Genomic DNA, 124,254 nt, shown 5'->3' with positions numbered 1-124,254 from the left:
ATTGAGGTGAAATGATAACTTCCCTGTTGTCCTTGAGTCACTGTTTGGCTCTCCTTGTACCAGGTATAATTAGCTGCTGGGTTAGCATCACTGCTACAGGTTAGAGTCACTGAACTGCCCTCCACTATCTCACGAGAGGGACGCACTGACACAGAGGGAACCTTTGGAGCATCTGAAAAACAGAAAGACATCTTATGAGTCTTTATTCACATTCATTGGTGGCTGGCCAATAGAGGGCACACATGCAGCACCATACCAGCCACACAGTTTAATTCAGAGTGATCCAGCTTGATAAATTATTTATTAAGGTTTTAAATGAGTCAAGGAATTAGTTTTTACTTTTTAAGCATTTTGATATAACTTCATATATGAAATGACAGAATGTGAAATGAACATAAAAATGAACCTATTTTGTATTCTCTTAACCTTTCCAGCCATGCGACAGAAAGAAGAAGAGAAACTAGAATATTTTGTTCCATGAAAAGAAAACTTCAATCAAAATGTCATTGACATTTGTAGTAATGCAAGTAACCAAAAGTCCAAAGGTGGAGTATATCAGTGACGCTCTGTCAATAGAGAGCATTTGTTCAGCACCCCACCAGCCACAAAGCTTAATTATTATTAAATATTTGAAGCAACTATTGTTTTTATTAAATATTTGAAGCAACTATTGTTTTTCATTTTTACACTACCACCACCAAAATTGCTAAATGTTGTTGTACTGGGCGATTTTTGCTCGAATTTAAGCTTGTGCTCCCCTTGCATTTCAGGAAAAAAGGGTATTTCTATAGCACTTTTGTCCGAAGTACCTCACAATGATTCTGCTGCTCATTCACCCATTCACACTCACATTCAAGCATACACTCACACACTGATGATGGCAAACTACCATCCAGGGTTCAGGCACAACCATCAGGAGCAATTTAGGGTTCAGTATCTTGCTCAAGGACACTTCAACATGACAGGAGGAGTTGGGGATCAAACCACCACATCCTGTTTAGTGGACGACCCGCTCTACCTCCTGGACCACAGCTGCGTTGCCCCCTTGTCTAGTAGTACTAGAAATAGTAGAAATTGCAATAAGTGGTAAATATTAATTTTCTAATGTTTTGTACTTACACTGGACATCTATGATTAGAGATGAGGAGTTGATGTGTCTGTATTGATTCTCAGACTTGCAGTGGTATATCCCGCTGTCCTCAGACCTGATAGAGGTGAAATGATAACTTCCCTGTTGTCCTTGAGTCACTGTTTGGTTCTCCTTGTACCAGGTATAGTTAGTTGCTGGGTTAGCATCACTGCTACAGGTCAGAGTCACTGAACTGCCCTCCACTATCTCACCAGATGGACTCACTGACACAGAGGGAACCTTTGGAGCATCTAGAGGAGATGTATCAAAATGAATTAATTATAAAATGAGGATGGACTGCATTACTATAACATGTTGTATTGGAGCTGCTCAGTGAACTAAAGCAGCAGACTGAAAATGAAGCTGTCAAAGCTTAAGAAAGCAGACATGATCAGAAATGTTTGGGTTTTTTTTAAGTTTAACAAGGATGACAAGTCCATTAGCTGCATGGTGCTTTTTCTCACTCACATTTCACATCAATAAAGATGAATTCAGATGTCCTCTTCCCCAGCTGGTTCTCAGCTGTACAGTAATACTCTCCAGAGTCAGAAGACTGGATGGAGCTGAAGACAAGCTGTGGTTCTTTACTGAGAGGTTGAAGGTCTGGATTTACATTCTTCTTGTACCAGGAGTATTTAGCTGCTGGGTTAGCATCACTGCTACAGGTCAGAGTCACTGAACTGCCCTCCGCTATCTCACCAGATGGACTCACTGACACAGAGGGAAGCTTTGGAGCATCTGAAGAAGAGAAAGACATCTTATGAGTCTTTATTCACATTCATTGGTGGCTGGCCAAGAGAGGGCACACATGCAGCGCCACACCAGCCACACAGTTTAATTCAGAGTGATCCAGCTTGATAAATTATTTATTAAGGTTTTAAATGAGTCAATGAATTAGTTTTTACTTTTTAAGCATTTTGATATAACTTCACATATGAAATTATAAAGTATGATATGAACATAAAAATGAACCTATTTTGTATTCTCTTAACCTTTCCAGCCATGCAACAGAAAGCAGAAGAGAAGCTGGCATATTTTGTTCCATGAAAAGAAAACCTCAATCAAAATGTCATTGACATTTGTAGTCATGCAAGTAACCAAAAATCCAAACGTGGAGCATAGCAGTGACGCTCAGTCAATAGAAAGCATTTGTTCAGCACCCCACCAGCCACAAAGCTTAATTATTACTAAATATTTGAAGCAACTATTGTTTTTCATTTTCACACTACCACCACCAAAATTGCTAAATGTTGCTATACTGGGAAATTTTTGCTTGAATATAGGCTTTTGCTCCCCTTGCATTTCAGGAAAAAGGGCCTAAATAAAAATGTAAATGGCTGTATTTCTACAGTACTTTTATCCAAAATGCTTTACATCGATTCTGCTGCTCATTCACCCATTCACACTCACATTCAAGCATACACTCACACACTGATGATGGCAAACTACCATCCAGGGTTCAGGCACAACCATCAGGAGCAATTTAGGGTTCAGTGTCTGGCTCAAGTACACTTCAACATGCCAGGAGGCGTTGGGGATTCAACCACCACATCCTGTTTAGTGGACGACCTGCTCTACCTTCTGAACCACAGCCGCCTTGCCACCTTGTCTAGTAGTACTAGAAATAGTAGGAATTGCAATAAGTGGTAAATATTAATTTCCTAATGTTTTGTACTTACACTGGACATCTATAATTAGAGATGAAGAGTTGATCTGTCCATATTGATTCTCAGACTTGCAGTGGTAGATCCCACTGTCCTCAGAGCTGATTGAGGTGAAATGATAACTTCCCTGTTGTCCTTGAGTCACTGTTTGGCTCTCCTTGTACCAGGTATAATTAGCTGCTGGGTTAGCATCACTGCTACAGGTCAGAGTCACTGAACTGCCCTCCACTATCTCACGAGAGGGACGCACTGACACAGAGGGAACCTTTGGAGCATCTGAAAAACAGAAAGACATCTTATGAGTCTTTATTCACATTCATTGGTGGCTGGCCAATAGAGGGCACACATGCAGCACCATACCAGCCACACTGTTTAATTCAGAGTGATCCAGCTTGATAAATTATTTATTAAGGTTTTAAATGAGTCAAGGAATTAGTTTTTACTTTTTAAGCATTTTGATATAACTTCACATATGAAATAACAGAATGTGAAATGAACATAAAAATGAACCTATTTTGTATTCTCTTAACCTTTCCAGCCATGCGACAGAAAGAAGAAGAGAAACTAGAATATTTTGTTCCATGAAAAGAAAACTTCAATCAAAATGTCATTGACATTTGTAGTAATGCAAGTAACCAAAAGTCCAAAGGTGGAGTATAGCAGTGACGCTCTGTCAATAGAGAGCATTTGTTCAGCACCCCACCAGCCACAAAGCTTAATTATTACTAAATATTTGAAGCAACTATTGTTTTTATTAAATATTTGAAGCAACTATTGTTTTTCATTTTTACACTACCACCACCAAAATTGCTAAATGTTGTTGTACTGGGCGATTTTTGCTCGAATTTAAGCTTGTGCTCCCCTTGCATTTCAGGAAAAAAGGGTATTTCTATAGCACTTTTGTCCGAAGTACCTCACAATGATTCTGCTGCTCATTCACCCATTCACACTCACATTCAAGCATACACTCACACACTGATGATGGCAAACTACCATCCAGGGTTCAGGCACAACCATCAGGAGCAATTTAGGGTTCAGTATCTTGCTCAAGGACACTTCAACATGACAGGAGGAGTTGGGGATCAAACCACCACATCCTGTTTAGTGGACGACCCGCTCTACCTCCTGGACCACAGCTGCGTTGCCCCCTTGTCTAGTAGTACTAGAAATAGTAGGAATTGCAATAAGTGGTAAATATTAATTTTCTAATGTTTTGTACTTACACTGGACATCTATGATTAGAGATGAGGAGTTGATGTGTCTGTATTGATTCTCAGACTTGCAGTGGTATATCCCGCTGTCCTCAGACCTGATAGAGGTGAAATGATAACTTCCCTGTTGTCCTTGAGTCACTGTTTGGTTCTCCTTGTACCAGGTATAGTTAGTTGCTGGGTTAGCATCACTGCTACAGGTCAGAGTCACTGAACTGCCCTCCACTATCACACTAGAGGGACTCACTGACACAGAGGGAACCTTTGGAGCATCTAGAGGAGATGTATCAAAATGAGTTAATTATAAAATGAGGATGGACTGCATTACTATAACATGTTGTATTGGAGCTGCTCAGTGAACTAAAGCAGCAGACTGAAAATGAAGCTGTCAAAGCTTAAGAAAGCAGATATGATCAGAAATGTTTGGGTTTTTTTTATGTTTAACAAGGATGACAAGTCCATTAGCTGCATGTTGCTTTTTCTCACTCACATTTCACATCAATAAAGATGAATTCAGATGTCCTCTTCCCCAGCTGGTTCTCAGCTGTACAGTAATACTCTCCAGAGTCAGAAGACTGGATGGAGCTGAAGACAAGCTGTGGTTTTTTACTGAGAGGTTGAAGGTCTGGATTTACATTCTTCTTGTACCAGGTGTATTTAGCTGCTGGGTTAGCATCACTGCTACAGGTCAGAGTCACTGAACTGCCTTCCACTATCTCACCAGATGGACTCACTGACACAGAAGGAAGCTTTGGAGCATCTGAAGAACAGAGAGACATCTTATGAGTCTTTATTCACATTCATTGGTGGCTGGCCAATAGAGGGCACACATGCAGCGCCACACCAGCCACACAGTTTAATTCAGAGTGATCCAGCTTGATAAATTATTTATTAAGGTTTTAAATGAGTCAATGAATTAGTTTTTACTTTTTAAGCATTTTGATATAACTTCACATATGAAATTATAGAATATGAAATGAACATAAAAATGAACCTATTTTGTATTCTCTTAACCTTTACATCCATGCAACAGAAAGCAGAAGAGAAACTGGAATATTCTGTTCCATGAAAAGAAAACCTCAATCAAAATGTCATTGACATTTGTAGTAATGCAAGTAACCAAAAATCCAAACATGGAGCATAGCAGTGGCGCTCGGTCAATAGAGAGCATTTGTTCAGCACCCCACCAGCCACAAAGCTTAATTAGTATTAAATATTTGAAGCAATTATTGTTTTTCATTTTTACAGTACCAGCACCCAAATTGCTAGATGTTGTTGTACTGGGCAATTTTTGCTTGAATATAAGCTTTTGCTCCCCTTGCATTTCAGGAAAAAAGGGCCTAAATAAAAATATAAATGGCTGTATTTCTACAGTACTTTTATCGAAAACGCTTTAAATCGATTCTGCTGCTCATTCACCAATTAACACTCACATTCAAGCATACACTCACACACTGATGGTGGCAAACTACCATCCAGGGTTCAGGCACAACCATCAGGAGCAATTTAGGGTTCAGTATCTGGCTCAAGGACACTTCAACATGCCAGGAGGAGTCTACCTCCTGAACCACAGTTGCCTTGCCACCTTGTCTAGTAGTACTAGGTAGTAAATAGTAGGAATTGCAATAAGTGGTAAATATTAATTTTCTAATGTTTTGTACTTACACTGGACATCTATGATTAGAGATGAAGAGTTGATCTCTCCATATTGATTCTCAGACTTGCAGTGGTAGACCCCGCTGTCCTCAGAGCTGATGGAGGTGAAATGATACATGTTTTCTGGCCCATGAAGCAGTGTTTGGTTCTCCTTGTGCCAGGTATAAGTAGCTGCTGGGTTAGCATCACTGCTACAGTTCAGAGTCACTGAACTGCCCTGCACTATCTCACCAGAGGGACTCACTGACACAGAAGGAGGCTTTGGACCATCTGGAAGAGATGTGTTAACAGAGATTATTCGAGGTCAAGGCTGTATTACTGCAGTAGCACATTCAGCGCATATGAAAGGAATGAATAAAACTGCCTCTTCAGCATCTACTGTAGCTTCTATCAATAGTACAAGCTAAAAAAATTTAAAAAAAACCTCTTCCATTTTTTTATTACCTATCAGCTAAGCTTGTGACAGGCAACACTACTATTGTTATCATTCATTATTATCATTAGCAGTGTGTTCGCTCCTAGAAAATGTATTATTAAATAATTCTATGAGTAATTATATAAAATTATGTAAAAACTATCTGCAAAATTAGTGTTATCTGTATCAGTAATACTTGCCCAAAACCACATTTTGTCACTGACGATCAGCAAAAACCTTTCTATGTCTAACCTGGTGCAAAGAAATCATTTATTGCTTTTTTCACTCACATTTCACATCAATAAAGATGTGTTCAGATGTCCTCTTCCCCAGCTGGTTCTCAGCTGTACAGTAATACTCTCCAGAGTCAGAGGACTGGATGGAGCTGAAGGTGAGCTGTGGTTCTTTACTGAGAGGTTGAAGGTCTGGATTTTCATTCTTCTTGTACCAGGTATAATTAGCAGCTGGGTTAGCATCACTGCTACAGGTCAGAGTCACTGAACTGCCCTCAATGATATCATCAGAGGGACTCACTGACACAGAGGGAGGCATTGGTGCATCTGTAGGAGATTTAGACATGCATTAAATTGAAGATTAGAATATGTTGTCATGATAGATAATAGAATATTTTAATTCATTTTTTCTCTCTTAGTGTCTTATTGATCATCCCTAGTAGTTGTCACAGTGGCTGTTCACAATGATGATCCTGGAGCTGTTCCAGGTTATACTGCTGCTGGTGGGAACTAACCGCAAATAACAGACCTTTAATAATTCTGCACAGCAGGCAGATCACTTCCTTATTATGTTTTATAAATAATTCTGCTGAATACACATAATGAATTGAATGAAAATAACCCAGAATGGGAAATGAATCATATGTTTCATTTTGAGGGGAACAAAGCTGGGCTCTTATTAATAGTTTAATTGGGCTGACCCCATCAATTAAAATATACAACACTCTTCCTCCTGATGGCTGTTTATACTCACAGCTGTTGCATTATCAACTGCATAATTTTTCACAGAATTAAACATATCTTCAGATACATTTGTGTTCCAATCCTGTTGCAGAAACTATTTCAGTTGTAGTAGTTTAAAGTCCAGTTTAAAGTCATGCTGTTATATCAAGCCTTTCAAATTTACTGCTACTGAACTGAGGTCTGTGTAAAGCAATGAGTCTGACATAAAATAAGTCTTCATAATCTAGTAACTCCTATAAAAAGGTTTACTATGAAAAAAAAATTACATGACATCATCAGTGGACGTATTAGAGCATCTCAATAACAAATATTATAACTCCCAAAACATTAAATGTAGCAGCAACATACAGTATTTTCTATACTGCAAATATTTCAGAATCACAAAATTTCACCTAATAGGAAAGAATTTCAACATGTTAAATCACAACATATCTGACAATTGCTTTTCTTGAGTCTGCATAAAGATTTTGAAGACTTCAGTATGATTACATCTGATATTATAATGGAGTTTAAAAAAAAGGAAGAAAAAGGTGAACTTGGTGTCAGTGTGTGTGTGTGTCCTGACACAGTGAACTAAACTCACACACTGAAGGAGAGCGGTAATCTTCATGTCCTTTTAAAGCACAGGAGACGTTGTCACCAGGATTAAACTGCCCTGAATAAAGAGAAGTTTCCTCATTCATAACTTTCTGTCCGTTCTTGAACCAGATGTAAGAAATACGACCTGCTGGACTGCAGCTGCTGAGACATTTCAGCTCTGCCTCGGTATAAGACTGATGGACTGTTATTGTGATCACCTGCACCTGGAGAGCTGGATATGAGAACAAGAACAATATTATCATCATTAGCTTTAAATTATCATAGACGTACCTGCACATCAAGCCATCTGTTACAATTCCTAGAAGTAGTGAAGGTCATTAGTAACTGTATTTAATATGTATGTATGCAATGTTATGGCAATTGATCATTAGCAACAATTTCAGTGTTTTTAAAAGTAGTAATGTTTGTGTATTTATATCAGTTTGTGTTCATCAGTACCTGTGACAGTCAGAGTTGTTCCAGGTAAACTACTCCCCCATTCAAAGCTTGGTGTTTTGAATGTGAAGTGATACTGGGCTGAATCACTCTCTCTCAGGTCAGAGATTCTCAGAGTGGAGCGTCCTCTCTCTGTTTCAAGGACCCGAACACGACCTGCATACTGGGAGTCTTCACTAAGGTCCTCAGGCTGTGAGGGATTCTGCCACTGATGACTATGCTCAGGATTGAACCAAAATTTTGATGTGATATTTTCATAGTATGTGCTGGAACCACTGTATGTGCAGGAAATGTCCACTGATGATCCTCTGAAGGCACAGATGCTTCTGTCAGTGTAAATCACTCTGTCGCAGGACTGACCATGGACACCTGAAAGATAAAATTAATTTAAAAAAGAACAGTTATAATAACAATACATTTTGTTTATAAAGGGCTTTTCAGGGTACTCATAGACATTTAACATAAGTGAAAAGGATCATAAAAAAACAACAAACTAAAAGCACAAAGTAACACGCAACATTAATTACACATTAAAAGCAGGTCTGAAAAGGTGAGTTTTGATTAGTGTTTTAAACAGACAGGTCAGTGCAGTCTCATCTCTGTGTGTGAGTGTTTTGGTGGGATGAGGGATGTTTTCCCAGATCTTTTCTTTTCAACGAGGCTCAACAGGAAATCCTGTTTTTCACATGATTAATGCTGGTTCACCCAAATCACAAAAAAACATATTTTCTCTCTTATTTGTAGTGTCTTATCACAAACACAGCTGTTGTTTAACTTTTAGATCAACCTCAAGACTATGTAGATAGACGGAATTTAGTTTGTGGTTGAAAATCATGTTTGAAAATTGTTTTGGTTAGTCTGAATCATCCACAGACATATCTGTCAATGATTTCCATTGGATCTACTTTCTACTCAAGATAAAAACTGTCCACAACAAGGTCTGTAGATTATCCAAAGTAATTGTAAGACACATAGATCCATAGTTTTTCAAATATAAGCTTTCAATGATTTAAGCAGTACAAACAATATTCAACTCACTTTTATCGTATTGGAATGGCAGCAGACTTTTCAAGGTTCAAAATCTGAGCACATGAAACTGTAACTATTCACATGGTTAGAAAGGGAGCAAGTCAGAAAATATGTTTTTTATATTTTTTTATATTTTAAATGTACAGTAAGCTCTTATTTTACATTTATGTCACAGTCAAAACTGTGAATAAGATATGAGAATGTAACATGTAAAATCTCATGGGGATGTGGTTTGGTTTTGATCCACTTCTATGTCAATGTTTGAATCACATGCTACCCCTGAATTACATGTAAATACAAGGTATAGTACAATAGGTTAAAGGCTCCACTAGATGTGGTTAGTTTAGTGAGAGACTGTGTTGTAAACTCACACACTGAAGGAGCAGGATGATGCTCAAATCCTTTTACAGCGCAGGAATAGCTGTCTGATGAGTCAAGGTACACAGTATAAATAGAAGGTGTTTCATCCTTAATTTTCTGTCCATTCGTGTACCAGATGAAGGAAGAATGATCAGGTAGACGACATCTGCTGTGACACTTCAGCTCTGCCCAGGTAGAATACTGAGAGGCTCTGCTCACCATCACTTGCAGATTTGGATCTGCAGGGAAAAAAAGAGACATTTGTACATCACAAATAACTAAACCAAAAGCAGACAGTTAAAATGACAGTTCATATAAGTGACCAACTAAACTGGTGGATCACTAAACAAAAACTTGTACACATAATGATGAAAATCCTTCAATCACAATCGATATTGAATGAAATTCATGTCCATTAGTTCAGCCAAACACACCATTTATTAGTCATCAGATTGTTTAAATGTACTGCATCAGTGTTTGTTTTCATCAGTACCTGTGACAGTCAGAGTTGTTCCAGGTAAATTACTCCCCCATTCAAACCATCGTGTTTTGAATGTGAAGTGATACTGGGCTGAATCGCTCTCTCTCAGGTCAGAGATTCTCAGAGTGGAGCGTCCTCCCTCTGTTTCAAGGAGCTGAACACGACCTGCATACTGGGAGTCTTCACTAAGGTCCTCAGGCTGTGAGGGATTCTGCCACTGATGACTACGTTCAGGACTGAACCAGAATTTTGATGTGATAGATCCATAGTATGTGCTGTAACTACTGTATGTGCAGGAAATGTCCACTGATGAGCCTCTGAAGGCACAGATGCTTCTGTCAGTGTAAATCACTCTGTTGCAGGATTGACCATCGACACCTGAAAGATGAAATGAACAAACAAGACCAGAAAACCAGACAAGGAGTCAAATTGGAGTCTGCATATTAAAGTCTGTGTTATTGTGAGGCTCCACCAGATGGTGTTATGTTAGTGGAAGGCTGTAGAGTAAACTCACACACTGGGGGAGACGGGTAATGCTCATGTCCTTTTAAAGCACAGGAATAGCTGTCAGCAGAATCAAAGTTGCCTGAATAAGTAGATGTTTCTGCCTGAATTTTCTGTCCATTCTTGTACCAGACGTAGGAAGTACGAGGAGGTAGACAACTGCTGTGACACGTCAGCTTTTTATATGAATTATGTGAATGTGATCTTCTCACCTGTAGATCTGGATTTTTGAGAAAGGAACAAAAATGTTATTTTAGACAAAACTGTCAACAAACACATGCAAACACACACAGATACATTCATATTATTATTTTCTAGATATTGAACATTTGGAAATTAACATGTGAATGAAAATGTTACCTGTGACAGTCAAAGTGACTCCAGGTGAACCAGTAAATCTCCCTCCTGACTGGTTTGTTATGAACCTGAACTTGTACTTAGCTGAGTCGCTCTCTCTCAGGTCTGTGATTCTCAGAGTGCAGTCGTTCTTATCACAGTGATACTGAACACGACCTGAATACTCTGAGTCTGTTCTCAGATCCACAGGTTCAGCGCCTTTCATTTTAGTGAACCAGAATGTTTTCTCAACTGTAGTATCAAGGCCATTTTCTTTGGGTGGGTATCTGTAGGTGCAGCGTATGTCCACTGTTGATCCTTTCAACACACACATCTTAGAAGAAGTGTAAGTCACTCCCATGGCATACTGTCCCTGTACCACTGTAACACAGAGCACATCAGAAACCACAATCAGACTCATGACACAACAACAACAGTGTTTCAACTGTAGTCAAGGTACCAAGACGATGTGGGCGGGGGCAGCTTGTGGCATAGGCCACATAGATGACGGAGGGGGACGCCAAATGAGTGGCACATGACTAGTGTGCTTGTATACAGATTTCAGAAATATGCACTTGTTCTCCTTTCTCGTTTTTTCCTCTTTTTCCCCATTGACTTGGATGGGTTTTCATCTGGTTTGATTTTCAAGGCTTTACCGGTCAGTTTTCACCTGAAAGCCACCAAACTCTCACTGAATGGTCCCTGAAACCCATTTGCCTATTTGTTTCAAGGAGTTGCTGGACATTTTCTGGGCTGGAGGTACCATTGCTGCACTTCATTTATTGTGAATTCATTTTTATTTTGAAACACTTGGACTGGAGGTGCTACTTTTGCATTTTTTTAGGGGCGCCAAGTGCTCTGAAATGGCAGAATAATCGGGATTAACATTTTGGCTATTATCATGCAGCCCTACTAGCCCCATCCAAAATTACGCCCACCCCCTTGTAGGGAAGGGGGTCTCCAATCTAAAATCTCACCTAGGGCATCAACATATCTGGGAGAGGACAACCTGGGCAAACTTCAAACTTCATAAAAAGTGCTGATTTATTGCAAACATTGTCTGAAGTTCCTCATCGTGCATCTATCTAGCTAGAAGTGATCTCAGGTATTTTCAGTAGCCCTAATTTTCTTCTGTAGCGCTCATTGCTAATGTTAAAAGTATCAACCTTTCTCTGAGAATAGAGCAGAGCAGATCATAAAGTTGTTTTGTCTGTCATTAGGGATTTTCTTACATCAGCTTTGAACAAGGCTACATACTATATATAAAGTTTCAACGTAGTTTCTGGTTTATGCAGACAGACAAAGTGGTCAGTTGAATATATACAGTCAGTTTATACTGTAATGGAGCAGTGGTAGATATGCTCTGTACAGCTCCTCTCTGTGCATTGTGGCAGAACATCATGCAGTCTGTTTACTGACTTTTTAAGCTGAAGGTTATTTATAATAAGGGTTTTTTACATGGAAACATGCTTTGCTTGGTTGCTCTCCTTTCTGTGGTCAGGGTGCTGCAGGGTGTGAATGGAAACTGTAGAGAAATGAGACTGAGGTGTGGCAGCTATTGTGATGTGTAAATAATAAAAGGCACATCACTTTTATACTGAAATGGCAGAGGTCAGAACATAGGTTCACAGCTAAGTAAGACTTATTATACTTCTACGTTGATTTGTAAAGTTTAGTCCTAATGTATGATGATATAGACCAGAAATGTTGATGTAGGCCAGTAAAGGTTAAATAAGACTAAGATTCTACAACCATTGAGTCTGTAAAGAGGTGCTTTCAGCAAAATGTCTTCATGCTAAAATGCTCACAATCTTAGTTTGATGTGTAAGCATATTGACGTTTGCAAATTATTACTGAACACAAAGTACAACTGAAATTGGTTGGAATGTGGTTAGTTTAGCAGGTATTTAGTCATGAACAAAGGTTTTTTGAACACATTTTAATGTTGACCTGATGGTGGCGCTGGAGGGAAAAGTCAGAGTGTCTCAGATGTTTATGGGACCCATTGCAAATCATGAATTTCTGTGCAAAATTTTATTCCAATTCATCTAGTAAATGTTGGATATCTGTACCAATTGTCATGGCTATTGTTCCAATACTTGTCGAGACGTTTCACTAAAAGACAAAAAATGTCAACCTGCTGATGACACTAGATGTTCACATAAGTCAGTAGGATTCATCTTAAGGGAACCATGAATGTCTGCACAACATTTCATTTCTGATTTTGCAGTTTGGACCAAAGTAGTGAACAGTGTGCAGCTCCCTTCAGCTTTACAGAGCTTTACACAAGTTTCATGTCCAACTGCAACGTTACTGTTTTGGTTCTCTCAGTGCTCTTGTAGCATCGTTTTCAGCTGCAGCAGCTTTTCTTAGAGAAAAAGCTCTAAAAGCCCTCTGTGCACTACCTCCAAATGAATAATAATGTTGCTCCATAACTGCTGGATGAGTAATAAGCAACTGTTTGCTAACAGGTTCAACATATCTAATTAAAAGGTGATGATATGTCAGTGTTGTGTTCACTCAGTGCTACAAAAGTCCTTCAAAATCCCTAAAATGTTGACTTTACACTGGTATGATGTCATGCACGTGAAAATTGCTTATTTAGGCTCTGGGACAAATTGGCAGCAAGGCAATATCCAGATATCTTAATACATCCATAGTTTACACATGGTGGTCCACGTACATGGGAAATATCTGGCTCTTTGGCAGCTAAAAGCTAGCCACCAGCTAGTGTCTTACTGACATATAGCTTACAGTGACAGCTTACAGCTTAAACCAGCCAGTTTAGAGGACTTCCGCAAGATGTTGAAGTTCCACAAAACAGATTATTTACAGGATTTTTTCTTTGTTAATGTAAATCAGTCATAATTTCCATCTATCCCACATGACATGAACACAATTTCTTTACGATGCTGCTGACAGAAATAGCTTCTAAAAATTTGAACTGGAATAAAGAGAAGTGAATGTCTGGTGTTGCACGTTTTAAAAGGTCCGCATCAAATTATCACACACATTAAATTTAGAAAAGTGGTGATCTGGTAAATCATTCAATACTCACAACCCTCCTGTGAATTTCTGAAGTGTGCTAACTGCCTTAAAATGTAAATGTAGATGCACAGTACCTTGTACAGAGAGAAGGAAGATGACAAATCCACTTGCTGCTGCTGTTAAAGTCATAGCTGCTCCTCTAATCTCTGTCTGTTAAATGACATCCGCAAGTAGATCTTGTACATGAGAAGTACCGTGTGTCAGTTAGTCACAATAAACGTCTCTACAGCAGAAAGAGGACGGCGGCGCCTTGAAAAAAAGTTCATGTGGTCTGTGGTTCTAACAATTGAATTAAAAAAAGACCACCAAGACCCTATCTTCCTTCCTCTTTACCTTATTAATATGCATGAACAGACGAATGCCTGTAAATCCCCAAGCTGAAATGAAGAAACGATACTGTTATTTTCAAAACTATGCATTAACTTTTTTAAAAAACTAGCGTCAGGTTCAATTTATTTACAGTCCAAGTTCATGTGAGAACTGTGCCGTAAATAAAGATATAATGTATGTGAAGCACTGTGGCCCTGGTGTATTGTGTAAACTTAAAAAGGGAAAGTGAAACTCCGATTAGATTACTTTGTTTTCATTTGTTTAACCATCTAATTTCCATAGTGTTACGAGAAAAGCTCTACATTGTTCAGTTACTGTTACTCAGCCTGAGAGTTGATGAATGTGTTTACATTACCTGAAGGATATAGTGTGGTAATAATAGGTTGTGTTTAATGTTGTGAAAGGAGTGTACAGCTATCCTCAAGGTTAGTGCAGAGGAAAAAGTTTTAATTACCATTGAGAGCCAATGTGAAGATGTAGTGGGCTTCTCATACATTAGAGCTTCCTGTTTCCTGTTCAAAGGAACATCTGAGCCAGCCCACTTGATCGTACCATTTATAAACCTGCTTCACGCATTATTACAGATGGTTGGTACACTGCTTCAAAACTCCTCAGAATAGAAAGTGCTGATTACTGCAGTCACTGTCACCAAAATGTATATATGTTGTAAATAATTGCATCATATCTGGGTTATGCATAAGTGTAGAAAGCTAAAGGGGGAAACAAACAGAAAAACTGTTCAGTTTTACAGAATACAAATGAACTCATACAGTCTAAAGGTGCAGTCAAAGACAACACAGGCAATACGACCTGTGTACATTTCTGCAGCTTAACTGAACAGGATGAAAGCCAAAGTAATTCTGAATAGACTGTGGCAAATTAAAGTGTCTGTTTTGCCTCCTCTCTGTGGTCAGGTTCCTGCAGGGGTGTGAGAGCAAACTGCAGGGAAACGTATAGAACACCGAGTCACAATCAATTATTCACAGCTGTTATGTAGAAAAAAAAGATAAGCAAAAGAAATGCCTCAGAATACAAAATTGTCCTCACTTTTTTCTCTGAGATATAAATCCTACTTGTGTCTGTTTGATGTGCTAGAAATGTTTTTTTGAAGAAACGGTCAACAGAAAAAAAAGGCTGAGTTGACAGTTGACAGCTAGAGAGCAGAATGGGGATTTCTGGTGTCACAGCAGTGGGCTTTTTTTTTTTTTTTTTACTGGCTTTTGGTTGTGCACTTTAATAGCACAAATTATATTTTGTTTTTACGTTTTACCAATACAGGCAGTTGTAGTTGAAATGCACTACAAAACACTTCAAGATCAACATTTAACCATCATTGACTTTGTTTTGTCTCAAGTTGGGCTGTGATATATCACAACACAGAAGGAAACAAGAACAAATGTCTATATCTATGTTTGATGCACCATCATGGGCCATAGAGTGTCCCTCATATACTATTTTCTTTTCATTTAAAAAAGATTACAATTACACTGGGTGCACATCATGATATTGACTGTATTTTTCAGAGGCAATGTAAGCATAAAAATAAAATCAACAATTATATAAAACCCAAAGAGGAAATGTATAAATCAGCAAGTGTCCTAGCCGACCAATACAAAGATGACTTACCTGCTTGCTCTCATTTAGATGTGTGTTAGTGTTCGCAATCAAGGAAATTGACTATGGCTCAATTCAAGATTTGGCGCTAGAAACACTAGAGGGTTTTTATTTGAAACGACACAGGAAGTGGCGACACTGAATCAGTCAGGGACAGACATTGGCGTTTATTGCTGGTGCTTGAGGTTATTAGATAGTTAGTTACTATGTCGGGCAGGAAATCCGGTGTGGTATCATTTTGAGAGTGACAAACCCAAGAAGGTGACATGCAAACCCTGCAGGCAAATATTCACCTATCATTCGTCAACCTCAAACATGATAGTCTAACATTAGCCACTTAGAATGGCCGCTGTAAGGTTAGATAGCCTAAATAAATAATATATTGTCATTTATCATGCAACGACCAGTCGACTAATGGCTTGAACTATTAGTGGACTAGGAAAATCTTTAGTTGGGGGCAGCCCTTCAAATTAGACCCCTGACCCCCATTTGATAAGATTTTGTCCCAGGGTCCAATCTATGAAGATTTTTACTTTTTGATGTTTTATTACAGAAAGTATATGAACCCCATGACCAAAATAGTCATACATTCTGTCATTGTGTCACTTATGGATGAAATTATAGTGAAAATAAATTACTCCCCTTTTGCTGGGGACCCCTTGGCACCCCCACAAGGACCCCTGGTGGTCCCAGGAACCCACTTTGACAACCACCATGCTAAACCTTTCTCAGCCTAAATTGTACTTTGTCAGATATAGCTGAAGCTAAAATACTGCAACATGCATACCTACAGTTATCAAGTTAACATATTTAGCATGTCATTCTATGTTAGCATTGCACTCTGAGTGGAACTGAGTTGAGCTGATGTTAGCATGTCAATGGTACATGCAAACCATGGCAAACACTGAAGCAAATTGTAGCTTGTTAACCTGCTGGTGCTATAATAACAGCATTACTGATACAGTAACATACTGTACCAATAAATAAATGGCTAAGGCATTATTTAAAAGCAAGCAGAAACAGGATGTCTTTAAACACTATTAGATGTAGACTATTTGATTTTTGCTTCAATAACCAGCCTGGCACTGAAAACAACATGAATATTGATGCCTCAGACCAGCCAAAATCCCTTGTTTAAGAAAACTCTGTATACCCCAATTTAATCCTAGTTTGGTCTAGTCCAGTGTACATATTCATCGATTCATTGAGTCTGAATTACACATATTGTTGGTAACACTGTTACCAACCTGCCATTCTGTGTTTTCCAGTAACATACACTTTCTCACTTCCTCTTTAGAGAAAGAGAAGTGAAGGTCTGTTGTTGCCTGTTTTTAAAGGCCTGTAAAACATTGTGTCACAGCTACTCACTTAATGAGCAGCTACTACAAATGCACCACACGATGCATGTGGTCACATAGTGATTTGTAAATGTGCAAATCTTGCACTTGACTTCACATTACTTAATATGTGCGTGTGAATATGTTTGTCATCCTCTGCAACAAAAATAACAAAAAAATATGTGAGGGAAATCTTACTACTGTATTTCTGATGTGTAAGTCAGTATTTGTACCACCGTGGGGTTGAATTGTGTTTGTTAAAGAAAACGATTTCCATAAGTTTGCAAACCCGAAAACATTTTTAATGTGGGTTTCATTGATAGTTTTGTGCAAATTTTCAATGCAAAAATGTTTCATCTTATTTTAAATATATCAAAATAACTTCATTTAACATGTATAGCAATCCAACACAGGAGATACACAAGAGTTTCCAGTACAATTCAACCAAACATATTTGTCCACGTAAATCATTTTGATGACAGCGGACATCCTTCAAACAATGCAGAGTTCAGAAACCAGGAGTTCATCAGAGTTTCAAAGTGATGCTTACTATAAATTAAATTCATTGGACCTCCTTACAGTAGATGTTCTGCAGTATCACGCAGATTTATTCTTTATGCAACCTCCTGAGGTTGGGCTCTGAATGCTTCCTCAACATTTCAGAGGAACAACCACTAACTTTCATACATACAACACATTCATATTATATCTGACTCTCTCACACAGACAGATTCAGTTGTCAGTGTTCTCCGGCGGATTGTCGTCTCGTCCTCTGCTCTCCTCTCTCCTCCACTCTTCCTCCTTTCCTTTTTCTTTGTAAATCTTCATTTAAAGCGCCTTGGTGCTGCGGTTGCTAGACATGATTGTCATGGTTTCTTGTCTCGACCTTGCTGGTCAGGTATGTGTTTGAAGCGGCACTTGACGCCATAGTCACACCCTGTGGTCCGCCAGTAGAAGCACTCGTCTCCATTTGTAGCCACCCTCCGTCTGGACCTGCATGGACAGAACCAGAGCAGAGAATCCTGCATCACATTATCCACATAAAAACACACATGCGGGTAAATAATGGGACACAGGGTGCGTGGAAAGTAACATAGGAGGCCTTAAAGAAAATTCACTAGGCTGGGTTTTCACTTCTGTGTTAAAAGGATGATATTGGGATTTTATGTTTTCAAAGCGCTGCATCAGTGTGGTCTCTGATAGCTGAGAGATGTAGATCTCTCATCCAATGGAGTATGTAGACTGGAGGCTGAACAAGCACTAAGGAACTGGGTTGGATCTTTTCTCTGTCCGTTTCCATTTGAGTCATCAGCATAATGAAACTTGTTCTGCAGGAATTAACCCATAGTGCAAATGCACAGGTGTAGCCTTTAATTTCTGCCTTTAATTTATTGTCCATTATCTAGATTATCTTTTTCACTGCTTTCTTAAAGGAGTAAAACAGCCTTTATTTTTTAAGAATATAAACAGTTGTATTTAATTTTAAACTGTATATATCTTGGGATGATAGATAGTTATCATCAAAACCCAAATCCTAACCTAAACTATCACACTGACATGTCTAACATTAATTCTTACCCTAACTTAAACCTAAATTTAAAGCTTGAGTGCAGGACTTTGTCTCCCCCTTCTGGCAGTGAGATTAATTACAAAAACACTGTTGACGTGCTTACATCATAGGCTCCACCATAGCCTACTCCATCAACATTTAAAAACTCTGTATACTGTGAAATACAGAAAGATTTATCTGGCGTTGATAGGCTTAATCAGCATTGTTTGAACTCATCTATGTTCATCTATATGTTAAAGTTCCACACTGCAGGTTTAATGCTGACTAAACTAAACCCTAAAACAACTTACAGATGTTATTTGATTTTGTAAGGAACCATTCTGAATTTACACCTGCAGAGAAAAAAGGACAACACAGATACACAGATGAGTTGCTCAGTACCCTGTGGCAGCTGAGTTCTGCTGTGTTCCTGCAGCACTGGAGCTCAGGCTAGTAGTGGTCCTTTGTAAGGAGGGCATGGTCCGCTGGATCCACCGGTCTGGGTACCTCATCACCAGCTTATTGCCGCCCAGCTCCACCCCCTGGACAGGAGGACACAGCATAGGTGATTAAACTTAACATCATGTCATGTCTGAAGAGGCAAGAGAACAGGATGATGGCTCATTACCGCAACTCAAAGCTGTGCTTTTAACATTCTGTGACATTCTAGATGATGAAAAGAGTCGAGATTCGTTTACGCCTGCCAGTCACCCACCTGCAGCTTCTCCAGTGCCTTGGCAGCCATGTTGGCGTTCCTGAAGTTGATGAAGGCACAGAAGCGCTCATGAAGAACTCTGATGCTCTCTATCTCACCATACCTGCAACCATGGAAACACAGAGCATCTAACCTACAGTAAAGCATTGTGGACAGATCTGCAACCAAAATGACATTGTGCTTCACATCCAGCACTGACAATTAATGTAATGCAATTACTATAACTACAGTAATGCAGTAACCCTTGTTCTAGTGGTGACACTATTACTACTAGTAGCGCTGGTGCTACTCCTCGTGCTACTTTAACTACTATATGAAAGCTCCTATCTACAGGTGTCACTGCTACATCTATTGTACTTTTACTACTGTGACGACGATGGCTTCTAACACTTTCTACTTAAAAGTGCACAATAGTGGAGCCTCCAAGGCTTAGGGTTTAAGACCTTTGTTACATCTCTCTCTCTCTCATTTCTTGTCATCTCTCTACTGGAGCTATCTAATAAAGGCATTAAATGCCCAATACAGAACAATAAAAACCAGAAACTCACAATGCTGATATATTTGCAGATATAAAACAATTGTATGAATTTAATAGTGGTTTTGACTGATAGCACTATGTCTTATTACACTGTGTCTAGTTTTCATCACTTAAGTTTACCTACCTGTGAAGCTTCATGCAGATTCAGATGTCTTAAAATGCTGCTTTATTAGTACCTGTTCTGAAAGATTGCAGTACAGGCTCTAGCTTACTGCCTTCATTTGTTATTAACTACTCCTAATGATTGAACTCATACACCTCGTCTATAAAATGCTGTTTACAGATCTAATTTGTCCTCACACACACACACACACACACACACAAAGTATTTTTACGTTTTGAAAAGATCCAAGAGGTTTTTCTCGGACACTTCCACTGTAATGTTTCCAACCCACAGAGAGCGACAGCTCCTGGAACACAGAGGCAGAGGTAGAAAGAAGGAGGAAGAGGAGGGAGAGAGAAAAAGGAAGCAGGAGAAAATAGAATAGAAAACAAGTGAAAGAGGTGAACGGGATGGGCAGATGACGAAGGGCAAAGATCACAGGTGAGGAAAGTGATTGATAATAATATGTATTTGTCCACCAGATACTTTAGACAAAGAACCAAAAGTTATTTGTACATTTGTGTACATTTACATGATCATTTTTACGACCCATAGTGGACATATTTTACACTGAAAGACAGTAGATGATGTATGTATTCCTATACAAAATAGAAGATTGGTTTGTGTCATGTTTGACATGATACAGTATTGTAGTTCATACATAACATTTATGCCCCAAAATATATTCTGTATTACTAAAACATTTTGAAGTGATTGTGATTATGTGTATTTCTTATAGTCATTCAACCTACCCGCTCTGGTCCTGCTGAGGCGTATGCTTCAGTGCTTCAGGTGGGAGGAGACAAAAAGTAGAGTCATATTATAACAATAAAATCAGAGCAGCAATGATATATATTACAATATTTCACCACTGCGGCCTGCTGTGTTATTCTCTGGCTTTCTAAAGTAATTTACCGACATTGTTTTAACTGTAACATCGCATCAATAAACTTTCAATAGAGCTCCAGGTGTGGCTGCTGAGTGTTTACACATTTCAAAAAAACATCTGAGGTTTATTATGCATTGTAAGTATTTGTCTAGACTGTATGTGTACCTTAGTATAGAGTATAGATTGCTACTCTAATCCAGTAAATTGATTACACTTCACTGTGCATCTTTATACTGAGTATTGCCAGTAGTTTGCTGTTATGAGCATGTTATGATAATATATAAAGATTAATATGTAGTTTTAGTAATTTACAGCCTTCGGTGTAGTAAATGTGTTCTTACACTGAACTCTAGTTTTCAGTATTGTCAGTTGTATCAGCGTGTCTCTGCTTTTCTGCTGTGTCTCTGTGATTGAACTGAAATCTGGTATTACTGTAACTGAGTGCAGTGCTGCCCCAGTGTGGACAGAAGTGGTACTGCAGCTGGCTCTTACCCTTGGCATCAGGAGAGGTGAGGATCGCCTGAACAGTTGTGAACTTCTCTAATAGCAGTTTGCTCTGCTCTTCCTCAAAACCCAACTCCTAAAGTAAAAAGAGCGATGAAAATCAAGATGAAGATTCAAAGAGTCGCTGAAGTATATTATAGTTATTTCAAAATATCCTGAACCAAGACTAGAATTACAAATTGACTAGGATCTAACCAGCTGGTTAAATGTGTGCATAGAACAGTTTATAAGATGTGCAAAGATGCTAACTCCCCTCCCACATGTCTAACACTGGCTGTCGCGACTTGTGGTTGCTGAAAAGTCTGACATTGGGGTGTCCTGGTGGTTATGACACAAACCATACAGGTTGTTGAGGTTGAGACACATTCCCACATACTGGTTTGATTCTAGTCAGTGGACCTTTGATACATATTATCTCTCAGTATCTCTCTTGTTTGTATATTCACGGTCAAACTATAAAAAAGTGAAAATGCCAAAATCATGATTAATGAAGTTGATATAATGTTCATATATTGATTAAATAACTCCATTTGCTCAGATCAAATCTAATAATGGCTTTTCCATCCTCATAAATCTTTGATTAATGTACTTAACTACGCTTGGAGCAACGCCCCACACAAAGCAGCGACAAATATGAAAAAAGTGGGTCTGCAACGTTGAACTGCTCCTGTTTTTAACTGCAGGCTTTCATATAGAAAGCAGCTCTGAAGGAAGCCGAGCTCACCATGAGCTGCAGGATCCGGCACTCAGAGAGTATACTGGATGCTTCCTTACAGTGCTGATCTAACTTCAACACGTCTTCCATGACCTTCTCTACCTCCATGTACCGCTGGAATACACGCACACACACACACACACACACACACAGAAACATCACACGAAAGTGAAAAGTTAGAGGCCATCCTATCACTTTTCTTTAACCATTAAAGGTTCAATATATGACATTCAGTCCACTAGATGTCACCCTAGCACCAGCATCTCAGACAAACGTCTGCATCGTTTACTCAATAAGGTATGAAAAAAGAGAGAGAGAGAAAAGAGAGAGTCGGATTACAACACACACACAGAGGGAGTGTGGCTTCATCCTCTGCTCGGGTTGTCATGACTTCACTATATCTTTAAATAGCAAATAGTTGTCTGGTGGGGCTGAATGCCATATATAGGACCTTTAATATTCAAGCAGGCAGCAGACATTGTGGGTCCAAATACAGAATTAAAAAATGGAAATAATTACTTTTTGGTTTAAATTTTTTTAGTCTGCTGTGTAGTGGGTGCTGACCTTTAACCACATCAGAGCAGAAGCCTTATAGCAATATCCCATTGGCCAATCAGGAGCCAGCTGAATGGACCTCTGAGCATCTGTTAGTGCAGAGGAGTATTGTTCCAGACGGCAATAACAGCTAGAGCGATTGCCATAGAACCTGAGAGACAAGAGGAGAGAGACATACAGATATATACAGAGGTCTTTATTTCAACAACAGAGAGAGGCAGAGATAAAGAGAACTAAATGGGATTGTATGATTGGGAGGAAGAGGAAGGGCCAGCTGAGGTCAGAGTTCAAAGTCGACTCACCTGTGATTTTTTGGGTCACAGTAGATGGCTTCTGTAAACATGTCCACTGCCTGGCTGTACTGGCCTTGCTCAAACATTTGAATTCCCTGCACTGGAGAAGGTACAGACAGGCCTTGTTCACACGTGGCATTAACATGCGTCCTGGGTGATCCAATCACAAGAGGACAGCTCCAACTACGTCAGTTCACACCTGGCATTAGAATGCATCTCCACAATCATCTCAAGTGACCACTTGTGATGGGATCTCACTTCCTCGCTCTATATGCAAATAAACACGGACATCATTTCCGTTTGCAAAGACCAAGTGTGTTGTTGTTTTTAACCGCCGGAAATTAAAAGAAGTTTACAAAGCCCTTGGCACACGGACAGAATCAAAACTGTTTGGCCTGAATGGAAATGAGTTTGTTACATTAATACATTACTCAAATGGCTTTTTACTCGCAGAGCTTTTAATGCACTCACTGTCTGTCTCTCCGCTGCTCTGCTCCGTGTATGTGTGGAGGGGCTGAGCCCCACCCTCGGTGAAACAGAGAGGAGAGAAACTAGCGCAACCATAAATGACAGCAAAATGCGATAGAGAGACTCTCACTGAGCTGAAACAAAAAGAGTGTACATAAATTAGATAAATAACATAAATAAGCATAGTGTCTACAGCATTTTGCTGTCATTTATGGTCGCGCCAGGTTTCTCTCCTCTCAGACGGACAGACAGACAGCGACAACTACACCACACTGTCATTCATTTCTTGCCGTTAGCACACAAATGAGCATGTACTTCCGCTTACACAGAGGACATCAGTTGAGTAGGCGGTCCTTCATTGTGGCCCAGGACACCTTTGTGTACACACTGCTAAAAGAATGTGGCCATATGCGGACCAGACCACTTCTGAATGTGGTCTGAGGGATCGGATCTCAATGTGTCCTCAATGCATCTTGGGTGCATTCACACCTGCACTTGGAGCTTTCCACTTTTCACCCAAGACGCGTTTTAATGTCAGATGTGAACAGGGCCACAGACACACATTTGCACTTCCGTACTCCTGAGGACTTTCATTGATGTAAAGCATCCCTCGCTCCTTCCTACCAAAGAAATAGTCCCTATGAAATATGTAGAGTGTATAATTTTAAGTAAACAAAAACATGCTTGCTGTACATTTTTTGTACTAAACTTTTGACACTTTACATTTGCAGTAATATCAGTAAAAAAAAAAAACCTTTAAAAGTTATTCTTTGATTTTTAATCCAAATTAACTCTCTACTTCATCAAAAGCTTGACTTAAAACAACAAAATAAAATGTCACGCTACTGTATTAATATAAAAGGGTGACTAAAGTAGTCATTTCAATTATGATTAAAGGATGAAATTAGTATGAAAAGAAAAGGATGAATGAAATGTGCAAAACAGTTGGAACCTGAGGGACACAATTCACTAAAACTAGGTAATGATGTTTATCATGTGCGCTGCTAGGTGTATCTAAATGAAAGCAAATAGATTCACCTGCCAGAGACTCCCCCCTCCTCTTCATTTCTTCTGTGCTTTCCCCCTGTAATAACAACATGCTGTCTCATTGCTGAACTGTATAAGTGATGCTGATTTCCACATCTTCATCAAAGGAACTAATGTGTCATCAGACATGCTGGAGAATCACATTTCCATTGTTCACAGATCCCGACTAAAAACCGTTAGGAGGTTGTAAAAATGGAACAGCTGTATACTCCTGTGTGTGAGCGAGTGTTTGCGTACCTGGCTGCTCCTGGCCTCGTTCTCCTTGTTCTCTCTTGAGATCTGTAGTGCTCTGGTCTTCAGGCCTTTGAGTTTGATGTGACTGGCAGCGTTGGCCACAAATGCACTGCTGACATCCCACTCTGGCTCCTGAGACACAGGAAGTAACACAAAAACGTAAAACAACAGGCTCAACTTCTCTCACACCTGCTCTGAGATTAGTAAGTCAACACTGTGTCTGTGACTGACCAGCTTATTATTATGATATTTGACTGCACATGAAAACATGTCTCTAACCTCTGGACCACACTACAATCTTTGTAAGCCCCTGTTGGTCTTGGTATGTTGTATAATCTTAAACAATCCAGAGAGATATCTGACAGCAAAGATTGACAGTATGTGGAAAACGTGACACTTTAATTTCTTAAGGAGACTGAAACTGATACTCAGAATGTATATTTGCTTCATTCATGGTCATCTCATGGTTCTAAGAAAGGGTGTGTTCATCCAGAGCATGTTGGTAAATTCTAGCAGGGGAGTGCAACACAAAAAAACACAAAATATAGTGAGTCCAGATAATCTATTAATGCTTAGCAGAAGTTCTTCTTCTGAAGAATACCAGCTTTAACTCATTCTACAGTAAAAGGAAGTTAATCGAAACAAGCACTGACGCACTTTTTTATTTTGCTGAAATTTCAGAAGATCACTTTACACTTCAAATTTACAGTGAACAAAAATCTAAAGGTGATTGAAGATAAAGATTTGCATCATATTGATGTTAATTATTGTCCCTGATAAATAAACAAATTAGGTAAGTAAGATATTTTAAAACCACTTAACTCCAGGCTGCATGATGACATGTCGGCCTGTCAGTCAGTCCAACATTTTGTCCAAGATGAAATATCTCAACAACTACTGGATCAGTTGTCATGAAATTTTGTTCACACACTTGTGGTCCCCAGTGGTAAATTATACCTGCTAAAGAGTAGCATATTAGCATTGTCATGGTAAGCATGTTAGCATGCCGACATTAGCATATAGCTCAGAGCACCATTGTGCCAAAGTACAGCTTCACAGAGTTACAAGCAAGGCTGTAAAGTGCTAGTCTTGTTTGTTTACAAGACCTAGTCTGCTTATAACTTGGCAGTGCAAACATACACAAACCAAACAAAATGAACCTTTTTATTCTGAACTAGACCAAAGAAAACTAGCACTTGCAGTGCAAGTACACCATGGTCCGAGGACTACTAAGGACACCAACCTGACGTTTGGGCAGCCGAGGCTTAAAAAGGTGGTTTAACACGTGTTTGTGCATTTCGGCAGAGTCAGACGTCCTCCTGCAGTTCACAATGACATGATTTTCTCCAGCCTTGGATCACAAGAGCCTTGGAGTCTGAGTCTGCACTAAAACGTTTCTTACTAAATAATTCTGCATCTAATTCACGAGTGCTGAAGTGTTTCCTAGTTTAAGTACTGTTCTCTCAAAATATAAAAGACAAAAGGAAAAGAAATGTACAATCAAGTACTACTTAGTAAGAACTAACGGCATTTAACTGGCAATCACTTTCTTGAAGACCCTTTTTGTGACTTTGCATTCAAGTATACTCAGAACGTAAGCAAATGTGGCATGTTGTTATATGGTACTGCCAGTAAATGCATCCGCAGCACATTATTTGCCTGAGCCAATTTTAAAGTAATTACATTTTACTAGGAGTACACATCCAACTTTACAGTGAGTTAGCAGAGAGGGATTCAGTGTCTCAACAGGATACTTGGCTATCTGAGAAATTTCAAACCATCAGGTCACTCTGATGCTTCACCAGCCAAAATAATAGATCCCTAGACACTTTTATTTTAGTTTGAGGGAACGGATACTTTTGGTTCTGCAAGCATTGGCCTCAACCCACCTCCTCCGAGGTCCTGTGGGGCGGCTGGCGGTTGCTCTTGTTCTCTGTCGTAATGAAGGCAGGGACTGATTCAGGGCTGCATTTATTTTTGGGACGAACCGCAGTCCATTCCTCCTCCGCTTTCAGTTCCTCCTCGCTGTCGCTCTCTGACGCCACTCCAGGCACTTCCTCTCCCTGGTACAAGTTAAAAGCGAATTTTGACCTTGACTTGAAAAACAAGAAGTCACATCTGCCTCTTTGTTATTAAGCTGAATATGTTGTATTTCCTAACATGATATGAAGATTGTTCAGATAAAACACGGTCTCACCTGCTCTGAGACGTCCTCCATCCTCTCCTCTCTCTCCAGTTTCTTCCGTTCTTTCTGCCTCTGAAAGGAGAGCATGGACATGGTGGATGTGGGATGGTACAGATATATGTATGGACACAGATATACAAATATATGTGCAGTCAGATGTGTCATAAAAAAACGTGGAAAGGTGCAGAACCAGTTATGAAGAGGGATGCGGTAGATGAAGCCGACGCAGTAACAGCTGTGAAAAAGGAGTGACGACAGGTGGGGTGACGGGTGACATGGATAAACATGGGTGTGGTAACAAATGTGGTGGTGTGAGGAATGTGGCAGATGCATTCATTTTAGTTAGCAGAGGAATCATAAACGACAAAGACATGAGCAACATGGATGATATAAAGTGCATTTTTATTTTATTGGGGGTTTTTTTTTAGAGCAATTTACAGGAGAATGAAATGCAGATTATACTGATGTTATTGATGTAGAGATAATAGTTTGTTCTGTATGTTGTTCCTGGCTTTAAACATTTCTCAAAATATATAATACAATATTACAATATATATAAATAAGTAGCAGATAAATCACATTTATAAGTCAGATACACCTGTGCATAAACAACATACTGTACATTAGGGGTGTGCCTAAATACAAATACATTATTCGGCAAAGCACAAATACTTGGTTTTATTCAAATATTTGTTTCATACAAATATTTTTAAAATTATTTGTTTTTGGGAAGAAAAAAAAACAAAACATGAAATACCAGTTTACAAGTCGGTTACATCGTTATCTCAGTCTCTCTCCTCTGCTCCACTGTTACATCTATCAGGGGTAAGTCCCAAGGGACTCGCCATAACCTGTTGTTCCCCTTCTCCTTTCCAGGAAGTTAGGTTGTAAAAAATAGGCAATAAATGAAAAGTGCAAAGCAATAATCACCTTTGAAGTTCCTCCCTACACATTACACGCTGTGCTGTCTCTGTGTTATGGGTGTATAAATAGGTAGAGGTTTGTCTGCAGGAGGCGATGAATAAAGTTTTAGCTCAGTAGTCAGCGCAGTCATCTATGATCTGGGAGACTCCAGTTCAAGTCCCGATGTGGGGACCTCCTTTGTAAGGTAGTTAATTCATGAACACTTATTGTAACATTTTAATTTTCTAAAATTAAAAGTGTCAGAAAAACAAAAACAGGACTTTTAAGCTTATTTCCACTTTTATTCAAATACAAATACAGATACAAATAATTTTTGCTGCCTCAACAAATACAGATACAAATACAAATACTGGGATCTCTGCACATCCCTACTGTACACTTCAGCTAGAAAGTAGCTTTAAAAAAAGATACTCTTATGTGCAGAGTGACAATATGAAGACATAGTACATTTGTATTTTGAAGTGCCCTCCTTTTATAAAGTCTTTAATTTCTTTTTTTTGTACCAATTCTTTGGTACAGCTGTTGTATTTGTATTATATTTTTATTTTATTTTTTTGGTAGTTGTAGCTTATAGATATATTATGGATATAATGAAGTATACTGTCATGTCAGTCAAATTGGTCTCTTATTACTCACTTTCTTTTTGGCTCTCCTCCTCTCTGCTCTCCGTCTTGTCTTCTTCTCATCATCCAAACCATCCTCACCACTCAGCATGGCCTGCTCAACACAGTAATACACACACACACACACACACACACACACACACAAAAATTAGGTAACTGACAGCTGCATATTTATTTCAGAAGAGTTTGGAGTCACTTCTTGACTGACCTGAACATTCACTTAGCTTAAGCTTAAGCCAAAAAACCTTGACTTTATATGTCAAGAGAAAAGTTGCCAAAGATTTTAGAGCCAGCATCTTGTGGTCGTTAGTGATACTCTAAGGACTTCAGCATTGGCTTTGTTAGATGTCATAAATCTATCTAAGTATGTGTAACTGAAAAACAGTATCCCATGAGTTCATTTGTTGTATGTGTTTTTAATGTAATCCACTTATTTTTCACACATAAATACAATATAATGAGTACAGTGAGTACAAATTTTCCCCAGTTAATATATGTGTCTATCCTGTGGTCGTCTACCTGTGATAAGTCTTGATCTTTTCTCCTGTCTGATGGTTCAGGAGCTCCATTCTGAATGTCCATGTCCTCCTCTCCTGACCCATCTACAGAGACACACATACATACATGTTTATTGCATTTTGCTTTAAGTGATGAGTCACAGTGTATGACATGGAAAGACTCTTGTATTTACTGTACATTTTGTCTGAATGCATCTCTTGAATGACAGAAAATGTGTGTGTGAGTGTGTTGACTAAATGCTTGACAAGACTCATTTTCTATGCAAATCAACACAGGTGTGGCAGCTTGTGATTGGATGATCCGAGGGCAGAGGGAGAGAATGAATTTTTATTTAGTCTGGTGTTTCCCCTTCTGTATGAAAACATTCATTTATGAGCAGCGGGTTTGACTGTACATTTGAATAGAAGCTGGCACAGAAGTTTTAGCCAGATGAGTCTGACTCAACATATACAGCATTCAGATTAAGACAGTTTATATGTGTAAGTGATGTTTTAAAGGATACCTTTGGATTTTATATTTTGTCTTATTATCAACAAATCTCATCAAAAGTCCAAAGATTTTGTTTTTTAAAGAGAGAGATGAGTAATGTTGCATCGATTATCCTGCCACCCAACACTAAAAGTGTCAGTTTGAAGGAGAGAAAGATGCCGTCCTATAAATTTAAGGTGACACTAATCACTTCTACCAACTTCACCCCTCATTAGTCTAAACAGAAATACATGAAAAATGACAAATCAAGACTAGCTCCTACTTAATTTCACCTTGAGCTCCTTAAAGTTCACAGTTTGGTAGTAGGTAGTAGTTAAATCTGCCTGTTTCATACATATTATTATTATCAGGAGACTTCAAAGTCAGCTGGGAGACATGAATATATGTAAGTGCATTAAACCACATGACAACATGTGAGTTGTGTTTAGCTCATAGCCTGGCATCTTTTTTTATCTGCCATCAGTTGGCAACAAGATATAATGCAAATAAAATGGATTTGACTTAATTAACATGTAGCCGTAGCTCAAGGCTCTGACCTAATCCTTCCTGATGGTGAATAGGTAGCCTCAGTGTTCTTTAGCTGCAAAATAAACACAAATACGATGAATTATGTTGTTTACCACCTAGGAAATTGTTTTTTACCTACTGTATAATGCATGATATCATTTTTCTGGCTGCATAAACTGGCTGTTCAGTCTCATATGATGCCAGTGATGAACCGTTCCTTAAAAAAATTGAAGTTTCAATAAGTAACACAGCGATCTGATTGGTCAAGAAAGCAAAGATCTTGGAATCCAGTAAAGTGGTTTAGTGATCCTTCAGACAATTATGCTCCACACACGCTGTACGCTGGGATATAAAGAGAGAAATGTTTCTGGTGCATGTTAATGTGGCTCCAGATGAATGTGTGTGTGTGTGTGTGTGTGTGTGTGTGTGGTGGACAAGGGAGGGAATCCTCCTCCCTTCCTCTCATATCACATGAAGAGGTCACCATGCCAAAAATATCTGAGAGCCTCCGGACAGAAATAGTGCTCAGGTACCCGGAAGCATTCTGGAAATATTCCACAGAGAAATATTTCACTCTCTCATGTTTCCATTTCAACTCATTAACTCACTGAGATTACATTTATTTTTAAGATATGAGCTGACAAATTGAACAGTTAGCCTTTTGGTTGAGTCCAGCTAGGTTGTCATCACTTTGTTGGTAGTAAAATTTGACACAAGTGATGAGCACTCACTTTGCTGAAGCAGATCACTTACCAGCAGCAGCAGCAGCAGCAAGAGACAAAAACAGCCGGTAGTTTTTCATTTCAAGTGATAAGTAGAAGACACAGAGTGGCAGAGAGCAGAGCAGCAGCCCCTGAAAAGATCTCAGGGACTGGAGAAAACTGAGCGTTGGGTTCAGTGTATATTGAGGGATAACCTATGTTCTTAATCTGTAAAGCTCCAATTAGTCTGATGTTATCAACTGCAAAAACTGGGTGTAGATGGCATTAGATAAAAGAAACAAGGCTAAGTCTACAATACGGCTGCACTAGCAAAACAACCTGTTCCATAGATAAATCAGTCCACAAATACTACAAATGTCTGCACCAAATTCCATGGTGACGGATCCAATGGAGACATTTCACTCTGAACCACTAATATCTACTTGCTGGTGGCACCAAAGTCATTGGGATTCATCCAAAGAACATAAATGTCTGCACCAAAATGTGCACCAATCAATCTAGTAGATGTTTAAATCTTTCATTGGACATTGAGTGACATTTTGAGAGGAAAAAGTTAGAGGATCACCATAGCTAAGGCAAGTCAATTCTGTTATATGCTACATTTCATTACAGTTAAACTCAAAGTCAATAGGTTTCGTCCTCTGGGAACTATGGACAGCTGCACCCAATTTCATGGCAACCCATTCAATAACTGTTGAGATATTTCTTAACAGTTATTGAATGGGACCAACCAAAAGACATTGCAATCCCTCGAGCAATGCCTAAAAATGTTAATAGTCTATTTACATACCAATTTAATGCCACTAAATCTGGCTGTGGTTTGTATACTTCTTCTTAAAAATTCCACTTAGGGAATGTCAAAGAAAGCAAACAATATATTAGGCCAAAGCCTGAAGTGATGATCTTTTAGTCTGCTATAATGTTATCCTTTTTTATTACAAAGGATTGATGTAGGAAAATTTAAAAAAAACCTCCAATAAGACAACTTATTTACATTAACTTTAACAAAAAAATAGGCAAAACACTTGAGTTATTGTGCACTTAGTGTGCAGTTCATTTAGAACAGGCTGGGAGTATTGCTCATAGCTTTAGGAATAATACAAGTGGCTGCACCGTCAAAGCTCGGATACAAACCTTTATTTAAACAACCAATGAATAACAGTTTATCTCAGAAAGCTGTTACTAGTGCGGGTCAGTGAAACATGCGTCAGAGTCAAGTAAACTGTGGCAAGTATCAGCGAGTTGTAAATGGTTTTCTGAGGTGTTTCATGAGACGGCTGACATGTGCTGAATAAACAAAATAGAGTATGCAAACTATTTAAAGAGATTTAAATAAGTGGATTTTTTTACTAGTGTTTACTGCTGACATCAGTGTGCCTGAAAACACGTTTGAACACGAACCTGTCTTCCTACTGACAGCTTCTGACTGAAATATTCTTATCATAAACCAAAGTATTGGGCTGCACTTATCAAAAGAAGTACTATCAAAAGGAAGACTTAATACAGCTAAATTGCCACTAGCTGATAATAGTTACATTTGTCCGATGCAAAGACTGGATGTTTTGTTTTAGCCAAGTATGAGTAAACTAATCAGGAATTTGTGTTCCAGAGAACAAAGAAGCAATTTCTCAATAAGAATGTCATTTTTAGTCAATGAAGTGAAACTGGATTGTTGCCACATAAGCTTCTGGCGGCCTGCACTCAGCTGCTTCCAGAACAGTCTGGAAACAAACATGTGTTCTGCTGCCCTCACGGCCATAAAAGAATCAGCCAGGAACCGAGTCTTCGGGTCAGAAGTTTAGTCAGGGAGCACGCTGGAGAGAGCAACTGTACTTCATGAAAATTCTTATCTTATCAGCCAGCTGCACAAAACTATGAAACTCGCTGTTCTCACGAGGTGGAAAATGTTTAGCCTTGAGGCCAAGGATGCCTTTGTCAGCCAAGTCATCCCCGGCATGTAGCCACATAATTACCTTAACTATTTCATCCTGGTGCTTCGCAAACCTTTTGAATTATGTGTGACAAGCTGAAAAAGACTGTGTAGCAATGGGACAAAATATTTTATTTAATAAGTGCAGTTGAGAGGAACGATCTGTCTAAAAGCTCATCTTTCATTGAGTTTGTCTCCATCTTTGGTGCTGAATGCTCATCGCTGTGGGTTTCTGCACTGCAATTACCAGAAATAACTGATAATTATCAGTCAAACTTTATGGGTTTCCAGTATGGGGTTCCCTTTTCCCATCACTGCTCATCCATGCTGCTCAAGTTCATCTGCTGATTATTCTACAGGTGCTAGACAATTGTTTATCACAACTGACTGCATGTATTGGAGTGATACTTAAAACCAGATGACATTGAAATACAGGTTCTGTTACATCTCGCAGCTGTGTGCCAACGTAGGTGGCAATAATTTAGGCCGTAACTACGTTTAGTACATAATCACACAGTAAGATTAGCTGCTGTGTCTGTGCACTAAAGAAATAAAAATATACATAAGCTGTAAAACATGCTGATACCAAAAAAAACATATTAATGATCACGGTGGCCAAAGTGGTCAGGATTATTATTTTTGTCATAACCACAGCCTCACCACTTGTTGAGGGTAACAAGTACAAAGGCTTTCTTTCATCAGCAAAGCTACAGTTTTTTTTATTTTATGAAATAAAACTGCTGATACAGTGATGATTGCACGTTCTGGATAAATGTCAGATAAAAACAAAAAAAAAAGTTTGAGGGAATGTACGAAGGGTCTCGAGCCAACATTCTTTTCCCTCGAACACAAGATGTTGACGGATGAAAGGCAAGGCCAGAAAACTCTGTCCAGGAATAGCTCGTCCCTAAAGAAACTTTGAGAGTGAGCAGAAAACCAAACGGCTTTAAGAGCTACGACACCACCTGACTCACAGCGAGACCAAAAGGCAAGCGGAAAGGAGGAATAACAGACGAGGGAACGAGGGAGGGTGTTTGCGAGGGATTAACACATCCGTCAACATTTAGACAATGCAACATTATACTGTAGGTTTGTAACTGAAACACATCCACACCGCATAAGATCAGTTACAGGAAGGCAGCCTGGTTGCTGTTTTATGGATTGTGCTTTTTAGCACAGCTGACATTTAATAGCAAAAGCACTGATGAGAGGCAGAAATCGCCCCCTCTGACAAATGAATGCAGCCTAAGTGAACGCAGACAGTATTCTGTCTAAAATTACTAGTATGAAAATTGCTTATGACAAGTTTGTAGCTTTAACATCTGAAAAAAAAAAAGATGATTTAAGTTGCAGCAGCAAAGCAGAACAGTGAGGAGACCGATGGGGACGTCAATCATTCTGTCTGCACTCACACCGTCCTGAGAGGAGGTCTAATCATGTAATAGAGTGAAAACACCTGAGTGAGCGTGCAAAGTAGGGTTGAAGGTGATTTTAGAAATGAGTACTTCCTGGGAATATACTACTGAATCCTCAGAATTTCCTGGAATTCTTGTCATAAATTAAGTTTGATAATTAATCATATTGTTTATTCAAATGCTCTGATGTCATTCTTTATCTTACGTTGTTGTAAAGCAACATTTCCTTTTACAAGTACACTATTGTTATGGAGAAAAAAAACACACACACACTGCTGACTTATCCATGCCAACTTCTTTATCTTTCAGCATATCCTGTTGCCTGCAGACACATGCCTAAAGTGATTGGTTCCTGCAGAGATGTTTCCCATAAAACAGGAGCAGATCTTGGCAAGACAATACCTGGATCTCAATTCCGGTTGTTCAACACTATTAACGTGGACATACAGGATTTTTAAGCTGTCTAGTAGTTGCACTTATGTTATTCACATGAATTTAAATACTGGAATGTTTGTGTGTACAGCCAGTATAAGAGGGCTGTACAGTAGTCAGCAGAACCTCTTGGATAAGTGACAAAACATCTTCGAGTCTACAATTTCAGTCCAATGTTTATTTTATTATGTTCATTTTTTTCCCCTCCGGATTCTCTCCTTATTACTATTCACTCTGTAACTTCATGAAGTGAGGTCATAGAGCTTTGGGATCAATTTTTTTGGTCAAGTTACTGTAAAAGAGTTCCAGATTGAGTCCGTGTGAGTCACTGTATGGTAACAGCGCCACATGAATATAAAGGAAGACATCAACTACTGCGCGCTCCTTCCACTTTCCTGCTCATGATAAATTCCAACTTGATTCCCGACAGTCACATAAATTTATCCATAACAATATTTGCACCACAGCCAAAGATACTTCCTAAATATTTCAGATCACAATGGCCGACCTGCTCACTGCTGTCAGAGGATGACTTATCTTAACCTCTCTGTGATGATCAAGCGTTTCAACATGATTTAGTGAGATCTTGATGGTTTTCATTCGGCTCGGGTTCACAATATTTACTCAGACGATTAAATACCATGGAAACTTTCACATCAACCGTAACAGACAACCAAAAAAAAAAAAAAAAAAAAAAAAAGTACATGCCAGCTTTGCACATGCAGCAAAAAAGTTATTTGTGCGTGAACTCATGCACACTCGGCAAAATGTCAACAGACTTGCATAGTTTTCTTCAGTACTGCCACATATTGGGTTTTAATAAAAGCAATGGGTTGCATCTGACTTTATAGTAAAAAAAAAAAAAAAATCTGCTTTTTTACTTCAACTACAAAAAATGTTGAGGGTGGAAAAAATATTCAGTATAACAAACCATGTGTTACTGTTCGATGTGAAAACCACCTGTGATGAAATCTGGTTCTCAAGGCTGCCGGACAGGGTGGCCTTGGCAGTTTCCTCCCCTCTGTCAAACACACACCCATGTTGACACACACACACATGCTACTCTCTCAACATCAGTGTTTTCAAATGAGTCTTTCTGTTTATGTGCTGGGAGTTTGGGCGAAATGGGGAATTCAGGACTAGTGTTGTACTGCAACATGGGAGAGAAAACCTTAAAAAAAAAAAAGAGTTTTATAGTGTTGAATATTCAGGATTATGGCAACACAAATAACTTCTAAGTCATGTAAATATACTCTTTCATTAGTGATGTGATATAGGAAGTGTTTCAATGACACATAGGTCCACTAAAGTTGACATTAAAACCATTCAGTCAGTGTTTAAAAGCAAATTATTCTCAAATAAAAGTGGTCAGTAATAAATCAATAATACATCAGCTATATAATATAATAAAACATAATAAATCCTGGTCCTAAATGAAAACCACACAACAGAGTCATGCAGCACTCACCGCTCTGTCAGTGTTTATCTTATTAACACAAGTACCGTTCTCACACACTGTTTGCGTTATTCAGACTGATTCTACCTTTTCGTTTTTCTCAGTATTATTCTGTTAAGTAATAGATCTTCCAGGAAAGTGAAGGAATTAGGCCTCCCGGACCGCTGGGGGGGGGGGGGGTTTCATGTGTGAGAAAGATGGAGGACATTTTAACTTTAAAAACAAACAGGAGTAACAGTAAATGGGAGCGTTTCAGACAACAGAGAGGCTTCTTACTAAACTGTGATCGTCTAAAAAAACAGGGAAATTAGAAATAAAGGTTTGTTTCTGACAATATGCTCCTGGATTTCCTCCAGGATTTTTTTGCTGATGTTATTCTTTATCTTATGATGTAGTAGAACATTTCATTTTAGAAATACACTAGTGTAGAGAGGAAAAACACAACTATACAGACTTGTCTGACCTTCTGTCTTCAAGCAAATCCTCTTTGTATTATCAGTTTTTTTCCTGCTGTTTCTCCCTTGAAGGTTCATGTTATATTTCATAAAAGTGTATTTCATGTTTTATTGTGTTAGTGGAGGTGCTCTTTGTTCCACACCTTCTCTATAAAACACTGTGGGAAACCCTGACGTGTCTCCAATGAAGGCCTCGTCACTATTTGAGACCTGACTGTCTGTTAAATTGCTGAACTGATAAAAGAAAATATTTCATACAGGCGAGGGTCTTTATAACGCCAATTTAAGGCCTTAATTTTCATATATTTGATTTAAGGCTCTTTAATACTCTCAGACTGTATAATTCTGAGGCTGCATTGACATCAGTGCGCATGTAAAACTGGCCTCCGCTGTTCAATTGTGATCAACTGAAACACAAACATTAGTTTCCATTTAAAGGTCAAGCTAAGTGTGGGCGATATAACAACACACTGTATACTGTGAAGATATATTCACTCACAGTTTACAGGGTTTGTCATACTGTTTCTGTCATGGTAGCTATTCCTTTATTAAGGCAATGCTGTAAATCAATAATCAGGGTGGCTTTATGGCAATATTGGATTCTTTTACACTTTCTGTATCTTAATATGCTGGATTTGCTAAAAACAGACTTTTTATTCATTAATTGTTTATGAATTGATTTTCCAGAAAATGCATTATGTCACAATGCATATCAGAATTATGATATAAATGACATGCACCCTGACAGATGATTTTATCAAGTACGAGTGCATATATCTGTAATTCATATGCTCACTTGTTGCTAACTGTGTCTTCCCAAACTACCTCTATCTTGCTTTAAAATGCTAACTATGCACGTATGGACAAAAAAAACAAACAAAAGGTAATTAGATTTTTTTTTAATAAAGACTTCAGCAAAATGATTCATATTAAAAGGGTGTGTGGTTGCCTCTGTCTCTCTCATTAACTAAATTATTTCAAGGAAGAGGAAGATCAAGACTAATGGGTGTCTCATGTGGTGAACTCAAACCCAACTACTTTGGCCCGCACCGCAAACAAATCACACTAGACAGACAGACAGACACACCCAAAGGCACAGAAACACACACACACACACACACACACACACACACATAAGAGTACGCAGGTCCAAACTAAAGTTCCTCTCCCTCTGACTCATCAACAGAAACTGCTCTCTATTAAAACAAGACAAAAGAGACAAAACACCCTAAAATCTTCCACTGCAGTGAGATCACATGAGGTCACCTGACGTCTGCCAACGTCCGTTTACCAGTTGTATGTTTCTGATTCACTTTATATGACTCAAGGTCTGCCTGCTAGCTTTCAACCACATCTCATGGTCTGCAGACCTAACTCCACGCACTCGGAGGAGAATGTTAAGTTAATTCCGCATCGGTTGTCAAAAAAATTTAATTAGCATGATAAATACACAACAATTGGAATTTGTAGCTGTTGTTTTGTGAAGGAAAAGCCCAAACTCCATCTGCTGATGAAGACTGTTAGATGCAGTGAAGACGTGTGCAGAAGTGAGAGCAAATAGAGAAGCATGACGTACCAGGTTGAGACAGTCTAAGGACAAGGAGTAGGATGGATGTGAACTACGACATATTTGGACTAAAAATCATTCATGTCTGAGAGTAAATGACAGGAAGAGAAGTGTGTGTTTAGGATGTAGGCGTTTTGTCTAAAGAGAAACTAAACTGCACACACCAAAGCTCAAGATTTGTATTTCTTATGGATGCTGCTGTTTACATTTTCAAGTTTGTTTGAGGAGCGGCAACTTTTTTGGAGGACATTGATTAACTGTGATGAGAACTTCCATTAAACACCAAGTTAATCCTTACTTCTAATGACTAATGACTTGAGTCCTGTACATTACCCTGCTTATAAGTAAGAAATAATCCATTTTTTCATGATTTTGCTAAAGCTAAATAGATTTATAGGCTTCTGTCAGTGAAAGGAGTGTTGTTTGGCTTCAAGGTGTCTCTTAATAATTTGAATAGAAAGATTCATAGAGTGCGGAAGGTGTCGTGGAGAAAAAAAAAAATTAATTTGTGCACACGATATAATAATTTGTGGTCTCTAATGAATAATCCATGCGCAACGGTTAGTATTTAAAATAAGAGTTAATGTGGATATGAATAATGTCACAATTACGCTCATTAACCAGAGAAGGATTCTCATTTCAAAAACTGGACAAACTGTTTTAATGTTTTCACAGCTTAGAAGCAGTTTCTGCGATTGATCCTAGCTTACATCAAAATCTAACTATTACTACTATTCAGGACATTCTGCTTATTCCATTTAGTTTCACGGGGAAAGGTTGAGTGAGGGTGGTTTCCTCCAGGGCTTCCCCCAGGAAATAGTTTGGTAGTTCACGAACAATAGCCCACACTTCTTATACATGTGCTATTTTCTGGGTGAAAAGAGACCTCTCTGCTTTTTTTTTTTTTCCCTAAACATTAATGTTTTATCTTATAAAAGTGTGTATCATTTTTATGATATCAATGACGGTGGTGTTTATTTAGGGGGAAGGTGGCCCACCTCCACTGTAAAACACAGCAGGAAAAGTCATTTACGACATCACTGTTTTCAGATAAAGTAGCTATTAAAAGCTTTCATCACATCTGAAGTGTCTTTCCTGAAATGCTTAGCTGTAGGCCTAAGTGTTTCTGTGACACATCATCTTACACACATGTCATGGATTTTGAGTATTAAAAACATTTGAGAGTTCATTACATGAATGCCAAAGTTATTTGTCATCAGGGTTGACCATATAAGAGACTTAAAAATACAGTACAGTGGTCAAACCAGTTTCTGTACATTCTTATGGGGTTAGTGCACAACTCATTTGCCAGTCAAATATTTTTGGTTAATGACCCGCCAACATACCGACATATTAAACTCCAACATAACTTAGCTCTGATCAATTTAATACGCTGCAAGTATTAAAATGCAAAACTTCCCAAAGCACAATAAAAGTACCGAAAACTCAAAATGCTGCAAAATTAAAGGTTAAAGTGTGCAAACTGTTGCTTCCACAATCACAGAATAAGTGTGACTGCAATGTCACAACACATTTTTATATATGCATTTCTTGCTTTTTGTGTGTTTCTAAGTTCTGAGAGTTTTGGTTTGCCATTTAAGTTTATTGGATAAAAGTAAAGTCTAAACTTATGAAGAGAATCCAATAAAGTGAGCAGATGGCTAACAAATGCCTGCAGTCTAGCCTTCGATCATTGTCTTCTATTAACTTGTGTGTCCTGAAATGATCTGACTTAGGGTTTAATTCAGGTTAACGTTAGATTATGATTTGGTTGTAGTAAGACTGGGTTGAAGTTAAGAAGGCTGCTTTAGATTTGTGTTAATGCTGTTTTCACATCATATTGGATGGAAGATAAACTCTTTCAGCCATGTCTGTATTATCAAGTCAGATATATCCAAGTCAAATATGTCAGAGCTTTCAGCAAAATCTGAGGTTCCCAGTCACATGTTGATACTGATAATTGTGGTAAGGTTGGGTTCAGGTTAAGGTAAAGAGAAGTACAAATGGATTATGAAACATACTACAACAAAACACCTGTACTAACTGACCCCAAATGACCTTTAAATGGTGTTTTTTCTAATCAGGCATGCTAAGTCCAACAACAGCAACAATAGTAGCGGTAATGTCAGGGTTTTTTCGGGGGGGCGGGGACTTCCTCTTTGGTCTTTTGGTCAAAAACCACTGGTGAAAGTTTCAGAAAGTCCCATTTCTTTCACTTAATGCTGCTTTAGTGAGCTCAAAGCTAACGTTACAGCTAGCACTGGTGTCAACTTCTAGAGTCATACATAGTGAAATACTGTATTTTGCAGTTAAAAAGTGGCTTTTACAGAAAACAACATATTCATTCTCACCCAAAATTTGCTAGCCACTTCATATTAAAAAATAAATAAATAAATAAAGTCTGACATTCAATCAGCCTTTTCTTCCCTTGTCCTAAAAATACGACTACGCAGCAAATAATGAAAATTGTATATGAAGCTAATTAACATTCAACTCATTTTTTTTCTTTTTAAAGGGCCAATATTTAGAGTTAGTTGGCATAATAACTGGCAAATAACTTAGACTGAAGTTGGAAACTCTGAAGATAACATTTAAGCACAATATAAGTTACTGTAGTTAACGTTACTTGCTGTAACTGTTAGCCTTTGTTGGCCATTTTTAAAGTATTTTTGTCAAATGTTATTTAGTGGCAATTATTTTATTTGTTTTGGGGTTTTTTTGCAGCATGGTTTATAGTCATTAGTGTTTTCACAGCCAGAGTGATTATGCTAAATCACAGCAAGTTAAACTCCGCAGAGACAAACCTGTGTCACCAACTTATCTGAAAGAAAAATGAAAAGTAGTTAACGGCTGACTGGCAGTTTGACTCACCGCCTCCCAAACCGAGCAGCCGGCGGATATCTCTGGTGAACTTCATCGGGTTTTAACGTCCAACATTATCAGCACATACTGTGAATTAAATTTAAACTATCAAACAAAACAACGATATGTTTATAATCTTCGTTTGACGCTGACGACTCCCCGGTGAAGCTCCCGGTTACTGAGAAATATCGCCCGTTGATCCTCCTCCGACTGTCTAGTCACCGTCACTGTCGAGCTAACCGCTGTTACGACTAATACTGCTTCCGGTATTCACAATAAAAGGATGTGGACAGAATTTGAAGACTTCCGGCCACAATCTTCAAAATAAAAGCATGACAGGCTTGACGTTAAAGATCCATGTTTTAAGATGTATATAAAATACTCTACTTTGAATAATAATTTGTGTCTGATATGGTTTTTCCATTAAAGTTTAAGTTGCAGTGTGTAAGATTTAGTAACATCTAGGGCTTGGCAAAAATGGAATTTAATATTCATTAGTATGTTTTAGTGTATAATCACCTGAAATAAAAATTGTGTTTTCATTACCTTAGAATGAGCCCATAGGGAGCGGATCCTCTTCCAAAAAGCCCATCATACCAAAACACAATTCTTTTTTTCAGGTGATTATACATTGATCAAAACATACTTATTAATATTAAATTCCATTTTTGCCAAATCCTAGATGCCACTAAATTCTACATACTATCCGGTGGACAAATTTAACGCCTTTGCATGCCGAGTTGAGCCCTTTCTGCACTGACTAATTGCTTCAAATTTATTGGAATTAATTAATTAATTAGGTCAGCTCAGTGCCACAGGAAAAAATATGTTCCAAGGAAGCACTTATTTCAAGGAAAATTCCTCTGGAAAAGAAAAAATTACTTTTAAACTCAACAAAAACCAAAGTCATAGGTAGCAAATTCCTGGGAATGGAAAGGAATCTAGGAAAATATTAGGAAATCACCAGAAAATAAAGGGACCTGCAAAATAAAGCCTTCATTGTGTTTTTAAATGTTGTTCAAATGCATTTTTTGCCTCATGTAAAGAACTTAAATTGCCTCTGTATGTGCATGTGGAGCACCTTTTCAAATACAGTCTTGCCTTTCTTAAAACGTTCTTCATGTGCAACAATAGTTTCACAGTATACTGTAGCTTTGTTTCATTTTTGAGATCTCTTGGGACCAGCCTCGCAAAGAAATGAGAAATATCCTGACACCGGCAGACTGTTCAGCCATCTGGTGTTTCCTGGCAACTTGGCCTAACTGGAAAGCAGTGGTCTCTGTCCTGGATGGAATGAATATTTGTGGGTGGAGAAAACCATCCTGAATTGCAAAAAAACTGCACAAGGAATGTAGGCTGACACCCTTGTCCACTGGGTGGTAATATTGTGCTGTATGTCACAGTGTAGTGAGGAGGTTCAACAGAAGCCAGCTTTGCCTGTAATATAGAAGGTAATATCTACATTGGTGTATAAACAACATCGATTTGTTGTTGTTAAGGAGTGATGCCATTGGATTTGTGTGTGTGTGTGTGTGTGTGTGTGTGTTTTGATTTGTTTTATTTATGTGGTTTCTATTTCCTTTTCCTGCTGAAGAAATAACATCACCTTATTTTTTCCCTCCACCTGCATTCCGCAAAGATCCGCCCTGCTCTGCCTCTGATTGGCTACTCGTTGCCGTTGTTGGTCAGGTTGGTTAGGTCGGTTAGGTTGGTCAGGTTGGTTAGGTTTTGGCATGAGGAGTGAAGTGATGGATCAAAGATAGAAAGCAGAGACAGTACAAGCTCAGTGACCGCAAATGCAATGAATGGCTATCGAAACGACACAAAAAAACCACGGCAACCAAAAGAAAACAGAATATGTGGTCAGTGTTTGACAGGTGAGGCTGAGACAGAGATGCGTTTCCTCCTGCAATGTAAAACATTCAATGAAGTAAGGAACATTTACTTTAACAAGTTCAACTCTGTAATTCAACATAACATAACCTGAGGGCCAGTGAATGACCTAGACACACACAACACATGCATGCATTCACACACACACACACACACACACACACACACACACCATCCATGACATTACTGGGGATTTATTTCAATATGGCTACTGTACCCCTTCATCCTTCCCTAAACATAAACCCTTCATCATCACTCACATTCACTCTCTCTCCCTCTCTCTCTCTCTCTCTCTCTCTCACACACACACACACACACACACAAATACATGCATAGGATATGCTGTATATATCTAATTAATATATATCAGGAGCTAACAATGTGGATAGGGAAGTATTATTATATCCTCCCCCTAAACACATTGGAAACAGAGTAACTTTTGTTTCTGAATATTGTACGGTATCTATGCAAGTCAAACAGATTATAAACAAACACTGGAAAATCCTAGAATGTGACCCTAGTTTAAATCATTTGTCATCCTATAGATCTGGTTTCTGCTTCAAAAGAGGCAGAAATGTCAGAGATGCTGTTGTCAGTTCTATGTATAAGGAACCTACACAAACTAATCGGCTTTCTCAACAAGTGTATGGAAATTATAGACGTGGAAAATATGCACAATGTTCAAACACACTTGATACCAAGACATTTAATCACCCTCATACAGGAAAGAAATATGACATAAAAGAATTCATTAACTGTCTCTCTGCACATGTCATAAACACCTTGAAACGCCCATGTGGCTTAATGTATGTAGGTCAAACAAAGCGTCATCTCAAACTAAGAGTTGCTGAACATGAGTCTGCCATTAGAAATGGTAATATGGATTATGCCATTGCTAGACACTACAAGGAGAAAAACTACGGGTCAGCTACGTCCCTCAAATTTATCGGCATTGAGAATGTTAACCATATGATACATAGTATTTGAGCTCTTTCTGTGATATGAGAATGTTAACTTTATGAAACACAGGATTTGAGTTTTTGTCTAAGATATGTAAATATTATCTTGTATTTCTCTCCACAGGGAGAGATGAGCCACTAGGTCCCCTGGCACTAACCCTTCCCATTTAGTGATGTAGAGGGACAGCTGTAGGACCTGTAGTCCATTCTGCTCATCCTATTCAATCAGTTGTTTACGGGATGTAATGAAGTTTAATTATATAAAATGGTGTCATTCTTCTAACTTTGTGCAACATTAATCACGTCATGTTTTTTGTAATATGTATATTTTCATTTTTGTGCCCTTTGTAAAATGTTCACTTTGAGAAAATGAAGACTGTGATAATATGTCATGTGACTCAGATGTATTTATCACACCTGTGAGTACTCAGCAGCTGTACTGAGCGAACCTGAAGAAGCTACAGGCGAAACGCGTTGTTCGCTCTTAATAAAGTCACAGTAAAGTCATTACAGTGTGCGGTGGTTAATGTTGATTTTCACCTTTATATGTTCCTGCGACCGACCAGCACCTGTCTGAAAATACTGGCTGTGCATGAGGAGTTCTGTCCCTTTAATATATATCAGTCTTAATGTTGTGTTAATATTCATATTACCGTTATTGTGAACTATCCAAATCGTTGGACTAATTGTACTTGATGCTTTGGCAACATTGTTTTTGAAACCTTCAAGCCAATAAAGCCCCACTGAATTGAATTGAACTGAATTTAATAAAACTGAATTGAATTGAAATGACTTGGTTAGAGTTAAGGTAAGAATATCAGAGTCAGAGCCAATCAGAGGCAGAGTAGGGGCGATGAAAAGACAAAAATAACGCAATAACATCAAAAGATGATGGATCAAAGTATTTGAAATGAAGATGAGGAAAAAAAAACAAAAACACTAGCCTGCAATCCGCTGGCACGAGCACCCGTCCAATCCCTCCTGCTGTAATACTGAAAGGCAGCCTGCTGCACCAATCAGAAACAGCTATCGCCCGAGCCTCGACCAATCACGTACCGCGTCAGCTTAGTTGGACTGGGACATAGTGGAAGCAACGGGCTGGCTCAGCAGCCATTGATGCGCTTTATCTCGAACAGGACAAATCGAGATTAATTCCTTCATATCTGCGGTTTTCTGCGGACTGGAGCCATGGTGTCTCACTCTCTCGCCCTGCCGATGATCTGCTTCACCACGCTGTGGGCGCTGGTGGGGGTCGTTGCTCCGTTTTTAGTGCCCAAAGGACCCAACCGGGGGTAGGTGGACAAGCTACCGTTAATTGGCTGCAATTAACGGCGACGATTTGGTGTTTGCTCTCATTTTATACACTTACAGCCAAATGCAGATACTAGACGACTTATTTATTATTCAAAGTCAGTCTGTAGTCGGTCGTATAGCGGCTTCACAAACACACGAGTGTCCGCTGCTCATGTGATGGGAGGCCGCCGTGCGCGTCATCCTGCGTCCACCCCATCCATCCTTTAGCCTACATACAGCAGCAGTAAGGTTAAAAGGTCAAATCTATAAGAAGTAAACATGAAAAGATCATTTAGATTCCAGAGTGGAGATATATTTGTTGTATTGGGTGTTAAAATGTCCTAATTGTGAGTCCTGTACTACGTGGGAATAACAGTGATGCTGAGTCCGTTATCACAGGCAGCTCACAGGCAGTCAAGCTTTCAGATAACAGTCAGGTTAATTAATTAATTTTTATCAGAGGTGCCTTTCTCAAGTAAACTAGTAATGAGATACTAGTAAATTTCTTGTAATATTTGTTTTGTGAGACACTTCCTCTAGATGCTTTATTTCAGAGGGAAATATTGTGTCTTTTACCACACTGCATTTGTTTTGATAACCGGAGTTTCTTATTGCTTTGCAATATGATAGAAATTTGTTGCATTATCAGTTTGGAAAACAGATTATTATACATTATACTATTTTACGTGCATTGTTTTATGTTGTGATATTGATATATAGGTATTGTGATACAGTCATTTTTCTGAAAATCTAATCGCAAAACTGTTTATAGACGCAACAATCACAGTAATGTAAGTGTTTGGCTTATTCATTAAAGTAAGTACTAGCAATCCAATGATTAGTTGATCAACAGGAAATGACTCTGCAACTATTCCAATAATCGATTAATCGTCTCAGTCGTTTTTCAAGCGAGGAAACCAAATATTGTCTTTTTTCTCCTCCTCAAATGTGAGGTTTTGCGGCTCTTCTTTGTATAAATGTCAGTAATTTGAATATCTTTAGGTTTTGGACTGCAACAAAGCAAACAAGCAAACTCAAAATGGCATTTTTTACTATTTTTTAACATTTTACAGTCTGAATGAATGAATCAAGAGAATAATTGGCAGATTATTTGGTAATAAAAATAGCTAATTGTTAGTTGCAGCCCCAGTAAATACCTGAAAAATCAAGGTACTTCATCACATTCAGATGATAGTTCTTTAAATGCAATATTTCCACAAACTGGTCCTGCTGAATAATTTGCAACGTTGCCCTCAAATGCCTCACACAACCAGTGATATAAGGGATAACTACCTTGGTATAAATGATATTTGGTGAAAAATGTGGTGCATTGCTTCTTTAAATTAGGCGTGAGACATGTAGACTAAATAATAAGTAAACTAATATTAACTATCATGGCACTATCTTCATACAAGTATGCATTGATTTTCATTAAAGTATTCAAAAGGCAAACAGAAACTCAATTAATTCCATTGAGTTAAATGGTTTTTTCTAATGTTTTATTCAAACAAAATCACATTTTTCAAGGATATGAGATCTGACATTATATCTCAATATAAAAATGTTGTCATGATATGAGATGATTGTTATATTGAATTACTGTTGTGTATGTTTGGACAGAGCTGTGTGATTGTGACTCTCTCTCTGTTCTCTTTGACAGTGTGATCGTCACCAGTCTGATCCTCACAGCTGTCTGCTGCTACCTGTTGTGAGTATAAACTCTTATTCTCTTCATCTGTGGTGTAAAGCTGTTGTTGTTGCTGTCGTGAACCTGTAGCTTTGATTATTGCTGCTCAACGATACAAAACGCCACAAGTTCAGAGCGTTTCCTCTGTCCGTTATGAATCAATGTAGTTTTTCCACTGCTTTTGTATAAAATGGAAGCGTACAGCGGTTACAAGCTGTGCTCCAGCTGGTTTCTACAAATGTTCCTCACAGTTCAGTAACTATGCATGATAGAAATGATAAGGGAAGATCAAGAACAAGTCACATGGCTTGAAGAAAGCCGAAAAATTAGAATTTAACAGCCGAGAGACATGAGACGGAGGCCTGAGAAAACGAAATAGTTTCTTGCAAGACAACATTCAGAGGAGAGAGAGAGACATTGCTGGAGAGTTACTCCAGTAAATAACGTCAATCCTGAAGAATCTCCAAGATTTCAAACAAGACTCTTGCACATTTTCAAGTGGATGTTGGAAGAGACATGAAGGAAAAATGAAAACTAGTTGCAGATGCTAATCAGAGGCGAAGACTGCGACATCCTCGCAAGCTCAAGGCCAGACTGTCAGCAAGGCGGAGGACCATAAATTACAAACCAACATCATGGTGACAAAACAGAGAAAGAAACAACTAAAAGACTAAATTACAGATCAGAACAGTTGATCCTGGAGAAATCATATCCAGTTTAATTCATTACCAGAAGGCAGTCTGAGGATCATGAGCCGCTCGGATCGGTAGTTAACGCTTGAGGTCCAATGGGCTCATCAAGCCTTGACACAAAAAGTCTGGTGTTAATACAATTTGCAATTTAAAATCAAATAAATGGCCCGAGAAACTCCAACCAGACTTTCTTTAAACATGACAGGTGGTAATGGTGGTGGAGGAATACAGAGTACTTAAGGAGAAAGGAGTTCATTTCCAGGATTTGCAAAGAACAGATGAAGACTGAGGAAGAGCACTAAACCTCAGGCAGGGGGAAACCCAGAACTGAGAGATGTGATAATGAGGGGTTAAGCAGGACAGTCAGTGACATGATGATGCCTGATCACAGAAGAGGTAGGATTAATAAACGCCTAAACGGTTTCCTAACTAATCCATGAAGATACTTTGGGTATACGTGTGTATTCACAGAAAAAACTGGCCACTGTGCTATAAACAATTAGTCTTCAGTGAACACTAATACAACCAATTTCTTGGGAAAATACTAAAACATATCCTGGACATTCTGTATCTTGGAAAAAGGATGTGCATGATGGGTTATTATTCCACCACTAGATGGAGCCCCAACTCAAATGATGATGAATGGATTGATTTTACTGCGTAGGATATAAAGAAAAGGAAGGATTACTTAAGTTAGTTGATGAATTGATAAAATCACTTGTTATATCAGACAACGCTTTTATGTAACACACATTCTGGCCCTATCAACATACCTTTCAGTTGTTCCTTTGTAGCTCCTTTCTAGTGTCTTTCATGTTGTGTATGAGTTCTTTTTCTTGCTGTGTCAATTTTATGTTCCTTTAAATACTAATAAAGTCATAATAGATCAATAACAAGCTGTGTGAACATCCACGTATCTGCAGGTCTTGGAAAGTCTTAAAAAACATTGAATTTACGTCCCTCAAAAAAAGGCCTTCGAAGGTATTAAAATCTGAATTTCATTTATAAGATTCTTGAATATTTTTTCAGCCATTAAACTATGAGTGAGACTGGTGGGACAGTGGATTGAGCTGCAGGAAGCTGTTAAATCCTTTTTTGCGGTGTTTCAGTCAGCCCTGTCAGACCTGTAGAAAACACTGTCACTACTGCTAGCTACAGTAACTAGGAAGCTCATCCACTCAGACTGGGCGAGTGTAAAATTAAGCAAAAAATCCATCGTTTTTCATGTGATTAACTATATTACAAGGAATTATTGTTATATACAGATGAGAAGAACAGACAGAAATGTGATACATGTTAACAGATTCATCCATTGTACAAATAATTGCAGGCTTTGTTGTCCTGACTGGTTTTCCATCATTCTTTGACCAGTATGTCAGCGAAAAAAGCATTTAATTACATTCTATGTGGTGTTAAAAATGTCTTAATTCTCATTTGGTGAACACTGTAGAAGCCCTATAACATGCATCATATTTCATCAATATTACTGCTGCTACTTCAACTGATACAATTATGACAACAAATGTTGCTTTTCTTATTACTATTACTTGTGTTGGTGTGCAATCTTGTTAAAGGAAAACCAGTACTACCAGTAATTTACAACCTGGGTGCTGATTTAATGAACTTTAACCAATTACTGAGTAGTATCACTCCTACAGATTCTCCAGTCGCAATTAAAATATCCAACAAAATGTGATAATTATTGCTGACATCTTTGTCTTTGTCTACACACCCACCTTATGCACTACTCAAACTAGCTTTATTCCAGAAATCTCGCTGTGCTGAGTTTGTGGTTCTAGACAACAAAGACAAGGAATTAACAAACATGAAATATAACAAAATGATGAATAAAAGACATCAATCAGGCAATCAATAAGTTCAACCCATAATGTAGTAATGTCTCTTTAGTGTGGGGCATTAGCATTTAGCATTTAGCCTATTAGCTAGCTTGAATTAACACACAAATAATCAGATTAGCTTTCATTAACAAAAGTACAACATATGCTACATCAAGCTAGCATGTCAGTTGCTATCAGCTACTAGCTAAGTCATCACTGCTAAAAGCATGAATCAAAACACTAAAATGAACCCTTCTGACCATCAGTAAATAAAGAAACAGGTCAAAGCATTTGCAATTTTCTGAACAGAAGAAAAAAGCATTTATTCATGGCTAATGCCAATGAAGGCCACAGCACAATGGGCCAAAACCTTACCTGAAAAACACACGGAGCAGGTGATCTTAAGGTACTATTTAGGTGGCTAATGATTTGTCTAACTTAAAGTCCACTAAATACACAAGGAACTCATCATTTCTACACTTACTTGTTGTTATTTTAGCTAATATACCTATAGATACTGCATATTAGCATTGTATTCACTTCCATGACTGTAGAGATCGTGGACATGAGTGCTCCAGTGGAAACTGTTTTACTAGAGAGTCCAAAGGAGCCAAGCAACTCTTGGCCTTAAAAATGCTTGATTTATCCATCTACATTACTTTTCGTCGTCAGTGTGTGACTTCTCCAGGTCAGCCTGCAAGTTGAACTCAGATGTAGCTTTGCATTGCAATCGCCAAGCAATAAATTGATGTTCACCTTTAGACCTCCTTTTGTAGTTAGTTGAGTCTATGGACTTGTTATAAATATGTTTTCTTGTGTAGTGTTCTTGTCTTCTATCTCTACATCGATAGTGAATAATATTAGGATAACTTTTTGAAATATTGTCCCAAACTACAGCAACAAAATCTGATTTAATTTTTAAAAGGATATTAATAATAGAATGTGACTATATATTAACATAACAGATCATTCTTGTTGATAACCTTTCCCTCTCTGTCTCCTCAGTTGGTTGATAGCGATTCTGGCGCAGGCCAACCCTCTGTTCGGCCCTCAACTGAAGAATGAAACTATATGGTACCTGCGCTACTTCTGGGAGTAAACAAGGTGAGGTTTGTCAGAATAAAACTTAACGATACAAACTGTGATCTAAATGTAAACGAAAGAGGCAGAAACCAACGTCTGTGTGGCCATCACTGAGGTACTTTCTCTGTAACCAGTAGTTGAATTGGGCTCACAACACGGAGAAAGCTTGATAGTGTGTAGCAGTGTCCCAGAACCACTCACTTTTTTATGCGTACCTATTGAGTTTGATTAACAAAGACAAACCTGACTTACTGTCACATTCCCTACACTAGACAATGTAACATAATTTATTCTTTTTATGTCATTTTTAGTGCTGATTAAGGTTTGTTTACATCAGCAATACCAGGCCCGTACTTTAAATTATGATGACAATAATAAAACTAAATGCAAATTTTACTTAAATGTGTAGAATTTTAAAATGTCAGTCTTTGGTGCCCCCCAGTGGTTATATAATCACATAAAAATTCTACACATAGAGGCTTTAAACTCTTACTTTATGTATCTGGAAAGACCTTACATCCTAATTGGACCTTTAAGGTGAGGGTCGAACTAAAATAATACTAGCAGCTCTTTCACAAAAAAGGGGACTAAATAGTAAGGAAAAAATGCAGATATTTTAAAGATAATGAGAAACCATTTTATTTTTTGTGTTTTTCATATTCTGCTTGCTGCTCTGCACCAACAGTTTCTGCTCCTTCACGGTACGTACTGTACTTGACTGTTTGCAAATCAAAAACAGCTCCATTTGTCTCTCTCAGACTGCAGTGGAAAAAGAATGCGTGCCACTAACTCAGGCGTGAATATTTATCAACCCCATGAAAAGAAATGAGCTCAATGATATGCAAAAATCACTGAGCTTTTCACTTTTGTGAATTTTCAAAGGTGTGTTTGCCCCGAGCCCCTGATGCTTTTGTACCACACAGTACTCTGAGCTCTCTGAAAGGGGCTTCTGTTTGCATTCACAAATGTGCTTTTTCTCATTTTTTCTTTTACCCTCACAGCCGATGGTCAATGTTCACGGTCAAGAAAATTTAAGATAATTCTGCCTATGCTGAAATTCCCTCTCTCTTTCTCTCTTTCCATTTGTTTCAGGACTACGTGACGTGATGCCTCTCATCATTCCTATCCCCTGGTTTGGTGGACTTAATTTCAACGTAATGCCTAACCATTAAACACACCCACACCCACACACACACACCTCCAATCTGCATAATTTATGGAACATTTCATATGTGGCAGTTTTTTTGTAACTCAAAAGTCAGTGTCGGTTTTCTTTGCAACCTTACAGAATATTAAGAATCATGCCGAGTATCTGGAATTTAAGATTTAGATTTTATTAAGACATGTGTTGTGGGTTTTAAAATGTGTAACTGAACGCAGTGCACGCAGTTTCAAGTTATATGTGGCAGGATTTATGATCAAATCAAAAATGATGAAAACATTGAGTGTTCTTTTTATGTTCAATGATTACCAGTGAAACCATGACATTATCTGTTAGGAGTAGATATTAATCTCCCATCTCTGAAATGTGCAATCCTTCAGTACTTTAGTTTACTCCGTGTTTGTTTACATTTTTTTTTTTTTTTGGTTTTGTGTTGCTGTCTTCAGGGAACATACATTTCTAAGTGTTTGTATTTATTTTGGTCCGCAGACACTGATGTAAGCTCATTGTAATTACATCAGTGTCCACACGGTCTTGTTATATAACTGTTATTATCTGTGATGTAATCGTGTGTGTGTGCGTGAGTGCGCGCGTGTGTGTGTGAAGAGTTCATTACTGTGAGTGCTTGGACCGAGGCCATGAGAATCTCCCAAAACCGTAGAAGTGAAGAGCGATTCCCTCCACTTTAGACCACTTCAGCATGAAACTCCCTCCCACATTCCCCTCATGCTCTACACCGTGGAGGTCCTCGTTGCCATGGTGATCTCATCGCCCAATTCAGTCCTTTACCACTCAACCCCTTTTGATGAGAGCTCGCCCATTCTTGCCTGCTCGGGTACAGATGTACTGTAGGTTGTACAGTGGGGATATGCTTTTGGATTGAAGATGTTGATAGATTTGGAGTTAATGTCAAGTATCTTTTAAATTTTACCATTTTTATTTCCCCCCAAAAAATGATGCTTCAGGACACAATCAAAATGTTAGTTTCAAATCCCAAAAGTGCGGTGATTCAAATGAAGACTAATCATTGTAGTAAATAACTGTGACTGGGCTGGACTGTTGTTACAGTCATAGCTGAGCTTCCCTGTATTGTGCAGTACATTGTGTTAATCTGTGCACATGCGTTTGAGTGTGGGGGAAGGTAAAGTCTTTTCATATTGACTTCACCTGGAAAGGTCAGTTGCCAGACGTCATGGTTATCTCTGTGGACCGCTGTGGCCTCCGTCAGAGCGACAGGTGTTGCTGATCACAAACAGTAGTTCCATCACCCTGACTGTCACTGAAATGCCATTGGCTTGGCAGTCTGAAAACACAATGGTGATGCTTGGGCAATGTTTTCAAGGCCAGAAATTTTGTTAATCTCTTGAAAGTGTTGGACAGGAAGTCGCCAACACTGCCAAAGTTAGAGGTTCTTCTTGGGTACCAATGAACACCCACATAATAAAGTGTTACGTTCCTTCCACCTTCTAAGATAAACCGAACTTGCCTCGAAAAAGTAACCTGTTTCATCATTAACAACTTTTTTTTTTTTTTAAATCTGCCTTGAATAAGATGCTGGTTTGACACACATGCGTCCTCCCGATTCATCAGAGAGCATTTAGTCTCAGCTGCCAGCCACTACCACAACTATACCTCCCTCCTCCACTTCTAATCTCCAACCCTGAGAACCTCCCCCCTCCCCCCACTCCTCCCTCGCACTCTCCCTCCCCGCCCTCCTTTCTAAAACCACTTTGCTTCAGCCAAAAAGAATCAAAATCAATATACAGCTACTTTTTAGAAAGACCAAATTGCGTTGTATCTTTTCCTCCAGCCCTCTTCGGTAGTTGTGGTAGTGGCACGCAGATACACACCCTGTGTACTCTGTTACACAAATGGGGACGCATGTTAAAAAGGATGTGATCACACCTACAAAGTCAGCTTTTCCATCCCAGAAAAGCATCGTGATATTAAATTTGACTTTGTCCAATTTCAAGTGAACCAGAGCTTGTAAACAGAAATCACAAGGTCTCAGTTATTGGACAGTTTTGGTATTCGATCAACCTGCCAGGTTAGAGATGTTGGTGTTGGCGGAGAGTCAAAATAAATCTGATACCAAGTCTTGTAACGTAAGCTCAGTGTTGTGTTTTCCTCTCTTGTGTTCATACCAGAATACATGAGGAAAAAGCTCAATATGAGCATCAGTCCACACTGTGGTTTTGCTCTCACTTCAGGCTATGCAATCATTTACTGCTTGCTATTAGATGTACCCATAAATCATTTTGTTTTGGGTTTGTTTCCTGTAGTTGGTTTGAATTATACCCATGATTCAATAATAAGGCTTGCCCGATTGCCTGGAGCAAGTAAAACGCCACATCGGGCTAGTAAATCTCACTAGTAACTCACTTGCCCGATCAGGCAAGTGGTAAAAACAAAAAGTGAAAAAATAATAGTATAAAAAATGTTTCAATCATTTTTTTTCCATCATCGTGGTATCATTAATTATGTTCTCGTTCTCTGGCACACAGCTGAGCCCCCTCCTCTTGCAGGCATTGGAGAATATTGGCGTGCACCATTGGTCAATCAAGGATCGAGTAGGCTAGTAGTGTGATGCATGAAACAAACATCCCTCAGGATCATGTGAGCACTGTCAAATAGAGGAACCAGTGGTGCATGTAATTTTTAAATGCTTTCCAGAAATATTAAAGAGAGAAATCAAGAAGCTTGGAGTTAAAGAAATGAGCCTAAAAAATGTATTTGCCGTCATGTTAGGGAGTCCGTTCCATTATTTGAAAGAAACTGGGCTGATCTGAGGAATTGAGTATTCAGTGAAGTATAGGGGATGGGTCATACCATTGCTTTATATAGTGTCATAGCATTGCTTCACATCTATGACACTCTGTGTCCTTGTTCTGTTTCATTTACTTAAATAAAGATTAAACATGACAATTAACTTTAGTCTTTGTTGTTATTTGATAACCACTACTAAATAAAACCATTTGTATAGGCGCAAGTAAAAACTGCCTTCAAGCAAATAGATTTCTAACCCAGTTGAACCCTGACATTCCCAATCCAACTCAAAATGAAACGTGCTATAGTTTGCAAAAGTCACATTTTTCAGTGTCATTGAACCATCGGGCAGCAAATGGCATTGTTCTCAGTTCTTAGTAATCCAAACAAACTGAGGCAGTGAACACTCCACCCTAATCCCTTCCAAACATGCCCTAAAATGACAAATTCTTGGTTTTATTTTCCTTTTCTGATTTTTCTGTGTTCAGTTATTTTAATAACTGTCTGCAGTTTATCCATTAAATATTCCTGGCACCATAGATGGAGATGGGGATAGATTTTTTTTTTTTTTTTTAGTGTGGTAAGAGTCACCATGGTAACAAAAGTCCTAATCACAGATTTAATTGTTGGTGAGGATGAGATTGTACATGTAACCTTGTATTAGTGTAAAGTAAATGCTTCTATGTGAGTGGCATTGTATGTGAAACACTGAATAAAAAAAACATTTTGTCTCATACAATCCTGCTACGCTGTTGACATTATTAACATTCTTCCGGAGCAAACTGGAATGCATGTTTCAATTGAAAATGAATGAACACCCCATAAAATGATCCTTTCTGGTGAACATCAGTGGTATGGAGAAGGTTTATTGGAGGTTAACTGTATCACTTAGAGTCCAAATGAGAACATTTTAAATGGTGGTAAAAAAAGGAAAAATTGTTGACCTTCCTGACGTATCCCTGTTGATTTTAGAAAGACAGAGAGGCCGCTGGTGAAGGACTAAGTTACCTTGGCAATCAAGGACAAGGTCAACGTCCTCACACGAGACATGGATGATTCATACATACTTCTGTCAGGTGCAGGCATTTAGCTGAAACTTTTCCTAAGGAAAACCTAACAGGACTAAAGGCTGGTTTATATTCCGTCAGAACTGCTTGTTGGATGGTCAAATAGCTTCGGAAACTTCCTCCCCCTTTCCTGTGATTGACTTCCTGTACTTTTTGAAACCAACGATTCAACATGAACACCCACTTCATGCTGTGCAAAGGTGAGAAAGAAGAAAAGGGTTTAACTTCTCTCCCAAGCTCTCTTTTTTCATTCTTGACACAACTATTTCTGTCATTTTTCACATGGAAAACCAAGTGCAACACTATAAATGCCTTCTATGAGAATATTTACATGATGTTGCATCGGCTTTTCACTCTGCCTTCGAGTGTGGCGCTTCAGAACAGCTATAAAAACATTTGATTTCTGACATTATAAGACATCATGTCATATAAACTATTCTTTTTGAGCATAACCTGGCCCTAACAGTCTACAGCCATGCTATTGGCCTCTGTGAGGCTATACTTGAGTTAAATGTTCACATCAGCATGCTAACATACTCACAATGATAATGCTAGCATCATGTTTAGGTGTAATGTTTAGCATCTTCACCAATTAGCACTAAATACAAAGTAGAGACAAGACTAATGGGAATGTCAACAGTTTTGCAGTTGTTTGGTTTTAAACTATTGAACAAAATTAATTTTGACCAGATGATGGTGCTAGATGTCATTAAGTTATTACAATTCATGAATGTGTGCACCAATTTTCACAGCATCTAATCTAATAGTTCCATCTAATAGTTGTTGAGATATTTCAGCAAAGAGCTCAAAAATCAACCTCATGGTGGCACTAGAAGAAAAGTCAGAGAAAAAGTCATTAGAATACATGGTCTGGGAACCATGAATGTGCAAACCAAATTTTGTGCCATCCTGTCAGATAGATGTTGCAATATATTACAGTACAAGTGAAAACTTTGACCTACTGGTGGCACTGGAGTAAAAGTCAGTGGATCACGTGTCGTCGTGTCCTCTGGAGAGCTTGAATATCTGTTGTAAATTTCAGGGCAATCCATCTCGTAGTCAAGATATTTCACTCTGAACCACAAATGTCAACTTCATGGTGGCGCCAGAGGAAAGGCAGTAGGGTTCATGCTCTGGGGACCATGAATGTCAATGTACAAAATGTCAATGTACAATCTAACTAATAGTTGTCGAGACATTTCAGTCTGTGGACTGAAAAGTGGTGGACCGACTGACATTGCCATCCCAATAGCTGTGCCATTAGCATGGTTAAAAATCCAAGACTGCATAAGGGACCATTTAAAATGTTTGGCCAAAATATTTACTCACTTGTCAAATTGAGGAATGAGCTTTAGGAAGCTTTTCCCTCAATAAATCAACTTCCTTTCAAAGTGGAAAGCTGGAAGAGCTGGATAGAAAAATACTGAAAGGTAAGACACCTTTACCTGCTCGTAAAAAAGTTGATTTGCTCTTAAAGACTGCTCTTATAGCTCATAATCAGTGCATATATTCGTCATTAAATTTACTACTTTCATTGCAAACAAAAAATGATTTCATATTTATTCAGAATTTTGTCAAGGCAGAAAAGCAGAAAAGACTCACAAACATAATTTACACCTCAAGATCTCTACTGAAACTTGTCATATTAAAAAAAGAGGAACTGATTTGCACACAAATTTAAATAGATCAAATTTGGAAATAGAATTCCATTGCAGGGTTTATAGACTGCCCCATCATAACTGACCATATGGTATCTAACAAGAACACATTGTCACTATTGTGAAACACTAGAAACCAGGCCCAAACAATATAATCAGAGGGGACTCCCTAAAAACTTGGTATTTCACCTGGGAGCAGTGTTTTATGTCCTGCGTCACAAAGAGTGTTGTTTGCCTGATGCACGTTCTCGATGGCTCTCATTGGGTCGTCTTGTCACTTTTTGGATAAGCTAGCAAAACCGTAATGTAAAAAGTTGTTCATCTTCGCCTTAACCCCAAGATTAAACCTACAGGAGAACTCACCTCTAATTGTAACTTCAAACTGAGATAATTTATGGTTTTTTGTGATCATTGATTTACGAAAATACACTTAGATTTTTGCTCCCACATGTGAGGCTTGTTGACAAAGGAAACCTTTTAACGTAAAGTTAGCTTGTTAACAGTTAGCTAATGTTAGCTAGCCAGTAAATTTCATCCAATATTTTCATGGCACATGATTGATTTACGAAGATACACTTGGATTTTTGCTCCCCCACGCGAGGCTTGTTTACAAAGGAAACCTTTTAACGTAAAGTTAGCTTGTTAACAGTTAGCTAACTTTAGCTAGCCAGTAAATTTCATCCAATATTTTCATGTCACATGATGTGGGGGACATGTTATGACGATCTAATGTTAGCGTCACTGAATAGTGCAAATTAAAAGTAGTAACCTACATTATTTGTACAAAACTAATGTTACTCACCCTCCATCGTGGAAAACTCATAAACGTGCACTCAGAGCACATGCTGAGACGGTTGCAGAGCTTGCCGAAGCATGCACTGTTACATTCTGCAAAGCCACACCCATCCAGGTGAAATACCAAGTTTTTAGGGAGTCCCATAATCAAAGCTGCAGTTCTGGACCTGGAGTTCCAGTCCAACCTGCGCCACCTACAGACAAGAAAAGTAGGAGCAGCAATTCAGACCTACAGAGCTAAAGATGCAAATGTGCACAGTGGACAAGCAAAGAAAGTAAGAAGTATGGATACTGTACCTGCAACACACAACCATTTGTACTGAGCCTGTGGTTAGCATTAAGGTGTTTTATATAATTACTCTTATTTCATTACCATCTAGGAGGACAAACATCCATCTATAATTTACAGCTGCAAATGAGTGAGTGATGGTGCGGCACGGCAGCCTCACTATGAATGCACACTAATGAGTAAACAACCCATTAATTCTACATGACATTTTAAAAAAGACACACTTTTTAGAGAGACATAATGGATTATGCTAGCCTCTAGTCACACGGGAGGAAGAAAGATGATAAAGTGATAACACTGTTATATTCATCCAGTGTTTGTATGATCTATCCAAGCCTTGACCCACATTTCTGTTAGATGAATGCCAAATTAATATACACTGTTCAATGACACACACAAACAGCCTACAGGCCAACACATATGGGCTTTACGATGGACAGACTCAGATGAACACAAACACCACACAGCTTATCCTCTGTAATATTCATAAATGGGGCTTAATGTTCTCATGCGTCATGTCAACCTACTTTACTCCAGCAGTGCATTAAGATTTAACTATCCTTATGCAAACAGCTATATGAGCTGGCCTAAATAACATTGCTATAGATGGCTGTTTCTATTCATCACAAGGGAGCAGCTGCAAGACTGTTGATGCATATTTTAATCCGTCTTCATGCTGCCAAAACAATTTAATGTAAACATTTTTGATAAGGATTCCTCACATTTGGTTATTGAAGGATTGCGAGTAAGATATAAACATAAATGCAAATATTTATTATCATTAACTACTAGGAGTGGGCAATATGGATAAATTAATTTATGATGGTATACTGAATTTTATATTACAGTATCAATATACAGGTATGTCATTATATGTATGTTTTCTGGGAAATTAATTGTCTGTTTTGGCTCACTCAGCAAATATACCTGACAATTCGAAATACTTGGCAAATACAACCAGATATTGAAGAGGTAACTACGATGAGTATAAATGGTATGACTTAAGAAAGATATATTGAAGTTTAGATAAGATAAAAGACTCAAGTGTATGTAAAAATGGATAATACTTGATAATAAGGGTACAAATAATATACTTAAGGATCATTTCATGCTTTAATTGACAGCTTTTATACCCACAGTTGCTGTAGGTATAAAAGCTGTGTGGGTCTTAAAGCATGATACAACCTGATCATCCGTCTAGTGTTGCTAGCTTGTAAATGTGGCATAAAGATCGTTGGGTCATGCAGCAACATGTAGATGTTTGCATCTGACTGCAAGTTTGATCAAAGAAAAAAGCAGCTTCATACAGGCTCATCAAACACATTGGTGTAAAATGCCCTTAACGGTAACTGGAATTCAGCTATCGGATTTATAACTGAACATTAAATTAAGTGCCTGCTGTAGCCATGCCTTTATAAACATATGAACACTGAATTACTTCAAACATATATCTTGGATTCCTGTACTACAATTTTAGTCTAAATTAAAATTAACTAAATCAATTATTATAATTGATATATTTAAAGTCTGCTCTATATTTAAAGTAAAAGTACCATTACAGCGATGTAAAAATACTCCATTACAAGTAAAAGTCCTGCATGAAAAGTCCTCCTGAAGTAATAGTACTCATTTTGTCCCTCTGACTGATATATTATTATATATGACATCATTAGATTATCAATACTGAATCATCAGTGTTAGAGCAGCATGTTACTGTTGTAGCTGCTGGAGGTGGAGCTAGTTTACACTACTTTATATACAGTTAGCTAGTTTAGTCCAGTGGTTCCCAACCTAGGGGTCGGGGCCCCTCCAAAGGGTCAGCAGATAAATCTGAGGGGTCGTGAGATGATTAATGGGAGAGGAAAGAAGAAAAAACAAAGTTCTGATACACAAATCTGTTTTCAGTTTTTGGACTTTTTCTCTGGTCTTTGATTTTTGGTGAAATATTGGATCATTTGGACATTTATTGAAATGAAAGCATGTGAGAAGTTTAGAGGGAAAAATCACGATTTGGTGCAGCTGTTAACAACTCATAGACATGTGAAATGTGACCCCGACTACACACTGCTTTTTGTAAGACATCAAAAGAAAGAAAGGTTGGAAACCACTGGTTTCATCTTTAACAATGTGTTGTATTTTAAAAGCTTGTTATATTATCCATTGTGTCAAATCTTCATCTGAAAAGTAACTAAAGCTGTCAAATAAATGTAATGGACTGGAAGTATAAAGTAGCATCACATGGAAATACTCAATAAAGTACAAGTACCCCAAAATTGTACTTGAGTAAATGTACTTAGTTACTTTCCACCACTCGTGTCCACTTTAAAACTGATAGTTTGAGCTAACCCTAACCCTGAATGTTACGTTGCTTTTTTCATATAATCAACTTTATGGTCATTTTGGAGGTTGCTTTGATTTAAATGGTCCACTGAGAAGAGTTTCTAATATTTTGTTCACCCCACTTTTACCAATGAGTCACTTTTATTCATCACAATGAAAAGTTTGCTTCTTCAGGTGCTTCACACAGGAAGAGTAGAGTAGCTGTGCAGCGGCTGCTGTGTTGTGGTAAAGCCGCTGTGGAGGCCGTCCTGCCGGCTCGGCTCAGTGTTAAACATGTCGGTAACTTACGGAGGGGGAGCGGTTTGAACGGGGGTCGGAGCCCTACTGGGGTCACCAGGTTCATACAGTCCTCCCGGTGTCCTTAAGCGACAGGTCGAGTGACCCCGCCCCTCTGACGAAGCCGCGGCGTAGATACAAACCATATCCGTTTTCACTGGCTTCAAAATAAGTCAAGTTACCAACGATGAGCTAAAACACCGGAAATGCGATGATGTGCTCTTCGCAATAAAAGAGGAGAGGTCCCAGGTGTCAGGACTTTATAAAATACACAAGATAAATCACATCATAGACATAGACATCATATTTACAAGAGTAGATATGATTTCCTACATTTGGTATCATTAGTTTAATTCATATTATAAAAACACAATAGTTATGATGCCTCTTTGGATCAGGTTTTCAGGATTACTACATTATGTTTTTTTTATATTGTTTAAAGAGTTAAGGTGAGGTTTTGGTCATGATTTCCCATCATTTTAAACAAATTAATGGCCTCTTTGGTTCCATTTTACTCCTAAATTGCTGTAAAATAAGGCTCATTCAATTATTTGTGATAGCAAGGCTACTCTGTATGCCAGTACGTCATTTACAAACATTCTGACAACGAACCAGTAACGTTTCTAATGAAGTAAGGATGAGGACTGTGATATAATATAAATGTTACATTATTAAATTACATTGTATTTACATAATTCTATAACGTTACTGTAGTGTTGCAGAACAGTATCCATGAGAACTGGTTATTTTGCAACCACAGAGCAATGTTGTCACAACACCGCCTGTTGGAAAAGTACAACGTTGGCATTACGTAATGTGTTTGTAGGGTAAACACTGAAAGTAATGATAGACTGATTGTTACCACAGTCATCAATATTTCAATACTCAAATTGTTGTTATTTGTAACCGATACCGTACCATACATAGCTTATAAAAAACATACATTTCCAAATGGATCTTTCTGCAATTTAGCAGTTTTCAAATACTATTTCAAGTGTAAAATAACTTTTATTTTACTTCTTTTATCATAGCTCCAATAGTCTGTACTGATGGAAGATACTGTATGTGGTGGAAGGTGGTATGTATAGTGTATGTGTGATGGGAAAACTAATAAAAATATCCTTTAAAGAAAAAGAAACCAAATGAGGAGTGGAGCAAATAAAACATACTGAAGATTAATATTAGACTCAAATATTTTTTTAATATTATTACTGAGTTTATAGTAGCATATGGTGCAGAACAGCAAAAAAGCCTAGAGTTTATAAATAATTTCCTTATTGGGATCATTTAACACAAATTGCTAAAACATTCTTACAAAAAATCATTTGTATCAGCAACATTGTAATTTACACAATGATGGAAAGTAACAAAGGACATTTACTCAACTACTGTACTTAAATACAATTTTGAGGTATTTGTACCTTGTACTACACTTGAGTATTTCCATGTGATGCTACTTTATTCTTCCACTCCACTACATTTCAGAGGGAAATATTGTACTTTCTACTCCACTACATTTATTTGACAGTTTTAATTACTTTTCAGATGAAGATTTGACACAATGGATAATATAACAAGCTTTTAAAATACAAACCACTACTTTTACTGCAATACTTTAACTACATCAAGCTCATAATACTTATACTTTTACTTAAAATCTGAATTGTCACGCAGAACTTTTACTTGTAATGAAGTATTTTTACATTGTTGTATTAGTATTTTTACTGAAGTAAAGGATTTGAGTACTTCCACTTTAAATATACATAATATTCAACATTTCACGTCTTTTCCTTAACGCTTCTTTTATTTTGAACCCCCGGCCAGAAGTCACATACACTAATCTCTGGAGATTGACAGTTTCTCTGCGGGATTATTCGTGATCTCAAGTGCCCCCCAATCCACCGATGAGAGCTGCAACTGTTTTTACAGCTGACACACTTCCCATTTCGACCAGGTCAGTCACTCACAACTCCTTTATCTACCTTTACGCTCCGCTCAGCCCTGAAATATGTAGCTAACCCTAACCGCGTAAACAACAACAACACTGACTCACAACAACAACAACAAAGAGGAACCATAACACATCCAGCCGCGCGGATCCACGCCCTCCTTGTCTATTTGCATTGTAATCTCTCTATCGACCCAGAAAAGTGGTTTTTAAACCGCGGCGTCGGTTGTTAAAGTGTCTTGTTTTGTGCGCCCCGCGGAACGGCACCATGTCCAACAAGGAGGAGGGAGGGGGGGCGCTGTACACGCTTGCAAAACTTTATTAATAAAAGGAATTAGCTTCAGGGGACAGATGACTGGTTTTATTCTCCCACCCTCTCATCTCCAAAACGGTAGGCTTGTGCACCAATGGAGGGGAAGGAGAGACAGGAGGAGGAGGAGGTGGTGGAGGAGGAGAGGGGGGTGTTTAACAGTCCTAAAAACCATCTTTTCTGTCCAGTTTATCCGCCATACAGGCCAGCGCGATACTACTGTAAACTAACTTCCTGCATGTGGGCTTTAGGTGAAACGGGATTTCTGGGCTGAGCGGCCGCTGCTGCTGCTGTCCATGCGCGCTCCCTCTCCTCCTCTCCGTGGATGGTGCGTAATAATATCATCTGGAGAGGCCGAGGCCGACATTTTACCCCGGTCCGGAGGAGCCTTAACTCCGAGGGGACATCCGAGGACACATAAGGTAAAAAAGCCTACCTCACAGCCTTCACTCAAAGCAAATAAATGCACATTTACATCAAGTTCAACGACTGAGAAGTTACTGACAAACAGGGGGGGACATGCAGATGGAATATATGTAGGCTTTTCACGGTCTTCTAAGAAAAACATGGCCACTTTCACATGGATTTACATACAGTAAATGCATGTGCATGGCACTGGAGTACACTTTGGATGTTTTAATTGCACCCTTTTCCAAATATTATTCATCAGATGTAAGCTTTAATCCTATTCGCCAATATCTGTAACGTGTGTATTTTAAAACTTGTAGCTTAATAACATTTCTACAGCCCTTCTTTCATGATAGGAAATCATACAAATACTTATTATGAGATTTTTTCATATATTTACCAAAAATTCTTGCGCACACTTTGGCTGATAAAATTGCGTCCGCTGTATTTTTTTTTTTTTTACTTGAAATGTATACACTTTATAGCTTTCTGCTTCTAAAGCCTGGATTTTAATATATACCGAGTACAGTAGGCCTAAATGACTTGCCTGGGCCTGTAACATTACCTACCTCACCACCACTCGGCAGCAGCACCTGCAGGTGGACAAACAGCAGCCAAAACTTGTTGTGTGATTTAAGCTTCTCTAACTTTACACAAGTCCGAGGCTGTGTACACAGAGAACAGACTTTTATATCTGCATGTGGCTGCAGCTGTTAAAACGCTGAAGCCGACCCACATGCTCAGAAATCGGCCGTATTAACAATTAATATTGGACATCCGGTGGCACTGCCAGCTGCGCCCCATTTTTATTGTTGTCTGTGCGCTGAAAGGATCCCTGTTGTCTGGGCTGGAGACTCTGCGACGCGCGTTCGGCTGGTGTGTTTTTTTTTTGTGGGGTAGGAGTTTATGCTTTATATTTTTTAATAAATAAGATTGCATTTAATGTGAATGTGCAGTTTGAGATAGGAGAGCGGGTCTGGATGTGGGAAGCGCGGCTCTTCGGCTCGCCGTGCCATGCGGGACACTGGCTGCCACCATGGCACCTCTTCCCTGCTCTGGCTCTCTGTGTGCTGCTGCTGCCGCCGCCGCTGCTGCTGCTGCTGCTGCTGCTGTTGTTCTGTCCAGCTGTGCGGACACACAGCACCGTCATGTCCCATCAGCTCTGTTGCACCGATCGCTTCGTCGGTAGATTTTTACAGGTTTTTTTCGGGGGAGAGTTTGTGGACGCGCACCGGAGGGACAGAGAGAGCGAGGCGAGGGGCGGCAGACCGGGCCACTTTGGCTCTCCATCGTTACGGGAAACGGAGCTCCAAGGACACGGAGAGGAGAGACTAGGGGCGCATCCATGTCGTTTATGGTCTTTGATCTTTTTTTTTTTTCTTCCTACGCTTGGATTGAAGTTTTTTTCTATTAAATTTAATTAGAAGAGAAAGGGAGATTCCCCAGGCGAGACGAAGCTTTGTCCGCCGCTCAGATTTTGGGGGCTTTAATTTGGCAAATTGGCTTCCCAGACAGCCACACCCCCCCCCCCCCCCCTCCTCCACCCCCCCCTCATCCCCCCTCCAACCCCCATCCCCCCGCTCTCCCGTCTCCTCCGCGCTGTTTTCGGTCACACTCTCTGCCATCACAGCCTCTTTATGGACTCATTTTACTATTTACACCACCATTCTCGTATCTCCGTGCGTAACCTCCATCCATCCATCCGTTGCCGAGCTGTTTCTCTGTCATACTGGAGGGCTCTTTTTTCCTTTTTTTTTTTTTTTTTTTTCCTGAAGAGGCCTCCAGCTGCTAAAGGTTCATTGTCTGGTCAGACTGCTCATGCTCTAAATATGCCTCATGGTCCGCTGTCATAATGACTTGCTGAAACTCTCAGATGTGTGTGTTTGGCACATGTTTGGGTTGAAGGAGCTGCGCGTTAAAACATCCATAGTCATCCTGACATGCATTTATTTTAAAAGTTATTACAGTGAAACAGATTTTTACTGGGAAACAAGTGATACAGTATGGAACAAAACACCTACCGTAAGGTTATTATTAAAACATTAACTTAGGAAGCATAATAACTCACTTTTATACATGTTTTACCACCATATGTATGAACAATATTTCCACCCAAAACATGTTGTAATACCATGAAAGTTAGTCGATTATTCAATTTGCAACTTTTTTGATAATTGATGATACGTTTAAGTCCATTTTTTCAGGCAAAAACTCTCAACATTGTCTAGTTCCAGCTTCTCAGTTGTGAAGAATTGCTGCATCTCTTTGTCTTGATAGTAAACTGAACATATTTATTAATAATTGAAGCTGTTGGTCAGACAAACAAGCAGTTTAAAGATGTCACCTTGGGCTTTAGGGAGTTGGGAATTTTTTTTTAACCATTTTTGGACATTTTATAGATCAAACAATGAATCAGTCATTGGAGAAAATAAACAGCATCTTAATCAGTCATAAAATAACTATAGCAGTGTTTTGCTAGGATACATTATGACATGATACAAATCCATTTGATTATCCTGCCCTGTGTTACATAACAAGCTGCTGCAAGGATACGGGGTCGTTTTTTTATTTCTCATTTTCTGTGCCTGCACAGTGTTGGGGGGGATAATTGCTCCTGTGTATTACTAATATATTCTAATACAAAAGTCATGTGTGTGTTTGTGTACGGCTGGAAGTCGCCTGCGTTGTCGTAAGGTTGACATTTCTGTTGATTTGTGTTGTATAACAAGAGAAAGTAAGGTATAGCATGCACAGACTGCACTACATGTAGCACGTGTTTGTTCTGTCAGTATGTATTTGGGGGGGGGGGGGGTAGTTGTTACATAAACCGCAGTAGCGTTGGCATCCGCTTTGCTCTAGAAGTCTTGTTTACAAAAGCATAAACGGATCGTTATCTGAAGGTAAAGCCGACGGTTATTGGTGGTTATTGACCCACATGGCGTTTGCGACGGAGCAATTTCCTTTGTTTCCCTGTCGCCTTACCATGAACTCCTGCCTGTCAAGAGTGTGGTTATGAGCACAGAGACCTTTGGACCGACTTCTATGTTGAACCAACACACCAATAAACAATCGCGGGGTTTGTTATTCCACGGAGAGATACGCCTGACTCCTATATCAGCCGGAATATGACCAAATATAAATAATAATCCGCGAGCGCGTCGTGTAAATTTACCTTGTATCAACAGCAAATACCTAGAAGAGCACTGTAGCCAAACAAAGCAGATTAAAGGGAAAGGGTGAGAGTACGTCATTGAGGTGAATGAGTTTGCATATGTGTGTCGTCCTGAATTGAAGTATGAAACATAATATAATATAGCTGCATGAATGTGGCTCCTTCTCGGACAGAGTTGAAACTTATACGGCACTAAAAGTCACTGGGATTTATCTTATTTGCAACTAAAAGAGTAATTTGTGTCCACTGTCGGTACAAGCGGACAAAGGCGTAACCCTCGTGCGTTCTCACAGAGTTTGTGCTACTGCTGTAAATTAAAGATAAAAAAAAATGTATTTCTTTGTGTGTTTGTAGCTTGCTGGGATTATTCCGTTCATTCCACTAGTTTGTTATCTACTTCAAAACGCTGTATGTGTCTGATAAGTGTTTGTGTACACAGTATGTCGGTAGCTGGCTGCCTCAGTGTGCCAAATACCAGTTTTCCATGTGGCGTGCCAAGGCAGTGTCATAACCGCCCAGCCAATCCTCATTTCCTCATTCTTGTGTGCCTGAGGTCAATCCACAGAGAATGTGTTATGGCATTGTTCTCGAATCACTGAACCCGGGTCAGTGTGAGCTGCTTTCTCCTGGTTTCCTACAGGTACTGAACAGTAGGTCTGCATTGTTTCTGCAGTGGTGTGTGTGTGTGTGTGTGTGTGAGAGTGTGTGTTGCTCGGTGTTTCATCATGCCCCCCCCACCCCACCACCCCCCCCCCCCCGTCTGAAAGAAGCTTGGTCTGATCAGTACTTTGCATTGTGGCCTCCTCTTGTCTGAGGAAGAATCGGGAGTTTTAGTTTCACACGCATTAGCTGATGCGGAGCGGCTCGGCGGGCAGAAACGATCTGATTGGTTGAGTTTAACCGTATTAGGCGGAGTCAGAGAAGCAGTTTTTTTTTTAGAGGACGAGTTAGCTAGGTTAAAGGATAAAGCTGACTGTGTTTTGCTTGTTGTGAAATAAAATCCCATTAAAAAAAAAAGACCAAAACCAACAATGAATTGTTCTACTAATAAGTTTCCAAAGCCTGATACATCTTATCCCTCCGTTCCATAGAGCTCCATTGTGTTCTCAAAACGATTAAAAACACATCAGTCACACCGCTGCACTGGGTGATATGTTCCTTCAACACCATGAAAACACACACTGTAGTTTATTTTGACTCAATGCCACACACACACACACACACACACACACCGTCCTGCTGCCGGAAATACCCACAAGAGCACAAGAGCACCAAACGTGGATTCATCCACCGCTGAAAATAGTCCTTGAAAAATGCAGTTTTTCTTCCTGTTTGAGCAACATTTGCTGAAAACTATAAAATCCCTCAACCTTGTTTAAAAATTAAACAATATGTTTTTGAAAGATTTAGGTCTTCAGTAGGAACTACGATTGCAATTAATCTTCCAATTTTCTCGATGAATCATTTTGTTTATAAAATGTTATTTCTTAGAGCTCATGGTGGCGACTTCAAAGGTCAACAGTCCAAAATCTAAAGATAGTCAGTTTACTATCATGTATGACACGTAACACCTTCAAATCGACATTAGCTCTAGTAGGAACCAGTGTTTTTTGATAATCGAATAACCGTTGTAGTCATTTTTTTAAGCAAAAAAACTAAAAGATTTTCTGGTTGCAGCTTCTCAGATGTGAGGATTTTATGGTTTTCTTTGTCTTCTGTGAGGTTAAAACTGCATGTATTTGGGTGTTGGACTGATGGTTGGGCTGTGGGATATTAAAAAGGGCATTTTTCACTATTTTCTGACATATCATAGACAAAACGACTAATTGAAAAACATTGGACGGATTAATTGATAATGAAAATAATCATTTGTTGCAGCCCCAAACGTCACAGACAGGATACAGAAATCAGAGTTTGTTTTGGTCTTTTCATTGGATTTGTTGACAATGAGAAAAATATAGAATAATTAGATCCTTATCATGTAAAACTGTGTTGTAAAGAAGGAATTAGGTCAAAATATGAACATAATAACTTCTCTTGTTCATTCATGACCCTGGCTAGCATGATAAGCTAACAGTGCTAACTTCAGCTCGTCAGCTCTGCTAACCTAGCTAGCTTAGTACATTTTCCAGGTATTAGCCTCCTCCTCCTCCTCCTCATCTCCCGGCCTTTACTCACTGAACTCCTCTTGCTTCTCCCAGTGAGCTTTTAACTCGATCAGTTAGATGATTTCTGCCTCTGAGAGGTGTTAAACTTTCGCTCTAATTCATCTTTCACTATTTCAGCTCATTTATTTCTTCATTTCCTCCTGTATATGTTGTGTAATCTTTAACAAATTAACATCAGAGATATCGTTTGATGCAGCTTGTGATACTAACAGCGCATAGTACCGAAATAACAAATGCTTGTTGGTGATTATCTACATGTTCATCTACAAATGCTACACAAATACTTTGCTGCTACGCCTTTATCTGGTGCATGAAAGCTTTTTGCATTTGCTGTTTTAAATACTCATTGTTGGCAGGTTTTTTTTTTTTTCTTAGGAAGTGATATGTCCTACATTTTCTGGCAGTTTCACTGTGTTTTTTTTCTTTTCATGTGGAATGAATAGATGTATTAATAGAAAAACTAGCCGGCTAATGTGACCAACAATAGCCAGCACATCTGAGCAGATAAAAAAGATATAAATGTTTTAACTTCATAGACAGGAAAATGCAAGGAAAAAAAAAAAAAAAACACATCACAACAAAAGAAGATTCACAACAGATTACAGAGTTGAAAGGTTTTTTTTCTGAAAGGTTTCAAAGAAAAAAAAAAGCGCACCAATCTGAGAAAGACTCACAGGTTTGTTATTATAAAATGACACATTTAAAGCCTGTGTTTTTCCTTCTTTTCTGTTGTCAGCTCTTCTTATTGTGCAGACCAAACAAACTGAATATGAAAACAATATACTGTAACTGTTAAACTCTGGCAGTGTCCACTTTATACTTAAGCGTGACACAAATACACATTACGTCCTCATACAGTACATCTTAAAGCTGTAACGATGTGTTTGCTTACTGTATAATTTGCGTTGTGGCCTCTGTTGAACCCGTGTCTGATTTCCTGCTTCCCCGTACCTGCTTTGTTTTTTTCCTCCTCCAGTCGGGGAGGCCGAGAGCTGCAGGCAGGGCTGCGTCATGTGAAAAGGGCTCGACCTCTTGACCCTTTCAACTCTCAACTTAAGGTAACTCGCCTCCTCTTCTCTTATGAACTCTCCTCTCCCGTCTCCTCCTTTGTCACGTCTCAATGTTCTGATTTGAGCTTGGTTGTGTTTTTTTTTTTTTTTTTCTTTTTTGCAGCAGAACTCACTTGACTGACGTTGTGACCGCGGACTGACACCCTCCCGCCTCGGGCATGCCTCAGGTAAAGTAGGAACACCGCGGAAACTGAAGCGGCTCTCACCCATCACCTATCAGTGATCCTGCTTGTGGTAGATTTGTATCTGACTCTCTGTGTGTGTGTGTGTGTGTTTCCTCTCCCCCTCAGCCGGGTATGAATGGGATGGAGCCGGCATTTGGCGAGGCCTACGGGGGCCACAGGGGTCTGCTGAGCCCCTACCCTCTGGCCATGTCGCCACAAGGGGGCAGGACCGAGTACGACCAGGTGAGGCGACATGATGTAGAGAGACGCGAATTCGATTTGGAAGTTATAGTGGCTCATGATGAGGCTTCTCCAAGGGCTTTGAAAATCCTTGTAAATGTTTGTTGGTTTGAAAACAATAAAATAAGGCTCTTGTTTTGTTTTTTTTTATGGGAAATGAGTGGATGACCTTTAAAGTGATTTTCTTTTTTATTAAATTTTAAATTAAAAAATATGCCTCAGCCTTCTGAGAGTTGTCGCTCAACCCCAAGATCAACACACCTGCTTTTAGAACTACTTCTTCACAATAATGAACAACAATAAAGGTCTGCGTTATGTCTAGATTGTGGAAGTTAGTGAAGCAGAAGTGGGTTTTTTTTTTTGCAGTTGATTGCATTCACCTGGCATCTCAGGTGCATATGGGGAAAAATTGTCTGTAGTTGTAGAAGAGGTTGCACAAACACCTGATAAATTGCTTCATGTGGTGTCACTTGAGGGTTGGGGGTTAGATTGAATTTGAGTTGCATTGTGGATAATGTAGGTGCCAGGTTTTCCAGGCATGGGATGAAAAAGATGATATCTGTAGTTCTGCTGCATCGATATTGATGCGCCAAGTCGTTGGAGGCTTGTACACATGATTCTGTCTTGGCTAGTTTGTCTTTTTATAGTGTAAATAATTCAAAATTGATAATAATATTAAGTTAAATACTTGATATAATTAATAATATTCTTATCAGAGTTTAAAATGTTGTCCAGAACAATGAGGATAATTACTGAGGATCCCCCCCCCCACTTAAACATATCTCTGGCCCCTTTTAGAGCGTGCTCCTCATGCTGGGCTCCCCGGCATCGCCAAGGAAACGGCCCTTTGAGTTGCTAAGCGACCTGGTGGACGACGGCGGCTTCGGCGAGGACCTGCACCCGGAGCGCTGGGATGTTTCGGCGCTGGACGAGATGGCTCGCTACACCAAGCTGGGCCTTGGTGTAGGGGGGGAGCTGCTGGCCTGCTCGGAGGAGGCCGTCCTGATGGGCCGCTGGGGGAGGAGCCGGGAGGAGGAGCAGCAGGAGGAGGAAGAGGAGGAGGAGAGGAGGAGGAAGAGCAGCAAAGCGCCGACATCGCACACAGCACCTCCCATCACCCAGGAGGTCCAGGCCACTGCTGCGGGGAGGCAGGAGGGGCATATCTGCGTTACCACGACAACCGAGAGGGAGTTGAGTGTCGCGGGAAGAGCGGCGGGGGCAGGACAGGATGGGGGGATGTCGAGGGAGCGTACCGTGGAGGTGTATCAGGTGGCACAGGAGGAAGAGGAGGTGGTGACGGCGGCAGCGGCGGCGGGTTTGGCTCTGGAGCACTGCAGCGAGGAGCACAACTACTCCCTGGGCCAGGGCGGGGAGCTGGGAGCGGGGGCCGGTCACAACTCCCAGACAGAGGAGGTGCAGGTGGGGGAGACTCAGCAGGAGGTGCGGGACAGGCAGGAGAGCCAGGCCAAGGGGTCTGAGCTGGAGTTGGAGGAAAAGGACGAGGAGCTGGAGGAAGAGGAGGAGGAGGAGGATGACGAAGAGGACGAAGGGGAGGAGGGAGCGGAGGAGACGGCGGTGGAAGCTGAACTCTCCAGTTCCTCGGAAACTGAATGTGGTGAGTTCTGCTTTCAGTTTGTCCGTATCTGTGTGGCGAGGACATCTCAGCTCATCACAGCTCTGCCAGCAGCCTGTCTGCCCACACGGAAACCATTTTAATCTGTCTTGGGTCCAGACGAGACCTCAGACCGCCTTGTACATCTTGGTTGGCTGAGTAGAGGCACATAAATACCAAAGTTGCGGGTGTAATTCCCGGACAACATACCGCTTCATTGGCTACAGTTTTACTGTTCTGAAATGGCTTTGAGGGTTGGAGCCTCTTCATCCATTCAAATACCATCTGTAACAGCCACACACTGTCTTTCTTAAGTGAGGGGGTGGGGTTGTAGTTTAACATGCTAAATAGAGTATGAAAGTTGGAACAGATTGTTAAACAACCGTTGCAGTAGAACTAGATTTTAAAGAAGCTTCAAAAGCTGCACAGACAAGCACAAACATTCAGCCGGTGGCTCATGATCAAAAACATTTCTGTCTTTGCCTCATTATTTCAAGGGTTGGGAACCGAAAACCGGTTCCAAATTATAGCCAAATCCACAACGCCAAAACCAGGTACCTGTTAAAAGATTTGAATTTCGGTGCTGCTTATCAGTTCCTAAACACAGTGACCCTTTATTGTTGCAAACAAAGGCCACATATCTGCCAGGACCTGTTTACGTCACGCATCAACACAACAGCGTGTTGATTTTTTTTTTTTAGATAGGAACATGCACGGCTAATGTCACAAAGATGGAGCGCAGTAAACACTCAAAAATGTGGCTTCACTTCATCAAAGGAAACAACAAGGCAAAGTGCGACGCATGTGGGAAGCTAATTAGCAGTAAGTCAAGTAACACATCAGATTTGACCAAAACATTTAAGGCAGCACGGCGTCGATCTCAAAGAATGTTCAGCGTTTGATGTCTTGCGGTCTCTTAGCCCGAGTGTGTCATCAGCCAGCGTTAGCACCTCGCTAGCACCTCTAGCAGAGCCAGGAATAACAAGCCACAACACACCGTTCTCTTTGGCAATAAAGGGAAACATAACCAAAGAGAAAACTAAGGAGTGTTAAATACCACAGCATCAACAAGAATATATGTGTTGACTGTGGATCATAAGTTTTTATTGTATGTATTTACTTTGTGAATGTTCAGTGAAAAAGACTTTGAATTTATTTATTTTAAGGAAACAATAGTGAAATTCAAACAATACCCAACCCTAATTATTTCTTTACACCTCATTGATCTCTCCTTCACTACTATCGTGGGTGGACAGTATTATCTAGCTATGATCCCTACTCACTGTACTATACAGTCAGATGCTGCATAGAAAAAATAATAATAAACTGCTGCAAAATCAAATCTTAAAGATGACTGGGACGTCCTTTTGAACTCGTGGTCTCTGACACATACATAGAACCACAATGTCTGTTTTTATTCTCACTGGGTGTTGGTCTCTCTTGTCCCACGTCTTGACTGTCAGATATTAAAATAAAGGAAAAAATGCCTAAAATAAATCAGTGAATAACAGACACTGTGCATCTTTTCATGCTAATTTAATAAAGTTCAACTAAACGCATGTTTAGGACGGTTAACATGTAGTAAAGCTGTGACTTATCGGCTCAGCTATATACTGACAAACTTATTGTATTGCCCACATTTGTACCACAAACACAGTCTACAGTGAATTCTAAATTTGTGTAATTTTTATAGTAAAAAATATTTAGACATTTGTAATTGGCCTTTGAATCTTTATATGAATCAAAACAGTCACAATGACCAATAAAAATCAGGTGATACATACACTCACCAATCACTTTATTAGGAACGCCTGTGCAATATAACGCCCCTCTCATGTATGTTGTTAATGGCGGGGACAAAATATTAGGAACACTTTTCAATATAATGCACTCCAGTACACCACCACCACCGCCCACTATGACCTCAATAATAAACATAAAGCAGAATTATCACCTTTCTGACAATGTCAATAAAAACTGAAAACGTATAAGCTTCGTAAAAGTAGAATTAACGGCAGAGCTGTTGTATTGGATTGCATTAGATTGTGCAGGTGTTCCTAATAAAGTGCTCGGTGAGTGTCCATGTCATACATGATGATGAAATAAACTTCAGTACTTGATGAAAAAATACTGAAAATGTTAAACAAAATGCAAGATATATCATAGATTTCCAGTATCTACACCATATAAGACTTAAACCGTATTTAACTAAAGGGGAATTCCGTTTTGTTTGTTTACTAGTCACAGGGAATACGACACCACCTGTGAAAACGGTAAACTGTCTTCTGTGAGAAAATAACCTCGATGATTGTTTGGTAATGGAGTCAACAGATTCACAGAAACAGAAAGCCTGTGTTGTAAACTGAAGGTGTGGAGTTGATGGAGGTGGGCGTTTACCAGGCAGGAAGGGTCTAATGAAAGACGCTATTGAGTTGCATTATGGGAAGTGTAGGATCCAGCATTTTTGGACCTTGATTCATACCAGAGAGAACAAAGAGTCTGGATTTTTCGGCTTCTGCTGCTTTGATTTTGACCATTCTTTTCCTCCACAACTTACAATACAATAATAAATATTAGATATTTAATAGATATAGAAGCTGCTGGTTGCTGTGAGCTTAGAGCAGCAGCTAAACATGAAAAATTCACAAGGTCATTTCTTGTCCAGACTACAGGACATGAAATATAAACATGTATATTAGATAACATACATGCAAACTGACTTCACTTCAGATTACCATCTTTTTCCCAGGCCCTTTCTCCCTCTGAACGTCCTCGCGTTTGATAAACAAATCTCAGGCGTCTTGTTGCAAGGTAATGGAGAGGTCGCTGGCTCGCTCTCAAAGACAGGTCCTGGGTCATATTTCGACCGTCGCGAGACACCATTGTTGCCCTCCATTGTTGTGGCAATGTGTGTGTGTGTGTGTGTGTGTGTGTTTGCATGGTCGAGCAATTCTTACCATTTGCCCCTGGCGATCATAAAGAGCTGCATGATGGATGGAAAAGTGTGTGTGTGTGTGTGTGTATATATAAAACGGAGAGCTGTGGAGCAAAAGATCGAGTTGAGGGGAGAGTACAGACAATGGCGCTATCTGCAGACCACTGGACCAGACGACATGATGTTACATAAGCCATCTGTGTGTGTGTGTGTGTGTGTGTGTGTGTGTGTGTGTGTGTGGACTGGCCAGCCCCTGGTTAATGGCTAGGATAGGACTTCATGGTGATTAACTTTCAGTCTGATTTAATCCTGCTAGAAATTATTATTTCCATTATTGCGCTGTGTCCTTTTTATTTATTTTTTTAAACATTTTGAACCCAGCTCTGATGGATTTGAAGAAGCATCTCTTCTCTCCTCCTGCTGCTGGAGCTTTTTACATGTTGTATTATTTATGATGCCATTATTCATGGCTCCGTGCGCCTGTGGCTAATCTTCTGTGACGTCTGTGCGCTCGTGTAGGTGTCTGTGGCTCTGAAACAGCATACATGCACACAGTTTGAGCCGGGTGGTGGCTTTGTTATTAGGACATACAGCATGTGTTTGTGGATTAGGGTTCTCAGCATGATTTCATGCCAGGCATATGTAAACATTAATACCTGTCAGTTATGATTAAGGTTCAATCTTCTTATTAAGTTGCAGGGTATTTTTCTTCCATGAAATATCTTATGTGTGGCTGTCAATGTTGCCCACCTCCATAGGGATGGATGAGATTCTGTTTTCTTCATAGTATATTAATAAAATGGCTTTGAGATTACTGCATCATTGGTTGTCAATGGGAGGCTGAGATACAACATCTGGACCAGATTACACTGAAGAATTGTTATTTCTTTCTTTATACAAATGGAGACTGTATATTTTGAGTATTTTATTTTTAAAACGCAGGTTCTCATGCTTTTAAACTCCCCCTCCACTCAAAAATGTGTTTTTTTTCTTCTTCTTGTTCCTTCACTTTGATGTTTGAGCTTCACTGTTACAGGATGATGTATGTTTGACACTAGAAGGCTGTTTTGATCTGCTGAAGAAAGAACGTTTCTCTGTGCTCACCTGAAAATCTCAGTGTATGGCAGGTACCTACTAGCAGGATTTGTGACATCACAAGTAGTTTGAAGCCAATCGTGGCGCAGTATTCAACTTACACAAATGTGATGTGGAAGCTTGAAGCCTCCAGTGCACAAACACTGACAATGGACTTTTCAATGAGGGAGGAGATATCTTATGTCAAACAGTTAAACATTTAAAACTATTTAAAAATATTTGGATATTCATAGACTCTTGATTTTTTTTAATAAGGGTTAACTGAGCTTTTTTGTGGAAAAACCATGTTAAACACACTTTATTAGTAATGTGTAGAAATGACAAAGTAGAATATTTTTCATATAATTTAAAACATGTCTGCTGGGGCTCTTTAAATTTCTGCCATGCTAAGAATACATTTTTGGAAAAATAGTAAGGATCTGTAATTCTTTTGGCAGGAAAACGCTAGATTTTTAAGATACTGAATATTGGCAGATTTTGTTCAAAAATATGAGTAGTTAACTCCCAGTTTGTTGGACTCAAACTGTGCTGCTGAAATGACAAAGCTTTCTGCAGATGAAACCGAAAACTGTGCACCAGAGTATCTCTGCTGTGATAAATTTGAAGGAGATAAAAAGGCTACGTTACCCAGGATATCTTAAACTGTGCAAATGTTATGAAATGTGCTATCTACAGGTCTATCGGAGTTTAAACAAACTTTTGGACAGTTCAGGAGTTTTGTCAGTTACATGTGTAGTTTCACATAATTCCATGTACGCAGTGCACTTCACTGTGGAATGAAAACAGAAGATAATATCAGACAAGATAAGAGAAACAGAGCAAGACAGTAAACTGCTGACAAAAAGCTGTTTGAGGATGAGAGTCACAGGGTTGAGTCACAGTACCTTTACTTTTTAGTCACACTGATGTTGGTCCACTTGGATTTTCTATATTTCTGTTATTGTCAGCAAATCTCAAGTGCAGAGCCAAACCAACAATGAACTGATCATGTGTATGTATCCAAAGCCTGATATACCCTATTTCTCTGCGCCATAGACCTCCATTGTTGTCCAAGAACATCAGTACAAAGTAAAGAAAGCAAGAGGTTGGGATATGTAGCTCAACAAGTTAGTGAAGCTGTGAATGGAACCGTGTTACTCAGGAGTATCTGCCTTAAACAGAACTACTCTCCAGAGACTGAAAACGTGATCACTGCTTTTAGACTTTGGAGCCGTTTCTAAACAAACTAGCGTGACCAAACTCTTTGTGGTGAAGGAACATGCCACCCACTTCAGCGGTGTGGCTAACTGACAACAACGGAGGTCTATGTCACAGAGGACTAAGCTTTGGATACAAACAAAATACTTGTTAGCAGATGAGTTTATTGTTGGTTTGGCTCTGACCTGGAGATTTGTTGACAATAACAACAATAACTAACCCTAATAACCCTAATAACCCTAATAACCCTAACCCTAACCCTAACCCTCACTTGACATATCCTTTACCATAACTGTTTGTCACCCTAATGTTTTGCTGGGCTCCCAACAAATTTGTCCAACACTTTTGCTTCTTGAGAATGTACTGTGAGAAGTAATCGCTGGATTTCCATTAATTTTTTTTCGGGTTAATTAGAATTCCAGGAGAATGAATCCTGATGATTTTCACCCTCAAGCCAAAATTATTTTTTGCCCCAATAGTGGTGAAGATCTAAAAATAGTAAAGTTGTCTCTATTTTTCATTTATCCAACTGTTTGGTTTTCTAGTGTGTAGCAGGCTTCTAGTATAGATATAGACTCTTAGTCTTGTGTCATTGATTGCCCATGTTTCAAATTTCTCATCAGCTATTTTCACGAGTCGTCATATCAGCATGGATGTCAAATTTCTAGTTGATTGCCGGGATGCTTGTTAGACAACTGCAAAACCTTTACATTACTTGCATAAGGGCACAAATTCAAAATCCTGTGTGTGTGTGTGTGTGTGTGTGTGTTTCGTACCTCCATACCTCCAGAGGTGGAGGCAGAACCAGCGAGGCAGCCGGGTGAGCGGCCGTCAAAACGGCGCTGTTTCTGGGAGTACAGACGCGCTCGAGAGTCGGCAACAAAGAAGAAGCTGGGCGGAGACGTCCACTGGTCTCTGTCCTGGAGCTCCAGCACTCTGCCCAGCACACTGTACCGCAGAGAGGGTGAGAACATCCACATCATTTATTTAGTAAAAATGTTTGTATACAGTTGTTTTTTTTTTTTTTTGACTGTTGGCTCAACAGAATAAATAAATGGACACTCTGACTAAGAAATGAAATAAAATGATGTGGTAATTACAGCCTGAATCACACAAAGAAGTGAAAGTGGAAACGAAAGTGTAAAGATCGACTACACGAGAGCCTTTTAACAGCAGGAGTCATTAAAATGACATTCACACTGCAGCTGAAAGTGTCCCATTTCTTTTCTCTCATGTGACACAAATCGGACCCTCAGGCATGTGCCCTACATACAACTTTTATGTCAAAATCTGAATTTTTCAGCATTTCCCTGATTAGTAAATCTTGCGTCAGGCACAACTTTGGCTGTGCTGCAGTTTGGCAGCCTGCAGTACAGTCCAATCCATTGCAGTTCATTAATGTAACCCGAGAAAACAAAATCACAAACCACTGCCTCAATAATTACCATTCAACAGTGTCATGTATATATAGTATGTAACTATATCTTCTGATATTTCACTGTCATATTAAAACCTTGGAAGCCAATTTTGTGGCTTCACTATCCAGAAAAATCTTGTGAGTCATTTTAACAGAACAAGGCTTATTTCGTGCTTTGGAAGATTTGTGATCTGTTTGAGCACAGCATGAGTTAGGAATTATGAACACACTGCTGGGCTCGTGGATGTTAAAAAGATTGAACCCAAAGAGGATTGAAAGACTCTTACAGGAAGGTATTAATTTATTCTGATTCTTGTTCTGTCCAGGCAAAAAAGGCCGCCGCAAAGCCCGCAAGACGGACGCCAGCGACCTGACGCCAAACCCCCAGAAGCTCCACAACATCGGGGAGCAACTGCAGAAGCTCAACGCTGCCATCGATGGCATGGGTCCGGTCAACGACCTGCCCGCCGTGGCCCGAGCCCGGTCCCGCAAGGAGAAGAACAAGCTAGCCTCCAGGTATCAGACTCCACTTACTGCCCTCCTACGTCTTCTGTGCCGAGTCAGAGCCCCGGAGACTTTGTGTATTGATTTATTTGGCACGAGCGGGCATTCGGAGAGGTTTTCAGTATTTGTTAATCATTTGCAGAAAGAAATGGAAGAAGAGACCTTCAGGGCTCTGTGGTTTGGTATCTGCAGTCTTTAGCCTTGTCAAGACCGGATTAGATAGTTGACCTTCTAATACTGTTTCTGGAGGACAGAAAATGAAAAAAACCTCACCGATCTCAGTAGAATTTAAAGGAAAAATTCACTTCTGTGAATATGATGATTTCTTAAAACTAAGCTCACCTATGTAGTAGAAATGTGCAGTTATTCTTGGAATTGGTGCCCTATGACTAGATGAAACTGTGAAAAAGGCTGTGGATTCCCCATACCACTCTTAAGGGGGAATCCTACAACAACCAGAATGCATTGCGTGCGTCTCATCCACTGAGCTTCCATTGAGCTACTCATGGTGTGTTGAGGGCCATATTAGCACCAAAGACAAAGTTAGTGCAGCATTATATCTCTTTACTGAGGCTTATTTTCATTTACAAAATGTTTTTCCTCATGGAGTCTGGATATATTGAAACGCTGTGCAAGCAAACAGTTTCTTTTACCTTTTTTTGGATGACGATGAGCCGGACCAGAATGTGGTCAAAGCTGAATTCAGTCAAAGTTGCAGGTTGTAACACACAGTCGATGTTGCTCTGTTCTGTATTCAGAGTCGGCAAAGTCCGATATAATATTTTGAAAGAAAACAAAGTCATGTTTACCAAAGTTTGTTCCAGTTTTCTGTTCTGTTCCCATCCTCTCTGACGATCCTATCATCACCGGGCAGGCACCGGTCGATGCTACAAGGCTACCCCGGCTGCAACGCCTCTATTTCAGTTGCAGCTGTACTGTAGCTCCAGTGGTCGCTTTCTACTCGATAATCTGTTTTGTCTGATTCCACAGCACGATATTCGGCCTCATGAGTTGTAATAGTGGCGCCACATCTCCGCTCTGACATTATTTTATAAAGCTAGTTGTTTGTTTTTGTTAGTGTTATCATGGAGAAACTCAGCAGCTGAAGTCAGGCTGTAACGTCGCTCTGGTGGTCGCTTTCCTCTCCCAGACTCTGTTGTCTGATTCATCAGCGTGATATTCAGCCTCGTATCATGAAACTAGTTTTCTTCCAAATATGCTGGTATGATATTTTGGTGACGGCTTTTCCCCATCACTAGTGTAGCATGGGATGGGAGTGTTTTGGGAGAGCAACGTTTTACCATCCTTGAAGGCACCGCTACAGAAAATGTGGAAACATAGTTTGTAGTCTAAGGCAGATCTCCAAAGTCCACCGGATGACGGGTTTTGCATCACGTGGTGGCAAATGAGCTCTGGGTGCAGGCAACATGGAAGGAAGTTACACATTGTTGGTTGAAAATCGGCAAAGTTCCTCTTTAAGGCATCCATTGATTTGACTCGATGGAAAGTCATAAAATATGAGGAAATGTGTGTCTTTTCAAACATCTTGCATCTTTATTTTGAAGTGTCGGGAAGCATTTGATTTCAACTCTCTCCAAGTGGAACACATGGTACAATTAAAACTCAACCCTTGAGGAAACTGCTGTAACAAGCTTTCATACTTTTTTGAATTCACATTTTAACTCATTTAAAAGACATCCCTGAGGATGATATACACAACACAATTTATTTGAAAATGTAGGTCACAAGTGTATTTTTGTGTTGACTGCCCCTTTTTTTTTTTTTTTTTTTTTTTTTTTTAATGAGTATACATCGGACACTACTATGATAAAAAAAAAAAGAAGGATGGAAGGAAGCGAAGGAAAACAACAGAGGAGATGTGATGGAGAAGCGCAGGATGAGAGGATGAATGGGAGGAAATCAGGGCAGGATTGAAGAGGCACACAAGGAGTTAGATGAGGAGGGAGAGGGTCATGTAAAGTTCATCTGCGGAGGGAGGGAGGGAGGGAGGGAGGGGGAGAATTCAGAGGAAAGGACATTGTTACAGGCAGTTTAAAGAGGAGGGGGACAGTGGGAATATCTTATTATTCCAAACATACTGTATATTAAACACAACACAAACACACCATCAGATAGAAAGTTTGGGGGAAGATAAATGAAATTCTGGAGGACGCGATGGTGAAAGTTTACTGTTAAAATCGCTGTGTACTGTTTGGTGTGACTGAGTTCATGTTTTAATTTAATATGCAGGAATTTCATCTGTGAAGATTCATTTCTTTTTACATTGTCATACTTGTGGCAGGCTGGGACCCCGGTCAGAGTTAGCAGTGGGACTATCCTGACCGCCTCTGAACTCTCCCTCTCATTCTTTTTCACAATAATTGTTAAAAACAGCCTGCCCGGGGCGTTCAGGCAGCGCAGAGGACAAACACTCGCCCAGTTCCCCGCCTGGAGCTTGGTCATACACTCCAACAAACACAGTTAATGGTGGAAAGATCATGTCCTGGCCACTGACCTAGTGACATATTTTCTTTAGATAAACTTTTAAATGCATTGTTGCTCAAAACAAGGACTGTGGATTTTGGCCCCTATCATGTACATTGTTAGTGCAAAACCTGTTTCAGGTCATTTGGGCTCCTGACTGTTGGACAGACTTGAACAAATGTGAACCTACCCTTTAATTTGAAGTTGTTGAATTTAATTGTCTGTCAGAGTCCCCAACGGAATTGTAGAATTGCCATTTTTAAACATTTTCCTCTGCAACATTGTTCACAGCACATGATAACCAGTGAAACTGCTGTGCGCCTGCTGAGCCATTATATTCTTAAAGACACAGTAACCACCCATCATGTGATTGGCTGCTTGGGTGGTCTCAAAAATCGGTAAAGCCTTAGGTTTGGATACACTTCTGAGTATCTTAACGACAACCCATAGTGCCCTTTTTCTAAAACCATCCAAGCACCGAAAGCTTTTAATTGGCTCCGCAGGTCTTCATTGGGGTTATTTTTGGTATTGCAGTAGGGACTGTTAGGAAAACTCTGTACTGATGTTGTGTTCAGAGGCTTGTGGGTCTAAATTATGATGATTAGGGGCAGCTAGATTGTTGTATGGTTGTCTATATCCTCTCCAATCAGCAGGGACTGTGGTACAAAAACACGTCTGACACATAATCCGACCTCTCAACATGCAGAGAAACAAAAAAGAAATATTCTGTCCACCACCACTGACCTCCAAGTGTTTTGTATCCTAAAGTTTCATTCAGCTGACTCACAGATACAAGAAAAGAAAAGAGGAGAAATTCTCTGCACGCTGTTCAGAATAGTTCCCATGAGATGCATTAGTATTTAATGTGTATTGATTGATTCATTCTCTGCTGCTTTATTACAACTCCAAATACTGAGAAACCAAACCGGCCGTATCCCCTTGGAGTCATAGTGTCAAATGGTACTGGAGGAGTGGAGTGACGAGGGATGATTGCAGTCTTTCTTCCTCACAGTTTGGAAATACACCGATCAGCCATAACATTAAAACCACTTGCCTAATATTGTGGAGGTCCCCCTCATGCCATCAAAACAGCTCTGATCCGTCAATGCATGGACTCCAAAAGACCTCTGAAGGTGTCCTCTGGTATCTGGCACCAAGACGTTAGCAGCAGATCCTTTAAGTCCTGTAAGTTGTGAGGTGGGGCCTCCGTAGATCGGACTTATCTTTCCACCACATCCCACAGATGCTCAGTCGGATTGAGATCAGGGGAATTCGGAGTCCAAGGCAACACCTTGAACTCTTTGTCATGTTCCTCAAACAATTCCTGACCAATTTTTGCAGTGTGGCAGGGTGCATTATCCTGCTGAAAGAGGCCACTGCCATCAGGGAATTACGTACCATGAAGGGGTGTACTTGGTCTGCAACGATGATGTAATGATGTAAAAGAACACGATTCATCAGACCAGGCCACCTTCTTCCTTTGCTCCATAGTTCAGCCGTCCAATGCTCACGTGCCCATTGTAGGCACTTCCGGCGGAGGACAGTGGTCAGCATGGGCACTCTGACCGGTCTATGGCTATGCAGTCCCATACGCAGAAAAGCTGTAATGCACTGTGTGTTCTGACACCTGTCTATCACAGCCAGCATTAACTTTTCTCAGCAATTTGTGCTACAGTAGCTCTTCTGTGGGATCGGGCCAGATGGGCTAGTCTTTGCTTCCCATGTGCATCAGTGAGCCTTTGGTGCCCATTACCCTGTCGCAGGTTCACCAGTTGTCCTTCCTTGGACCACTTTTGGTAGACACTGACCACTGCATACCGGGAAGACCCCACAAGACCTGCCATCACAATTTGGCCCTTGTTAAAATGACTCAGATCCTTACGCTTGCCCATTTTTCCTGCTTCCATTACATCAGCTTTAAGAACTGACTGTTTACTCGCTGCCTAATGTATCCCACCCCTTGACAGGTGCCATTTTAACGAGATAATCAATGTTATTCACTTTGGCTGATCAGTGTACATCCTCCACCATCGCCATCCAGCTGGTCTCAGTTTGAGCCAGCTGACTCAGTAACAGGGTCATGTGGAGAATGGAAATACCAGAGCAGAGTATCCTGTTCCAGAGGATGATAACGCTGTATTTTCCTCTGTTTGCAGGGCCTGCCGGCTGAAGAAGAAGGCCCAGCACGAAGCCAACAAGATCAAGCTGTGGGGGCTCAACCAGGAGTATGGTCAGTACTGCAGACTGGACACATACTGTCATATAGGAACACCTCTTAACTCTTGTTCTGGTGATTTTCATTTTTCAGCTTGAATTGAAGGATTGGGTTCCAATTAGTTTTTTACCTTGCAGCAAGGATTTCTAAAATATGACAGATTCAGTGTTATCACAGAGATTATGCATTATGCATTTTTACATTTGCATTTTTTTCCCAGCAGTGTAGTATATGTGAGTTGTGTCACCTTGCTTGAAATAAGTCGCATCCCCTCTAACATCAGAAGAAATGATTACACTTTTATGAAATGAATCATTAACCTTCATGGAAAATGATCAGTGGCGCTTCATAACACAGCAAGAGCATAAAGTATATTGAATAAATCAGGTTCTTTTTATCCCTCTCATCTTGTAACTTGATTGATCATGAGACAAGATGTGTCGGATTCAGCTCAACGACTGACAATCACATTGTTCATTTATCAGAGCAGCACCGTGCCGACAGTCACCACGTTGGGGAACAGTAAACCCTTCATCTTTTGAGAGGGAAAAGTAGAGGCAACCAGTATCATCCTCCCTAACCAATGTCATGAGGAAATCCCTGATCAGTAAATAATAATACTGTAGACCCTATCATCACACAGCAATACTAGCTATTCTATTCTTCACCCTCATCCTGTTAACCCATAACTGCCAAATTTTAGGTTAACCTGGCGACCAAAACCTACCAGTCACCGGTGTGAATGTCCAAACCTGTCTGCTCCCAGCCAGACCTGGCAACCCAAAGCCATCTGATTATCCCCAAAAGCACTTGTTTTTATTTGAGCAATTTCCTGTTCCCCACAGAAAACTGGAAATTAGTTGATTAGACTAACTTGATGCAGACTCTCTTGGATAAGATTCGTGTCCAGCTGGTGACAATTGAACTAACTTCAGCCTGATGTTTGACGGGCAGCGCTCCTTGTGCTTCTCTGCTTGTGCAGTGGTTTTTTTTTTTTCCCCTCGCACATCCCAAACGGATAGTGACTGATTTAGCCGTTCGCCACCACTGTCCTGAGACATGCTGTTCTGATTATTAACGCCAAGTGAACATCCAATGTGTTTGATCAACCGCTGTCATCTCCTGAGCTGACTCAGACAGATCTTGAAGCATCTCCTCTCATTATCAATTTAGATGGCAGTTAATGTTACATTTCATAAAAGTGTAATAATTCTTCTGCCGTTAACAGGGGTTCTCTTTATTTCATGTGAGATGGTATCCAACGATTATAATACACTGTGGAATCGTACAAAAAGCTACTGTTAAGCTTTGGAAATGAATCTTATTTAGACTTATAATTTATTTATCATGGATCAGATGTCTTTGGCAGAAGACCAGCTGTGTTAATGGGGTTTCCAATACCAGGTTTACATGTTTTATTTGACTGATCATGGATCATGAATGAGTCATGGAGGATAAAATCACAACAAAGCCTAATGGTTTATTTCCACGTTGGTGATCCAACATACAACAAGGCATCACAACACACCAGTTAAGTACAAACGCCTCAAACCTCTCTTTAAAATAACATACGTTTTAAAAAATCATGCAAGGGCTGCAAAAAACAATTATTTTCATTATTGATTAATCTGCAGGGTTTTTTTCAATTAATTGGTTGATAGTAAATTGTCAGTAAATGGTACAAAAATGCCTGTCATAACTCCCCAGAGTCAAAGGTGATGTTCAGGTAGTTCGATATTCAGTTTAATGTCATGTATGACAAAGAAAAGCATTAAATCTTCACATTTGAGAAGCTCAAATCAGCAGATTTCTTGTATTTTTTTTCTTAAAAAATTACTAAAACGATTATCAGAATAGTTGCCGGTTAATGTTCTGTTTATAGATGAATCAACTAATCATTGCAGCTCTAAATCATGCTACATATTTCTTAGAAACCATCTTTTCAAGGCCATAGAAATCAAGTTACTGCAGAAAGCTGGTAGTTACAGGCTTACTGAAGGGCATATTGTATAAACACACCGATTGAGGAAAAAGCTGAGCCGGGTGACTTCACCTTGCTCATAATCAACACCTCATCTCTGCCAAATCTAGCAGCCCAGTCCTGTCTGCTCCTCCTCCTCCTCGTCTCCTCTACTGGTGTGGTTCTTTGAATTAAACCCCAAACTAGCATCCAACTTCCTTTGTCCTTTTTCTCTTCCTCTCATTTTTTTTAACATTCCGATCATTCCTGATCCTGGCCCGGCATTTCATTGCGAGGGTTTTATTTGTGGCTCCCGTGAATTTTTGTTCTCCTGGCAGGAAGCCAAAACACATAAGGCTTACCCTCACACATCCCCTCGCTTCCTCTCTCCCTCCTCTCCTCCTTCCCTCCTGGGACTCTTTCTTCTCTTTTTTTTCATCCTCTCTCATTCACTTGCTCTGTCTGTCCTCTATCACTGTAATTTGCATCTATACAAAACGCGCTTTGCAGCAGATTCAACAGGAGACTTCAAACTAGAAGGACTTTGGCGCCATGCCAGTACTGCCAACTCTGGCTATAATTACAGTGTGTGTGAGAAAGTTTTGGGGTGTCAAACAAAAAAAAAAAGAAAGGTAGCGTCAAACTCACTGTGGTCCTTCACTTGCACACCTGTCAAGATCAATGCTGGACCAAAGAGGAATCAAATACATGAGGTGTGTCACTTCTGTTGGTCCTTTTATTAAAAGGACCAGTGTGTAAGATTTAGTGGGATCTATTGGCAGAAATGGAATATAATATTCATAAGTATGTTTTTATAAGCGTATAATCACCTGAAAATAAGAATCGTTGTGTTTTCGTTACCTTAGAATGAGCCCTTTATATCTACACAGGGAGCGGGTCCTCTTCCATGGAGCCCGCAATGTTGCACCGCCATGTTTCTAGAGTAGCCCAGAGTGGACAAACCAAACACTGGCTCTAAAGAGGGCCCTTCGCATTTTTCTGCAAGTTTCGCTGCCACTGTAGGTTCTCCTACACGCTACTAAATGCCACTAAATCCTACACAATGGTCCTCTAAATGTTTGGTCACATTTCTCTGCTTAAGAGAGTTAACGTTATTTTTTTGTCAGGTCAAAAAGGTTGCTAAATATTCTTTCTTGTTGTGTGTTAGGTGTGAAAGAAAAGCTACAGTAAATTACAGAAAAAAGACGTAAGATAAGGTTCAGGTGACGTTAGCCTGTTGGAGAAGCTAACATTTGTGTTAGCAATGCTATAAAGCCAAACAGATTGTTAATATTATGTATTCACTGGAATGAAACTGAAAATATAAACGTTATGTGCTGTTAGCGACAGTGTTTGATTTTAGCGACTTACAGTACAGGTCAAAAGTTCTCCCTTGAAGGAGAAAGTGTGTCCAAACTTTTGACTGTTACTGTATGTTTGCCTTAACTCATATTCCTTTAAAACCTACAATTAAGAAAATAAAAAACATCATTTTCCAGTATTTTTTCCCTCTCAGGGTAATAGCACATAAGCTGACTGTTTAATGTTTGCATAAATTTGGATGCTAATGTCAAAATACTAATGTTAGCTAAAGTCTGAAAATACAGCCCAGTATACCTGGAAATGTCTCTTTGTGTGGCTAATTTCTAATGTAGCATAATTTTTTACACAGAAGATACTGTTACTTTCACATTCTGAGCAAAAATTTATTTGATTAACCATAAAAGAAGTAGCCTGTTAGCTTAGATACGTTTGTGGCAGAAAAGGAAGTGACGCACCTCACGTCTGTGGACCCTTCTCTCTTCCCATCTCTCTTGTCTTGTACTACATACTAGAATAATGTACGCCAGCAGGATTTTTATTTAGCCAGGGGAGCTGTGGTGTCTCTTTCAGGAACATGCACTCTCATCATCCAAACTGGAAGCTAACCGGAGCAGTTGGCAATTAATGGTCTTGCTCAAATGCTGCTTTTTTTTTTTTTACTCACTTCACCTAAGTTAATCCTGCTTTCTGACCACAAACCCACTTCTCTAAACTTAAGGCCACCGCTGCCGTCATTTAACTGTCACTACTCTTATTGCACAGTTTCGACATGACTTAAGTTGACTTAAGTTCCTCTTCCTTTTCCTCTACATTCCCTTTTGCTCTTAAAAACAAACATCACATGAAGCTGTTGACTTATTCTTGGACCAGGCAGTGTGTTTTGTTCTTTATTTTGTAAGTTCTTGTGGAGCTGATTGTGTTTAGACAGACATGTTTGAGAAGTTTGGTTTATCTTATTAACCGAGTAAAGGTTGTTTTTTTTTTATGTTCCTCAAAGTATTAATAAAAATATCTAATTGTGATTATTTTAACTGATGATGTAATTGCGATATGATTGCAACATTAGAGGGAATGATGATTTTTACATCATTGTTCTCATTTTCATTGAAAAACATATTTAAATGATTATGGTGTGATTTTTGCAGGGATCTGCACCAAACAAAGATGTTCATATTGCGATTTGTATAAAAATTTTGATCTATTGTTCAGCCCTAACTGGTATCAAAACAGATGATACCTGCACCCACACATAGTTCCTGGTATCTTGCTGTGGCACTTCTCTTTACAAGCTGAAACCTTCAATCTGTGACTTCTCAGCAGGTGTTTTCCCTCAGCTTTGAAGTTTAACCAGAAAACTTCTTCTTCTGGTGTCAGTAGGGCTGCAACTAATGATTATTTTCATTAGTTATTAATCTGTCAATTATTTTCTCGATTAATTGATTAGTTTTTTTGCCCAAAAAATGTCTGAAAATGGTGAAAAATGTTTCCCAGAGCCCAAGGTGACATCCTCAAATGTCCTCTCTCGTCCTGACCAACAACCCAAAGATATTTAGTTTTCTATCATAGAGGAATCTGGACTAAAGAAACTAAAGAAAATATTTACATTTGAGAAGCTGGAATCAGAGAATTTTCCTTTTAAAAATGACTCAAAACGATAAATAGTTAATAGTTGGCAACTAATCAATTATTCGACTAATCGTTGCAGCTCTAGGTATCAGCGCTCTGTTCTTTATTACTGATTTAAACTTTTGAATGGTTGTTTTTGTTGCACAGAAAACCTGTTGGGAGCTCTGCTGCGGATCAAGGAGGTGATCCGACAGAGAGTGGAGAGCAGCGAGGAAGAGGACACGGACGAGCGAGGGATGACCCAACGCCTGGAAGACATCCTTCGAGAGTCCAGCGGTGAGAAATTTTAAAGTGAAGACACCCCAAATCACTCTTGTCAACGGCTGCGAAGCTTAATGCTAACATGTCAGCTGTCAACATGTCAAGTTCTTAATCTTATCACTATTTGTGTTTTTTTTTTCTATTGATGCTCATATAAACTAATTTGTGACAAAGCAACATTACAATCAATAAAACATCGTCTTTGTTAGGTTTTTATGTCTTTAATCTTAAGAATTTAATATAATCTGCTATGTTTACCCTCACATTTTGTTTTGATTTTCACTGAAAGAGCTATTTCTGTCTTCTCTGTGTCTCTCCACTTTTTTTTTTTTTTTTCCTAATGTATTTCCATGACAACTGCAGGCCCCTTAGTTGCCGGGCGGACCAAAGACTTTGTGCAGAGGATTTTGGCGGCCAGCGCGGACGGTCAGAGCCAGCGCAAAGAGCCCCCGCAGGGAGGAGACGAGGCAGCGGGCTAAACTCACCCGGCGTCCCCCTTCCTCTCCTCTCCCCCATCTCCCACGCCCTCCCCCTCCTAGCACCACCGACCTGACGGGGGCTTCTCCACGCCACACGGCCTCCGCACTCTCACAGCTTCCAAGTAAGAGCAAAGAGGTGAAGTAGAGGTGGAGAGGATGTGAAAGAAGAGGAGGAGGAGGAGGAGGAGGAAGGAGGAGGAAGGAGTAGCCTAAACAAAATGGGAGTAAATTGCCACCCTGTTCCTGATCCTCTCTTGTTGGCCCTCCAAACAGCAGTCCTCTTCACTGCTCTGTCTCTGCAGGCTGCACCACAACCACCACCAGGCCAGAGCTGCTGCTGCTGCTGCTGACGTCTCTGTATTCTGTGTTCTGTCTGTGTGCGTGTGTGTGCGTGTGTGTGCGCGTATGTGTGCGTGTGTTGGACATGTAACATACTGTATGAGCGTGTATAGTGTTCCTCTCTCCCTCTGTGTGCTGTATTTGTATCCCATTGTGCCTATGAATAGACATTGCACTGTTTTGTAGATGGTCGTAGTTGTCGGCAGGGGACCGGTAGTGAGCCGAGGGCGAGGGGGCATTTGAGGATAGAGGAAGCGCTAAAATAAGGAAGTGGGAGGAGCCCAGGCCTGGAAAACAAAGAAGCGGGTGTATGTTTTTTTTTTTTTTTTATTTGGCTGGGCTCCTATAGAAGCACTGCATACCATTTGGATTGCATCGGCATCTGAAATATCAGTAAGCGCTGTGACACACAGCAAGAGATGGAGTCCTAATGCCAGGCCAGCTGTTAATGGAAACAACAGCATGCTTGTTGTGGAAAAGTCCTTGGAGCTTTAATACCCCCCCCCCACCCCCCACTCCCCCTTCCTCCTGCCCTCCCTTCCTCTTTAACACCCCTTCACCCCCATCAAAATGTAAGCAAAGTCAAAACCGAAAGAGAAAACTGCACCTTAATTCAAACTGACCAAAGATAACTGATACTGCTGAACCACTGGGACACCAAAACCTCTCACTGCTTCAGATGCTGCCAACCATTAACACGTCATTTTGTTTTGGGAAATGAGGGATAAGAAACACTCTTGATTGTTGTCATGTTTACCAGCATGCATCCTTTAAAGGATGACATTACTGAAACGGACTTTTCACCTTAAATGCACTACCATTGTGGATCTGTGAGATTGCGGTTTGACACACACAGGAAATGACTGACAGTTCATAATTCGGTCAGCCTTTTTAGCTCTGCAGCCTGGTGCTCCTTTAGCTTATCTGCAGTGGCTTTTATTTTTACCCACAAAAGGGAAGTGTCCTCAATGCCTTCCCCAAGCCCTCTCCTCAACCCCTGACTTGATTATGTAGCGCACCTTCCTGAATTGCAATGAGAAATAGAGAAAAAAACACTTGTAGATCTAGAAAGCAAATAAGTTTAATTTGTTTTTTTGTTTTTTTTTTATATTATTTTGTTGTTATCTGACAATGCCACAGCCCACATAGTGGGCGTCAGTCTTGAGAGTTTTGAAATCTGCCTTTCTTCTGTGGTCTTTGCTGAAGCTGTAGACCAACCTGTCCAAGGTCTCTAAATGTTGTTGGACATAAAAAAAAAAAAAAAACATCAAGGACCCTTTGATTTGCACTGTGGTAAGAGCAACTAAGCACCTTCGAAGAGGGCGTCAGATCCTCCAAAAGAAAAAAAAAAAAAAAAAAAGACTCTTGGCACCTTTTTCTAAGGACAGATATTGATTGAGAGACTTGTCGTGGGCGCTCGGCGCTTTGTGACCAACTGGTGGTCTCGGTTTGTCTCAGTATGGTGCTACTGTATGATGAGAAAGAAATAAAAAAGCAATGCAAACCTGAGCGGAGGCATCAGGCAGTAACTGCTGACTGGGTTTTGGCTTGCGAGCATGTTCTGTTGTAATAGGCAGTTTGTTTGCATAATGACGCCTTTCTGAAGTGCCTGGAGCTTAAAGCCACAGGGACCTGTGTTATTATGCCTGATCTTAAAACCCTATTACAAAGTAAAACGTAACCCATGACTACTGCTCTGAGCCCGGCCTCACTTGACTTTACATGGAAGAATAAAAAAGTGCAGGTCCCATCACATGTTCAGCCAAAAAAAAAAAAAAAAAAAGTCAGCCAAAATATTTTCCTTTCCAGATTAAAACCTATACATGGAAACAGTAGCTGGCACCGGTTTCTGTGAACATCATCTCTGGGAAATATAAGTAGAGGAGCGGCTGTTAGCTAAGCAGTCCCCCCTTTTGTTTTCCAACCTTGATGAGCTCCCGTCTGGGCTGCGTTCCAAAGCTGCTGCTCTATAACACACTGCTCCTCTCCTATGGAAACTCAATTTCCTGTCTCAACCAGGAAAGGAGCAGTTAACCTTTAACTCTTCGCCTCCTTGAGGTCTCGCTCGTGGTCATTTTGAAAGCTGTGGATTAGGGACGTGCATTTCTAACAATCAGGCCGCATCTCGATGCATTGCCGACCATCCGATACATTAAAAATACATATGAAGCAACCACCAATATGATACGATTCACCCCTGTTGCAGTGCGGTGCGATTTGATTCACACACAATGCGATTCAAGGCGATGCAAAAGAATGATGCTATGCAATTCAATGTGGTACAGAGAGTTTGATTTCATTTCTTCAGCAATCATAAATTAACTTCAAAAGTGCCATTTTTACTTTACACATTTGTTTCTCTAGTACTGCAACTCAGTAAGCATCTCCTCTGTCTCTAGTTTACATGCATATGCTCCTCGACTCAAACAGTTGTGTCTGTCAAAATAGTTTCATAATCCACTTACTCCGACGTGTGGAACAATAATTGTAGAGCGCGAGTTCCATCCGGGACGTTTTTGGCAGCGCGCCACTTAGCTTTAGCATGCTAGCGCGCTTGAGAAACAGTTTATAGAGGAGGAATCAATCTAAATATCACATTATTGGTCACAAATTATTGGTCACATTGCTAAATAATAAAGGCATAGGGCCTCTACTTATAATTATATATTAATAAATCGGATTTTACTGATGCAAAGATCTTAGAAACAATGCATTGTGAGTTCATCTCAAATTGCATCCAGTGCACACTTTTTTTTTTTAATCAAGGCAATTGCATCGTGAATGTTTATGCCGGTGCACCAATGCAGTGAATCTTTCCATCCTTACTGTGGATACAAGAGTTCAGGGTGTTTTTGTCTCGCCCCTGTTTTAGTTTCTGTATCCTTTTGATTTCTGGGAAATGTTTCTCATGGTCGTATAGTACTGTACTGTAAACAGCGGATTCCTGTTGCTCAGCTGGAAAGGTTTCATCATGGAGCTCTGCAGCTGGTGAACAGAGCTCTACAGCTCTGATGCCAAAGACTGATAGTCTGTGGCGTTGCAAGAAAAGATTCCTGATGCAGCAGCAGGAGATCCTGATGTCACTGAGGCTCACCACAGAAACCTGGTCCGCCTGGTCAGAGTTTCTGTGTGATAATTTTACTGTAAAAAAAAAAGACTGATGATCGAGGACAAGGTCATTGAAGCCAGTAGAAGAAAACCCTTCTGTCTGTTTGGTTAAAGGTGCACTCTGCACTGGTTCTGCTGCTGAGAAGTGCGTTCCTCCCTCCTCCCACTTCTCCCGAGCCTTGGGAAGCTGACGACGCTGCCAGCAGAGTCACAGGATCTCATGCTGGCAGCGGCTTCCTTCACATGCCCTCATGCAACAACAAACAAAAAGAGAGGAGGCCGCAGAAAACAACTGTACAAATCACAAAAGTTTAAAAGGTTGGACAGCCCATCTGTCACGTTGGAGGACGGCGAGGTCTTTGGGTTTATGGAGGGATTCCACTTTGAATGCACAAGTTTGTCCTGATGTTTTTCTTCCTCCAAAGAGGTGTTACGTAACACAAAACACCATCTGCTGTGTACATTCATCTATATGCCAAAAACTGAACTGATGAGAAAACTGTTGTAACACAGTGAATTCTTGCCACAGATTCAAACAACAAACAAGACGTAGCATCTTTCCTCTTTTAAAAAAAAAAACAACAACATTTTGACATTTTTTGTATCACGGCATATCCCTTTAACTGTAAAGCTTTAATGGGGAGTGGCCAGTCTTGGCAAGGCCACTTGTCTCTGCTCACATTCCTGACTCAGTTTCCCAGAAAGTGTCTGTTTATGTGTACCTGGAAACAGGAGGCAGATATGTGGGGTAAACCTGAATGACCCAAAGATTTCTGCTGTTTGATCATGTTTCTGTAGCTGTTTGCAGGACGGTCATGACAGGGAGAGCTCAGCCCGGGTCAAGAGAGGAACAGCCAGGATTTAAAGACTACAGCCCTGGTGCTCTCAGCTTACAGATTTAGCCAGCTCTGACCTAATATGGACAATGACTTTGCATAAACTGGACAATTTCTATCTGAGTTACTTCCTCACTGGGTGTCACCGTCTGCCAGAGAGAGAGACAGAGAGAGAGAGAGAGAGAGAGAGAGAGAGAAGTAAACAGTCATGAAACTTGTCTGACACTGATGTGCTTTTCTGAGAAAGAGAAAGTTTCAAATTGACCTTTGTCCTCACAGTGAAAGCTGAGTCCACCTCAGCTGTTAAGGGTTTTTGAAACTCCTAAGAGCAAATGTACACAGACAGGGGAGACTGAGCTCAAGTTCCTCAGATGTCTAATGTATTAGTAGGGCTGCTAATGAAGAAATCTGTCTTTATTTTAATTCATTTAAGTCTGGTAACATTTGGCTGCAGCCTGTAAGACTCTGCTGTGCACCAGCCTTCTTCCATAATTGACTGTCGTGCTGAAACCAGTAGTCAAATAACTGATTAACCCCTGATGTTCACGGAACGCAGCTGTGTTGCGTTCTGTCATAGCTATGGTTGCCTCCCACGGAAACCTGGTTCTGAATTGGGTCTAAAATGTTAAGAATTTTAATTTTTATTGAGTTTAAATAGTAAGTTTGCTGTTGTAAACATTACTTTTGCTGCTCTGGAAATAATAGTTCTGAATTTACTCTTTTTTAAAACAATATATTTTTAAAAAAGCAATTCTTTAGTAATGAAAAAGAACCGATAATAGTAGTAATATTGATAAAATCCTAAATATATCCATCCTGAGTTGTAGCCGTGTGCCGATGTCCACTGGACCTGAGTGAAGCAGCAGTTCACATCTATAAAACAGTAAAATTCACTTGTGAATGTGTATAAATGCTGATATTTATTATCAATCAACATGACTTTAATATTTAAAGGAGTAGTTCCTCATTTTGGGAAATACTTTATTAATGAGAGTGAGATGAAAAGTTTGATACCACTCTCATTTTGGTCCGTTAAATTTTAAGCTACAGGCAGCAGCTAGCTTAGCGTAGCTTAGCATAAAGACTGGAAACAGCTAGCTTAGCTCTGTCCAAAAGTTAAAAAAAAACTGCACCTACCAGCAACATTTAAAGCTCACTAATTAACACGTTTTAATTAATCATTTCTTGAAGAATAAAAATGACACCTTGTGGTTTTACAAGGGATTATGTGCGAGAGTTTGTCATGGAAACAGTGTGTGTGTGTGTTTGTGTGTGTGTGTGTGTGTGTGTCTGCTGAATAACAAACTGCTTGAAGATGCTCTGCTTTAAAAACCTTCCAGCGGACGTTTGAAACGCGACGAGGGCATGACACCGGACATCCGGGGTTAATCAGTCGTCAGTAAATTAATCAACAACTAATTTGGTTGATTAACTGTTGGAAGTTTAGCAAGCAAAAATACCAAACACTCACTGCTTCCAGCCTCTGCTAAGTTTGAATTTGCTGCTTTTTCTCTATTTTGTATCATAATAAATAGAATAGCCTTTGTTTTTGGACTGTTGGTCAGACAAAGCAAGCAGTCTGAAAACCTCAACTTGAGCTCTGAGAACTTGTTATAAACGTTTTATAGACTAAATGATGAATTGGTAGATGAATTGATTATTAAAGCTGGCAAGGTTTGAGGTTCAACAGCTACCCGTGTCAAATCCTGCCTTGCCCGGAAACATTTCCCTCCATTTCTGCCATGCGTGCCGGCATGCTTGGGTTTAAATGTCCAAATTCTAAAATTATCCCTGTTTAGAAAACACTAAGTCAAGGTGGACAAATGGAGTAGTAGTGACATACACCTTTTATGTGACTGCAGTGGGTTTTTGGACCAGGCATGGAGGTGTTGTGGACCGGCGGGCTGAATAGACCCATCAGTAAGCCTACACTGGTGGGACGCTGCTGACCTCCGGGTGCCCGTCCCCACTCTGCTCTAGCGCTCGCATTGTTGGAGACACTCAGGCTTCTCCTGTTTCAAAGGCGACAGGCCTCCGGGCAGAGGAGGCTGAGGGAAACAGCACTTAGCCGGGGCCTCGGAGTAGTTTATCCAAAACCTTTTAATCCCCCTCCACCTCCACCTCCACCTCCACCTCCACCTCGGCCCCCTGTCACATTCTGGCAGTTGCAGAGGAGGGCTTCAGTTGAATTGCTGCCCCTTGCTGTGGCTGCCTGCATCTCGATGCCCCTGTCTAGTTTGTCACTGACCTGGAAGCCTCCTTCTGGGAAGGAGCCAGATGGGGGGGGGGGGGGGGGGGGGGGGTGTCAGTTTAGACCTGTGGGTCCACGTGGAGTTTTTCTTATCAGTGAAGCTGAGGTGGAGATAGCTGGCTGAAGCTAGCTCCAGTTTGTGCCTCTCATATTTTATCACTACATTCAAATCACAGAGCTAAGCATCTTTCATCCTGATACATAAATCTGTGGCGATCTTTCAAAAAGCCCAGAAGATTATTTAAAGACCATGAAAGTTTTATTATTATCTTATTCAGCTACATGTGATGACACTTTTTGTTTTGTTTTGACAATCTGATCAAACTGCACCCACAGAGTCCTGAAGAAGCAGATTAACTGAGTTTTTCAGTGTTAAACTCAACTCATGAGGTTTTCATGTTAAAGAGAAATACTCAATATTTAAATCTTAGTTTTTTTTATAAACACTCAACACTATTTTAAAGGTATTTCTAGGATCTTTAAAGAATCTTTGCAGATCAAAAAATCAAAATTTTAACCTGTTTCCCAAGTTGCACCTCTAACTAATCCAAACAAAAAAAGCCGGAAGTGACACATCTTGATTATTCTCTATATTGCAAGAAAAATATGAACATGTTATGTATGAAAATGTAAAATAATGAGAAACTGTAGGGATGCAACGATCCAATCAGTGGATAGGAATCAGCACTGATACCGGCATCCACCAGGTGTGAGCGAACCGCAGTTCCTTCGTTGGTGTAATTAGGAAACTCAGTACTATCAGTAACATTCATTCTTTGAATCAGTTTTTAGTTTCCACAGCGATGTCTGGCCTCATGTTTCCTCCCATAAACATAATTCCAGTTAGTTCCAGTAAGTGAAGTTTACATATTTTGGATTTAGGAGAAAGAGAGTTAAGATAAAGTCATCCTTAGGAAATAGCATTAATGTTGATAAATGCACCTAATAAAACATTTTAATCTTATTGATGGTTCATACAAACTAAGGAAGCATATATATAATATCACTTTTGGCAAACGTCTTTGTTTAGATTTGGAAATAGAGCCACAACTTGGGAAATGGGATGATTCTGTTATCTTCAAAACTGTGTAGGAAGAGTTGTTGACCTCTTTTTGAAGGGTGGTCGGCCTATATTAAAACCGTTTTTTACTATTTTTGACCAATAGACCCTTTGCAATAAATTTGGAAGTTCAAGTACAGGGATGCTATATTTTTTAAAGTTTAAAGGAGTAGTTTGACATTTTGGGAAATAATCTACAACTCTAATCACTAATTTATATGTTATATCTCAGTCGTATCTATCAACACGTATATTAAAAGTATATATTTAAGTAACTTTTCTTTGTACTAGCAGTCTGTTAAAGTTCTCCACAGTGTCCTGCAGAGGTTAAACAACCTCCTTAGTTTTTTGAAACATCGCCAGTGATGTGAAATACAGATGCTCAGCTCTGTGTCTTAAATGTACCGAAAATATAAGAGATGCAGCTAAGACACACCTTGTGGCTTTAACCAAAACCGAGTCAGTCGTTTCTGTCGAGATCGATGATAAGTCGAGATCAAAGACCCGGTTGTGGATGTGAGCAGGAAATGTTGGAGGGGGGGGGCATGCTATCTGATTAGAAATGAAAAGGTAGTTTGTTATCCAACAAAGACATCCTGTGGAGAGAGAGAGAGAGAGAGAAAAAAAGACTTGACTAATCACATCCTTGATGGTTCTTTAATCTCTCTGAAAACATGCTGAATGATGGGAGGAAAGGAAAACCAAGAGACTAGCAAACATTCCACAATGCCATGTCATATAATGTACAGCAACCCTCCCCCTGACTTCTCTCCCCCCAACCCCACCTCCCTCCCTCTTCCCTTTTCCTCCCCCTCCTCATCCTTCCCCTCCTCCTCCTCCTCCTCCTCTTCCTCCCTCCGTCTGTCTTTCAGTAACCCAGTAATCACAATACTTCAGTAATACTTTGGACCTGTTAACACATTAACACATCTTTATGTACAGCTCCTTCGTCAGTAAGTAACCTTTAAGAAAATAGTACAAAAAAACGAAACAAAAAAAACAAAAAAAAAAATACAAGAAGTGCCGTACAAATAGAAGCCTAATATTTTTTGTTTTGGTTTTGTGTGAGTGTACTGTAAACCTGTATAATGTATATTTTAATATTTATATGCAGCTGTTGTATTAAAGTATATTTTTAAAATAAAAAAATGTGTCTGTGTTCCTTTTTAATGTATAATTAAGTAGAGATGGAGCTAATTGAATGTTATCAAAATCAGCCTTTTTAAGTCATTCTCTAACAGAAAGTTGTTAATTGTTCCTTGAAAATTTTAACGAGGGTTATCTGTGAAGCAGCAAGGTGACACTGAGGCTAATTAAAGGTGTTGCTTTCTCTGTTTTGTTTTTTTTTTTGTTCGTTTCACCTTGTCGCACCATGTGGTAACAGGAGTAAAAGATTTTGCATTTCCTTTGTTGGGGGGGGGGGGGGGGGGGGGGTCACCTGGTTCTTAAACGCCTCACAGCACCACCACCAGGTCACACGAGGTTCCAGCATCAGTTCATGAAAGTAGCTTTGTAACTATAACTTCATCTCGGAGGAATGAAGGCAAAACTAGCAGTTTGTGAGTTTTGGCATGTACTGGCAATGATTGTTTTACACGTTGGCAAAGACTCTCACCGCAGCATCCAACTCATACCAGGTTTGTGTACACAAGTGCCAACTGCCCATCAGTCTCCTCCTTTAGCTCGTGTAGTATTTAAGCCCTCAGTGTTGTCTTACAGAGGGAGACTGGCAGCTGTTATACTTGCAGTTTGTGGGTTATTGGTGACACCAATCAAAATCTCATCAAATGTCTAATCCCACATTTTATTTTAACTCACCAAACCTGATTTAAAGGTTCCACCTACTTTATATGGCATCAAACTATGCAGATAGCTCTCTATTTGTCTCTGAAATAGTCCCTATAGTGGCAGAAATCTCAAGGTGTCAGTATGCTTGAAAGTAACAAGTTTGTACAATTTGTTTTTCAAGCCACGCACGAAGGCAAAAGTGTTTCTGGCTGCTCCGAAACAGGGGTTGAGATGTAAATGAATCATACAAACGGGGGATAATGGTGCTCTGTTGTTCACATGACAGAAGACAGAAGAAAATGTGTAAAGAATGAAAAAAGATAGCTTGAGGGAGAAGTTCAAACACACGCTTAGTTTCTCACCTCAGCACAGCTGGAAAAACACAGCGTGAGGTGAGTGTTTGTCAGGATTGTCGGTTTTTTTGGAAAGTTACAGACGTTGTTGGATGCGAGGGTAGAAAGGTGTTTAGGGGAAGGAGGGAGGAGGGGGGTTTCAGGTGCTGCTCAGCTCCTCCGACAAGCATCCTGGCCTTATAAAATATAAACTATCTGCATGGTTGCATACTGCTACAGGTAAGAGAGAAAATACCTCATCTCTATCCTAATATCTAAACACAGCCACTTCTAAACAAGTCATATTACTGATGCTGACTTTAAGAGAGATCAATCTTGCCATAGAGTCTATTTTGTGGCTTTCAATCATAATACATGATCTTCATCAGCAGTCTGAGTATGCCTAGTTGTTATGGAGCTCCAGATTCAAAGGACTTCTCATTCATGTTGTCTTATAAAGCTGAGATCATGTCGTATGATCTGGAAAAGCTCCAGAATAGCTACTAAATAGATGTTTCCACCAAAAACCCACCAGTTTCTACCCTCTAATCTTCTTACAGGTGGAAGCAGTTGATTGATAAGAGGGTGTACAGGCTGGTGTATGCCTGTAAGACAGTGCAGAGGGCATACACGCCTCATAAGTGCTGCACCCATTTCATTAGTCAGCCAGCAAACAATCCTGCCTGCACTGAATACAACATAAGCAGCACACAGAACTGACAAGACGGGAAAACTGATTTTCATTGAAAAAGATTTATTGGATTAGAATTGTTTCTATTCACATTGATGTCATAGGTCCCGTAATTAAGAACATAGAAGTCAAGTTTTCCCCCCCTTGAGTGAATTATTGTTCAACATTGCACAATGCCCAGCTCTGCAAAGAAACACTCACAACGATTGGTCCTTCGTCAGAAATCGAAACATCAGAGGAAAAAAAAAAGCAGAAATCTTTAAAATCCATGTCAGGATGAATCAGAAACAGCTGCACAGTTTTTTTTTTTTTGATCCTTTTCTTTCTCTCGGGTATGTGAAGGAATCAGAAATAAAACAGAAATTACTCTGTCAGCGATCAAATTTCAGACCTTTTTGTCTGCTCCCTCAGAAGCTCCTGTTACAGAGAGTTCAGGATCAGCGAGTAGAAAAGTATTTTTTGAAGTACAGATGAGGGGAGACACAGGTTACAAACACAGGCTGACAGTTTGACAAGGACGTGTCAGGATTCATCTGTGTCAGGGCGAAAGAAAAGGAGAACGTAGGTGTGTATCGAACACGTTTAGTACACTTGGAATCACATTATTAAACCGTAGAAAGCTTTCAAACAGTACGGCTTACAAAACAGCATTACTTTTTAAAACAATGGAGTCCTCATCATTCAGTTTGATGAATCATGTCTCAGACTTCCTGAAAAGCAATAAAAATTAATAGCTCATTTATCATTTCGGACATAAAAATCTCCCACTGTGGGATCAACACATTATTCAACTTCTCAGGAAGTTTCATCAGGTGCTACTCAGACACAGATTTGAATCAACACTGTCGTCATTGTTAGCACATAATACAACACCAAGAAAAAAACAAAACAGCGGCTGTAAAAACAGAATAAAACAACCTTTTTTTTTTCTCAGGGAAGGGTTTTTTCTTCCCTCAAAAATGGCTTTAAAAGAGTTCATTTTGATGTTTCATACATTTTAAAGGTGACATATAATGCACATTTTCAGATCTATATTTTTTAATATGGGGCTATACTGGAATATCTTTGCATGATTTACAGTTCAAAAACTCCTTATTTATCTTTTACTGGTCCTTTATGCAGCCCCTCAGTTCAGCCTCTGTCTTAAACAGGCCGTTTTATTTAAGGCGCCCCTTCGTCCATCAGGAGACTCCTGCCAGCTCCGGAGCGTGGATGTATTATAAGAACTGGATATCAGACGTTTCTTTTATAATAGTGGTCTATGAGGATAATGCTTTTTGGGCCACGGGGGATTTTTTTCGCTGCAATACCACAAGTGGCCACTGGGCAAAGTTGGCTGTGCTCCAGAGGCTACATCAACAACCATGAAACAAACTACTTTTTCTCGTCCTTCGCTTGAAATGTCAACTTCTCAAATACATCTGTACATGTTCGAGCAAATACGATCTGAAATATGAGAGTGAATGACGCAAACAACATGTTGTTGCTATACAACCCTAGCAACAAGCTTAGCAACAAAGGCTAGGAAACAGATGACTGTTTATGGGCATGCACAACAAGCTAACGTCAGGTAAAAAAAAACATTGCAAACGAAGCGCCCAGAGCAGGTTGAAGCCCTGGATTTTGACTTGCAAGGAGTATTTCTATGTTTAACATAGACATCTGACATTATAACAGTTTATAAATAACAGAAAAGCACAAACAGCATAATATGGTCCCTTTAAGGTGTTTTTTTCCGCATTTTACTACGACTGGCCTTTTCATGGAGTTACTGCGATGAGAAATCAGCCTCCAGGGTCTTTGCTTTCACCGCCTTCATCCAAACACTGAGCAGATCTGTCAGCTTATTCCAGCTAAATTGCCTCTCGGCTCTGTCTTTTCTCTGATAGAAATCTGTGCTGGACGGGGGTCTTGGCAAGACAACAGTGGCATTCAAGTATCAAAGCACAATCTGAGGCCAGAGCTCTGTGGCTGACATCATCGGTCTGCAGGATTGCTTTCGAGGAAATCATCCCATCAGGGATGAATAGAGGTGTAGATGAAACACTATCTTTGAAGGCAGAAAAGTACCGCTACACTCATGACAATAACCCACCGTGATATCACCTCACACTGAGGTGCAAGGCTAAATCACTTTTTGGGGTGTGAACATTTCAGCTGCTAGATGGTGGTTTTATAGCTGGTGTTTCGTCACCGACATTTTATTTTAATTTGGGGTGAAAGAAAATCAGTTCCCGACGGAGTCACAGCTCCTTCACATTTGCTCTCCTTGCACACGGCGATGTCACGTTCAAATCTGTTACCCGTCGCCAGATGATACTAAAGAGACACATACATGTTAAAGGGAAGTACACACTTTGCTATAAAGGAACTGATCTGGATGCACAAGAGATGTAGGAGTACGTACAGGGAAGCATGGGAAATTTTACGTTTGACAAATAATGATATATTTTCGCTATAACCAACGTTCGTGTCAATTTAAGGTTGTTTTTTAGTTATTTCAGATTCTTACCAGCAGTGAAGCAGCAAAGGTAAAGTTTATCCTGAGGGTGGCGCCAGAGGAAAGGCCGTGTTGTTACCTGAATCAAAATTTATCCTCTGAATGGTGGCCATTTTAGGTCATATCAGCTTGTCAGGTTCAGCTCTGCTTTGTCGGTCTTGATTAAACTTTCCTCAGTCTACGTTGGGCTTCGTCCAACTTTAAACTGAATTCTGCAGAGACACTGAAGTCTTAAAAGATAATATATTTTTATCTTGTGTGCCCAAGTTATTCTCTTGTTTGCACAAGATTTAAAAAACTATATCTTTCAGGACGCTAACGTTTAGCATGCTAACAGTCCCATTTAGAGCTGCAACATTTAGTCGATTAAGTATTATACTATTTTTTTTTTTTTTTTTAACTTACTATTTTATACTTATCATTTTTCAGGCAAAAATGCCGAAAATTCTCATGTCAAGATTTGCTGCTTTTGTTTGTCATATATGACAGTAAACTGAATATATTTGAGTTTTGGACTGTTTGTTGGACTAAACCTTGAGCTATGGGAAATAATAACACTTTTTAATACTGAAAATTCATAGACTAAGCAATTAATCATGAAAATAATTAGCAGATTAATCAATAATGAAAATAATCGTTAGTTTCAGCCCAAGTCCGATTACAGTCTTACAGTCTATCCGAATGCTGAAATGCTAACGTTAGCATGCTAACGTTTAGCATGTTAATATGTGTACAGCTGGCATCATAACAAGACGATGTTTGGTATGTAATGCGACGTCACATATTAGTCAATCATGTCATATCAGGAGTTACTGTAATTACCAGGTTTTCAACTTCTAAAAAGGTTTTCCATGAAAATTACAATTAACTTTTTTCTTTCCTGAGAGCTGTGATATATGCAACGTGGCACCAAATAATACGGAAGTGCCTGAAAAGGAAACAAATAAAGTCCATCACTCAAGGTAATTAAACCAAAATGTAATGGAGAAAGTGCTGTCTTGTCATTATTTGTAACCTTCACACGACCAACGCTGCAAACATACAACCGTCATGAGTTGACCGTTAACCTTGCAAGTCATATAAAATATCAAATCTTCTCTACCATCCGTCAACACTGCATGAGTGTAACATGCTAACACTAGCATGGTAGCCTGGACTTAATCAGAGAGTACAGCTGAGGCTGATTTACAGGATTAGTTTTAGAGATATCCTGTCATGAACTAAAGTGTTGGACAGGTGGAAATTTAGTGGCGCGAGATGAAACAGAGGATCACCACAGAACACTGAGGTTCATTCTGTGATGTTGAATGTCTGTGCCGACTTCAATGGCGGCTGCATTGATTGAATTGCAGTTGAAATGTTTCGTCTTGGACAGTGCAGATGAACACAGCCTTCAATAAAGCCACACAAATAGCGCGTGTTAAATCGCCTGCTCTCACATGAATAATTCTTCACGGAGAGAAAAAAATATGAATCCTAATACGATCACAGGTGAAGGAGTTCCATCGCCATCATGTTGATTCAGACAGCTTCTCCTCAATAGATGTTACAAGCTCTTCAAAGTCTTCAACAGACCGTATTCCTATTCCGAACTTACCACCTTTTGGAGTGACGCCAAATTCAGGTTCACCGTACACGACTCTGGATCTCAGAAGATAGAAAACTACTGATAGTGGTTTAATCCTGTTATGACAAGTTGATTCTTTTCTTCTAAAGTTGTCTTGAAAAGAACATGAACTCATAGAACAAGTTTCCAGTCTGAGCTCTGGGCTTTGTGTTTAAAGCTGCACGATCAAAGAGTACACAGAGGAGTTTGTTTTCAGGCTCATTAAACTGTCTGTACCGTGATGTTATTCCATGCAAAGCCTCTCGGGTCTTCCAATAATTCCTCCTTAGCCAACTCACACCCTTAGCTTGTGAGAAGGATCTTCATCTGTCCTCCATGTTCAAATTCTTTAGCTTTATTGTTGTGGTTTAGATACAGTAAGTCAAACGTGTCTCGGAGGTCGTGAGAACATCTGGAGAAAAAGACCCTGCATGGTTATCGTGGATGTTTTGGTCGCGGCTCTCAGGGGAGGAGAGCCTCTCCCTCCTCCACCCAGAGGAGGTTCAGGGCCTCGGCCTGCCGCAGCTCGCGCTGGTGGATCCTCCGCAAGCGCAGGATGTAGAGCAGGATGGCCAGCACCACTACCAGGATGCAGAGAGAGAACAGGTGGTGGTTGTAGACGAAGGAGGAGCGCAGCCAGCTGGGGTGGTTCTGCCGCAACGTTTCCTGCTGCAGGTCCCTAGAGACGACACGAGAGGCAGGAAGCCACATGAACAGACTGGCTGACACGTGTTTTATGCAAGGAAAAAAATGAACCTTAACCTTACTGATGAACATAAAAATACCGACAGATTTCTGTATGTGTGGAACCTATCCTTTCCTCCATTTAAAAAACAAACATATATGCATTTCCTGTGATGCTCCGAGGCAAAAACGACCATCAGAGATCTGAAAACGGATCAGAGATTTCATGTCAAAGCAAGATTCGGAGAAACTGGTGCGTGCCTTTGTGTTTGGCAGGTTGGATTACTGTAATGGACTTTTCTCAGGTCTCTGTAAGAAAGCAGTCAGACAGATCCAGTCCTAACAAAGACTAAAAGAAAGTAGTTCTTAAATCACTACAAAGGCTGCCAACGTGTCAAAGAATTGACTTTAAAATATTACTGCTTGGTCATAAATCTCTGCATGGTTCATGTCAGATCACCTCATACAGTACGAAGCTTCCAGAGCTCTCACGTCAGCTGCTTCTGCTCTACTTGCAGCTCTTTAAGTTCGCACTAACCGTGGTGAAGCTGCTTTTAGCCTTTTATGCTGCTCACATCTGGAACAAACTACCTGAAGATCTCAGAGCGGAGTCTAAACTGAAGACTCATCAGTTTGTCATGACTTTTAATTACACTTTAAAAAGGTGCATTTCATGATTTTTATCCTTCACGCTGCCTTTTTAATGCTCTTTTTTATCTAATTTTACTTGCTTCCTTTGTTCTTGTTTTTATTTTTATTGTTGTTGCTCCTGTTCTTATATTCTTTTGCATCATGTCAAGTTTGAATTTCTTTGTATACAAAATGTGCCAGGTCATCTTCTTCATTGGAGCCATAACAACAGCAGGTGACCAGCCATATCCAGAGTGTGCAGACTGTTTTTGGGAACATACCATCGAGCATTTGTTCTATGATAGGATATGGAGGGATATTATGTTTTCTTTCACTATGTCAGACTTAATGTCTTCCTCTGAGAAACTGCTCATATTGTAATTTGTTTCCTGAACCTGAAGGTAAAAAGGTTTCAGTGTTATGAGCTGACTGATAATGAGCTTTATCACAGATGTTTTCCTTGTCTGTGTGTTGGAGTTACCTGAGAGGCAGGAAGCGGGTTTTGTACAGGATGGCTCCCAGAGTCCACTGGACCTCCTTGTCATAAACCAGTTTAACCGTTTTCAGACTCGGGTAGTCGCTGGGGAACCGGAAACCAGAGTGCAACACCTCGTACATCCAGGCCGACTTGAAGCACTGATTCCTGAGTTCACAGGAAGAAGGTAATCAGTCAGGAAGAGATAAATACACTGCAACTACTGATAATTTTCATCATCAATTAATCTTTTGAAACAGTGAAAAATGCCCATCGCAGTCTCCTAGAGCCCAGTGTAACACTTTGAAATGTCCTGTTTTGTCCAAACCAACAATATTTAATATTCAAATATTCAACTGACTATAATAGAAGAGCAAGAGAGCACATTTGAGAACCTGAAACCATCAAATATTTTACATTTTTGATTAAAATATCCTTAAATGACGATTATCACAGTAGTTGTGGGTTAATTTTCTAAATCGACTAATATTTGCAGCTCTAAAAGGGACAGTAAATATCAGCTAGTTGCACAGCTGCACCTCCAGCTGTTTCACAGCTGCAGTTCCAGTCCAACCTGCACCATCTACAGGCAAGAAAAGTAGCAGCAGATGTAGACTCGTCAATGTACACCTAAGTATTAACTTCGGCAAATTTGACACCCATAACAGCAGTCTTTTCTTTTTTTAAAACTGGTTTTTGTGTGAGAGTTCGACCTTTTTAATTTAAAACTTGCAAAGGATTAAAACTGGAGGATATATTATGCAGAGTAACTCTGCAGAATGACATCATGACTCCTCTTTCTTCCATGAAAGACGACCTGGTTACTTTGAAGAGGGAAGTTAAAAGCAAATTATTAATGTAGTGCTGAATATTAACTCTAACCAGGCTTGAATAATCTTTCAGTGCGCATAATAAGCAGCCCGGAACAGTTGATTGTCAAAAAGATGATACTACGTCTCAAAAAGACGGGAAAACTAGAGCGGTGTTTCTTCTCAGCAGCAGAACAAACCCTGCTGATGAAACTTTACAAAGAATATAAAAGGAATCATCACCAAAAAGGGGCAATCCTGCTGCAATAAACGAGGCGAGGGAGATGGCTTGGCACAACACTGCTGACAGATTAAATGCGTAAATGTTACAGGAAAATTTAGACAGACAGTGGTGACTTAAAGGTTAAAAAAGCAAGCTTATAATCAGAAGGTTGTCAGTTCAATCCTCCAGACCAGCAGGATAAATACTTATTGTTAATAAATGAACATCCAAATCATTGACTGTGGCTTTATTATCAGTAGGCTAAATAACATCAGACGTATGTTTAAAATGATGGAGAACCAACTTACCATTACCAACTACATAATCATCTACTCTTTGACACATTTTCTCTTTCGCAGGATGTCCGTTCAATTTACAAGCATCATCGAAAGTTAGAAATGAAGAAGTTGGAGATAAAGAAGCTGGAGAAGGATATAAGTATACATTTAAATTAAGCAGAGGCTCATGGTTTGGACTTTATTTACATTTCATTTTGTCTTCGCAGCTTGAACAGTGGTTCTGTTTTTCCTCTTTCACACATAGTTCCTGGTAAATTACTGGGGTAACCCTTCAGGCACCGCTAGTGATTTTCACTAATCACACATGCAGCTACGTTCAGGAACATTTCCGTCTTGCTCCTTTCTGTCAACAGAGGAAGAAGGCGAAACTCAGATCAAACTGTCAACTTAGGCGGTCCTGATCAAATATGAACCAAGATTATGTTACTGCATCGTCTATTTCTCACCTCAAATGTTTCCAGATATAACATATTTTAGTGTATTGTTCAACTGTAATATGAGAATGTTTGTGACACAGCCGCCATGTTGAAAACAGACGAGCCCAAACCAAGCACTGCCCGACTCGCGGTACGTCACCCACACGTCATGTCTTGTGATTGGTTCGCTTGTCAGACAGATGTAACCCTTTATGTGCTTGTCCCTGCACAACACAACCGTACCGGCCTTTTCCTTGAAATGTTTCTAGGTCTTAAAAGGTGGAAAATTGGCGTCACAGATTTCCCGGAATATAAATCCCTGCTCCCATTCACACATGACCCCATGCAGGAAATGTTCCTGGACATTTCAGGGATAAACTGCATGTATGAAAGGGACTTTTGACACAAACAAAGCTTGACAGTTACTTCTGAGGTATAAATGACCTTTATTACTGAGCAGGGTAATGTGACGTCACTTAAATTAGTCACTCTTATCAAATAAGTCAGGCTTTTCCTTTATCCGCCTTGATGGAATACCAGCGAGGTGTAGAACTGGTCGGATAATAACAGAACTGCTCCCCCTTGTGGAGACTCTGCAGTCTGCAACACAGTAGGTAAAAGAGCCAGTTCCATGCTGTTTCACATCTAAAACAAACCCTGAACTTGCTATAAGCATTAAATAATACACTAATAGGTATATATTAACCTTTGCAAGGCTTTCAATAAATAAACTATTCTACTTTAAAGTAACAATCTGCATCCAAGTTTCTGTTAATAATTCACAGATTTGCGACTGTTTATCACTGATTCCTACGACAAGAACAATATTTAAACCCACTGTATTCATTCAAGCCTGCATATTTGCTTTTCTAGCAAGTATCTGATAGCTTCCTTGAAAAATCTCTGGCACACAAGAGGTGATACATTCTCAGAAAGTACCACAGTGTGTGTGTTTTTTGCTTGTAATTAACCGGAGAGCAACTTAGTGACAACCATCATAACCGGACAGAGAAAGAAACCACCGCCTACATAAACCCACAGAAAACACAATATGCTTCATTCATACACTGCTAAATGATGAAGACACTAGTTCAGGATGAAGACAAGTGAAGAAGAGAGAGAGAAACTTACTTGAGTCTGCTGATGTCGGCCTGTTGAGAGAACAGCTTGTTGTCCAGACGTTGTTTCAGTGTCGACCACTTGGTGGAGCAGTAGTCCTGAAGACCAAAACCAAAACCGGACACAAACTGTAAACTTTCCATCAACAACAAAATACAAAAAATATCCTGATTCTCAGCCCAGTAAGTTACATCAGAGACTAAATATATATATATATATCAGAGGCGTGTTTGTGGTTACCGCAGCGAATCGGGAATACTTCTCGCTGTCGTACTGTCCTCCTATCCTCAGCACGTCCTCCATACAGTAAAAAAACTCTGAGAAGCCGTAGAACTCGCTGTTGCTGAAGTTGATGGGAGCCTGGAGAAGCATTAAAAGTTATTTTCTGGTATTTCTGCTTCATGGGGCAGCTGGCAGAAGTGAGAGCTACAGTATTTATTGGTTTAAATAAACGTAAAGGGATGCCACAGTTAGCTGAGACTCATTTTTACAGTTACAGAAGCATCCACCCACATTTGACTTAATCTATCACAAACACATTAACCAGATGAGTGATGACATCAAGGTTCAGTCACAGGTGAAGCGGTTGAAACGAGCCGTTACCTGGTAGATGCCTCCCGGTGACATGGTGCCGTTGTGGAGACCCAGGAAGGGTCGTACGGCCCCCTGACACCGAGTCCAGTCGCCAAGACCCCTCAGGTACAGGGTGCGGTTGTCACGGACAACCGTGTCTGACAGACCGATCGGCAGACACGGGTCCAGGTACGGCTTGTCCTCGCTCAGGCCCGTCTGTGTGGTTAGAAACCTGGACGAGAGGGGACATGAAACAATACGTTACTTACATTTTAAGCACACAGTTATAAAAACTAAAAAAAACTAACTCTGCGCTGAATCAGTAGATACACAAATGGGTAAAATTATGTGCATGTAATTGCTGAAATTAATGGATTTAACAGCATAAAATGTATCACATCCAACACTGGCATATTTTAAAGATATATATTAGAATAATAGTTGATAAGTAATGGATTGTGGCCACTAAACTACATTCTACATTAAGAACCATCTGAATGGATTTTACAGTACATATGCTGGATTTGGCAAACACAGCTAAAGCATTCAGTTTCTCACAGTGACAGGTGTTGGAAGGAGAAAAAGGTTCATGGAAAATTTTTACCGTTTTCAGTAGAGCTAAAAAAAAAAAAAAATCTTTGACATGAGAAATAAAGGATGCAACAGGGCCTCCAGTACGTGTTGAATACCGCTAATAATCCTAAATAGACATGCATATATGTCTTGTGCGTGTCTGAACCTGTTCTTGGCCAGTGTGTTGTTGACCAGCTGGTCCTCATAACGCTGTCTGGCCATGTTTCCTCCGAAGCCGAGGAAGGTGGTGACGTAGACTCTGTACACGTGTTGCGTGTGCTCCACGTCGCAGCCCAAGTTAAACTCGGCAAGAACGCTCTTCCTCGCCTCCTCCTAAAAACACCACGAGATGTTAAAACTCCTGCGGACCGGACCGGCTGTCAGTCAAAACCAACGAGACATTTCCTTACTTCTTGTGGTGAGTTGAAGGTGATGGCGCTTGGCACCTCATAGGCGATCTGCAGTGAAGCTCCACCCATATCTATGATGCCCACAGTGCGCCGCCTGCTGATTGGCTGCTGGTTCTGTGACCCTGTCGTCACCTCGACTGTGGCGTCCTCTGAGAAACGTTAAAGGAATGATTTTGAGTATTTCACATCTGAAGAAACCTGAACACATCGTCAAACAAACATTAGTTACACTTTCACACTCACCCTCGTCAGCGTGATCAAAGCGGCCCAACACGAAGTTAATGCCAATCCATGCATAGACTCCTTCAGGGTTCAGCAGCAGCAGCAGAAACATGTCCAATGAAAACACACAGAAAGCAGGCAAGCAGCAGTTAGAATGACTGCCACGGTTAATGTTGCATTCCTTTAATTCAGTAAATAAATACTCAAAAACAGTAAAAGTCAGAAACACCACAGAAAGCGAGCACTTCCTCTCACCTTCCTGCTTCCCAGAGATGACCTCAGCATGTGACTGGGAAAAAAGGAAGTCGAACTCCAGGGGAACATCAGTGACCAGGTCCTCCAAGATGGCCGCCTGCTGGCTACACACAGAGAAGTACAGAGTTTTTCTGATTATCAGCTTCTCAAATGTGAAGATTTACTGATTGTCGTGCAGACTGAATATTTTTGGTTTTTGGACTGTTGGTCGGACAAAACAAGACATTTGAAGATGTTAAAAATGTACAATAACATTTAAACATTGTTTGGTTTTACCTCTCTGGCAGCAGCCTCATGCCAGCAGTGCAGAGGATGTAGAGCGGCGTCTCCTTGTGTTTGTTTTTTGGGACGTGAGCAGCGGCGAAGCTGAGGAGAGGATGGAGGTAGTCACTGGCCTGCGTCGGTGTCTTCGCCAGGGTGGAGATACCTGAGACAACCGAGACAACGACGTTATTGCATGTTTGTCTTCACGAGACATCTAATTATGGAGATATAACTGAAATGAAACGTTTATAGTTAGGGCCGACCAGGCTCACCTTGAACCAGCCCTTAGTTATGCTGCTATAGGCCTAGACTGCTGTGGGACTTCCCATGATGCACTGAGCTCCTCTCTCACACATTTGTTACTTCTAGGCTGGATTATTGCAATTCCTTATTATCAGGCTGCCCTAACAAGTCTCTAAAGACTCTCCAGCTGGTCCAGAATGCAGCTGCACGTGTTCTGACTAAAACTAGAAAAAGAGATCACATTTCTCCCATTTTAGCTTCGCTATATTGGCTTCCTGTAAAATCTAGAATAGAATTTAAAATCCTTCTCCTAACTTACAAAGCCCCTAATAGTCAGGCACCATCATATCTTGAAGAGCTCATAGTACCGTATTATCCCACTAGAACACTGCGCTCCAAGAATGCAGGCTTACTGGTGGTCCCTACAGTCTTTAAAAGTAGAATGGGAGGCAGAGCCTTCAGCTATCAGGCTCCTCTTCTATGAAACCATCTACCAGATTCAGTCCGGGGTGCAGACACCCTCTCTATGTTTAAGAGTAGGCTTAAAACTTTCCTTTTTGATAAAGCTTATAGTTAGGGCTGACCAGGCTCACCTTGGATCAGCCCTTAGTTATGCTGCTATAGGCCTAGACTGCTGGGGGACTTCCCATGGTGCACTGAGCTCATCTCTCCTCCTCCTCCTCTCCATCTGTATGCATTCATGTAACATCAATGCAAGTCACTAACTTGGCCTCTGAGTTGTTTGTGCTTTCTCATCTCGCAGGAAACCCTGGGTTGCAGGCCGAGCCTTCGCGGTCCTTCGCAGTCCTTTTGGCGTCCTTCCCTGGCTATTGCTACTTATTGTTATTGTTATGATTGTTGTTATTCTGCCCCCCCTCCCCTTCCCCCTCTTTCTTTCTCTCTCTCTCAACCCAAGCGGTCAAGGCAGATGGCAGCCCACCAAAAGCCGGGTTCAGCTTGAGGTTTCTTCCCGTTAAAGGGGAGTTTTTCCTTACCGCTGTCGCCAAGTGTTTGCTCATGGGGGGATTTGTTGGGTCTCTGTAAATTAAAGAGTACAGTCTTGACCGGCTCTATGTGAAAAGTGACCTGAGATGACTTTTGTTGTGATTTGCCGCTATATAAATAAAAATTGATTGATTGAAATACTGTCAAGATGTGACGAGACTGAGAAAGATGTCACCCTGAAATGTCAGACTAGTTGTCAATAAAGGTCATAAAAAGATAACAGCACATTTCATTCAAACTGTCACCTCATTTATCTCTCTTGATCTCATGCAGAAAATTCATCCGTGTATTTATGTTTCTAATGATGTTTGTTCTTTATTTTAACACAAATACTCATGGTTGTAATATGTCAACAACAGTGTCAGTCATGTAAACACTACAAAAGTTCTTCCATAAAATATTTTACAGTATGTCCCGGGGTTCAAAGTGCCACGTAGCCTTTTACTGTTGTCCCTGGAAGCAAACCCAGTGTATCTAATCAGTCTGCTGTGACTCACTGCTGGTCTGACTGATTCAAAGAGCAAGTTTACTGTAGAGAGGAAAAACAGCTGCGGAGTAATCTCTTCTGTTATCATACCTTCTAGTATTTTTTTCCATTTTCCATGTATGTTCTTTCTTATCTCTTTCACACACACACACACTTTGTCTTTCACTGTGTGTGTCCCTTTGGCTTTGAGCCCGAAGGGACACACACACACACAATGATAAGCAATGATCCTCAAGCTGGCACCAAACTGTTTAACAACAACCAGTGAGTTCTGACTAACTGTCTGTGTCTCAATGGCTCCATTGTGAAGTCCCACAATAATAAAAAAACAAAAACAGCCATGGTTTACAGAGAAATCTCAACTTTGCTGCATCAACACTGCACATATATTTAGGGGGATAAGTTTGTTGAAATTAAATAAATATAGGCCTAGTAACAATTGCTTCTTCAGTCGTGGTTATGTCTTGATCAAAAACTGCTTCGTTTTCTGTCCCAGAACGAGTCTGACAATTCTTTACATGATTGATTAACCTGCAGATCATTTTCTCGATTGACTGATTAATTATTTTGTCTATAAAATGTCAGAAAACAGAGGAAAATGCCTGTTATGATTACTTAGAGATGTCTTGTTTACTGTCATGGATGACACATAAAAGCTTCAAGTCCTCACATTTATTGAGAAGCTGTAACAAGTAAATGTTTGGCATTTATACTAAAAAAAAAAGACAAAATTTGATTATCAAAAAATATTTGGGGATTAATTTTCTATCGACCAATCGTTGCAGCTCTACAGCTCTCTCTGCCTATTGGTTCGTTTGTGTGCAAGACAGCAACAATTTACAGCAAGATGTTAAAGGATGAATCTTTAAAATCTAACGTACTTTAACTAGAAAGCACCAACAGGCTCGATAGTGTCATAGAAAACAAAAAACGTAACGTGACAAACTCCTCACCGGGTTTGATCTTCTTGACGACCGGTTTGCGGTCATGGTCCCTCATCTGTCTGATGTCCAGCAGGGTGTGGGGGTTCCCGTTGTGGGGGGGCCAGTAGTAAACGAAGACCCGTGAGCCGCTGCTGCCACAGTCCACCACGATCCCATAATTCAAGGCAGGGTTGAGGACATCGGTGGACTCCATGGACTCCACGATGGAGAGATACCTGGAGGAGAACAAACACAGACATGTTATGACTCCTGCACAGCTGTCAGTGTTTATATACTGGGATACTATATCTTATATATACTGTATATCGTATTCAGGCTTTTTTATTGTTATTCAAAGATGTTACACCTCCATACATCTTCTCTCTCCCACTAATATCATTCTTGAAAATCAAAGTGTACACAGTCATTGTTAAAGGTTTGGATGCCCACACAAAATATTCATCATTATGTAAGATGTTTTGGATAAAATCCTTGAGCAAACAGTAGATATAAACCATCTGAAATGCCAGCAGGTCTCAGAGTGATTGCACATGTCTCAGTTTTCATATCCTCTCTCTAGTTCATCTCTCTTCTATCGAAAAGGACGTTATGATTAAAACTATCTTGTACTCATACAGATTTTCTCTGCATCTCTGTCGGTCCTCGGTTGCTGATGAAAGCACCTGCAGTCAGTCTCACAAACTGAGTTCAGCTAAGTTTGAGCTGTCTGGCTTCAAAACATTTATTTTTGATAACTATTCTCACAAAGCTGGTTATCAGCTGTTTACTGAGCATTTTCCAGTCAAGCTGTGGACACGTCAGGTTTACGCAACAGAAGGAAGTGGGGTTTGTAGTGAACAGCCAATCAGATACAACATAAAAAATAAAAAAGAGAAGCTTAGTTAAAATTAGGGCTGCAACTAACGATTCTTTTAATTATCCATTAATCAGTTAATCTGGGAAATGTGAACAAATAATGAAAAAAATGGCATTCACAATTTTAAGGCAACGACAGATCCTAAAATATAGAAGATAATCAATTTATCGTCATATATGGCAAGGAAAGACAGCAAATAGTCACATTAAAGAAGCTGGAACTCTCAAATATTTGGCATTTTTGCTTGAAAATTGACTGAAAGGGTTAACTGACTATCAAAATAGCTGCCAATTAATCGACTAATTGTTGCAGCTCTAGTTGTTTGGTCTATAAAGTGACAGAAAATAGTGAAAAATGCCCTTCAAAGTTTCCCAGAACACAAGGTGATATCTTCAAATGCCTCGTTTTGTCAAGCCAAGAGCAAAACCCAAAAATATGCAGTTTACAGTGGTAAAAAAAACAGAAAAAGAAGCAAATAATTGACAATTTCTCTTGAAAAATGACTCAAATGATTAATCAATTATATCAAAATAATTGCTGATGAATTAAAAAACCTCAGTTAAGACCACAAACACTAATATATACTAAGATGACAGTTGGGTCTAGTCCACTTAGAATTAACATAAACATCGTGTGTGTGTCCAGCTCTCATCTCCAGCAGTAAGTACATCCGTTCACTCACTTGTTGAAGTGGCCGCCGGGTCGTCGCTGGCTGCCCCACAGCTGCCTCTGGTAGGTTCCCAGGAGAAGGAGGGCGGAGGTGATGAAGAGCAGCAGGAGCAGCCTCTGTCTGGGAGCACAGCCCAGAGACAGCAGGGACACGCTGCAGTACCAGGAGGCCGGCAGGCAGGACAAAGTGATCCTGTAGACCAGGGAAGGAAAAACAGCCAAAAACTATATAGTAAACATATATTATTACGTGTAAATCTGAACTCACGCATTATGGTGATAACTTTCTAACAAATGCTGATATCAGTTTATTACCTTGCCATATGTCCACGTTGGCAAAAGTACAAAACGTCACAGTCGTCACCTCATGGTGCCAGGATCCTGTCCAGAGTTGGAGGCTGGTTTTCTGTGTGAAGGCAAGATTAAAAAAAAAAAAAGCTATAAAGTCTATTTACGATGTCGTCTTAAATTAAAGCTGTTGAACAGAACTCAACAACACAGAGCTTTTAATAACTTAACAAGCCTTCTCTGTGTTAGGACAAGACTTTGGGACAAGAAGGACTGATTACAGCAAGAAAAACCTGTTTCAACGTTCATTTGGGCATCTGACATGAACAATTGTGAACCCGTCCTTTAAAAAAAAAAAAAGTGACCTGATTTGTTTAGTGATTTATGTAACTTAGCCAGTGAGATCAATAAATGACTCTGATCTATCAGTTGATACAGTGACCTTACTGTAGGCTCCTCTATTTCCCTTGTTACACTATCATAATACGTTCAAATAGTCCAGTGATATTTGAGTGGCATTCCTCTAGTCTAAAAATACTGTAGCCTACAATTTAGCACTACTCTTCCTAGCATTACTGCTTTTTTCCATACAAGCTACAATAAGAGTGGATTATCTCGCAGTTATATAACTATAAAACTGTTGCATAAAAACAGAGTAGCTGGATACAGGACAAATATATTACACGTATTTTCCACATTAGCTCCAACGGCAGCTGGTATTGTAGCTTTTAGTTAAGCTACTCGTCAGTTACAAACCGGCTAACGGTAACGGTACGTTAATATATGAACTGCTGATAACCGTAGTGTGTCCATATGCTACATCTCCTATAAACTTACCTATCGAAGCCTCTCCGCCGCCATGACAGCTGTGTCCGTACGTTACATGTGTTGTTCCTTCGGTAGAAACGATAATTAAGTATCTTCTTCTCTCACTATATTTGAGGAAGATTATTTTAAAAGAAGACGACGAGGCGATAAGGAGGAAGTGACCACAAGATCTATGGAAAGAAAGATCATGCATCTTCCGGTCGGCATACGTGATTGCGTCATCAAATACGTAGCTGAGGTGGAGTTGAACTGCTGCATTCAAGCGCTGTAGGAAAAATGACAACACGTGTGAAATACCCGGCAAGGTAGTGGCTGGGGATGGGGGGACAATATCATGCGCTTCCATTATGTTTTGTTTTATATAAATAGAGCTGAAAGGATTATCGATTAATCAATTAGTCAGTCAAAAGAAAAATAATCGGCAACAACACCCGTTTCGGAATTCATTTGGGCACCTGACAGACTTCAAAAATTGTGAACCCGTCCTTGAAGTATCACTTGAGGGCAACCAATGCCACCATGTGGAGAAATCTGCAAATGCTGTCAACGCCAGCTTCTCTAGTTTATGATTGTTACTAGCCCCTCCATTCAGATCGACCACGTGACCTGATAATGGCTTATTTATGAGTGAAGAATGAGAAATCAATATATCAAAGAAACATAGATGAATTTGTCGTTAAAAAGAGGATTTTTCCTCAGTCTTATTGTACTGTAGCCCTATTGTCAAACTTGGGTTAGAGTTTCAGGACATGGAGCAGTGAATAATCTGATCATATATTGAATAAAAATTATAAAAACACACTAGATTAGTATCTGTCAACGAGTCAATCACTTTATTTGTCCCCAAAGGACAACTGGTTGTGCAGCAGTGAAACAGAAACACAACATGAAAACACAAGCACACAACATGATATAAATAGCCTATAAAATAGACACGGTCTGTAAGACAACCCAGCAAAATGGCTTTATTTAAGACAGCTGGTTAAGTTTTATGTCGTCCAAGCTTAGATGTCATTGTTTTATAGATCATTTACTGAATCATTTCTTACATTTCTTGTAGGCCTATGTCTTGGCATACTTCTCTTACTGCCAAACAGAACAAATGGTCTAAATGTCAGGCCTACAGCACAATCACCAGCACTCAAATGAGTGAATCTGTCTGTTTTGTGCACTGACAATGTTAAATTTGTGTTTAATTACACTGAACGGTGGACTTTAGCTGATGTGAGGCATTCATATTTATCTGGTTTTCAGGCACTTCCGTTTATTAAGTGACAGGTCGGACATATGAAAGCAGAAGTGAAAAACTCGCAATTGCATTAACTCAGATAGAAAGGCAGCATAAACTTGGACAGGATGACTTGGGTAATTTAATTGCTCATTAGGTGAATAAGAAAACACTTTTTTTGGAGGAATTTTAATTCAATAACATGTGTAGCAGGCAATTTAAAGGACATTTACGTTTTGTCCTCATTGAATAGCCTATTCCATATTTTGATACTATCTAAAGAAAGTGGTTGCACAAATTGGCAAACTACTTGTCTCAATGTCCTCATACCAAGTATTTTACGACATTGGCCTAATGTTTAAACCAGTAGCAAGTAAAAGTACATAAGTAGGCCAATTAGCTGCAAAATGTAGTTAAAGTATTGCAGTAAACGTAGTGGTTTGGTCCCTCTGACTAATATATTATTATATATGACATCATTTGATTATTAATACTGAAGCATCAGTGTGTAAGCAGCATGTCACTATTGTAACTACTGGAGGTGGAGCTAGTTTCAACTACTTTATATGAAGTTAGCTAGTTTAGTCCAGTGGTTCCCAACCTAGGGGTCGGGCCCCTCCTAAGGGTCACCAGAGAAATCTGAAGGGTCATGAGATGATTAATGGGAGAGGAAAGAAGAAAAAACAAAGTTCTGATACACAAATCTGTTTTCAATTTGGGGAATTTTTCTCTGGTCTTTAATTTTTGGTATAATATTGAATCATTTGAACATTTATTGAAATGAAACAATGTGAGAGGTTTAGAGGGAAAAATCACTATTGGTTGGAAACTACTGGTTTCATCTTTAACAATGTGTTGTATTTTAAAAGCTTGTTATATTATCCATCGTGTCAAATCTTCATCTGAAAAGTAACTAAAGCTGTTAAATAAATGTAGTGCAGTGGAAGTATAAAGCAGCATAAAATGGAAACCCTCAATAAAGTACAAGTACCCTTAAAATTGTACTTAAGTACAGTAATTGAGTAAATGTACTTGGTTACTCTGCAGGTTAAAACGCTTCCCGTAAATCCACGTGATTCCCTAAATTACAAAATCGTCGCTGACGCCGGACTTCCTATCACTTCACTTGCCCGCCTCATTTTAGACCGAATTGACCAATTGCAAAAGCTTTGAATGATTGACAGTCGGATTATCGAATCACCTGCTAGCTTTTAACATGACTCACTGGACAAACCCACCGATGTCCCACCCAGCTTTGACTCCCGGTTCCCGGACTCTGCAGCTACCTGCCCGCCACGCAGTAGCAGCCACCCACCAAAGAGTCAGTCCGGTCGGCTGGGACTCCAATTAAACTGCCGGGAAGACTACACGGACAGGCGGGTCACCAGAGTAGTCGATCTGAACAAGCTTGTCTGATTACATTTGCATGGAAGCGGACGGTTTCGTGTCCCGGCGAACGTCCGTGGAAACACCGGGCGTCGACAGCCGCGTTACAGGAGCTACAGCCGGCGCAGAGATCCGATGGCTGGGTGGCAGGCTCATGGGCGCCTCGGGAGGATTTGTTGGGGCTCTTTCGCCGAGAATGTCAGGGGAGCAGGACTTTGCCCCGGTGTTGCATCGAGCAACTCAGGAGACCTCGACCTCTGCTGAGCCAGAAATAGACTATGAAGGGCTGCCTCAGGGAGCCGCCACCAGCACACACATGCTGGCAGGAGCCGTGGCTGGAATCATGGAGCACTGCCTTATGTACCCCATCGATTGTGTCAAGGTATCAGGGCATAAAAAAACACAACATACCGCTTTGTTTGAAACATATTCAGGCCCAGTTTCTGTCACAGGAAACGCCGCCACTGGTTGCATAAAACCTCTAGCTAACCTAGGCCTGAAAACAAGCCTGAGCTCGGTTAGGCTACAAGCTAACAGGAGTAACCTTTCTATCAGAGGTCAGTTAACTAACTAATGTTACTTAAATAGCTAACATCGCAACACGCGGTGGTCAATGTGAAAATGTACACACGAGTGGGTTTGTATACCTCATTTCAGTTTAATTTTGCTATATATTACTGTAATCATGTGTATATAACGTTTGCGTCTCCTCTCGCTAACTTACATAAACTAGCATACTAGCTAAAGCGGCAGTTGCCCTTTTTAGCTATAATGCATCCATTATCGGACACGCATTTAACTTATATTTTTCTCCTGTTTCGCTATCAAGTGGAATGATAAACTATACTTATCACCACGGTGTTGTCTTTAAACAGTCCGTGGGACCACATATGCAACATTTTGTAAACCAACAGAAGTTGTTTGCAGCTCTTATTCAATTGGTTATGGACACGTATCACTCACAGTTGATAGGGACATAATTGCTAATATTTGTGTTATTCTTAGCCCCAGGCCTTTGATGCTTGCACTTTTGTAAACAAATAAATGTAGGGGGATATTAGTAAAATAGGCCAGGAGAATCATGATCAAGAATTTAGCATTAGCTGTGTGACAATGGAAACAGTGTTTCCTCGGACCAAATAAATCAGCATAGGCGTTATAAACAACAGTGTTAGTCTGCGGTTTGTTTATTATCGTAGATAAGTCACTGATAAATTAACGTGGAGACAAAACTACCAGAGCACATCTTGTGAGAAAGTTCATTGTCAAGAGGTAGAAGTGGGTAATAATTAACACAAGTGGGTCATCAATCTCTAGATCAACAGGGAAACAGCCCAGATGAATTAATTATTGAAAATGAAACACTTTGGCAGAAGGATGTATAGTAATATTACAGCTGTTTTTAACAATCAGACATGCATTAATTGTAAACCATGACATAACTAGTCTTGCTCTTACCTAGCTACATAAATCCCTGTTAAGGTAAATACTTCTTTCCAACAGTGGATATTCATTATTAACCCTGTTAATACTGACTTGCCTGCTAAAGAGTGTTTTGAACTTGATACTCGACTACATAACTACACTATATGTGAAGAGCATGTTAAAAGTTTGACAGCTGTGTCTGGGATCCGTCTGAAACAGATCTCTGTAATCTGACCTTAACCCCCTCGGTGGTCACGACTCTATATTCCAGTTACACATTACAACCATCACTAACCAGGATTATGTAATGCTCTTAAACTGGGAAAGAGACAAACGTAAGCATGTGCAGAATATCAGTATGCATACAAAATTCACTTTATTTAGATTGTGGTGTTGATGGATACTGTTTTGCACCACACAACAAATTGAGGCACTACTTATAAGTGATAGAAATCATTTAAAAAAATAAAAAAAAAACATTTGTATACAGTGGTGAGAAAAGGAGCGTCCTCTGAAAACAAAAAGATCTCTAGGGGGAAAAAAAGTTTTGCTTATGTTTATTGGTTTATGTTTATCATTTCCTGTTGAACAAAAAGCAAAAGAACATTAATTTCCTGTCCAAAACTGCAAAAGCATGCTCTCAAGATACAATACAGACAAGGAAGTTTTAGTTTGGAATTGCGACACAACTTCTCCTATTCTGCTGCTGGTTTTATCAAATGAGAAACTTATTTTTTTTAGGGGCTTGAATATGAACAACTCTCCTCAGACCATGTCGTTGATTCAGCTACTCGATCCCAAACCAAACCAAAGTTGTGGTCATGAAGATGATCCGGACTGTTATGTTCCTCCATATTGTATCAGAGAGATAAAGAAGGTGCAGTTCTCAGTGGTTTCATTGTGCAGCGTTTTCAATCATACAAAGCTCTTGTTTACAACAAATTCCTTGATGATGAGGTTTTCCGATTCATAGCGTTTTTTGTTTTTTTTTGGCAGAACAATTGACCCCCGGTCACCTGATTGGCAACATCAGTTTCTATTGCAAAGCATTGCATCAGACACATATCATGAACAGTAGATTTGCATCTGAAAATATCATTTGGACTCTCCGGGACAGAGTCACTCATAAATACAAGTAAAAGATGCTGATTATTCTTATTTGGCATATTATAAGAGGCATAAATCTTCATTATAAATGGTCACACAGTGATTATAACTTATATAACTTAATTCCATTGGTAGATATGTGACGGCCAGGAAGGATCATTTTATGTCGAAGCAGCTTTCCAAACACAAATTGTTGACGTCTGTTCCTCATTCTTATGAAGCTTTGAGCAAAAGTTAAGCTCGACTCGAGACTAAACCAGCACCCTACAATCTATTCTCAAGTAATACTCCCACACGTTACAAAATCTCTAAACCAACAAGAAAGCAGTTTTGTTCAGTGGAGTACTGAAAAGGAAAAACGTGGCTATTTTTTTTTTTAATGTTTCTGTCCCTCTGTGATCTATATTGTTTCAGCCACACATTCAAAGTAGAAGGAGGAAATGAATTAAGGGTTTTTTTTGTTGTTTTTTTTTAGCTCAAGGAAATCAGTTTGGTTTTTACGGCAATGTTCTGCGGACAGCTTCCTCTTCACTGAGGTTTGTTTTCACAATCTTGAGTTTCCTGTTGCAGTCAAAGCAGGTTGCTCAATGTTTTTTATCTACTAGTGTGAACGGCGCTTCGGTTCATCTATTTCCTCATCGCAGGCACACACTCACCTGAAGCTTATAACACTAAGCCGTAAAGACCCGTCTCACAGGTCTGTTCTAACTGAAAGTTTCATTTCCTTCGCACTCTCGTGATCACACCCGACGGTGTTGTCGAGTACATCGCTACGGCGCTAACCGAGAACATCAACCACTGGATGTGATCAGAAAGATTTCCAGCTGGTTTTAAGTTGCTTCTCTCATCAGGAGGAGTTGAGAGTGTTTCATTAGGTCCAGATGCTATTCAAACACTTAATGAGGCTCAAAAGCTGCTAATATAAATTAGAGACAGAGCCTGTATAACTTAAAATAAATACAAATATCAGCGCGTATCAGACAGCATATACGCTGATACTGATGTATGAGGTATAGGCCAGAAATATGAGCGGGGCTGTAATGCATAGCAGCATGTGTCACATGAGTGAGTGACTTTATGGTGATCGCCTTATCAGCTGTTGTTTGTACTCATGATTTCTCTGACAAATCCAGCTTTAAAATAGGACCAGGTGGGTTTTTTTTGTGTTTTAATTAGCGTACTTCCCCACTTATCCAAATAAGGTACATGGATCTGTCAGGAGACTGGACAGTTAGTGTCTAGTAAGTCATTTGGATTGTTTCAGACTCTCTCCCCCCCAGTATCAAAGCTCACTACATTCACAGCAGCCATAGTGGGATAATGGAGGTCATCTATTGTATTTTTTTCCTCCACTGACACCTGATTCTTTTTGGTTTTGGTGAAACTGTCTCAGTCTGTGTTGCTTTTGGATTAAACAATCTTACCAGGCTCCAAAAACTGAAAGAAAAGGGGGGGGAAAACACCAACCTAGACTTGAATGCACTGCTCATATTGTGGATGACTGTGCACATTCCAACAGAGTTATAATTTCCCAGAAGCACACAAGAGCGGGAATTTCCATTAAAGCCTCCAGGAGGCAGACGCGCTCCCCCTACTCTGCTGTCAATATTTACCCTTGAGGGGAGGGTGTCGACTACGACGATACACTTATTGCATGTGAGGAAAAATTTCAGGATTGCGCCATCTTTGTCTGGAGTTTTGTTCATTCCTCTGGTGTTCTGTCACTTTTAGTCAGCCGTGCGCAGTGCTGCTTATCTATGAGTAATGCGAGTGGCAGACTCGAGTGTTTTGATTTGCACCGCTTCCTAGCTAAACGCAGCACTCAGTCCTGTGTTGGGGTTTGTGGTCGGCGACTTGAATGCAGTTGTTTCTATCTGATTTTCTTTTTTTTTTTAAAGTCGGAGGTGCCGTCACCTTAAATGAACTGGAGATGAATTCGGTGTGATTGAGACAACAATCTCTTGTGGTTAAAAACATAATAATCACAATTTATTGATATCTTTCTATTGTAACAGTGAATATTAGAAACATCTCTCAATAGGTCTTTTATTAAATGTTTGCACTTTGTTCTTAATCAATCGTGGTTGTTATTATATCATCAGGACAGTTAACACCTTGTCCACTGAGCTGATATTTGCCTCCATATTTCAGTTATGCTGACAGTATAAATAATTGTCAGCATTTTAAGTTGCTTGTACACATCAAATACATGTATAAAAATGTTTATATTCCCCTTTTCTGTGCAATCAGGAATTGTGACTAATAAAACGATCATCAATGAAAATAATCAGGATTGTTTGTTCATCTCAACTCAGACTCGCATGCAGAGCCTGCATCCTGAGCCCGGAGCGCGCTACCGCAACGTGATGGACGCCCTGCGGCAGATTGTGCGGACCGAGGGCGTGTGGCGGCCGATCAGAGGCGTGAACGTGCTGGCGGTGGGGGCGGGACCTGCCCACGCTCTCTACTTCGCCTGCTACGAAAAGATCAAGTTCTCGCTCAGCGACGCAATCCACCCCGGCACCAACAGCCACTTTGCAAACGGTAAATCTTACTTTTCATTCATGACGCTTAAATTTTGTCGTAACTTACTTTATTAAAATATTAATCCAACCTATTGAATAAAGAAATGAATGAAAAGAGAGGGACAAATGGATGGAAGGGAGCAAACTAAAGGCTAAAAAAACCACTTCCTCTCTGTGGCTTTAACTTCCTCTCTGCTGTTCTCTGTGTTCTTCAGGAGTGGCGGGCTGCATGGCCACAGTGATCCACGACGCCATCATGAACCCAGCTGAAGGTAAAACAACCTTTGAGCTTATGTCAGTTCACCTGACAGACACACACACATACACTAGTCGCAGTTCTATTTATAGACGTTCTCAACCTCCCTTTTTAAGACCATTACAGAAAATCCCCCTTATGTGCACTTCTATTGTCAGAGCACATGGTGGAGCCATAGACTCATCCATGTGACTGGAAGAACTGTGAACTGCAACCCAAATGTTGCTGCACCAAACACACCAGTCTATTATTCACATAAATACATTGAAATATGCAGGATAAGTACAGTAGAGGAAGATGATTGATGGATAATAAGACTAGCAGCACACTATAATG

General features: G+C 39.9%; 6 protein-coding genes across 13 annotated transcripts in view; 3 read left to right on the top strand and 3 right to left on the bottom strand.

Annotated features, from left to right (window-relative positions):
* Positions 1 to 5,900: 5,900 nt before the first annotated feature.
* LOC121882292 lies at positions 5,901 to 14,702 on the bottom strand. Its single transcript, XM_042390438.1, has 10 exons — positions 14,179 to 14,702; positions 13,920 to 13,995; positions 10,822 to 11,178; positions 10,472 to 10,681; positions 9,970 to 10,335; positions 9,488 to 9,715; positions 8,091 to 8,456; positions 7,636 to 7,863; positions 6,574 to 6,635; positions 5,901 to 5,930 (listed from the first exon to the last, which is right to left on the bottom strand). Exons 1-10 carry the CDS (start codon positions 14,191 to 14,193, stop codon positions 5,901 to 5,903), a joined length of 1,938 nt encoding a protein of 645 aa, XP_042246372.1. The 5' UTR covers positions 14,194 to 14,702.
* Positions 14,703 to 17,402: 2,700 nt separating this feature from the next.
* Positions 17,403 to 41,056, bottom strand: LOC121912879 (tetratricopeptide repeat protein 31-like). Of its 2 annotated transcripts, XM_042435405.1 has the most exons (16): positions 40,832 to 41,056; positions 28,988 to 29,070; positions 28,482 to 28,562; positions 26,934 to 26,993; positions 26,626 to 26,799; positions 24,740 to 24,868; positions 24,494 to 24,539; positions 22,997 to 23,087; positions 22,704 to 22,845; positions 22,149 to 22,253; positions 21,413 to 21,500; positions 20,784 to 20,817; positions 20,264 to 20,338; positions 19,391 to 19,493; positions 19,078 to 19,217; positions 17,403 to 18,119 (listed from the first exon to the last, which is right to left on the bottom strand). In XM_042435405.1, the coding sequence occupies exons 1-16, from the start codon at positions 40,875 to 40,877 to the stop codon at positions 17,993 to 17,995; spliced, it is 1,524 nt and encodes a 507-aa protein (XP_042291339.1). In that variant the 5' UTR covers positions 40,878 to 41,056; the 3' UTR covers positions 17,403 to 17,992. The 2 variants fall into 2 exon arrangements, with proteins under 2 accessions (XP_042291339.1, XP_042291347.1); XM_042435413.1 differs by lacking the exon at positions 17,403 to 18,119 and having other exon boundaries at positions 19,181 to 19,267.
* A 3,686-nt stretch (positions 41,057 to 44,742) lies between these two features.
* Positions 44,743 to 54,358, top strand: atpv0e2 (ATPase H+ transporting V0 subunit e2). 2 transcript variants are annotated; one of them, XM_042435734.1, is made up of 5 exons: positions 44,743 to 44,966; positions 46,628 to 46,675; positions 50,190 to 50,288; positions 50,953 to 50,968; positions 51,360 to 54,358. In XM_042435734.1, exons 1-3 carry the CDS (start codon positions 44,863 to 44,865, stop codon positions 50,281 to 50,283), a joined length of 246 nt encoding a protein of 81 aa, XP_042291668.1. In that variant the 5' UTR covers positions 44,743 to 44,862; the 3' UTR covers positions 50,284 to 50,288; positions 50,953 to 50,968; positions 51,360 to 54,358. The 2 variants fall into 2 exon arrangements, with proteins under 2 accessions (XP_042291668.1, XP_042291660.1); XM_042435726.1 differs by lacking the exon at positions 50,953 to 50,968 and having other exon boundaries at positions 44,744 to 44,966.
* An 8,110-nt stretch (positions 54,359 to 62,468) lies between these two features.
* LOC121912856 (CREB3 regulatory factor-like) lies at positions 62,469 to 89,570 on the top strand. Of its 5 annotated transcripts, none has more exons than XM_042435371.1 (11): positions 62,469 to 62,574; positions 63,130 to 63,300; positions 69,603 to 69,684; positions 69,803 to 69,863; positions 69,987 to 70,103; positions 70,899 to 71,715; positions 77,730 to 77,903; positions 78,683 to 78,872; positions 83,501 to 83,574; positions 88,616 to 88,744; positions 89,093 to 89,570. In XM_042435371.1, the coding sequence occupies exons 4-11, from the start codon at positions 69,855 to 69,857 to the stop codon at positions 89,206 to 89,208; spliced, it is 1,626 nt and encodes a 541-aa protein (XP_042291305.1). In that variant the 5' UTR covers positions 62,469 to 62,574; positions 63,130 to 63,300; positions 69,603 to 69,684; positions 69,803 to 69,854; the 3' UTR covers positions 89,209 to 89,570. The 5 variants fall into 5 exon arrangements, with proteins under 5 accessions (XP_042291305.1, XP_042291271.1, XP_042291289.1 ...); XM_042435337.1 differs by having other exon boundaries at positions 69,800 to 69,863; XM_042435344.1 differs by lacking the exon at positions 62,469 to 62,574 and adding an exon at positions 62,581 to 62,959 and having other exon boundaries at positions 69,800 to 69,863.
* Positions 89,571 to 101,234: 11,664 nt separating this feature from the next.
* Positions 101,235 to 116,236, bottom strand: LOC121912833 (ectonucleoside triphosphate diphosphohydrolase 7-like). 2 transcript variants are annotated; one of them, XM_042435305.1, is made up of 14 exons: positions 116,001 to 116,232; positions 115,191 to 115,281; positions 114,889 to 115,068; positions 113,360 to 113,565; positions 110,684 to 110,834; positions 110,408 to 110,511; positions 110,174 to 110,233; positions 109,931 to 110,079; positions 109,687 to 109,853; positions 108,978 to 109,179; positions 108,615 to 108,734; positions 108,387 to 108,472; positions 105,515 to 105,676; positions 101,235 to 104,398 (listed from the first exon to the last, which is right to left on the bottom strand). In XM_042435305.1, exons 2-14 carry the CDS (start codon positions 115,196 to 115,198, stop codon positions 104,182 to 104,184), a joined length of 1,812 nt encoding a protein of 603 aa, XP_042291239.1. In that variant the 5' UTR covers positions 115,199 to 115,281; positions 116,001 to 116,232; the 3' UTR covers positions 101,235 to 104,181. The 2 variants fall into 2 exon arrangements, with proteins under 2 accessions (XP_042291239.1, XP_042291247.1); XM_042435313.1 differs by lacking the exons at positions 101,235 to 104,398; positions 105,515 to 105,676 and adding an exon at positions 105,690 to 107,855 and having other exon boundaries at positions 116,001 to 116,236.
* Positions 116,237 to 118,456: 2,220 nt separating this feature from the next.
* LOC121912908 (mitoferrin-2-like) overlaps positions 118,457 to 124,254 on the top strand; it is a 10,441-nt gene continuing 4,643 nt past the window's right edge. Inside the window, exons 1-3 of the mRNA XM_042435451.1 lie at positions 118,457 to 118,987; positions 123,453 to 123,681; positions 123,878 to 123,934. Of these exons, the coding sequence (XP_042291385.1) occupies positions 118,646 to 118,987; positions 123,453 to 123,681; positions 123,878 to 123,934 (628 nt within the window). The 5' untranslated portion in view covers positions 118,457 to 118,645. The remainder of the gene's footprint in view (positions 118,988 to 123,452; positions 123,682 to 123,877; positions 123,935 to 124,254) is intronic.

This window comes from Thunnus maccoyii, chromosome 2, assembly GCF_910596095.1.
Source record: "Thunnus maccoyii chromosome 2, fThuMac1.1, whole genome shotgun sequence".
Taxonomy (NCBI): domain Eukaryota; kingdom Metazoa; phylum Chordata; class Actinopteri; order Scombriformes; family Scombridae; genus Thunnus; species Thunnus maccoyii.
Note: the sequence above shows the minus strand (reverse complement) of the source record. Positions and strands in the feature narration are given on the sequence as shown.

Bases quoted from the DNA above. Each gene is read 5' to 3' on its own strand.
- LOC121912856 (XM_042435371.1), top strand. The intron at 70,104-70,898 runs GTGAGGCGACAT...GGCCCCTTTTAG, and splicing joins GCAGGACCGAGTACGACCAG to AGCGTGCTCCTCATGCTGGG. The intron at 77,904-78,682 runs GTGAGAACATCC...TGTTCTGTCCAG, and splicing joins CACACTGTACCGCAGAGAGG to GCAAAAAAGGCCGCCGCAAA.
- atpv0e2 (XM_042435734.1), top strand. From the start codon at position 44,863: ATGGTGTCTCACTCTCTCGCCCTGCCGATGATCTGCTTCACCACGCTG. The intron at 44,967-46,627 runs GTAGGTGGACAA...TCTCTTTGACAG, and splicing joins CCCAAAGGACCCAACCGGGG to TGTGATCGTCACCAGTCTGA. The intron at 46,676-50,189 runs GTGAGTATAAAC...CTGTCTCCTCAG, and splicing joins GCTGTCTGCTGCTACCTGTT to TTGGTTGATAGCGATTCTGG.
- LOC121912833 (XM_042435305.1), bottom strand. The intron at 105,677-108,386 runs GTAAGTTTCTCT...CTGTGAACTCAG, and splicing joins GCCGACATCAGCAGACTCAA to GAATCAGTGCTTCAAGTCGG. The intron at 104,399-105,514 runs GTAACTCCAACA...TGTCGTCTCTAG, and splicing joins ACCCGCTTCCTGCCTCTCAG to GGACCTGCAGCAGGAAACGT.
- LOC121912879 (XM_042435405.1), bottom strand. From the start codon at position 40,877: ATGAAGTTCACCAGAGATATCCGCCGGCTGCTCGGTTTGGGAGGCG. The intron at 22,846-22,996 runs GTGAGTCGACTT...CTTGTCTCTCAG, and splicing joins TGTGACCCAAAAAATCACAG to GTTCTATGGCAATCGCTCTA. The intron at 19,218-19,390 runs GTGGGTGACTGG...CCTCCTGTCCAG, and splicing joins AGGCACTGGAGAAGCTGCAG to GGGGTGGAGCTGGGCGGCAA.
- LOC121882292 (XM_042390438.1), bottom strand. The intron at 11,179-13,919 runs GTACTGTGCATC...TCTGTGTTACAG, and splicing joins CTTCCTTCTCTCTGTACAAG to TGGTACAGGGACAGTATGCC. The intron at 7,864-8,090 runs GTACTGATGAAC...TCTCATATCCAG, and splicing joins AACAACTCTGACTGTCACAG to CTCTCCAGGTGCAGGTGATC.